This window comes from Schistocerca piceifrons, chromosome 4 (assembly GCF_021461385.2).
Source record: "Schistocerca piceifrons isolate TAMUIC-IGC-003096 chromosome 4, iqSchPice1.1, whole genome shotgun sequence".
Classification (NCBI taxonomy): Eukaryota; Metazoa; Arthropoda; class Insecta; order Orthoptera; family Acrididae; genus Schistocerca; species Schistocerca piceifrons.
In genome coordinates this window covers 757,584,657-757,728,835 of record NC_060141.1, presented here as the reverse complement: position 1 = coordinate 757,728,835, position 144,179 = coordinate 757,584,657, and the positions used below count along the sequence as shown (strand labels likewise).

Sequence of the window (144,179 nt, the reverse complement as noted above, 5' to 3'; positions counted from 1 at the left end):
GAAGAAACAGAAATAAAATTCTTCTTAAATGTATAGACCACACTATGAACCCAAATGTGTGAACAGAGAATTAAACTGTCAAGAAAAATAAATTCTGCTTATTATTATAACTAAATATTTAAATTCAATTAGCTCAATGATTTAAATCAACGAGAAATATATGAGTTATGCAGTCATTTATTTGAGAAGATGGGCTGATTTTACACACAGTTGTACTTTGGTCATGTCAAAATGAATCGTTCTCGTCTGGTCATCTCCAGTTTTCCCACCTTTTGACTATGGTGGGCGAGCGAACGTCGTTACCATCAGTTTCGACAAGTATCCTAGGGTAATGGCAGGCATGGTACTTCACCAAAACAGTCATTTACATGGAATTCAGGGAGATCAGAAAGACCTTGAGCTTGTGGAGGATTCATTGCTGGCCTTGTTTGATGTGACCTGTTGGCATGTTTTTGAGGTTCTCCAGGATTCGTGAGAGATGCCGAATGAAAAACTTCGCCTTGGTTTAGGCAGGAGGCTGAGGGTGAAAGCTCTTCTCCATCGAGCGGTTCCATGGTGTGGTTCTTCAGACCCTGAATCATCATTAAGGAACAGCCAAGCTGTCGTCTTCTCCGGCGTAACTAATATCTAACATACCGTCATCAGAATCTGTATAAGTATATTCAAACTGACGTTCCCTGGGAATACTTTTTTTTCGAATTGTGGGTGTTAGTCATGTCACCCTTCCTGACTGTCCATGGTTCTTTCTCCTTATTGGTCCTGTTATGCATGGCTTTGTGCTCAATGATGAGGAGAAATGGGCTGTAGAGTGGTGCGGCAACTGTCGTCATAGGAAAGTGGGAGCAGAAATGGTTAGCGAACAGGTAACACAGCAAATAGAACATTTATTTAAGTTGCATTTCTCCAAACGTATGAAGATACGTTACAAATACGAGGCCAAATCAAAAAGTTTTTGCCCCTACTTTTTATTGGTCAAAGGAAGATACATACAGGTAATGACAAATATACATCCTATTCTAGGTTCCGTACACTATTTATCATTACAGTCCCCACACTGGTTCACAGATTTGTCCCATCGCAGCTCTAAATTTGAGATGCCCCTGCGGTAGAACTCGTCCGGTTTAATATGGAATCACAATCAGACTGCTGCTCTGGTTTCGTAGTTACCTGTGACTCGCTGTCCTGCCAGTAATTTCTTCAGCGGTCTGGAAACATGGAAACCACCAGGGGCGTGGTCTGGACTGTATGCTGGGTGGTCCAGAATCTTCCAGTGAAATGTCCAGAGTTTTTCGGCAGTTCTGACTACCACATGCGGTCACGCATTGTCGTGGAGCAGAATCACGTTGTCCACATCAAGAATCCCTGTCGCCTTCGCCTGATGGCAGCCCTCTGACTTGGCAGCGTGGAATCCAGCAGGAGCGGTCCACAGCTGTCCCAGAAGGCCGTTAACATCACTTTCCCAACAGATGGCGCCAAACGGAATATTTTTATCACAGTTGAACCTGGATGCTTCCATACTATGCTTTGCTGCTTGGATTCCAGCGTGAAATGCAGTGCACACATTTCATCATCAGCAACAAAGCGGTCCAGAAGACCTTCACCCTCCTTGGAGTACCATTCCAGGTGAGTCAGTGAAGACATCATTCGCTTGCCTTTCATCATGTCATCCAACTGCTTAGGCACCCACCGACATGAAAGCTTCCGATACTCTAAGGACCCGTGATCGATGTCGTAAGCACTCCCGTATGATGTGCCAAGCTCCCGGGAAATGGCCGTGATGTGCACACGCCGATCTGCTTTCACAACTGCATCCAAGCGGCAAATTTTGTCGTCAGTCAGCGACCAACGCGGCCTTCCCGACCGTTCTTTGTCATACAAGACTTCATGGCATTTGTCGAACTCACAACACTACCACTACCTCACAGTTCCCAAAGCGAGACAGTTTTCCCCACATGTGGGCTGTATTTACCTGTAGATTTCGATGGGCGTTCGTCTCTTGCTCCATAGAAAAACAAATCATAGCTCGTTGCTCTAAGGCCCTGATTATGTGAAGCACAGCCGCCATTTTAACAGTTGACAGCAGAACCAAGTGGCGGATCTACTGACCGATAAGGCCGGCACGAATCAAAAGGCCAACGCAGAGAATGGATGTGTTGAGTTCGCATTTGCAGCTGTAATTTGGTCAAAAAAAAAAGGGTCAAAGACTTTCTGATTTGCCCTCATAATACTGTACAGCAAGAAACAGAGTCCATGTATCACAGTGTCCACAAAGATGAGACACTAACAAAGGTGTCATAGTGAAGGGGCTCTGAGTGTCAGTGGGCTGAGTGGCTGCCGCCAGCTGTACTACATCTGGACGGCAGAGGGCGCTCGTGGTTCAGAGATGCTGGAGGTGTGGCTCAGCAGGTACATTCCACTGGTTCCCCCAGGTCTCGTGTGACCACTATCGGCGTCAGACGGAAATTTGCAATTCCGTTGCTACGATGCCCGTGGAGTGGACTGGATACATCATACCACAAGTCTGTCCATTCACGATTCTATCTTTGACGGGATTGCATGTTAGATTAGTGGTCAAGCTTCTTTTTGGCCCCTTTGGCTTGCTGTCATCTCCACTTTTTTATAGCACCTGGTGATGTCTCCAGCATTACAAGGCGAAACGTTCAGCAAGTAATCATGGCACACACTAAGGCTCAATCAGCATACAACAGAAGTCGCCAAGTTATTAACTGTGTTGTAATTGTGTCATGTAAATGATAACTGTAGACAGTTACACGTGAGCAACACCCACTATTTTCTGCAAATTAAATGATTTTAATTAAACTGATGGTGTTCAGAGTGTTGCAGTGCGAGCTGTCCACATCGCAAATAGCTGAAACATCGAAGGTATGTTCATTAAGCAGTGCACTCGTGGAGTATGCTGAAAAAATAATAGTTCCACTTCCTGCCATCAGGTGAAAATATGGTGCTGTAGCCAGTCAAAATGTGTTATGGGTGCATAGAAAGGGAAAATACGTAGAAACACACGACATTGGTGGTCTTGGCTCGTTTATTAGGACATGGCCACAAATCGCAACGTGTGTCCAGTGTAGTCTCCGGACTCAGCAACATGTTGCATCCGTATCACGGGCTGGTAGACATTTGCTCACAGTGTAGCCAGTGTAATAATAATGTCGTCATTTGCTGTCCTTCAGATCAGGAAGAGTCCAGGTACATCCCTGACAGACAAGATGGTTCAGGTATCCCTACAAGCAGAAGTCAGATGGATCTACGTCGGGGGATCTGGAAGACCACACGTCTTGAAATTGTCTAGAGATGAGGCGGACATTAACGAAGGTTTCTCGAAGTGAAGCTTTCACCTGACACGCGACATTTGGTGTCGCCCTGTGTTGCATGAAAATAGTGGTCTGGATACAGTTATGTCCTCGCAAAGCTGGAATCGGGTGTTGCACGAGGAGGTCCTTCTAACGTTCAAATATCTCTGTACATAAGCTGAGTGCAGTGGCGGAGTAATACGGCACATGCGACAGTTCTGTGCGTTCAGGGCACCGTCCAGAGTAAAAAGCCCTCGTCCGTACAAACAATATTCTCCGGACACGTGCCATCCACTTCCGTGAGTATCAAAAAACGAAGGCCAAACTCACGGATGTTGTAGCCTATCTTGGTGCTTCATTTGGTGCAAATTCTGAATCTTTTAGGAATATAAAGGCCGCAAAATCTTTGGAATTGTTGACGAGGGGGGAGACAATTTCCGCGACACAGCTCAAACACTGGCTGCAGAATTTGGGGCATGTTCTGTACGGTCGGCAACAGCTACAACTACTTCATCACTAACTGGCACGGAAAGCATGGGGTCTCTTCGCAGCAGTCTCTGTCGGCTGTATGCCCCCAGTGCAATACTCCTATTGCTGCCGTTTTCATAGAACAACTTTATCAGCGGTGCGTAGACTTTCTTCTCTATAGCCATTGCGTTTCGTATGGGAAACTTCATTTTTTTTGACACTTTATATCACAGTCACTTCAAAAAAGAAATCAACAAGTGTCGCCAAGCGACATACAGAATACTGACACCAAAACAGGGAACATTTCACGTTCTGACTGCTTACAACGCCATATATTCATCTGAAGACAGAAAGTGGAACTATTATTTTTTCAGCGTACTCTGTGAGCACACCGATTAATAAACATATCTATGATGTCCTGTGATGTATACAGCACTCTCGACATTATAAGCACCTGGTACTTACATTTGCAGTCCCTTTATTTGGAATTACTTTTCAAATGCAACACTCAAGTGCAGTTACCTCATAATTAACAAAAAAAAAAAAAAAAATAGACTGTAATGATATACAATGGGGGCCTTTAAAAATTTAGTTATCACAGCTTCAATAAATCTGCAGTTAGCAATTAATAAATTTACGTTAGTAATTATTAAGTTGAATTATCAATGGTACATAAATTAATTCAGAAGTTGTGGTAAACATGAAAGTGTCACAGAATGATTTTTCTATTCCCAACAAAAGTATACAGTAGATTATCTGTTTCACAGTCACTTGTTACAAGTAGGACTTCAGCGCATGCCTAATGTTCGTTTACTCTTCCAGCACTCCATCACTTTCTTCAGCCGATGTTACCATGTGAGAGAGATCTTCTTTGGCCACTGATATTGATGAAAGGTGTATCCTATGTATATGTTGTTTAACACATCCCAGCTTGAAAATGATCTCATTGTTGTCGTACACAATTTTTTGGAGTACTCTCTGCATTTGCACCAGTGCTTTCCAAGACAGTTAGGTGTATCTGAGTATAATGGCCACTCATCATTGATGAGGTCATGGTCCATTCTTCTTCACAGTCGCCCATGAAGTATTCTCTGGATTTGTGTTCTGATGCCGACAGCACTTAGCGGCTGGCTTGGCTGCGGTACGTTGTCTTCCTAGTTGTTGTTTGGCGCCCCATTGCGTGGTTACTTAATTTCTTATGTTGACACCAGGCGACTGCTGGTGCAGACAGTCTATAGACTAAGATAATTGCCTTTTCTGGAGCTGCTTATTACTCGCTTTTCACCATGCCTTTTTAGCTATGAGTTTAGCTGAGATATTACGCATCTCGGAGTGCAACTTGCACATATTTACGGTTTCTACACTGTTGAGAGGAATGCAAAACGGTTCAAATGGCTCAGAGAACTATGGGACTTAACAGCTGAGGTCATCAGTCCCCTAGAACTTAGAACTACTTAAACCTAACTAACCTAAGGACACCACACACATCCATGCCCCAGTCAGGATTCGAACCTGCGACCAGACTGTAGCGCCTAAAACCGCTAGGCCAAAGTGGCCGACGAGAGCTTGAAGGCCTTTCTGGGAGGTTGCGCTTCAAGGAAAGTATATCAGCGGAGCAGAGATGAATGGGAAATCATTCTAGCAACAACTTGGACCGTGAATGGGGAACACTGACATAAGCGACTTTGAGAAATGGGAGAGCCTTTAGGCTCGGAACCTGGGAACGAACATCTCAGCAATGGTCAAGCTGGTCGGCTGTTCGCGTGCTGCTGTCATGAGCATCTATGGAAAGTGGCTGAACGATGGAGTAGGCGACAAGATATTGGAAGTCTCGCCTCATCATAGAACGTGGAGGTAGGAGGCTTGACCGTTCTGTAAATTAGGGTAGGCGGTGACCAGTGGGAGACGTGAGGACAGAGTATAATGCTGGTGCACGTACAAATGCTTCTGAACACACCGTACAGCAAACGTTGTTGAACATAGAGCTCCACTGTGTACGACCCCTACGTATTCTCATATTGGCTCAGTCGTATCGTCAGTTAAGACTGCCTTGGGCATGGGGTAGTCGAGATTGCTTCATAGATCAATGGACACATGTCACTTTGTTGGTTACATCACGCTCCTTGTTGCACCAGGCCGATGGTCGTATCCCGGTATGCTGTCATCCACGTAGTGGCTGCTCGACACTCGCACCCTGCTACAGATGCAGGCCAGAACCCATTCGCCTGGGCTACCACGGGGCTATGACAGTAGCTGAAGGCACCGAGACAGCAGTGGACTACGTAAACATTATTGCAAACCACCCGCATCCCTTCGCGCCTGATGTCTTCCCCGATGGCGATGGTTTCTTCAAGCAGGACTACTGTCCATGTACAACGCCAGAATCATGCTACAATGGTTCGAGGAGTATGATGATGAACTCTTCTTGATGTCTTGTTCAGCAGAACTTTATGTAACGTATCTGGAACATTATCGGGCGTTAGTTCAGCAGCCAGAAACTACTGGGCTGTTAGTTACGGGAATTCTGTAACAGGTTCGTAGACATCGGATGTCACATTTCTCCGTAAAGCTACCAAGGAGTTGTCGAAACCACATCGAATCGCTTCTGCATTGTATCCCCAATGTTGACCATACGGTGTTAAGCAGTCAGTCGTATTGCTTTGGCAACTACTGACAAGGGAAGTAGCGAAGGCGATAAAGGACATGAAGAGTAGGAAAGCTACAGGGGATTACGACATACCAGTGGATTTGCTTAAAAAAATCGGAAATGAAAGTTTGAAAGTTCTGACACAACTCATAAACAAAATCTATGAAACTGGAGTATGGCCTGAAGACTTTTTGGACGTCACAATGATTACTCTTGAGAAGAAAAGGCAAGGCAAGAAGTGTAGTGATTATAGAACAATTAGTCTGATATTGCATGTGGCAAAGATCGTTGCAAGAATACTAAATAGACGGTTGGAAAACATAATTGAAGAAGTGATGGGAGAAGACCAGTTCGGTTGCAGGAAAGGAAAAGGGACCAGAGACACCATTGGCATGATGAAGATATTGTCAGAGAGAGTTTTGGTCGTTAACGAAGAAGATTGCGCTTGTTTTATAGACTGGTAGAAGGCCTTCGACAGAGTCAATTGGAATATATTGATGAACATCCTTAAGGAAATAGGAATCAACTGGAGAGATCGGAGACTCATAAGGAACTTGTACCTGGGAGAAAGGGTAAAGGTACGACTGAACTATGGAGAAAGGAACAGTGTGGAAATAGGAAGGGGAGTGAGACAAGGATGTCTGTCGCCAAGTCTCTTCAACCTGTATGGCGAAATGCTGGCGAGAGAAGCGCTGATTGGACGTCTCATCAACACCATCAAGTATGCAGACGACCTGATAGTGCTCGCCAAAAACCAGAGACAGCTGCAACACATGATGAACAATTTGGTGCAAACGGGAAGAAAAGACGGCATGGAAATCAACATCGGAAAATCAAAAGTGATGCGCATATCAAAACGTGATAAACACTTGAAGATAAGTGTTGACAATCGGGAACTGGAAAATGTGAATCAGTTCAAGTACCTGAAAGAAAATAAATGTAATCCACCAAGTTACATACGAATTTCACTGACATCGACATAGAGCAGGAAGTGTGAACAAATACTTCCTAACGTTATGAAATACCCCGAAACATATTACCTACTGACGTCAAATCAGCATGGATGTGGAAAGCATCACTCTTGTGAGAAACAACTGGTATTTTATTTGTATGAGATGCTGCGTACAGGGGCTCTCAAATTGATTCTGGGTTTATAAGAGTTTCAAAAAGGCTTTTGACATCATTGTTCATACGCAGCTCCCATCCACATTGTGCGATTGAATTCGTAATTTTCTGTCTGGAAGGTCACAGTTCGCAGTAACTGATGGGACGTCACCTAATGAAACGGAAGTGATGATTGTCATTCTGCAAGTACTCTAAAGTGATGTAGATTTTCTGCTATTTCTAAAATATATAACAATGAATATTGTTGATGTAAACTAAAACAAATTGCAGACTGTATCACGTGCCCAGCGCCGCCCAGCGGTTTAGTGAAATTAGTTTGCGTTCGTTGCTGTTAGCATTTGTCTCGTGATTGAGAATGTTGACGTGATACAATGTATCTAATGAAAAATTTTATATGATTGACATATCATTGGTAAGCTAGGAAGCATTATTCCCGTCGTTGTGTCTCTTGACAATGGTGAAATATACACTGAAGAGCCAAAGAAACTGATATAGCCATGCGAATTCAAATACAGGGATACGTAAACAGGCAGAATACGCCGCTGCAGTCGCAGCGCCTATATGAGACAACAAGTGTCTGGCGCAATTGTTAGATCGGTTACTGCTGCTACAATGGCAGATTATCAAGATTTAAGTGAGTTTGAACGTGGTATTATAGTCGGCGCACTAGGGATGGGACACAGCTTCTCCGAGGTAGCGATGAAGTGCGACCATTTCACGAGTGCACCTTGAATATCAGGAACCCGTAAAACATCAAACCTCCGACATCACTACGGCCGGAAATCGATCCTGCGAGAACGGGACCAACGACGGCTGAAGAGTATAGTTCAACGTGAAAGATGTGCAACCGTTCCGCAAACTGCTGCAGATTTCAATACTGGGCCATGAACAAGTGTCAGGGTGCGAACCAATCAACATCATCGGCATGGATTTCGGAGCCGAAGTCCCACTCGTGTACCCTTGATGACTGCACGACACAAAGCTTTACTCCTAACCTGGGCCGGTTAACACGGACTTTGGACTGTTGATGACTGGAAACATGCTGCCTGGTCGGACGAGTCTCGTTTCAAATTGTATTGAGCATATGGACTTGTACGGGTATGGAGACAACCTCATGAATCCATGGACCCTGCATGACAGCAGGGGACTGTTCAAGCTGATGGAGGCTCTGTAATGGTGCGGGGCTTGTGCAGTTTGAGTCATATACGACTCTTGATACTTCTAGATACGACTCTGAGAGGTGACACGTTTATAAGCACCCCGTCGGATGACCTGCATTGCTGCAGAGTGGCTCCAGGAACACTCTTCTGAGTTTAAACACTTCAGCTGGCTACCAAACTCTGCAGACATGAACATTACTGAACATATCTGGGATGGCTTGCAACGTGCTGTTAGGAATAGATCTGCACCCCATCGTCCTCGTACGGATTTATGGCCAGCCCTGCAAGATTCATGATGCCATTTCCCTCCAGGGCCTCTTCAGACATTAGTCGAGTCCATGCCACTTTGTGTAGCGACACTTCTACGTGCTCGCGTGGGCCCTACACGATATTGGGCAGGTATAACAGTTTCTTTGACTCTTCAGTGTATCATATTTTCATATCTTCTGATACAATTTTTGTTTTGCGTGTTCTAGCCTTTGAAGACGACGGAAATTCCAAAGGTGATATCGGAAAAATAACAGTGTGGTCAAGACGTAAGAAAGTTATTAAAAGTGCTTCAATCTTTACGGATGCTTCAGAGACTAATGAAGGAGCAACAGGGCCCTTTTTCATCTTCGTCAATAGCTTCCTCTGGCTTTATGTCGATGTCATCTGGGCTATGTTCTGAATCATATAGTTTCCTTATATATTCTTCCCATGTTTTCAGCACTTCCACTTGTTCAGTAACCACTTGTCCTGTAGAATCTTCTATTCCGAACGTCCTTACACTTACGTTCTCTCCGCCTCCCAGTTCCTTCGTTTTCTGGTACATGAGGTCGCACCTTCCTCTTCTTTGTAGTTGTTCTATTTCGTCACACATTTCTTCTAAGTACTTTTCCTTCGCTTTGTCTGTTTCCCTCCTGAGGGCGTTGTTAAGTCTTCTGTATTTTTCTTCATTAACATGTTTACACTTCCTCCTTTCCTCCATCTTCTCTTGCATCTCATTGGTGATCCACGGTTTTCTCGCTCTCTTTGTTTCCCTCTCAGCTTCAATCTTCAGAGTATTTAGCAAAACTATTTTAACATTTTGCCACTGATCTTCCGCACTTGCACTTGTATTTTTATGTCTCACTTCGTTAAATTTTTTCTCTAACGATTCTCTTACTGCCACGTTATTCTCTCTTAGCTTTTCCAAGTCCCATCTCTGTTTTCTCCTCCCATGCTGTCGGATCTTCTTCAGCCTTGTGCTGATATCTGCAACCAAAAGGTTGTGATCCGAGTCAATGTCGGCAGCCAGCATACTCTTGGCGTCCTTCACACTGCCTCTAAACGTCAGTTTGACGAGTATGTAGACTATTTGATATCTGTTCAAATCTCCTGGGTTCTTCCATGTGTACAGTTTACTCTTCCTTTTGTTGAACCAAGTGTTCATCACCAGCAAATTATTTCGGTGACAGGATTCCACTAGCATTCCTCCTCTGTTGTTTCTTTTTCCTAATCCATGTTGTCCAACAATGTTTGCTTCATTGCCTTGCCCAAGCACACTATTCCAGTCACCCATGATTATGGTATTTACTTTCCTGTTCCTTCAGACTGAGTGATGTCTTCTATTTCATCATACATTTTCTCCGCTTCTTCGTCATCGTGATCTGATTTTGGCATGTACACTTGAACTATTAAAATGTCTACTGATTTTGCACTTATTTTCACAAACATTAAACGGTCACTATGACACAAGACTTTATTCACACTTTGCACTAATTTATTTCCCATCACTATTGCTACGCCACGTTCAAAACTTTTACCACCGGAATAAAACATTGTGTAATTACCTGATACTATTTCACCACTATCTGTCCACCTCACTTCACTTAAACACATTATGTTCACTTCCCATTTGACCATTTCTCTCTTCAGATTTTCCAGTTTTCCTGCTCTTCGAAGTGTTCTCACGTTCCATGTCCCAATCCTCAAATTAAAATGTTCATCTCTTTTGATGACACCGCCTGAAATACTCCCCACCCGGAGGTCCGAACGGGGGAGTAGTTTATCTCCGGAATATTTTACTCCAGGAAACGCCATCATTATCCTCCACCTTGCAACGTTCAGGAAATATAATAAAGTGGTAGTCTTTCTATTTCCTTTCCACATCGCAGTATCATGGCCGAAGAACCAGACTATGGTTGGTTTCGCCCATGAGTCTTGGATCTTGATCCATCTGAAGCATCATTTGCTCCGTGCATCAGTTCGATACTGGTGCCCACTGCTGTCTGGTACCAGAAGAAGTATAGGATTAGGAAAAGAAAGACCCCTAGCCCTCGAAACCTAATAGCGTCAGGGTCAGAGAAAACAAAGAGTTGGTCGAGGATGGCAGACAGGAAAGATAAAAGTGAGGAGCCCGGTATAAGTAAGTGGAAACAATGCCAGGACTCAGCTCGGGGCCCCGTGGTTGCCAGCCACGTACTCGCTAGGTACGACTCCCATGAGATATGTGCTTAGTTAACAATTCATATAGCTATTGGATTCTGCTCCGCTTGCACCACCACACTTTTACTTCATGGGATTTCAGACTTCAGCATTGCACTTTATTATATGCCTTTCATGGTTACGTCACAAGTGCAGTTTAAGCTTCATAGCGCTTCCAGTGCAGTGCTAAACAAGTTATCATTTATTTCCAGATTCGGTCATTCGACCTTGTAAACTGAAATTGGTGAAAACTTCGATATTTTACATCTCCTTATGTCTATTAAAGTCTCGATCAGACACGTAAGCTTTGTTTGGTTAACAGTGGGGTCAAATTCATATCACAAACAATACGTCATGTCATTTAAAGAGCTCTATAAGACATTTGTAGTGTCACGTATTGTAATGAAGCTTAATTTGCAAGCTTTAAGGGCTGTCTCATCTCTAATAGCGTGTTTTGTAATGTATGATGCATGACAGTATTAGCTCACATCTGGACTGACTGTGATAAAGAACAGTGTTCTCTAGTAGTGTCCTGTTGTAGGCATTGTGTGTATTGAAAGAACTGTACCCGAAAGGGTTTTGGCGTTTAGAGGTTGTAAGTAGGCTGTTTAGGTTTTTATGTTGTCACCTAGCGCCCTGTATTAAAATCACTGGCTGTGCTGTGTGCAGTCTGTGGCTGGTTTGCATTGTTGGAATTTGCTATTGTAGTGTTGGGCAGTTGGCTGTTAACAGCGCGTAGCGTTGCGCAGTTGGAGGTGAGCCGCCAGCAGTGGTGGATGTGGGGAGAGAGATGGCGGAGCTTTTAGAGTGGATGATCTGGACGTGTGTCAATCAGAGACAGTAAATTTGTAAGACTGGATGTCATGAACTATATATTATTAGGGACAATAGGGTTAGATAGGATTTTTTTTGCAGGAAAGATCTATGGAATGAAGTTCTGGGTTGGACTGCAGTACCAAATGTTACACTGAAAACGAACCCTGTCTTTCCTTTTGTGTTATTCCGCTATGTGTTTGTGTACCCTTGTGTATTTGTGTTTTTCCTGTCTTCATGTGTTTAGGTAATAAGATTTATGTTGTAGAATTTTTCTAATAGTCTGTTATTTTGTTTGTAAAGATGTTTAGACTTTATTTATTCTGTTCTGTTTTAATGCTCATGTGTGAAATTAATGTTTCGAAAACTATTCTCATTGTTTTATATATTTACTTATGTCATAATTCCTGTAACACAGATGTATATGCTTATTTCTATTCTTTTGTAAAGCCTGTATTACTACAAATGTTATCTGTATTATTATGTTTTAATGATGTTTTCTGTGTCTTTGTAATTGTATTCTCATGTTATAAAATTGTAATGGACACCAGTTCATCAAATTAAGTAACTTGTAAGCATACATTTCACTGCACACGTTGCTGTTGGTCATAGTATATGCACAATATGTGAGAAGTTGGGACTGTTAGTGTTTGCACGTGTGTTAATAATTCAGCAAGGGACTGGTTAACAGCATTGCTGGTTCTAAGGACATTTCAAAAAAATTGTTTGTGAGTGCACAAGTGGTGCTTCATGGACTTGCTATATTGTCCGCAAGACTCTTCGATGGTGATTGTGCACCTGCACAGTCGCAACAGATGGCTCCCAGCCCTCTCTACAAGGACTGCAGTGGGTCTGCACCTCTGGTGGCCCACCAATACCGTAATCTCTACCAAGACTACAATGGGTCTGCTCTGTGATGACCTACCTACCAATATTCTTCAAAACTTCGACTGACTCTGCGATGGGTTTGCTCTGTTGTGGCCCATTGCCTGTCTGCATGTCAAGAGTCAGCACTGTGTTTCCGTTGGAAGGACAACACTACTTCTTCAAGACTGCATGGAAATCCACTACTTCCGTGTGCATTTTCTTTTACTGCTCAGACTTTGAGAAAAAAAAAACCACTGCAATTTTACTGTGATGAACGATCAGGACTCTCTTTAAGGACTGTGAGAAAATCTTTGCTTTTGACCAACATTGCATCAATAAGTGTGTGCATTTGATGTCTTTGTTATTGTAATTATGAAAAATTTTTTCAAATTTGTATTGACCACTGCCCAAAACAATTTGTAAATTTTTTTGTGGGGAGCATGGGGGCTTTGTAAGTAGGCTGTTTAGGTTTTTATGTTGGTAACGTCACCTAGCGCTCTATATGAAAATCACTGGCTGTGCTGTGTGCAGTCTGTGGCTGGTTTGCATTGTTGGAATTTGCTATTGTAGTGTTGGGCAGTTGGCTGTTAACAGTGCGTAGCGTTGCGCAGTTGGAGGTGAGCCGCCAGCAGTGGTGGATGTGGGGAGAGAGATGGCGGAGTCTTGAGAGCGGATGATCTGGACGTGTGTCCATCAGAGACAGTAAATTTGTAAGACTGGATGTCATGAACTGATATATATATATATTATGACTTTTGAACACTATTAAGGTAAATAGTCGAGGGGCATGAAAGGGAAGCAGTGGTTGGGAAAGGAGTGAGACAGGGTTGTAGCCTCTCCTCGATGTTATTCAATCTGTATATTGAGCAAGCAGTAAAGGAAGCAAAAGAAAAATTTGGAGTAGGTATTAAAATTCATAGAGATGCAGTAAAAACTTTGAGGTTCGCCGATGACATTGTAATTCTGTCAGAGACAGCAAAGGACTTGGAAGAGCAGTTGAACGGAATGGACAGTGTCTTGAAAGGAGGATATAAGATGAACATCAACAAAAGGAAAACGAGGATAATGGAATGTAGTCAAATTAAATCGGGTGATGCTGAGGGAATTAGATTAGGAAATGAGACACTTAAAGTAGTAAAGGAGTTTTGCTATTTAGGGAGTAAAATAACTGATGATGGTCGAAGTAGAGAGGATATAAAATGTAGACTGGCAATGGCAAGGAAATCGTTTCTGAAGAAGAGAAATTTGTTAACGTCGAGTATAGACTTAAGTGTCAGGAAGTCGTTTCTGAAAGTATTTGTATGGAGTGTAGCCATGTATGGAAGTGAAACATGGACGATAACTAGTTTGGACAAGAAGAGAATAGAAGCTTTCGAAATGTGGTGCTACAGAAGAATGCTGAAGATTAGATGGGTAGATCACATAACTAATGAGGAGGTGTTGAATAGGATTGGGGAGAAGAGAAGTTTGTGGCACAACTTGACTAGAAGAAGGGATCAGTTGGTAGGACATGTTTTGAGGCATCAAGGGATCACAAATATAGCATTGGAGGGCAGCGTGGAGGGTAAAAATCGTAGAGGGAGACCAAGAGATGAATACACTAAGCACATTCAGAAGGATGTAGGTTGCAGTAGGTACTGGGAGATGAAGAAGCTTGCACAGGATAGAGTAGCATGGAGAGCTGCATCAAACCAGTCTCAGGACTGAAGACCACAACAACAACAACAACAACAAGGTAAATACGTTGTTTGTTCTCTATCAAAATCTTTCATTTGCTAACTAGGCCTATCAGTAGTTAGTGCCTTCAGTAGTTAGAATCTTTTATTTAGCTGGCAGTATTGGTGCTCGCTGTACTGCAGTAGTCCGAGTAACGAAGATTTTTGTGAGGTAAGAATTCATGAAAGGTTATTGATAGTCAGGGCCATTCTGTTGTAGGGATTACTGAAAGTCAGATTGCGTTGCGCTAAAAATATTGTGTGTCACTTTAGTGAATGTCTGAGTACGTTCAGTTTTGCTCAGATGTTTGAAAATCAAATAACGTGGGGGTTTATCAGCACAGTCATATATTAATTTTTCCAAGGGGATCCTCTTAGAAAAATTAATGAATTACTGTGCAGATAAACCTCTTACATTATCTGAGCAGAACTGAACGTACTCAGACATTTTGCTCTTTACCTATTCTGATCAACACTAAACTGACCCATAATATTTTTAGCGCAAAGCAATCTGATTTTGAAAAATCCCTACAAAATAATGGCCCTGATTAACAATAACCTATACTTTTCATAAATCACTTACCTCACAAAAATCTTCGTTACTCGAACTACTGCAATACAGCGAGCGCCACTACTGCCAGCTAAATAAAAGATTCTAGCTACTGAAGGCACTAACTACTGATAGGCATAGATAGCAAATGAAAGATTTTGATAAAGAACAAACAATGATTTACCTTAATAGTGTTCAAAAGTCATAATATATATATCAGTTCATGACATCCAGTCTTACAAATTTACTGTCTCTGGTGGACACACGTCCAGATCATCGGCTCTCAAGACTCCGCCATCTCTCTCCCCACATCCACCACTGCTGGCGGCTCACCTCCAACTGCGCAACGCTACGCGCTGTTCACATCTAACTGCCCAAAACTACAATGGCGAATATTCCAACAATGAAAACCAGCCACAGGCTGCACACAGCACAGTCAGTGATTTTCATATAGAGCGCTACGTGGCGTTACCAATATAAAAACCTAAACAGCCTACTTACATAGCGCTCATGCTCCCCACAAATAATTTTACTGAGGCGAGAAACGCCACTGGGGTCGGTTTGTAGGACGTATTTCATATCCCTTTTTTTTTATTAGACTTTCCTCCAACCCTGAGATTTATAGAGGACTGTTGCTAGTGCCCTTTTATGAAACCGCTTTTTTATGGAAAGTGTGAAGCGTGACTACCGTGTTGATGGCAGTCATAACAGCCATTCTTTCCTCACGAGCAGGTCGGGATGTAAAATTGCTGCAGCAGTACCGCCTGGTTCTTGTACATAAGGTACCAAGAGCATGCTTATTTATCAAAAGCAACACATACGGTATTTACTTTCTGAAGTGAATAATGCAATACTTACTTATTAACTTCGGTGCAGCATGTGAGTATATAGCTAAATCTAGGGAGTGGAACAACTATTAATGCTGGCTTTACCACCAAAATAGGGGCAAGATCTGATATAAAAACTTATTTTAAAGCCAAAAAGTATAAAAACAGTACGAAATTACTGGAAGATATGAGATGGATGGAATGCTTGAACAGACACGGTTCGTTTTTAAACAATCTCCAAAATTACTAAGCTTCCTGGCTAAAATGAATCACTGATTAAAACTCTGTCTCAAAGAATATGGGACGACAGTACAATTTTTTACGCAGAATTGCAGAAGGGGACCTTAACTTTTGTGTAACATAAGTAACACGACATGTTGTCATGCAGCAGGCACAAAGAACACTATAAAAACAATTAAAATTTTCATAAGAAATCTCTCTGACATAGCTCGTATTCTCATAATTAAGTTTTCAGGAGCCTTCGCATCAAAATGAGATAGCAATAGACAGTACATAATCTAAAAGAGGCCACCCACGAGCTGTGTGGTTGAACACCATACACAAAGAGTTCTGCACAAATAAACTAACATTCTCCCACAATATTGCTGCTTCGCAAAAGATTTTCAGCTTGCTTTACTTTTAATGAAATGTAACTACGAAACATAATCCCAGACAACATAGCATCACTTACGGCAAAAGGCGCGAACATGTGCTCAGTCCCAAATCATGAAAGAAACACTGAAAATTAAGTAAAATTACCCCACAAAATTACTGTGGTTGTGACTATTGGCTTTCACTGAGTTTAGAACACGATATAAAAGACACGACATAGTTTAATCGCACTTCAGCAAACATGTTGCAAATGGCGCTAACATGCGTCCAACATCATCATACAAAGAAAAGGGCTAAAGTTATTTAAATAATGCACCGAAATTATACCGTTAGAGCAATAGAAAACATAGTGTATAAATGAACAACAAATAAAAGCTTCTAGTGAACGAAATAAAGGAGTAAACTGAGGGTCCAAACTCCACATCTACTCAATACTAAGTCCCTACTTTCTATCACTCATTCCAGCAAAATCGTGATAATTAATCCGAAATTAGGACTTTCATTGAGAAAAATTAAGCTTAAAGCCCACATGATTGGCATTCGTCACGACGAACTAACACGTTGTGACACCTCCCTTTTGCTACCCGATATGAAGAGCTGTACCCCGTAGCGTTCGCTCATCCTCTCACAGTCCCGCTAGACTAGGACATAGCGTGCACCCCGACAACGGCTCTCCCGTTCAAACTTCAGTGGTGGGGGTACGACTACCACTCCTGTGACGAACCAGACGACTTTTGCTCTTCCACCTACGTTATCTCTGCTGCTAGCTTCTCTTTGGTGAACTTGCGCACCAGGTTAAGTTGGTGTCGCCACTACACTCGTTTGTCTACCTCTGGCCCGCCATTATCCCACTAAAGTCAACCTGTACTCACTCTCATACGCTCATACATGGATGGAGAAGGAAAAAAGGAGAAAAAGGAATGTGGCAAGTAACACAGAATAAACAAGAGGGTCCAACTTTTCCTTCACCAGGCGAAGTATATCAATTGGTTATTGGTATCAGAGTTATCGATATCAAAACTATTATTACTTGAAAGTAGTAAAATGGAGCGAAACTGAAGTAACGCTTGAGTCCATGCAATGAGAACCTGGCATACCTGAATAAGTCTTATAAAAAATGGGACATGAAATGCGTCCTACAAATCGACCCCAGTGGCGTTTTTCGCCTCAGTAAATTTTTTTGTGAGGAGCATGGGGGCTATGTAAGTAGCCTGTTTAGGTTTTTATGTCGGTAACGCCACGTAGCGCTCTATATTAAAATCATTGACTGTGCTGTGTGCAGTCTGTGGCTGGTTTGCATTGTTGGAATATTCGCCATTGTAGTGGGCAGTTAGATGTTAACAGCACGTAGCGTTGCGCAGTTGAGGTGAGCCGCCAGCAGTGGTGGATGTGGGGAGTGAGATGGTGGAATTTTGAGAGCGGATGATCTGGACAGAGAGAGTAAATTTGTAAGACTGGATGTCATGAACTGATATATACATTATGAGTTTTGAACACTATTAAGGCAAATACATTGTTTGTTCTCTATCAAAATCCTTCATTTGCTAACTATGCCTATCAGTAGTTAGTGCCTTCAGTAGTTTGAGTCTTTTATTTAGCTGGCAGTATTGGCGCTCGCTGGATTGCAGTAGTTCGAGTAACGAAGATTTTTGTTAGGTAAGTGATTCATGAAAGGTATAGGTTACTGTTAGGGCCATTCTTTTGTAGGGATTTTTGAAAGTCAGATTGCGTTGCTCTAAAAATATTGTGTATCAGTTTAAGCACAGTCATTTATAATTTTTCTAAGGGGACGTTTCAAGGTTTTGCAACACAGCTACGTTATGTTGGTTGCTTTCAGGAGTGGACCATATTTTTTGCTGTCAAGTGTCTCTATATACATAAATGCATACAAACATACGTACCTCAGTACATCCACTTTTATAATTGCTATTGATGTGCTCGCGACAAACTTCGATCTCGTTATAATGCAGTAGTCGGTGATGCTGCAGCTGACTCGTGTTGAAAAGTACATACATTCCTTGTTCTTTTGTTGATTGCCTGACGGAAAGAAATTAGAACGCTGCAAGCAGATAAATTGGAAGGGCGTTTCTTGTAGGGTTGTGGACGCAGCCGTTACTGGAGGAACAGTCTGCACGCGACGCGGCCTGACGGAGCTGGAGGTGGCCCCGTCGCGACGGAACAGGTGCCCTGGAGGGGGTGGGGTAGCCAGCTGTGGACTGTTATCAGCCAGAGAGCGGGCGGGCGGGCAGGCAGCCTGTGGGCGCCGTAATTGGCGGCAGCGGCGGGCGCAGCGCAGCGGCCCGCACGACACTTCGCGTGCTGCTGCCGGCGGCGGCCAGGCCGTGGGCGGACGGACGCTGGCTCGCGACGCGTGCTGGTGCCCGTCCGAGCAGCGTCGCTTCACTCCTCATCCTGCCGCCGCAATTCTGTGGCTTGAAGTCTGTGCGGATGCTTACATCCACAAAAACTGAAGGACAGTGCCATTATTTCGATTTTCGACTGTTTGTTTTATACGTAATCTACAATAAAGTGACAAAAAAACCGTGTGACAGCGATATGCAACTATACAAACGGCGGTAGTATCGCGCACACAAGGTATAAAAAGACTATTCACTGGCGGAGACGTCATTTTTGCTCAGGTGGTGCACATGTAAAGGTTCCCGACGTGATTATGGGCCCATGACATGAATTAACAGACTTTGAAAGCGGAATGGTAGTTGGAGCTAGGCACATGAGACATTTCGGAAATCGCTAGGGAATTCAAAATTCCACGATCCACAGCGTCAAGAGCGTGCCGAGAATACCTCGTTTCAGGCATTGTCCCTCACTGTGAACTACACAGTGGCTGACGACCTTCACTTAACGACCGAGAGCAGCGGCGTTGCTGTTGACTTGTCTGTGCTAACAGACAAGCAACACTGCCTGAAATAACCGCAGAAAACAATGTGGGAGTTGTTGTTGTTGTTGTTGTGGTCTTCAGTCCAGAGACTGGTTTGATGCGGCTCTCCAGGCTACTCTATCTTGTGCAAGATTCTTCATCTCCCAGTGCATACTGCAACCTACATCCTTCTGAATCTGCTTAGTGTATTCAGTTCATGGTCTCCCTCTATGATTATTAGCCTCCACGCTGCCCTCCAATACTAAATTCGTGATCCCTTGATGCCTCAGAACATGTCCTACCAACCGATCCCTTCTTCTAGTCAAATTCTGCCACAAATTTTTTTTCCCCAATTCTGTTCAATACCTCCTCATTAGTTATGTGGTCTACCCATCTAATCTTCATCATTCTTCTGTAGCACCACATTTCGAAAGCCACTATTCTCTTCTTGTCTAAACTATTTATCATCCACGTTTCACTTCCATATGTGGCTACACTCCATACAAATACTTTCAGAAACGAATTCCTGACACTTAAATCTATACTCGATGTAAACAAATATCTCTTCTTCAGAAATACTTTCCTTGCCATTGCCAGCCTACATTTTATATCTTCTCTACTTCGACCATCATCAGTTATTTTGCTCCCCAAATAGCAAAACTCCTTTATTGCTTTGAGTGTCTCATTTCCTAATCTAATTCCCTCAGCATCACCCGACTTAATTGGACTACATTCCATTACCCTCGTTTTGCTTTTGTTGATGTTCAACTTATATCCTCCTTTCAAGACACTGTCCATTCCGTTCAACTGCTCTTCCAAGTCCTTTGCTGCTGACAGAATTACAATGTCATCGGCGAACCTCAAAGTTTTTATTTCTTCTCCATGGATTTTAATACCTACTCCAAATTTTTCTTTTGTTTCCTTTACTGTTTGCTAAATATACAGATTGAATAACATCGGGGATAGGCTACAACGCTGTCTCACTCCCCTCCCAATCACTGCTTCCCTTTCATGCCCCTCGACTCTTATAAGTGCCATCTGGTTTCTGTACAAATTGTAAATAGCCTTTCGCTCCCTGTATTTTACCCCTGCCACCTTTAGAATTTGAAAGAGTGTATCTCAGTCAACATTGTCAAAAGCATTCCCTAAGTCTACAAATGCTAGAAACATAGGTTTGCCTTCCTCAATCTATTTTCTAAGATAATTCGTAGGGTCAGTGTTGCCCCACGTGTTCTAACATTTCTATGGAATCCAAACTGATATTCCTCGAAATCGGCTTCTACCAGTTTTTCCATTCGTCTGTAAAGAATTCGTGTTAGTATTTTGCACCCGTGGCTTATTAAACTGATAGTTCGGTGATTTTCACATCTGTCAACAGCTACTTTCTTTGTAATTGGAATTATTATATTCTTCTTGAAGTCTGAGGGTATTTCGCCTGTCTCATACATCTTGCTCACCAGATGGTAGAGTTTTGTCAGGACTGGCTCTCCTAAGGCTATCAGTAGTTATAATGGAATGTTCTCTACTCCCGGGGTCTTGTTTCAGCTATGTAGGACTTACGACGAACGTATTCGTTAGGAGAGAGAGGCGAACTTTGGCGTTAATGGGCTATGGCAGCAGACAAATGATGCGATTGCCTTTCCTAACAGCGCGACATCGTATGTAGCGCCTCTCCTGGACTCTTGACCTTATCGGTTGGACCCTAACCAGGTGAAATTAGTCCCAATCTCAGTAGGTAAGAGCTGATGGTATAGTTCGAATTTGACGCATATCCCACGAACCCATGGACTCGTTGTCAACAACGCATTGTGCAAGCTGGTGATAGCTCTATAATGGAGGGGGCTGTATGTACGTAAAACGGACTGTGTGCTATGGCCCAACTGAACCTACCATTATTATGTTCGGCTACTTGGAGACCATTTGCAGCCATTCATGGTGTTCATGTTCCCAAACAACAATGGAATTTTCGTGAATGTCACCGGACCACAATTGTTCACTATTGGTTTAATGAACATTCTGGACAGTTCAAGCGACTGATTTAGCCACGCAGATCACCCGACGTCGACAATTATGGGATATAATCGAGAGGTCAGTTTGTGTCCTGCACCGCTAATACTTCTGCCATTATTACAGGTAGCATGGCTCAGTATTTCTGGAGGGAAGTTCCAATGATTTGTTTAGACTATGCCACGCCGAGTTGCTGCACTACGTCGTGCGAAAGGAGGTCCGAAACGATATTAGGAGGTAACCCATGGCTTCTGTCACCTCAGTGTATTTTTACTATTGCTATTTGCTTGTCATCCCTATTGGATCAAGCAATGCTTTTAGGTTCGTTTTCGTGATATACATTTACACCAGTACTCCGAAAACGACCTGACGATGTGTGGCGGAGGGTATTTCTGGTACTGTTTCCCTCTTACATGTTCCATTTGCGAATGGCGCGTGCGAAGAATGACTACGGTAAACCACCGTATTAGCTCTAATTTCTCGAATTTTCTACTTGTGGTCATTTCGAGAAAGGTACGTGGGAGGAAGTAATACGATGTTGCGCTCTTCCTGGAAACTAGAGTCTCGACATTTCAGCAGTAAACCTCTCCGTGATGTACAACGCCTCTCTTGTAGTATGTGCCAGTGGAGTTGTTGAGCGTATCTGTAATGCTCTCGTAAGTACTAAACGAGACCGTGACGAAACGCGTCCCTCTTCGTTGGATCTATCTGGTAAGCGTCCCAGGTTGACGAACAGTACTAAAGAATCGGTCGAACAAGCGTCTTGTAAGACACTTCCTTAGTGGATGAATTAAATTTCCTTGACATTATTTCTATTAATCAGTCTGGCATCTCCTTTTTCCTTTTCTACTGCTTGTTTTATGTGGTAATTCCACTTAAGGTCGCTCCCGACAGATAATCCTAGATATTTGATGGTAAGGATAATGGAATGTAGTCGAATTAAATCGGGTGATGCTGAGGGAATTAGATTAGGAAATGAGACGCTTAAAGTAATAAATGAGTTTTGCGAGCGAAATAACTGATGATGATCGATGTAGAGAGGATATAAAATGTAGACTGGTAATGGCAAGGAAAGCGTTTCTGAAGAAGAGAAATTTGTTAACATGGAGTGTAGATTTAACTGTCAGGAAGTCGTTTCTGAAAGTATTTGTATGGGGTGTAGCCATGTATGGAAGTGAAACGTGAACTATAAATAATTTATACAAGAAGAGAATAGAAGCTTTCGAAACGTGGTGCTACAGAAGAATGATGAAGATTAGTTGGGTAGATCACATAACTAACGAGGAGGTATCGAACAGAATTGGGGAGAAGCCAGATTTGTGGCACAACTTGACTAGGAGAAAGGATCGGTTGATAGGACGTATTCTGAGGCATCAAGGGATCACCAATTTAGTATTGGAGGGTAAAAATCGTAGAGGGAGACCAAGAGGTGAATACACTAAACAGATTCAGAATGATGTAGGTTGCAGCAGGTACTGGGAAATGAAGAAGCTTGCACAGGATAGAGTAGCATGGAGAGCTGCATCAAACCAGTCTCTGGACTGAAGACCACAACAACAACAACGCTATATGCTACATTTATTTACGTTAAGGGTCAACTGCCAAAGCCTGTAACATTCATCTATTTTCTGGGGGTCATTCTGCATATCGTTACTGTCTTCCGGCGTCGCTACTTTCTTATAAACAACCGCATCACCTACGACCTGTCTTAAACAGCTTCGACGGTTTCTATTAGATCATTTATATACACTGTAAATACTAATGGTTCTATCACACTGCCTTGACGTACTCCGGAAATCAGTTTTACGTTTGCAGACTTTCTTTAATCAAGAGAGATATGCTGAAATCTATCTATAAGAATGTCCGTAGCCAGACGAAAATCTGGTCCAACACTAAGTAAGTTCGTACTTTTTCACTAATCATGTAGTAACCTGTTGTGACCGCGACCGGAACCGTCGCGGGGTGGCTGAGAAAGCGCGGCGGGACCAAACGGAGAGTGGCCAGCGAACAAACGAACGGAAAGGACGGACACGAAACAACGACGGACAATGGAGAGAGACCTTACGACGACAACGCGCAAGAAGCAACGGAGTGACAGAGACAACCAAACGAATCCAAGACGTCCACAAGTAATGAAAACAAAGAACGATGAACACGCTGTGTGTTGTCGAGGCGATGTGTCGAGACTCACGCAACGATTAGACTCGGTGGCTGAGCTTTTTTTTTTCTTTATTGTTATTTTAATCACCTTATACAATGGTCGGCCGTCAGCAGCATATTACGCTGCTCTTCAGCCGCTAGTGGTACAAGAAATATGACATAAAGGTGGTATAGATAATACAATAAAAATGGCGCGCAAAAACTGTAGACACGAAAAACAAGAAACATGAAGCCGTTCACGCTGGACGAGAAAAAACACTAAAACCCGTTGACACGGCGCACAAAACACAGACGACTGCAACGGCACAGGTGGACAGTGGTGGCGTGACGGCGAAAGAACACTAAACACAAAACGAAGGCACACACACGAGACACTGATGGCGATGATCTCCGGCACGAGAATGTCCACTGAGCGTGTACGAGTCCGGGGACCTGCCAAGAGAGGAGGAGGGGGGTGGGAGAGGGAGAGGGGAGAGGAGAGATGCCTTGGGCAGGGGAGACAAGGGGGAGGGAGGAAAGGAGGAAGGGGGAGGGGAAGCCCAGGGGAAGAGGGGTGGAGGAAGGGGTGGTGGGGGCAAAAGGAGAGAGAAGGGAGGGAGGGTGCCTAAAGGAAAGACACAGGAAGTGGGAGGGGAGGATCAAAGTTGATAGGAGGGGTAGATAGAGGGGAGGAGGACCATTGGGGAGGGGGAGCTGGCGGAAGCCACCTTGGGAGAGGGTAAGGAGGGTGAAGAGATGGAGACTGGGTGGGACGTGGGAATAGAGGCGCGGCAGCAGGTGGGGGTGGGTGGATGGGTGAGACAAGCGGGTGAGGAGGATCGAGTTTACAGGAGGTGTACAGGATCTACAGGATCTGTATCCTTTCAAGGAAAAGGAGGAGGTGGGGGAACGGAATGAGGTCGTACAGGATCCGCGTGGGGGAGGGGAGACAGATGCGAAAGGTGAGGTGGAGAGCATGGCGTTCAAGGATCTGAAGGGATTTATAAAAGGTAGGGGAGGCGGAGATCCAGGCCAGATGGGTGTAACATAGGATAGGGCAGATGAGGGATTTATAGATGTGGAGTATGGTGGAGGGGTCCAGACCCCACGTACAGCCGGAAAGGAGCTTGAGGAGATGCAGTCGGGAGTGTGTCTTTGCTTGGGTTGTCCGGAGATGGGGAGTCCAGGAGAGGCGACGGTCGAGGGTGACGCCAAGGTACTTAAGGGTGGGGGTGAGGGCAATAGGATGGCCATAGATGGTTAGATAGAAATCGAGGAGGCGGAAGGAAGGGGTGGTTTTGCCTACAATGATCGCCTGGGTTTTTTAGGGATTGACCTTGAGCAACCACTGGTTGCACCAAGTGGTGAACCGGTCAAGATGGGATTGGACAAAGTGTTGGGAGTGCTGCAGAGTCAGGGCAAGGGCAAGGAAGGCCGTGTCATCGGCAAAAATGGAGAAGGTGGACGGGGGGTGACGGCGGTGGCATGAGCGCCATATACAAAAGGTACAGAAGGGGGGAGAGGACGGAGCCTTGGGGCACACCAGCGGAGGGAAAAAAGGTGTAGGAATCCGTGTTATGGATGGTGACATAGGAAGGACGGTGAGAGAAAGGAGCCGATCAGACGGACGTAGTTAATGGGAAGGGCGAAGGTTTAGAGCTTGAAGAGGAGACTGGAATGCCATACACAGTCGTAGGCACATTTGAGGTCCAGGGAGAGGAATATTGCGGAGCGATGGGAATTAAGTTGCTCGGAACCGAGATGAGTGAGGTGAAGGAGAAGGTCATCGGAAGGGAAGGACGGCCGAAAGCCACACTGGGTAGTGGAAAGGAGGCGGTGCTGGCGCAGGTGCTGGTGGATGCGTCGGGTGAGGATGGATTCCAGGACCTTGCTGAAGACCGAGGTAAGGCTGATGGGATGGAAGGAGGAGACGGCGGACAGCGGTTTACCAGGTTTAAGGAACATCAGGATATGGGATGTTTTCCACAGGTCGGGGTAGTAGCCGGTGCACAGGACTACATTGTAGAGCTTTGCCAGGGTGGAGAGGAAAGAGACAGGAGCTTCACGAAGGTGGCGGTAGGTGACACAATCGTGACCAGGAGTGGTGTTGCATTTTGTGCGAAGTGTAGCAATGAGATCCTGTGTAGTGATAGAGGCATTGAGTTTCGTACGTGCAATGTTGTCCAAGTACTGGAAACCAGGTGCGAGGGGAGGGAGAGAGGTGTCAGTTCAATTGCGGACATCCGGGAAGAGGGAATAATCGAACTGGGGATCATCGGGGATAGAAAATATATCGGAGAGGTAGGAGGGTAAGTGATTGGCCTTACTGAGGGTGTCAGGGAGGGGGTGATCACCATGGAGAAGAGGATATTAGGGGAGGGTTTAGTTCCAGTAAGGTGATGGAAGGCTGACCAGAACTTGGACGAGTTTATAGGCAGGGTAGCATTTAAACAGGTGCATGTCTGTCGCCAGTCCCGGCGTTTCTTAGCCGCAAGCAAATTTCAAATGTGTTGCTGGAGTTGCCGGTGGCGTTGTAGTGTGTCCAGGTTATGCGTGTGGAGGAAGGCATGGTAGAGACGGCGGGATTCACAGAGGAGGAGGACGGCCTGTGGGGGTAACGTAGGATGGTGGGGGTGTATGGCGACAATAGGGACAAAGGAGGCGGCATGGGTAACATCATCAGGGTGGTGGTAGGTGAAGGGGTGGCTATCGACCTGGGTGGAGAAGGTATTCCGGTAGGCATTCCAGTTGGCCAGTCATGGACGTACTTTGGGGGAGGGTCATTATGAGGGTCGGGGCAGGGGCGACGACCGTCTGAAATGGTGAGGAGGACAGGGAGATGGTCGCTACCAATAGGCTCCAGGACATCCACCGTTATGCGACCAAGGAGGTTAGGGGAGGAAAGGATAACATCGGGAGTGGAGTTGGATTCGGGACGGGTGTGCTGGGGAATGGGGATGAGGTCGGCCTTGAAGGGAGGAGAGGAACCGATGCACCCGCCGTAACTGGGCGGCGGAACGACTATGGATGTTGAGGTCGGCGGCGAACACGTAGGAGGAGAAGGTACAGTCAATGTGGGAGAGGAAGTCAAAGGGAATAGGGGCGTTAGGGCGGATATAGATGGTGGCGCAGGTGACGGTAAGGCCGGGGAAGAAGAGACTAAGGTTTGGTGGGGTTGGGAAGGAGAGGTTGGAGCCGAACTGGGATCTGGCAGTGGTGACCAATGCCAACTCCACCACGCGCAATTGGGAGGGGATTATCGGAGCGGTGAAGGAGGTAGGGCGAAGTGTGGATGGTGTGGTGGGGTTGGAGGAAGGTTTCATTGAGGAGGAAGGCATCCACGCAGTGGGTGGCAAGGGTGTGCAGGAAGAGGTTCTTGTTCGTGGGAAGGGAGCAGATGTTGTTGAAAAGAATACGGTGCTGTCGCCCCATGACAGGGATTTAGACAAGGGTGTCAAGACGGGAGAAGGTGAAATGGGCTTGGTTGTGGGAAAACGGAATGGGCGGCGAGGGATATTTGTTGAAGGGTGTGGGGGCGCTGGAATGGGTGAACATTTTGGAGAATGATGGTGAGAAATCTGATGATGTCCTCAGCAGTAGGGGGTGGGCGAAGGGAATTGCCAGGAGGGGTGGGGGCGTCCAGAGGGCGGACAGGAACGGTGAGTTCAGGAGTGGTAGGAGGGGGTCGGGCCTTACATTTCTGGGAGTAAGTAGGATGAGGGAGGTTACAGGTATTACAGGAGGGGGGGACTGGAGATTGGGGCACTGCCATAAGAAGTGGGCTTGCTTACAGTGCGGGCAGGTGGGGGCCTCGCGGCACTCAGATGTCGGGTGTGCATTATACTGCAAGGACCTCTGGCAGTGGAGGGATTGAGGAGGGGAACAGGAAGGGTCAACTTAGTAGCGTTGGTGAAAGAGAAGGGCACCCTCCTTCAGGGGGGGGCGTGTTTGGAAAAGACCCGCATAAGGTGGGTGGGGCCGGCTGAGTTATGGATGCGGCGAACCACACACACCTCCAGATAGGGATGCGCCTTGAGCTCCACCAACACTTCCTCCTCTGTGATTGTCAGACTAAGCCGAGTGATCAAGGCGGTGAGGGTCAGCGGGCGACGTGGGGGTTGGGGTTGGTGGGAGGGAGGTGGGGAAGGAGCAGGGGTGACAGGGATGTGGAAAAGGAGATCTGTGTGAAGGGTAGAGCTGGTGGAGGAGATGAGGACCGAATCACGGCAAGGAGTGAGGAGGGAGATGGGGGCACAGGGAAAAAGCTGGCGAAGAGTGTGAGGTTCCAGGCCTCAATAAGGGAGGGATCAGGACGGGAGAGGAAGTAGTGGTAGGAGGAGGGGGAGGAGGAGGAGGAGGAGGAGGAGGAGGGGGCAGGGGCAGGGACAGGCGGGGAAACATCCATGGCATCCTGGGCAGGGGAAGGGGGACGAAGCAGAGCCTTTTTAGGTGCAGTGGAGGCAGGGGTGGCACTGGGTCGTTTGACAGTGGCAGAGGAGGTGTGGGGGACGGGAGCAACTGGAAGGTGGCGGGGAGTGGCAGGTCCCGGTGCTGGAGTCGGCGCCGGAGATGGTGAGGGCGAAGGCGATGGCGATGGCGATGATGAAGACGATGAAGAGGGCGAAGGGGAGAGCTGAGCATGGGCCGTGGCCCTCCAGGCCACCACCCTAGCGGGGGCCACGGAAACGGAAGGAGCAGAGGGAAGGAGTGGAGGGAAGGGGTCAGAGGGGTGCAGTAGGGAGGACCCAGGGTTGGGGCAACAAAAAGTGAGGGGGATGGGAGAGTGAGGAGTGGGGGGATGGACTGATGCGGGTGATTGGGCACACCATGTGATAGTGGTGGCGGCGGCAGAGGGAGATGTATATACGATGGCAGTGGTGGTGGCTGTAGTAGTAGTGGTGGGGGTTGACATGGTGATAAGGGGAAAAACACAGGACAGGACAAAGAAGCAAACGAGGGATGGGCAAGGCGATGAGAAACACAGAGTAAAAAGGATGGAGAATGATGAAGGAGACTGGGGCCAAAGCCCCACTCAGCTGCTGCTGGCGTGGGGGGGGGGGGGGACCCAGCTATATGGCCGGTGGGGACGCTGCTGCTGCTGAGGCTGGCTGGGACCTCTGCTGGCTGGGACCGCTGCTGGCTGGGACTGCTGCTGGCTGGGACGACTGCTGGCTGCTGGCTGGAACCGCTGCTGGCTGGGACCACTGCTGGCTGATACCGCTGCTGGCTGGGACCGCTGCTGGCTGGAACCGCTGCTGGCTGCTGGCTGCTGGCTGCGACTGCTGCTGGCTGGGAGCACTGCTGGCTGCTGGCTGCTGGCTGGAACCGCTGCTGGCTGCTGGCTGCTGGCTGGGACCACTACTGGCTGGGACCGCTACTGGCTGGGACCGCTGCTGGCTGGGACTGCTGCTGGCTGGGAGCACTGCTGGCTGGGAGCACTGCTGGCTGCTGGCTGCTGGCTGGAACCATTGCTGGCTGCTGGCTGGAACTGCTGCTGGCTGCTGGCTGGAACCGCTGCTGGCTGCTGGCTGGGACCGCTGCTGGCTGCTGGCTGGGACCGCTGCTGGCTGGAACCGCTGCTGGCTGGGACCGCTACTGGCTGGGACCGCTACTGGCTGGGAGCGCTGCTGGCTGGGACCGCTGCTGGCTGGGAGCACTGCTGGCTGCTGGCTGCTGGCTGGAACCGCTGCTGGCTGCTGGCTGGAACCGTTGCTGGCTGCTGGCTGGAACCGCTGCTGGCTGCTGGCTGGAACCGCTGCTGGCTGCTGGCTGGGACAGCTGCTGGCTGCTGGCTGCTGGCTGGACCGCTGCAGGGTGGCTGCCACCTGCAATAGACCTATCGCTTCGATTAGAGCTGGAAAGGCACAATCGAAGGGCGGTATCCTTCCGGATTACCGCCGGAGATGATGTGGCTGAGCGAGAGGCGGGCGCTTAAGTACTCTGTCGGAGGCGCCGCTATTGGCTGCTGGAACCACGTGTTGCAATGTGGCGCCCTCACACTATATGCGGGCCAGGAGGCGCGCGCCGCCGCAGCCAACGGTGCGATGGTGCAGAGACCTCTAGGGGTCTTCAACGTCTATGGCGTCTGGCTGGGATTTAAATTCCGCGGCGAGCGGTACCAGAAATCGGCAGTGTGGGACAGTGTTAAATGCTTTTCTGAAGTCGAGAAAAAAAGGACATTAACCTGAGCGCCGATTTATACATCGCTGTGGATCTCATGGAGGAGGTGAGCGAGCTGAGTTTTGCAAGATCTCTGTTTGCAAAACCTACGTTGTGTTTTTATAGAGATTTTCGTTCTCCAAAAAACGTCGTAATTCACGCGCATAAAACATGTTTCATAATTGTTCAACGATATAGGCCTACAATTATGTGCATCTATCTCATGGCCCTTCTTGAAAACGGAGATGACCTGTATTTTTTTCCGGTTGCTAGGTTACTATGATAAACTACTGCTAAAATTGAAGTTCTCTGACATAATCCCACCTGGTCCTAATGCATTTCCACTAAAGAGCGATTGCGATTGTTTCTCTGTTCCATTGTCATTTATCTCAGTATCTGTCATTACGAAGTTCGTACGATGATTGAAGAAAGGGACTGTACTACGACCTTCTACTACAAAAAAATTCCATAACTTCCATATATCTCTCATTATGCTTGTGTGGACCATTTTTTCTGAGGTCCACTTGGTTATTTCTTTCTTTTGGAGCCTCATGCTCTGGCTGTATCACCAGGAATCTGCCTTTTAACTGAACAGTTTGGCTCTCTCGATATATTTTTCAACCTGTTGGATCCATGGTGTACTTTTAGCTTTCTCCACATGTGGTAAATTTGTTTGTAGTTCCCGTTGTTGGAAGTCTTTGAGCGTGTCCATAGAATTTCTTTGTTTTATAATTTCTACTGCCGGGTTTGATATTTTCTCTGTTACTTTAGAGGATATAATTTCGCTGTTGCTTTGGCGGATTACAGATTATATTCACGCTGAGTTTTTTCAGGGCTTATAATTTTCCTTGAAATCTTTTATTCTTCCTTAATCATGTTACCCAAGTCGCCTTTTCTATCGAGAATTAAAGTTCGGTTGCGTACAGAGCTTCAGGTTTGATCACCGTGTTGTAGTGTCCAACCTTTTTGCTTGTGGACATGCACTGCTTGTTGTAGATATTATGCATTCTCCCGTACGCTCTGTTGAGTTTCTATAATCCAACTCTCTGTAGTTTGTTTTCTGGACCAGTTAATTCTATGACTTCAACGAGGTACATGAGGTGTCTGACGCTATCACTAGCCCACACTTCGTGACTGATTTCTGGAATTTAAATTCAGTTTGCAAAAGATTGAAAGGTCAGCTTTTTCAGCGCATTCTTTGAGTCCTCCTTTGTTTTATTGCTGTGATTATTATTATTATTATTATTATTATTATTAGCAAATGTCCCCATTGAAGAACGATAAGCAGGTGACTTTCAATTTTTCAATTTTTGTTAGGATTCTTCATCTTTTCCCAGTACTTCTTCATTTTCTCCCTAAAGGTCTACTTCCTTTCTTCAGTCCACTGTGGTCGGCATGATTTTGGTTGTCTCTGGAGTAAACGTCCACTTATCAAGGTTGCTTCTATCTGATGTGTCAGTTACGTCAACTTTTGCTTCTGTCAAATCCTTGAGTTACCCAGGGTACTGATTCGTTTAAGTGATGTCACATAGTCCAATAGACGTGTAGTTAGTCTGTTTACAGGTAATCTGTCTAGGTGTCCATAGAACTTCATTCGTCTCTTTCTGATGTCAGTTTTGATGTTTGATACTTTTTCCTTTGTCTTGATGGTTTGGGGTCAATATCAGTCTTGGATGTATCGTGGTCCCAGGATTTGTCTAATAATCTTTCTCTCTACTTCCTTAATTTCTTGTAAATCTAGTTTTCTATTCAATGACAGTGTTTCACTAGCATATGTGACTGTCGGTTTGATTACGGTGTTGTAATGTCGGAATTTAGTGACTTTCGACAGGCATTTTTTGTTATACAAATCTGAGATAAGTCCGGACGCTTTCTTGATTTCCTGCAATCTGTTTCTTGTGGTATTTTTTCAAGCCCTGTTGGTTCAATAATTTCGCCGTGATACTTAAAGTGTTTGACTCTATTGATTTCACGATAATTTGTTTTAAGTTTCGGAATCTGCAACTTGGAACACATGATTTCTGTCTTCTCAAAGGAGATTTCCGGACCATCTTTCTCTGCATATTTTTTGAGGGTTCTCGATTTGTTGTTCTGCTGTCGGTTAGAACAGCTAAGTGATCTGCAAATACTAAATATGGAACGTTCGATTTTCCTTGGACTCTTTCTGGTTCGATTGGCTTCCAAAAGTTTTGTTTTCTTAGTTTCCTTTCCCATTCTTTCATTACTTGGTGTAAAACTATGTTGAATAATAGTGGCGAGATCCCTTGTCTTACTCCTGTTTTAACTAAGTAAGAATAGTTCCGAAATTCTGTATGAAATTAATATTTCGTTTGATTTCTGTCAGTGTCTGTTCGATCAGTTTTAGAGTTTTGGTGTCTAGTCCGTATTCTTCCAGAACATTGCATACTGACTGTCTATGTATAGGATCGTATGCTTCTTTAAAATCAACGAATGTTGATTATTATCGTAATTATTGTTGTTTTGTATGATGACTTGTGGAGTAGACGACATTCCTCCTGAGTTATTGAGATCCGACCACTACGGTCGCAGGTTCGAATCCTGCCTTGGGCACGGATGTGTGTGATGTCCTTAGGTTAGTTAGGTTTAAGTAGTTCTAAGTTCTAGGGGACTGATGACCTCAGATATTAAGTCCCATAGTGCACAGAGCCATTTGACCAATTTTTATTGAGATCCCTGGAAGAGAGACGCATGGCAAAACTATTCAATTTGGTGAATGACTTTTTTTGTTACTTTTGTATTTTTGTATGTGCGGGTACACCGAGGGGCTCCACGAAGGCGGGTCGGCGATCTCGAGGTGAGGAGAGGCAGCTGCGCTGGCTTTTATGCACGCTCCGTGCGCCGTCGCCCCAGGTTGGAGTGTCGGGATGAGCCCAGTGTGAATGCCGTCAGCATAAAAGTGCTGGGAGTGATCCGCGGAAAACGACAGAAGACTGGAAACTTAAATTCACGTCATTCTCCTGTTATGTAACGATTTGACAAACTGACGTCGGCACTCACGTATAAGATCAGGACAAGGTAGGATATGTGATGTTTCCTGTGTTAAAGTGCTCTCGTACAAAAGTATTTAGTTTGTGATTACGAAACAATACCCGGAGCTTGGTGTTGAAGAAATTCTTCGTATTTATTTTTCAGAATATTTTTTTTTACGAGGCTAAGTCAAATGAAAACCTTAAATATCTTTTTAAATATTTTTTATTGTGCAGAAGTGGTACAAAGCTGTATCACTTTTCAACATAATCTCCTCCACTCTCAATGCAAGTGCATAAATTCCTTTAGAAAAAAATTCTTTTGGGTAGTCCGCGCAGCCACTCATGCACCGCGTGGCGTACCTCTTCATCAGAACGGAACTTCTTTCCTCCCACTGCGTCTTTGAGTGGTCCAAACATAGGTCTGGTGAGTAAGGTGGACGAGTGAGACACTCAAAATGCAGGTCTGTGACTGTTGCAACTGTTGCACGGGCTGTGTGGGGCCTTGCTTGGTCATGTTGCAAAAGGACACCTGCTGACAGCAATCCACGTCACTTTGATTTGATTGCAGGCCGCAGATGATTTATTAGGAGATCTGTGTATGATGCACTGGTAACAGTGGTCCCTCTAGGAATGTAATGTTCCAAAATGACGCCTTTTTCGTCACAAAAGAGAGTCAGCATAACCTCCCCTGCTGATGGTTCTGTTCGAAACTCCTTTGGTTTTGGTGATGAGGAATGGCGCCATTCCTCGCTCACTCTCTTCGTTTCCGGTTGGTGGAAGTGAGCCCAGGTTTCGTCCCCAGTAACGAAGCTTGCAAGAAAGCCATCACCTTCTCGTTCAAAGCGCCGAAGTTCTTCACAAGCATCAACACGACGTTCTCTCATTTCAGGAGTCAGCTGCCATGGCATCCATCTTGCAGGCACTTTGTGAAACTGGAGCACATCATGCACAATGTGGTGTGCTGACCCATGACTAATCTGTAAACATGGAGCAATGTCATTCAGTGTCACTCGGCGGTTTTCCTTCACTACGGCTTCAACTGCTGCAATGTTCAGTTGAGTCACAACTCGTTGTGCCTGGCCTGGACGAGGAGCATCTTCCACTAAAGTCACACCATTTGCGAACTTCCTACTCCATTCGTAGACTTGCTGCTGTGACAAACATGCATCACCGTACTTAACCTTCATTCGTCGCTGAATTTCAATAGGTTTCGCACCTTCACTACGCACCTGTTCTTCCCTAGTGCAAGTCGCAAGTGGGGCGGCCATCTTTGTATTGATACTGCAACTGTATGTGTGTATCTGCACTATGCTGCCACCTACAAGCCATTCTGCACGCTGTTTGTAGCACGCTTAACAACTTACACGATAACGGCGCGAAATTTCGATTTGTTATTACAAATTTAAGGTTTTAATTTGACTCACCCATATACGTTGGAGAATCTTTCATCCAAGGTTATTCTAGAATGGTGCGGAAACGAAATCCGAAGGATTGTATAATCAGTGTCAACACATAATTATAGCGTAAGTGCGCATGAGAACAACAACAAGACAACTTATTCAAATTGGAAAAATAGAGATATCCTTTGATTACTAACTGTAGGAGATGTCTCATCTCCAATAAAAAATTATCCCTGCCCATATTATCGTTAGAAAACGTACGCCAAAGAAAGTCGATTTGGCAACATTGTAATCACTTGAATGACGAGTATCTTCACTCAGTAGTGTGCAGCTGCGGCTCTTAAACGTCACCCAAAATATACGAAAGGTGTTAAAGAAAATTATTATTTGGCACCATTACAAAAGTACTGACCCTACGACTTCAGTTAGAAGATAGGTTAAGGAAAGGCAAACCTACGTTTGTAGCTTTCGTGGACTTGAAGTAACCTCTTGACCACTTCGGATAGCTCCTTCTAGCTGAATCGTTTTTCTTTTTCTTTTTGTCTCAGAGTGTATTTGTGATGGAATTGGCTCATCGTTCAACAGAGACACCGGTGGAGGCAGCGACATCGTTGCTAGGCTTCCCGGGTCGGTGCAGGAGGCCTGCAGCTCAAGGAGCTAGCTGGAGCGACGTGACCTGGAGTAACCTTGGGGCACGCTGCCTGCGCCATGTGTACACTGCTCTCCGGCGCGCCTGTAGCTTCCAGACACTCCCATCCACTCCAGGCGGCGCAGCCGAGGCGGCGACCTGCGTCTGTACCGACTTGTGCCGGGCTCGTTTCTCCCGTAGCCACTCCCGATCGGCTTCTCTGGTCGTATTCCTCACTGAATGTTTCACGAGGGCGGACGAAAGTGAGTATGATTCGCGAGCGAGACGATACGGGCCACACGCAGATAACCTTCTACGACTCTTTGAGGACAAAAACGGACCAGCGCTAAATCTACCATACCGTGCACACCACAGTACAGTACCTGGAAAACTACTGAAATCAGAAGTCAAAACTGGTATCAAAATGCTTCGGCTGAAGGATGTAATGAACGAAGATCTGCGGTAATAACGAGAAACCTCACCCAGTCGGTGATTATACTCCAGCAGCTGTCGTAAGAGCGCTGTATCTTCAGGATTTACAGCAAGTTGTATTGAGCAAAACTAAAAGCAAATTTCCTGTAATGTTACGTCCGAAAACCAACACCTGTCGAGATAGGAGCCATTTAACTTGTGTTGATTAATGTGTTTACAAATGACGCGGTATTCACAAGAAGCGGGACATAAATCGCAATACGTACATGCAGGCACATGGAAATCAGGTATCAGAATCGTTTCAGTAACAATGCGTGGTAGGAACCGCCGGCGACAGACCCATAGTTCAATTTGCCAAACAGATTAGCAGCTGTGTATCCGCGCTTCCTGCGCAATGAAATACCAGCGCTAGTGGAAAACTTTATCCTGGCAGGAAGAAGACGACTGTGGTTTGTGTACCACGTGGCACCACCCCATCTTCCACAGAACCGGATCGCAACATTTCATGGGTGATGGATTGCTAGAGGAGTTCAGGAAGAAAGGGCTCCTTATTCATAGGACCTGAATCCCTATGAAAGGTATATGCTAAGGTCTGATCAGGGTAGATCCAGAAAATAAAGTCGATAGTTGCCAACCACAAGGTGGAATTACTATCTTTGAGTAGGAGGATCTTTGATGGTTAAGAGAGCCGGGCTCGCACAGTAAAAAACAGAATAGTCGCAGGTAGGTGCCCGCAGGAAGCAGACGTGTGGTGACAGCTTTAAGGTAGGATTCGCGGTGCACAGTTTACACTGAGCAAACTTTAGCACGTTAATGGGAGAAGCTATATAATGATTTCAAATTTGTTTTTGTTAGATAATGTTCAGAGGTAGGATTGGTATGTCCAAGGTCTGACGCAGTAAGCGTTTTGTAAAATTTTTTGTAAGAATGATTCGTGCTACAAAATTGTTGGAAATGGTAGTTTTTGTATATGACTTAAATGTTTAACAATATGTATGTATTGAGATCAACAATGAGTTTAAATCTAACAGACTGAATCATAATCCACATCTTTTGCTTGTATTGAATATGAAAATGAGTAGCAAAGTAAAATTACCCACCAAATGAAAGAGTGTAAAGAAAATGAGGCCTCTATGGAATATATATGTGCAGTTCATGGTTTGAAATAGATTTTGGTATAACTAAAGTTATCAGAGCAACTATATTTCAAATAAATAATTTTATGCCGTTGCACAACTGGCATTATTCAAGTCAACATATAATTTCATTAAGTAAACATCAGGGCCAAAATCAAAATTTTCAGTACCATCTTAATGTCACTGCACAAACGGCATTAGGCCTATTCTCTTAAACTTAATAGCTCAGTCAAATATATGTTTCATTACTGGCAAAAAGGTAGGAGTGCATGAAACAAGTTCGCAGATGCAGTCAGGTGCATGTTTGTTGAATAATTAATTTAAAAACAATTTTATCTTTGATACTTTCACCTTACATTTCTGGTTCTGGGGACATTTCAATGCTTGGTATATGCCAACACATCTATAATTTGCAGAAGCTGCAAGAGCGTCTGATCAATGCATGTGACGAATCCGAACGGAGGCAGGTGTGTTTGAAAGAGTGAGTGAGTCACTGCGAAGAAGGGCTGAAGGATGTGTCAGGATGCGTGGTAACCACATGCAGAACTGCCTATAGTGTCTGTTTCTTCGAAACAGAGGGGGATGAGAGGACAGGTCAGCAGGTATTGGTTTCTGGATGTATCACTATAAGAACGTGTCTTCTAATTTTGACCAATACTATCATCTGTAGGAATATGTGACACTTCCGTTTATACACCCTGCATATTAGAAGCTATTTGACTTCACTGCTTGGACTACCTTATAGAAACAATCTTAATCATCAAGGTTTACTAACCGAAGACAACATAAATGAATACTGAGGAGAGAAACGTCACTGGGGTCGATTTGCAGGACGCATTTCATGTCCCTTTTGTATCAAACTTATTCAGGTATGCAAGGTTCTCATTGGATGGACTGAAGCGTTACTTCAGTTGCGCTTCATTTTACTACCTTCAAGTAATAATAGTTTTGTTTTCGATAACTGTGGTATCAATAACCAACTGATATACTTCGCCTGGTGAAGGAAAAGTTGGACCCTCTTATTTATTTTGTGTTACTTGCCACATTCCCTTTTTCCTTCTCCATCCTTGTATGAGCGTATGAGAGTGAGTACTGGTTGAAATTAGCGGTATAATGGCGGCCAGAGGTAGACAAAGTAGTGTAGTGGCAACACTAACTTAGCCTGGTGCACAAGTTCACCAAAGAGAACCTAGCAGCAGAGATGAATCGCCAGGAGCTAGCTGGAGCGACGTGACCTGAATCGCACAGGGAAGAGAGAGAATCACCAGGTTCGTCACTGGAGTGGTAGTCGTACCCTCACCACTGAAGTTTGAACGGGAGAGCTGTTGTCGGGGAGCACGCTATGTCCTAGTCTAGCGGGACGTGGGGAGGATGAGCGAACGCAACGGGGTACAGCTCTTCATATCTGGGTAACAAAAGGGAGGTGTTACAACGTATTAGTTCATCGTGAAGAATGCGAATCATGTGGGATTTAAGCTTAATTTTGTTAATGAAAATCATAATTTCGGATTAATTATCACGATTTTGCTGGAATAAGTAACAGAAAGTAGGGACTTAGTATTGAGTGGACATGGAGTGTGGACTTTCAGTTTACTCCGTTATTTCCTTCGTTAGAAGCTTTTATTTCTTGTTCATTTGTAAATGGTTCAAATGGCTCTGAGCACTATGGGACTTAACTCTGAGGTCATCAGTCGCCTAGAACTTAGAACTACTTAAACCTAACTAACCTAAGGACATCACACACATCCATGCCCGAGGCAGGATTCGAACCTGCGACCGGAGCGGTCACGCGGTTCCAGACTGTAGCGCCTAGAACCGCTTGGCCACTCTGGCCGGCTAACAAAATAAAAATGATGTTGTTATTCAATGGAAAAGTCGGAATTTGAGATTTTGCTTACTGTTTTATCAATTACAATTAGCGTAAGAATCATAGATTGACCATTGTCATAAAATATTGCATTATGAAATGTGAATAGTCTTCACTTGCAGTTTCGCGTGGCTTGAAGCAGTCACAGCTAGCGTGCTATCGATTAAGAAATTGCATTATCGTCTTTCTAATTACTTCATGTTCGTAGATACGATCATACCCGGTTGGGAAATTATTGTTATGACAAAACAATTTCCTAAGGGACCAGAAAGTTCTTAAGGTCGCAAAAACAACTGTAATATCACACAAAAGGGAAATTCAATATTAAAGCTGATGCATGAAGGCGATAAAAGTTTTCTTTTTGTCAATGTAACACGTACATTGGACTGCTGATCTTGGTGTCTGTAATCTTAACAAAATGCATAATTAAAATGAAAATAATACTGGGGAGATGATAGGAATGAGCATTGCTAAATGATTCAAAATTTCCAGAACAAGTATTTATTATAAGTGTAGTGGCGTGGCAAGACAGCCAAGCCACTCGGAGGTAGCCGAAAGGCACGCGTTAAGGGGCTCCGAAAAGGCTCAAAATCATGAAAAGTTCAATTTTTGCTTTTTTGCGTTTTCTGAATCTGCAGACTGTTACCTTTTAATAGATATATAATTTATTCAATTCCGAAGACTACAACTATTTTTAATTTTTTTTTGAAATGTGTTCTACATGGGAGTGACCCACTGTGGCACTGTTAAACTGCTGTCAAATGGTGTTATTATTAACGTCCGTGTTCATCAGGTACATTTTAGTGATGTGAGATAAAGTATGTGTTGTGGCTAACCTGTGATGGCTCAATATATACCGCTGGTGTGATTGTCGATTGTTACATATTTATTTACTCTGTCGTTATCTCGAAAATATTCGTAATTAATTCTGTTTCTTGAGTCTCTGTTTTGTTGAAGTATAATAATGAGTAAAACTAAAGTTATTAGAAATCCTCTGAAGGCTTTTAAGAAAAGGAGAAATGTTGGAAAGCCAAAGGTATGTGTTATTACTGTAAACAATAAAGACGATAACCAAGTGAGTGAACCTAACCTCTCAAGTACACCTGCCCATAGCAGTCAAAGTGGGAAAGAAAATACTTCACAGAAGAAGCTTGGTTCAATGAGTGAAAACTATGAATGTTTTATGGGCGAATCGGATGTGAATGAAATATTTGATATGTCGGTTCTCAAAGGAATTTTCTCAAACTGTGTAAGATGTATTCATTGTAGTGAAGTTGGTCTGGAACTCTCCATAATAAAGCACGTAGGACTTGCTAGTGAAATACAACTGAAATGTGATAAGTGTTCATACATGACCACCTTTTGGAACAGTGTTGCAGCAACTGCAACTGAAGAAAATGGTAGCAAAATCTACGAACGCAACAACGAGCGATGCTTGCTTTAGACAAGGAACGCCTTCGGGCTGCAGACAGGGCTGTAAAGAGTCTAGAAATACAAGCAAGAGTAAACAGGAGGAGGAACAAGAGGAAGCTGGAGGAGGAGTTTGCAGAGGATGAAGATAATCCATCCTATGGACCTGGAATGCACTAAAAAGTTAATCCAATCTTTGTCGCTCGATTCCCAAAACTTTTATTTTCTCATACTAATTACATGTTTTCTAAGGATCTTCCAAACATATTTGTTTCAAACTTTCAGTAAATGTTACACAGTACCTTCTCCATAATTTAACACAGCCTTTTTCCAAAAAACTGTATATATTTGAATATATAAATAAAAAATTGCAAAAAAATGTTGTGAATTTTCATTACAATTGAAAAAAAAATCATCTTTAATAACTGAACAAAAATTTTGTAATATCCCTGTGTTAAGTTGTAGCCCACATTCCAATAAATAATCTGTAAAAAGTTCAACTTCCTACCTCAAATACTTTGTGAGGAAAGATGTAATTTATAAGCGTTATTTTAACATTGCAAGTATAGGGCGTTCCGGAGCCCCTTAAGCTCACGCAGATTGGCGTGAGGTCTGGAACAGGTAAAGGAATTAATAGTAGCAAATAAAGTACGTAGTTGATGTAATACTTAACTTTAATCCATAATTGGAGAACATTGCTCTTGATGATACATTAATAGAATCTCAATATCAAATGCTATGGCGCCTTGCTAGGTCGTAGCAAATGACGTAGCTGAAGGCTATGCTAACTATCGTCTCGGCAAATGAGAGCGTATTTGTCAGTGAACCATTGCTATGAACGTCGGCTGTACAACTGGGGCGAGTGCTAGGAAGTCTCTCTAGACCTGCCGTGTGGTGGCGCTCGGTCTGCAATCACTGACAGTGGCGACACGCGGGTCCGACGTATACTAACGGACCGCGGCCGATTTAAAGGCTACCACCTAGCAAGTGTGGTGTCTGGCGGTGACACTACAATAAGTAAAACATATATTGTACCTTATGCTTAGTACTACAATGACGGTAGATTTTTATGTCCGTTTCATGTCCATTGAGCGCTCTTTTATATAGCCATTGTGCTCTTGAGTCGCCCGTGCGTCGTCACGATAGGTTATAACAGTTCTTCTTTTTACACTTCACTCAAACTTAGACCTAACACGTTTTTATACATTTAGTAAAAATTAGATCAGACTGCCACAAATCTGCGTCCGTCTTAATCAAGAAAAACAGTACAAATGTTTTTGCGCTCAGGACTTCATTTGTTCTCCAGCGAACAAAATAGTGAAGGATCGCATATTGATCTGTGTTCTTCTCAGTTTGTATTGCCGCCCAAAGACGACGAATTACATTATTTAGGAAATTCCACCGTAGCTACGCGACACCTTATTATACATTAGTCATTCTTTATAAAGAAGTATTCGGCTTCTGGCTGAAAGTGTTAACTATTTGCTGTTTTAATGAAGCCAAAAATAGCGAATATCACAGTCTCCGACGGTAATTTTTACCTTCAACACTTCCCTCCATTCCAAACTGATGACTGCGCGATGCCTCAGGACACATCTACATTCACGTCCACTCAAGATAAACACCTTCATAAAACTTCCTATCACTTGAGTTTATACTCGATGTTAACAAATTTCAGTCTTTAGAAACGTTTTGTATGCTATTGCTAATCTGTATTTTATAGCCTCTCTACTTCAGCCGGTGTTCGTTTGCCGTTCACATAACAACCCTGATCAACTACTTTTTGTCTTATTTCCTGATCTAATTCCATTAGCGTAGCGTTATTTGACTTGATTACACTCCATTACCACCATTTTGTTGTTGTTGATATCCGTGTCAAAACCCGTTATCAAGACGGTATCCATTGCGTAATACTGGTTTACCAGTTCCTTTGGCTTCTCTGACAGAATTACGAAAGCAATGGCAAACCTTAGATATTTTATGTCTCCTCGGCGACCTTTAATTCCCTTTCCTAATTTTTTCTTGATTTCTCTTAATGCCTGCTGAATTTAGAGACTGAATGACATCGGGGATAGGCCACAGCCCTATGTCACTCCCAGCGTAACTACTGCTTCCCTTTAATTCTTTTCGATTCTTATAACTGCATTCTGGAATCATGTACAGGTGTAGTAACCTTTCGCTTCTTGAATTTTATTCCTGTCACCTTCAGAATAAAGCGTTGTGGAATAGTGATTGTATTGTATTTTACCGGAGGCCTAGAAACGACGGAGAGGCTCCGTCCCGCTGCAGCCGCAGTAGCCCACAACCCCACGACGACTACCGCAGTCCACTTCACCCCTCCGCCGCCACACACCGAACCACTCTATCAGTGTTATTGTGCGGTTCGGCCCCCGGTGCCCCCCCCCCCCTCCCCCCTCCAGGGAACGTCTCACAGCAGACGAGTGTAACCCATATGTTTGCGTGGTAGAGCAATGGTGGTGTACGCGTACGTGGAGAACTTGTTTCCACACCAATCCCCGACATAGTGTAGCTGAGGCGGAATAAGCGGAACCAGCCCACATTCGCCGAGGCAGATGGAAAACCGTCTAAAAACCATCCACAGACTGGCCGGCTCACCGGATCTCGACACAAGTCCGCTGGGCGGATTCGTGCCGGGGACCAGTCGCTCCTTTCCAATCCGGAAAGCAGTGCGTTAGACTGCACGGCTAAACGGGTGGGCACTTTTGTAATAGCGATGCTCAGAAACGTTGGTTTCTCGGCGAAGAAAATTGTTTTGTGGCGAGCGTACTGTAAACAAATTTCAACCAAGCTTCATAACGACCTCCATCGGCATAGACGGTAATTCCTCCCCGCGCTGCATCTAATTTCTGCGAAAGCCGGTACACAACTGGTGAAATGTCTCTTGTCTCGGAGACGCAAATTGTCTTTGAGAGCAGAATTAACTTGCCAGGCACGGCGCCGTTCATCTCGCCAAAAGAACAACCGAATAATCCCAGTTTTCAATGAGTTATACCGCGTAATTTCTCGTCCGTCACCAAAAGTGGAACTGTTATTCCGGTAGCCTGTCGCGCACGCCTTCACAGACCACTTTACGAGAGCTGTGCCTACGCAGACGTACACGTATTCCGCGAATATAAAAGTCAGGAAAGAGAAATCAGGGAGGCGTAGACTCTCTCCGAGTGTGCCGCGTATTGCTCTGGCTGGAGCGCACGGACGCCCCTTTTGACTCATTCGCGAGTGCTCCTTTCAACGGGGTCGAGGAGACGCCGGGTTCGCCACAAATGAGCGGCCCGGGAGGCGGCGGCGGAGGCGGCGGCGGCGGCGGCTCTGTGAGGCGGGCCTGCCCCCGGGGGCGGCCGCGACCTCCCTGCAGTCCTCCAGGCGGCGGTGGTGGAGGGGGGGGGGGGGGGGAAGGGGGTCTTGATGGCGCCGCTGCTCCGTTGAATGGCCTGCTCTTTCACTCGGCCGTGTGAAAAATGCGCCGCGCAGTCGGGAACAACAGCGGGAAGGAGAAAGACGGCTGCGCGGCTGTGGTGGGGGTGAAGCGCACGTATAACTCTGCGAGAACGGCTGCGGTCTTGCCGAACCTTGCCCCGTCCTGGGGCGCTACAGGGACTGCTGGGGCAGTGGCTGGCCGTCTGCCGGCACTTCAACTGCCTTCAAGCGCACCTCTCTGGCGACTCCCTCCAATACTTGCGGTATCTGACTTTTATGAGTACACCTTTGAAAAACCATAACTTTTTCTCTTTTGACATAAAAACGTTGAACCGTGGATTTGCTTTCAAAAACTTTTCTTAAAGAATTTACTTTATTTACTAACGATTCATCAAGAACATTAACACATTTAATCACACTATGTGAGCGTGGAAGTAGTTGCCAGTGGGTAACTGATGAAAACAAATTTCTTTCAACAAATGGAAATTTTATTCCTAAAAACCCTTTCTTTTTTTAAACAGATTAAAAAATTATAATCAGAAAACACCCTCTAAATGTCAAGTTATAATTTATTCAGAGGCAGAATTACCATTTTTTTTTCACAGTATGGGGTTTCGGGCTGCGAACCTTGCCGCTCCCTTTTAACACGGCCATAGTCACGACCGGTCACAACAACCTCTGAAAGACTACACTGGTGTAAATCTGCAACACACCAGATTACTTTAAACTAAAAAATTTTAACAATTCACACAAACACATAAATTTTGCACCCCCTAGGCGCGATGGAAGTGGTACAAAGCACTCACATTAAAGAAAATTACTTGCCACCGAGAGTGCAACTTGTTTTTTAAAGGAAACTCTTATGGTAGAAGTTTGGCAATTTTATATACTAAAATGACCAGTTAAATAAAAACCCATGAAATACAGTCTTACACAAAATGTACAAACATGCTCTACATTACACATATACCGTCTCTCAAGATGGTAGGCAAGATAAAAAAATATTTCAGGAATTCGGCCGTTACACTTCAAGCAATAAATTAGTTAACACTGAATACGACAAACATGACTGAGGCAGCTATTAACGTACGGCAGGCCGAGAGACAGACTGGCTGACAAATGCGGACGAAAGACAGCCGAGCAAGCTGCTGACGAGTGACCGACCACGACAACAAGTAGAATTTAACAAGTAAATGAAACAACATACCACGAACCACTTAACTTTAATAAACTGCGATGTCTGGCGAAGACCTGGTGCAGCACCCCCAAATCGCTCTCCCGAACCGTGCGCTGCCAGTCGCTCCATCGGACGCAGGAAGGCGCGCCGATCTCCCGTCTCACGGCGTCGCAGCTCGCACCGGCCAGCCCGATGTCGTGAGTCGGCTCCTGTTGCTCTTGTGGCGGCCGCGAGGCCACTACCCCTCGCTATACGGCGCGACACACTGGACTCATGTGGCGACCTCACATGCGCCGATGCTCGAGACGGACAAGTCATCTTGTGTCCCAGTGCGCGACCGACCAACCGATCGATCCAACCGCCAATGACCATTGCCTGAGCAAACTCGAGCAGACTGGCGGCCTAACACATACTAGCACTCCGGACGACAGACAGACACTGACCGCCACACATTGACCCGGCTGACCAACTCACCAGACTCGCCGCCTAGCGAGCTCATAGCGCCTCTTAAATGCACGTGAGCAGGCTACCTTTCTCACCAGAGGGAGACACCAAAGCTGCGATTGCCACAGCGGCGCCACCGCCAGAAACAGAGGGCCACTGCTTCACACTACGCGCTGCGGCGCGCCCTTCAAAACAGCAATTTTTACCACGTCTCAAACGTCAATTCGTTCGTCGGTCGGACTTTTTGGCGTGACAAAATCCCCGAAGATTTGCATCACTAATAAGTAAGAGACTGATACAGCGAGGTGGCACATGTTGTGGGATACCCCCTTATATCGTGTCTGACTTCCTTTAGCCCGAGATAACGCAGCAGTTTGACCCGGCATGGACTCAATAAGTCGTCGGAAGTCCTCTGCAGAAATTCTGAGCGATGCTGCCTTTATAGCAATTCATAATGGCGAAATCCAAGAAAATGAAGCACCTACAGCCGTCGTTGTGATGTAATTTATTGTATGCCTACCAGTTTCCGTGCTTCGGAACTCCGTCTTCAGGTCTTAGCTGATGTTAAAGGGGTTAATACCATTTGTATAGACTATGCATCAGTGGCAAATATAACTGGTCTACGCAGATTACCTGTAACTGTGATGTTGTCTCTCCAGTCATCACAGTTATAGGTAGACTACGTAAACCAGTTATGTTTGCCACTGATGCATTGTGTATACAGATGGTGTTAACTCCTTTAGTGTCACTTGAGACCTGAAGATGAAACATTGAAGCACCGAAACTGGTACTCGTACAATAGGTGACACCATAAGGACGGCTGTGGGTGCTTCAGTTTCTTACGTAAGTGAACGGTCAGTACCCCAGGCCTCCCAGCACAAGGAGGGACACAAAAAAAAAAAAAAAAAAAAAAAAAAAAAATGCGAAAATTCTTGCTTGTGCAGGATGTTGTACACGAACTGATATCTCGATTATGTCCCACACGTGTTACATAGGATTCAAGATGGTCAATCTGAGAGGCCAAATTATTGACACGAATTGTTCAGAATGTTCTTCAAACCAATCGCAAACATGATCATTATGAACAATAGCCAGCTACACTGCTGTCTAAATTGTTTATATTTTATGTCATTCACGATGAGCCCATTTCGGCAAATTGTCATGAAATGGTTCAAATGGTTCTAAGCACTATGGGACTTAACATCTGGGGTCATCAGTCCCCTAGACTTAGAACTACTTAAACCTAACTAAGCTAAGGACATCACATACATCCATGCCTGAGCTAGGATTGTAACCTGCGACCGTATCGGCAGCGCGGTTCCAGACAGAAGCGCCTACAACCGATCGGCCACAACGGCCGGCACACTGTCATCGTCAGTGCTCTTACATGTAACATCGCTGTTCTCATGTCCTGTCTTTATTAGAATTATACACTCCTGGAAATTGAAATAAGAACACCGTGAATTCATTGTCCCAGGAAGGGGAAACATTATTGACACATTCCTGGGGTCAGATACATCACATGATCACACTGACAGAACCACAGGCACATAGACACAGGCAACAGAGCATGCACAATGTCGGCAGTAGTACAGTATATATCCACCTTTCGCAGCAATGCAGGCTGCTATTCTCCCATGGAGACGATCGTAGAGATGCTGGATGTAGTCCTGTGGAACGGCTTGCCATGCCATTTCCACCTGGCGCCTCCGTTGGACCAGCGTTCGTGCTGGACGTGCAGACCGCGTGAGACGACGCTTCATCCAGTCCCAAACATGCTCAATGGGGGACAGATCCGGAGATCTTGCTGGCCAGGGTAGTTGACTTACACCTTCTAGAGCACGTTGGGTGGCACGGGATATGTGCGGACGTGCGTTGTCCTGTTGGAACAGCAAGTTCCCTTGCCGGTCTAGGAATGGTAGAACGATGGGTTCGATGACGGTTTGGATGTACCGTGCACTATTTAGTGTCCCCTCGACGATCACCAGTGGTGTACGGCCAATGTAGGAGATCGCTCCCCACACCATGATGCCGGGTGTTGGCCCTGTGTGCCTCGGTCGTATGCAGTCCTGATTGTGGCGCTCACCTGCACGGCGCCAAACACGCATACGACCATCATTGGCACCAAGGCAGAAGCGACTCTCATCGCTGAAGACGACACGTCTCCATCCGTCCCTCCATTCACGCCTGTCGCGACACTCCTGGAGGCGAGCTGCACGATGTTGGGGCGTGAGCGGAAGACGGCCTAACGGTGTGCGGGACCATAGCCCAGCTTCATGGAGACGGTTGCGAATGGTCCTCGCCGATACCCCAGGAGCAACAGTGTCCCTAATTTGCTGGGAAGTGGCGGTGCGGTCCCCTATGGCACTGCGTAGGATCCTACGGTCTTGGCGTGCATCCGTGCGTCGCTGCGGTCCGGTCCCAGGTCGACGGGCACGTGCACCTTCCGCCGACCACTGGCGACAACATCGATGTACTGTGGAGACCTCACGCCCCACGTGTTGAGCAATTCGGCGGTACGTCCACCCGGCCTCCCGAATGCCCACTATACGCCCTCGCTCAAAGTCCGTCAACTGCACATACGGTTCACGTCCACGCTGTCGCGGCATGCTACCAGTGTTAAAGACTGCGATGGAGCTCCGTATGCCACGGCAAACTGGCTGACACTGACGGCGGCGGTGCACAAATGCGGCGCAGCTAGCGCCATTCGACGGCCAACACCGCGGTTCCTGGTGTGTCCGCTGTGCCGTGCGTGTGATCATTGCTTGTACAGCCCTCTCGCAGTGTCCGGAGCAAGTATGGTGGGTCTGACACACCGGTGTCAATGTGTTCTTTTTTCCATTTCCAGGAGTATAGATTAGAATTGTCCAATTATAGATCGGAAAAGTAGCATACATGGAAACCAAGTAAAATCCTGTATAAATCTCCAGTGTACACCTAGGAAGAAGCAATAATTCTTATAACGACAGGACATGACAGCAGTGATGTTACATGAGCACCTGACGGTGCGAATGTGCTGAAATTGGCTCATCGTGAATAATATAAAATGTAAACAATTTACATGGCATTGTAGCTGGCTATTGTTCGTAATAACCATGTCATTAAAAGTATTTTCACTGTGCGCCCCAAAGAAGAAAGGCAAACAATTGTCGCCCACTGACACGAACTCATCGTTTGGGGACATGAAGTCAATGAATAGTTGCAAACAATCTCGAAGTACTCTAACATAGCCATTTCCAGTCAATCATTGGTACAGCTGGACCAGAGAACCCAGTACATTCCATGTAAAGACAGCCCACAACTTTATGGAGCCACCACCAATTGCTTGAAAACTTGCGTACATGGGTTCATGGGGTCTACACCACATTCGAACCATACAATCAACCCTTACCGACTGAAATCAGGACCCATCTGGTTGGTCCACAGTTTTCGTCATCTAGGGTCCAACCTTTATAGTCACGAGACCCCAGGATCTAATCTATGTTTTCATATGCTCCACTGATTCGTTCAGTAGGGAGCGCGCTGAGTGGCCTTTTTATCAAAGGACAGCCCCCACGTTATTCTGTATGCATTTCGGAAGCGATGCCACACGGTGCTGTTGTCGGTTCTCCACGCGCCAGCCAATCAAAGCAAGCAGCCACAGAACCGAGCAAGCGCACTGCAGTGACATCAACCAGAAGCAGGTAGCAGCCGACATAGCCACGCTATTCTCTGCAGTATTGAGAAGTGTCTTTAGAGAATGCAGTATTGCTCAAATATCAGCGGAAATGTCGAAAGAAAATGAGGTTGGTTTACATCCCGATGCATGCATGATGACGAAAAGGGTATTTGACTGAGTTCTGGAAATTGTCACAAATGATGTAGTATGCCATTTTATTCTCATTCACACTGAGATATTGTTTTGGGTTTTACGTTTCAGAAAATGAATTAGCAATGCTATGTACTATCACGTTGTACAGATAATTCTATAGGAAACGCCCGAATAATTGTTTCATAGAGTGTCAAAGAATAAGATGATGCACAGAATGTCGTAACTCGCTTGTAGAGATCCAAATGATGATGTAGCCTACTTCCCAAATTGATACATCAAAGATTTTCGACGTAAAAACAAAAATTAAAAAAAAAAAAAAACGCTTTTACGACAGTGTATTGCGGATGCAGCTGTTGTTTGTCGAAGTTTATGATTTGCGTCTGATGAATCAAAATATTTCATATATCTACATCTACATCTACATCCATACTCCGCAAGCCACCTGACGGTGTGTGGCGGAGGGTACCCTGAGTACCTTTATCGGTTCTCCCTTCTATTCCAGTCTCGTATTGTTCGTGGAAAGAAGGCTTGTCGGTATGCTTCTGCGTGGGCTCTAATCTCTCTGATTTTGTCCTCATGGTCTCTTTGCGAGATATACGTAGGAGGGAGCAATATACTGCTTGACTCCTCGGTGAAGGTATGTTCTCGAAACTTTAACAAAAGCCCGTACCGAGCTACTGAGCGTCTCCCCTGCAGAGTCTTCCACTGAAGTTTATCTACACTCCTGGAAATTGAAATAAGAACACCGTGAATTCATTGTCCCAGGAAGGGGAAACATTATTGACACATTCCTGGGGTCAGATACATCACATGATCACACTGACAGAACCACAGGCACATAGACACAGACAACAGAGCATGCACAATGTCGGCACTAGTACAGTGTATATCCACCTTTCGCAGCAATGCAGGCTGCTATTCTCCCATGGAGACGATCGTAGAGATGCTGGATGTAGTCCTGTGGAACGGCTTGCCATGCCATTTCCACCTGGCGCCTCCGTTGGACCAGCGTTCGTGCTGGACGTGCAGACCGCGTGAGACGACGCTTCATCCAGTCCCAAACATGCTCAATGGGGGACAGATCCGGAGATCTTGCTGGCCAGGGTAGTTGACTTACACCTTCTAGAGTACGTTGGGTGGCACGGGATACATGCGGACGTGCATTGTCCTGTTGGAACAGCAAGTTCCCTTGCCGGTCTAGGAATGGTAGAACGATGGGTTCGATGACGGTTTGGATGTACCGTGCACTATTCAGTGTCCCCTCGACGATCACCAGTGGTGTACGGCCAGTGTAGGAGATCGCTCCCCACACCATGATGCCGGGTGTTGGCCCTGTGTGCCTCGGTCGTATGCAGTCCTGATTGTGGCGCTCACCTGCACGGCGCCAAACACGCATTCGACCATCATTGGCACCAAGGCAGAAGCGACTCTCATCGCTGAAGACGACACGTCTCCATTCGTCCCTCCATTCACGCCTGTCGCGACACCACTGGAGGCGGGCTGCACGATGTTGGGGCGTGAGCGGAAGACGGCCTAACGGTGTGCGGGACCGTAGCCCAGCTTCATGGAGACGGTTGCGAATGGTCCTCGTCGATACCCCAGGAGCAACAGTGTCCCTAATTTGCTGGGAAGTGGCGGTGCGGTCCCCTACGGCACTGCGTAGGATCCTACGGTCTTGGCGTGCATCCGTGCGTCGCTGCGGTCCGGTCCCAGGTCGACGGGCACGTGCACCTTCCGCCGACCACTGGCGACAACATCGATGTACTGTGGAGACCTCACACCTCACGTGTTGAGCAATTTGGCGGTACGTCCACCCGGCCTCCCGCATGCCCACTATACGCCCTCGCTCAAAGTCCGTCAACTGCACATACGGTTCACGTCCACGCTGTCGTGGCATGCTACCAGTGTTAAAGACTGCGATGGAGCTCCGTATGCCACGGCAAACTGGCTGACACTGACGGCGGCGGTGCACAAATAGTGCGCAGCTAGCGCCATTCGACGGCCAACACCGCGGATCCTGGTGTGTCCGCTGTGCCGTGCGTGTGATCATTGCTTGTACAGCCCTCTCGCAGTGTCCGGAGCAAGTATGGTGGGTCTGACACACCGGTGTCAATGTGTTCTTTTTTCCATTTCCAGGAGTGTATCATCTCCGTAACGCTTTCGCGATTACTAAATGATCCTGTAACGAAGCGCGCTGCTCTCCGTTGGATCTTCTCTATCTCTTCTATCAACCCTATCTGGTACGGATCCCACACTGCTGAGCAGTATTCAAGCAGTGGGCGAACAAGCGTACTGTAACCTACTTCATTTGTTTTCGTATTGCATTTCCTTAGGATTCTTCCAATGAATCTCAGTCTGGCATCTGCTTTACCGACGATCAACTTTATATGATCATTCCATTTTAAATCACTCCTAATGCGTACTCCCAGATAATTTATGGAATTAACTGCTTCAAGTTGCTGACCTGCTATTTTGTAGCTAAATGATAAAGGAGCTTTCTTTCTATGTATTCGCAGCACATTACACTCGTCTACATTGAGATTCAATTGCCATTCCCTGCACCATGCGTAAATTCGCTACAGATTCTCCTGCATTTCAGTACAATTTTCCATTGTTACAACCTCTCTATACACCACAGCATCATCTGCAAAAAGCCTGACTGAACTTCCGATGTTATGGTAGTATAATATAAAAATATTATGGCAGGCATCTTTCATCTCTGTCTCGTGTTGTTAAGGATTCAGTCGCAGATAAATACTTGTGATAAGCAAGAGTATAAACATGGCTGCTGCTAGTTTCATTCACTGTAGTGTAATTTGTACTCTTAGATTCCTGTCTAATCACACACTTGGAAATCGCTACGTATTCGGAAAAAAATGGTGAATTATTTGTAACATGAAGAAATATAAATTTCAATGTCGGTTGATTCACACGCAGGAATTTCACTTCTAGCAAGTTCATCTTACGTTTTTTAAACATACAGAAATTACGAAATCGATGATACTCACTTCTGAGAAAGAGCGCACTTACATGTAAACAACAACGAATATTACAGAAAAATACTACCTTTCACGAATAACAAAGTCTCAGAATGTGTTACAAACACGAAAAGGAGGAGATAAAAACACCTGGTCCGAGCGGAAAGCATATCTACAATATTTTAAACTACAGTCTCGAGCCTCAACCACTTGGCCACGGGCATCACGACACATCGTGCGTTGTATTTGTCTTGAGTTTAATGGAGAGGGACGCAGGCTGACTTCGTTGCAGAGCGATGCAGGAATCAGCATCAAATTTTTGAAGGTGTCCACTATCGGACTTATCAAAATTCCTTTCCGCTGCTACTTAAAAGTTGTAAACGCTCTTCGATAGTTAATAACTAAACCATTTGCAGGAAAAAGTATGCAAAGTCGTTAGTAATTTCATCTAACTCTCATGTAATATACGTAAGCAGAGCTGAAACCTCGAAATTTAATGATTTTTAAACTTTTTTTTACAATAAATTAACAGGTATTTTGTGAGAGTGTTGTTGTTGTTGTCCTCTTCAGTCCAGAGACTGGTTTGATGCAGCTCTCCATGCTACTCTATCCTGTGCAAGCTTCTTCATCTCCGAGTACATACTGCACTCTACATCCGTCTGAATTTTCTAAGTGTATTCATGCCTCGGTCTTCCTCTACGATTTTTACCCTCCACGCCTCCCTCCAACACTAAACTGATCACTCAGAAATGTCCTACCAACCAATCCCTTCTTCTAGTCAAGTTGTGCCATAAATTCCTCCTCTCCCCCACTCTATTCAGTACTCCTCATTAGTTAGGTGATCTATCTATTTATTCATCAGCATTATTCTGTAGCATCACATTTCGAAGGCTTCTGTTCTCTTCTTGTCTAAACTATTTATCGTCCATGTTTCACTTCCATACATGGCTACTTCCCGACACTTAAATCTGTACTCGATGTAAACAAATTCTCTTATCAGGAAACGCTTTCCTTGCCATTGCCAGTCTACATTTTATATCCTCCCTATTTCGACCATCATCATTTACATTGCTCCCCAAATAGCAAAACTCATCTACTACTTTGAGTGTGTCATTTCCTAATCTAATTCCCTCAGCATCACCTATTTTATTTCAACCGCATTTCCTTATCCTCTTTTTCCTTTTGTTGATGCTCGTCTTATATCTACCTTTCAAGACACTGTCCACTCTGTTCAACTGCTCTTCCAGGTCCTTCGCTGGGTCTGACAGAATTGCCCACATCTCGTGGTCGTGCGGTAGCGTTCCCGCTTCCCACGCCCGGGTTCCCGGGTTCGATTCCCGCCGGGGTCAGGGATTTTCTTTGCCTCGTGATGGCTGGCTGTTGTGTGCTGTCCTTAGGTTAGTTAGGTTTAAGTAGTTCTAGGGGACTGATGACCATAGATGTTAAGTCCTATAGTGCTCAGAGCCATTTTTTTCTGACAGCAATGTCATCAAGAAACCTCAAAGTTTTTATTTCTTCTCCATGGATTTTAATTCGTACTCTAAAGTTTTCTTTTGTTTCCTTTGCTGCTTGTTCAGTATACAGATTGAATAACGTCGGGGATAAGCAACAACCCCGCTTGGCTCTGAGCACTATGGGACTCAACTGCTGAGGTCATTAGTCCCCTAGAACTTAGAACTAGTTAAACCTAACTAACCTAAGGACATCACAAACATCCATGCCCGAGACAGGATTCGAACCTGCGACCGTAGCGCAACCCTGTTTCACTCCCTTCTCAATCACTGCTTCCCTTTCATACCCCTTGACACTTCTAACTGCCATTTTGTTTCCGTACAGATTGTAAATAGTCCTCCCTTCCTATATTTTATCCCTGCCACCTTCAGAATTTGAACGTTAGTATTCCAGTCAACATTGTCAAAAGATTTCTCTAAGTCTAAAAATGCTTGAAAAGTAGGTTTGCCTTTCCTTAATGTATCTTCTAAGATAAGTGGTAGGATCTGTATTGCCTAACGTGCTCCAATATTTCTATGGAATACTTCCCCGAGGTCGGCTTCTACCAGTTTTTCCATTCGTCTGTAAAGAATTCGGGTTATTTTTGCAGCCGTGAAGTATCAAACTATAGCTCGGTAATTCTCACGTCTGTGAACGCTTTCTTTCTTTTGGACTGGAATTATTATATTCTTCATGGAGTCTGAATATATTTCGCCTGTCTCATACATCTTGCTCACCAGATGGAAGAGTTTTGTCAGGGCTGGCTCTCCCAGGGCTATCAGTAGTTCTAATGGAATGTTGTCTACTCCCGGGGCCTTCTTTCGACTTAGGTCTTTCAGTGCTCTGTCAAACTCTTCGCGCAGTATAATATCTCCCATTTCATCTTCATCTTCGACCTCTTCCATTTCCGTATTATTTCCCTCAAGAACATCGCCCTTGTATAGACCCTGTATATACTCCTTCCACTTTCCTGCCTTCCCTTCTTTGCTTAGAACTGGTTTTCCATTTGAACTCTTGATACTCATACAAGTGGTTTTCATTTCTTCAAAGGTCTCTTTAATTTTCCTGTAGGCAGTATCTATCTTACCCCTAATGATATATGCCTCTACATCCTTAAATTGGATCTCTAGTCATCCCTGCTTAGCCATTTTGCACTGCCTGTCGATCTCATTTTTGAGACGTTTGTATTCTTTTGTGCCTGCTTCATTTACTGCATTTTTATATTTTCTCCTTTCATCAATTAAATTCAATATCTCTTCTGTTACCTCGTCTCTTTACCTACCTGATCCTCTACTGCCTTCACTATTTCATCTCTCAATGCTACCCATTCGTCTTCTGCTGTATTTTTTCCCCTGTTTTTGTCAGCCGTTCCGTAATGCTCTCTCTGAAACATTCCGTTAGAACTACCGATAGCTTTGGGAGAGTCAGCCACAACAAAACTCTACCAACTGGTGAGCAAGATGTAGGAGACAGGTGAAATACCCTCAGATTTCAAGAAGAATATAATAATTCCAATCACAAAGAAAGCACGTGTCGGCAGGTGTGTAAATTACTGAACTATCAGTTTAATAAGTCGTGGCTGCAAAATATAACACGAATTCTTTGCAGACGAATGGAAAAGCTGGTAGAAGCCAACCTCAGGGAAGATCACTTTGGATTCCGTAGAAATGCTGGAACACGTGAGGCAATACTGACCCTACGACTTACGTTAGAAGAAAGATTAAGGAAAGGCAAACCTACGTTTCCAGCATTTGTAGACTTAGAGAAAGCTTTTGACAATGTTGACTGGAATACTCTCTTTCAAATTCTAAAGGTGGCAGGGGTAAAATACAGGGAGCGAAAGGCTATTTACAATTTGTACAGAGACTAGATGGCAGTTATAAGAGTTGAGGGGCACGAAAGGGAAGCAGTGACTTAAAATGGAGTAAAACAGGGCTGTAGCCTATCCCCGATGTTATTCAGTTTGTGTATTGAGCAAGTAGTAAAGGAAACAAAAGGAAAATTTGGAGTAGGAATTAAAATTCATGGAGAAGAATTAGCAAAGCTCGGCTCCACTCCCTCGTAACTGCAGAAAGTGTGGTGTCACCGCCAGACACCACACTTGCTAGGTGGTAGCTTAAATCGGCCGCGGTCCATTTAGTACATGTCGGACCCGCGTGTCGCCACTGTGTGATCGCAGACCGAGCGCCACCACAAGGCAGGTCTCGAGATACGGAATAGCACTCGCCCCAGTTGTACGACGACTTTGCTAGCGACTACACTGACGAAGCCTTTCTCTCATTTGCCGAGAGACTGTTAGAATAGCCTTCAGCTAAGTCCATGGCTACGACCTAGCAAGGCGCCATTAACCGTATCTGAAGAGAGTCTTATTTGTATTATCAACAGCGATGTACCACAACATGGAATAAAGTTAAGTATTTGAGGAGCTGCATACTTTTCTTATTAGAATTCACTACTTACCCTGTTCCAGAATTCACGCCCGTCTGCGTTAGATAGCGTGCATTTAGGCCGCCTCTATCTACAAGGTGTTGGCACATTTACCAACACATCAGAAAGCGAATCATATTCTAGAAACCATGGATTATTTTCCCTCCCTACAGATTCTTCTGAACGCCGACCAGCCATATTTTAGTCTTTTGTCGCCCAGCGCGGAAAATTTGTGAGGAAATAGCTATTCCCGTTAATTAGGAATACATACAATGGTATGCTTCTCAGAATAAAAATTCTTGGAAAAATTCCCGCCTGCGTGATTTCCGAGGTAACGCTTCCTCGTTCCTCTCTGTTGCGTCCAAGATTTTCAGCGTTTCCGATGTGTTATCTGATTATCCTCCCTGCCCAACTACCCAACCAGCCGGCCGCCGCTGTATTGTGCTTCAGGGCTCAGGTGCCCCGAGATGCCGTATTGGCTACTTCCCGTGTCAAGCAAGACGAACACAACCAGGGCTAGAGTTACGCCTGCCGTTTCATTTCCACTGGCGTTCCAACCTCTACTAGTATAGGCAATCACTCATTACGCCGTTTTGGTAATAAAGACACTTAGTCACCTTTCATGCTATAAGCGTTAACAACGATTTACAAGGTGTATGTGAAAATGTCAGTCTTCTTTAAATATTCATGTATACGATGTACAACCTATCAAATAATACCTAATTCCGGTTGTAAATCACAGCAAAGTATGTAGATGAGTGCTTGTAGGTGCGAAATTATATCCACCTCATAAAATAAGTCCGGAGATCGTGCTGGTCGTGGAAGCCGCTGTATGTCTTGCAGAGCACGTTGAGTCTTATGGACAGTGTGTAGGACATCATTTCCCTGCATGGACACCATCTGACCTTCCTGTTGCAAGAACAGTGAAAGAACTGGTCGCACAACATGCTGCACACATCGAGCACTGGTCAGCGTTCCCCTCCACAAAGTCGAAAGCTGAACAAGAGCTGTAGCTTGCTGCACCCCAGACCAAAAGTCCAGGGGTAGGACAGAAGAGCAATTTGTTTCAGGTGAATGCACTGTTAGAGGAAGCCCTCACCAAGTCTATGTAGTTTGTACGAACGACCATTGCTTGCACGCAGGCAGAATATGCTTTCATCGAAGAAGCTCTTGGCTTGTGTGACAGGACTGTTTTTTGGAAACAGTTTCTCCACATATGCAAATCAGCAATGAAACTGCCATGTAATACTTAATTTACATCGATAAAATTGATATGCTACAGTGCTACTGATTGTCAATCGGTAACCGATCCAGTCTTGCTGTTCTTTTACCTTTAATTCATATTTGCTTGCGATGGAGAAAACGTTAAAAGTGCCATGATTTGATGAGCATGCATGCGCACTGAAACCGTAAGAGGGACAAATGCCGTTCATAAACAGCAAATTCAGATCTTAATTTATTCCATATCTTATATTAAATAGTAAAAATAACACGTAGCTTCGTTGTTGTAATGGCAGCGTCAGTAAATTTGAATTTAGAAGTATATACAGACAAACGTCAGTAGATTTGGATGTAGAAATATATACAGACACAAAAGATTTATATGTTCAGGTGTGTCCCAGGGGTGTGTGGCGGGATGCTTGATGGTCATCTTGTGCACAGTGGGTAACATAGGCGTGGCGGAGGACAGACCCTCCTCGCAGGACATCACATAAGATACTAGAAATGGCCACCCGTTCAGCGCCATTTCGCCAGGCAATGACACAGCGAAATGCTCGGATCAAAATATGCGAGAGATGCGCACCCGCAGAAATGTGACAACAACCAATCGGTGCATTGAAATCACAGTACGCAGCTTGTTCCATGATGGGGGATTCTCCTGTTCCTTAACAAAAAATCGATTCCTTGTCAGCCCCATACATATTTTCCACACTAATTTTTTTGCCCACCATCTATGGTGACATCTGTCAATTCTGAGATAGACCCACACACTCGGCACACAGTGGGGAAAGACGACTGTCGAAAAGTGAGAACGCAGACGCAACAGGATGGCGAAACGAAACAGTCCACAATTAAGGAAACGATGAACAGGACTCCATCTCAACGTGGGCCAGAGATAGAGTTGTAACAACATTAGTGATACGAGAAACTGGGCAGATGACATTGAAGAATTTCCCGCAGACAAAGAAATGAATGAAGTGTCACACTTACCAGGAGGAAAAATTCCAGTGCAGAAAGACAAGGAATGAGGGACGAGACGGCATCTCGTTCAACATATGGAAAACCGTATAGTTCGTCGACAGTGGGCCACAACGACTTGTATACTTAATTAATCACGACTTCATTGCAAGCTTATAGAATTGGGACGTTGAATCTAAACAAGATCCGTAGCCAATCTTGATGTTATTATGTTACAAGAAGTAACATATATTAGACTGGATGCCATCACAGGTTATAATGCAGTCGTAAATCCAGGGAACGACCGTGAATTCGGAACGGCGATACTCACCAAAGAAGGAATCATTATCAAAGAGGTCGAGAAACTGACAGACGCCAGTAAATATCTATGCACCATCTGGCACCGGGAACAGGAGGCGAAGAGCTTGAGTTTATAAAGATGATGTACAATGAAATGAACACCCTTAGCTGCTTATAGGCGTTGACATACGTCAACGGGGACAGATGAAAATGTGTGCACCGATCGCGACTCGAACCCGGGATCTCCTGCTTACATGGCAGACGCTCTATCCCTCTGAGCTACCGACGACACAGAGGATAGCGTGACTGCAGGGATTTATCTCATTACTCGCGGTGAATGCACTTCTGTGCCAATGCACAAACTGTGCCCGAACTCTTACGGGAATCGGCATCGCGCCGCGAGTAGTGAGTATAATGGGCGGGGGCACTACGAATGTAGTGCGGGACAATACGTTGAGAATGTGGGTTTCGCGGGAGGCGTACCAGAGATAAATCACTGCAGTCGCGCTGTCCTCTGTGTCCTCGGTGGCTCAGATGGATCCCATCCGCCACAGTAGTAATACCGTTGGTACAAGGTTTGTTCCGTGCTGTCGCCTAAGGTTGCAAAGCTTTTTCGTGTTTCTTTCTGTCCTCTTATCCGGTTATGGTTCGCAGCATTCACTGTGTCTTTTTTTTGTTTCAACCGGCCTATGATTCACAGTGTTTCACTTGTTATGGTCTTTATTTAGCTTCCTGATCCAATAATCCTCCCATGGCTGCTCACATCCATCCTGCAGACGGCACTCTTGAGCTCCATGCCACCGTTTTGTTACACTTTTACATCTCATTATCTATATGCTACAGGCCTACACTATCCCCTCACTTAATATCAATAGGTTTACGTCAGAGTTAAAACTTGCTTTATTAAAACAATTTTTGTTTGACTCTGGTACGGATATTCCCCTTTTACAAGAGGTCGCAACATGGCAATTCAACATTCCCGGCTATGTTGCAATAATCAATTTCGCTCCCGAATTGAGTGCTGGCACAGCGATTTTAGTCAGGGAAGGAATACCTCTAACCGATGTCGAAAAGTTAGACTCTGGACGAGGAATAGGCGTGAATATCACGGGCGTCGGTGTAATCAATCTGTATGCACCATCTGGAAGTGCACGGCGCGCTGACAGCTCGAAGTTTTTCAAGGAGGATATCATTCTTGTTGCGGAGAAACTCTCCGAACTTGACCATTGCAGGCGATTTTAATTGTGTATTACACCATAAAGATCAATCCCTCCATTTTAATTATTCCCATGAATTAAACTTTCTTGTCTCCTAAAAGAAATTGAGCGACGCTTGGAGGTTAAGTATCCAACGCTTGTGAAATACACACACATTTCACATAATTCCAGCAGCAGGATTGCTAGAATCTATATGTCGAATCACATAGTGAGGAATTTGCTACAAGTGGAAATAACTCCAGTCAGATTTCTGACCACTGTAGTGTGAGTGCTTGCATAAACTTAGACCGGCAACCAACTCACTGGTTTAGGAATCAGTGGAGCATGAATGTCGGCCTTTTAACAGACGACGAGCTCGAGGCCGAATTAACGACTGCTTGGGAAGTTTGCTTGCACTCTGTACACAACTTTCCGAGTGTTTTGGAGTGATGGACCCGCAAGGTGAAGCCCAAATTACGGAAAGTAATTATATCTTACAGTATAGAGAGATCTCGGGCAGTTCACCGTGCAATGGAATTTTACTGCATGGTTTTACGGGACTTGTATGATCAGGCAGATGGCTCAGACAGGCGATTGTCCGACATCAAAAAAATTAAAGCGACATTATTAAGCTTAAAGAGAAAACAACTGGAGGGTCTTAAAATTAAGTCAAAAGCCAGATCTGTCAGCGAGGACGAAACGGCTGCGTTATATCATCTGATTAAACACCGCAAGAACCGACGACGGATATTCATGAACGAACTTAGATTAGAAAACGGTACTGTCCTCACTGTGCAAAACGAGATAATCAGAGAAATCCACAGGTATTACAGTGCCCTATATGAGGCAGAAGCAACGCAAGAGGACGATTCGGATGAGCTATTTGCGTTTACAACCTCCACAATTAGGCCGACGACAACGCCAGCTTATTTTCGGCTTTTAGTCCAGATGACGTCTTTGAAATAATTAGTGGCTCCCCTAAAAGGAAATTGCCGGGCCCTGATGGCCTTCCGGTCGAATTCTATCAACGATGTTGTAGTATCATAGATGATAAGCTGACACAAGCCGTTAACGACGTCCTGCTGGGAAAGTTTGTACCACCAGAACTTAAAGAATGTAAAATCGTGTTGATTCCTATAAATAGGGGATGTAAAAAGATTAATAACTTCCGGCCGATTTCTCTTCTTAATTCAGATTATAAGATGCGGAATATGGGTTTCCGGCAGGACTCCATCGCTATCGTGCGCAATATGATCACTGGTCTGGCCGCCACGATCTCCGTCAACTGCCAGCTCACAAGACCAATTACCATCGCAAGGGGTGTCCCCCAAGGAAGCCCCCTTTCCATGTTGCTCTTTGTCATCTCACTAGAACCATTGCTGCGGCTAGTACAAGAGCACATGACGGGCATAACGATCGCCGGGAAGAAAACTGCAGTTGGGGCATATGCTGATGATGTCGGCATCGTCGTGAGGAACAGGGAAGATGTGATTCAACTGGAGGCAGACCTCAGAAGGTATTGTTCCGCTTCTGGTGCAAAAATGAATGAAACTGAAAGCAAATTTCTCCGTATAAGGGGTCTTCACGATGTCGGCCTAAAATGGGCTAACCATGTTACGGAACACAAATCTCTTGGGACGATACTGACGGTCCCCCCACAAAGGATGATAACGGAAAATTGGCGGGATGTCTCGCTCAAAGTCAAGGGTGCTTTAATAGATAACGTCCATCGCAGCATGGACCAATTTCAGAGGGTTAAATTTATAAATACATGTATCCTGTCGAGAGCATATTATGTGGCACAGGTCTTTCCACTCCCCACCGTCATAGCCAAACAGATAATGAGCAAGTTGACCAATTTTCTGTGGCGGGGGGAAATATTTCGAGTTGACGTGAAGACTGTGACCCTCGACCCTCTGCATGGTGGTATGGGTCTAACCGATCTGAACGCCAAAGCAACGGCTTTGTACATTACACAGATGACATCCTTAATCCAAAGCTACTCTAACACCCTTACGGCTAAGTTGTTTGAGGCAGTCGCGCCGAAAAGCGTAGAACCGCCGATCAATGTGCAGACGATCGACTACCAGCTCTCCCACATCCGCACATATTATCTGGAAAAGAGCTACTTGAGCGAGGTCCTTCTCCAACATCGCCCCTTAACTGCCAAGGACATTCTGGAGCACATGAAACCATATGAGGGCAAGAACAAAATCGAAAAAAAGCATACTGGTGTTAATTGGGATGTCCTGTGGGCGAACATCAGCAGCAGTGTCCTTCCGTCCTTGGTCAGGTCGACGTGGTACAAAACGGTCAACAACATTATCAGCACAAATGAGCGCCTGCATGCGATTGGGCTAAGCGACACAGCCCATCGTCCAGATTGTCACCAAGTGGATACTGTTCTCCACAGATATACTTGCAGTCACCACATGCGCAATTGGCAATGGGTTCGTCAAAAAGTCGCCCTTGTAACTAGGACTTCAGAAAATAACATGGACACGAACTTACTGCACAGACCGGAAGTCAAATATTTTCCGCCAACTAAAAATAATGCCGTCATGTGGCTGCTGGGTCACTATACAAGTCATGTATTCAATCGGCTGACGGGCGACGATTACAGCGAATTTCTGTTACACATGAAAACGGAATATCTTAAAATTAAAAACTACGCGGATCACCGTCGCAAGTACGATAATATGCTCCATATTGCTTTCAATAGAACAGGGATTGGATAGCTGTTCGAGCTCTCAAACCTTCCCCCGTTTATGTATCAAGCGAATAGTCTGGCTCAAAAAAATCAATGTTCCTTTACAGTCAATGTGAGTGGTGTCGGGTATGGGGGCGGCACCGTGGCCAGGCCTCGGACTAATTGACCCCTGACCTCCTTGCCGCCACCTGCCTACCACGCTCGTTGCACAGACATTGCAGTGGCCTCAGTACCTATATATTATAAAAAAAGAAACAATAAAAAAATAAAAAAATAAAGAAAAAATTGAGTTACATGAAATTATTATTATATAAAAAAAAGATAAACTCCGCTACGCCGGTCCCAAGCCCGGGGCCTCACCATACAAGAGGTGAGGAAGGAGGAGGGGGAGGACTAACAACCTCGTTAAAAAACCAAGGTTCACCTGTCCCGGGTGATAGCACCTTGTAAGGGCTCCTTGCTAGGACTACAGTGAAGACCTCAACGGTAGTGAAGGCGGAGGGAATAGTTCTCGGTACGGCGGAACTAGCGGAAGAGGCAACCAAAGAAAAAAATCCACTTGGAGTCTGTCTTGAAACAAGCGGCTGAGTGGTCAGCGTCTGTCCACCAGTGGTGCGGCTGAAAACCATTCCTCGGAGCTAATAACCTCGAGTAGAATCCTTAGGGGACTTGTTCCACTAACCCAACAAACAATCAACAATGGATACGCACCTTGTAAGAGATTTTACCCCAGGGAGTTACCAATCTCCAATTTCTAAGGAAATTAAAAGTAGGCATTCGGATTCTGGGGGCCTACAGCAATGTGCGAAGGATGAGTCAGAGCATCCTGAAACCTGCCTTAAGCAAGCAACAAATAAAATTAAACACAAAAATATAACTACTTGGCAAAGTTCAACGTAAACTCACTTCTAAAAACAGGAAAACTTAATACGTTAATAAATTTTATAAAACAGAAAAATATAATGATAACTGCACTCCAAGAAAGAAGGTGTACTGATGAACATTCATTTGATTCAGAGGGATTCAGAATCTTCAAAGGGAAGCCAGGAAAAAGAGTTATGAAGAATGTACCCCAATTTGGAACAGGATTCATTGTAAACCAAAATATATTAAACTCGATAGTAGAATTTAAATCTGTCAATGAAAGGCTTTCAACATTAATCTTCAAATCAGTAAACAAACTGTATACCATTGTAAACTCACATGCACCAACAAATGAGAAAAACAGAACACAAAAAGAACAAACAGAAATTTTTTGGCAGGAACTGTCAAACACCTTAGACCAGATTTCATCCAAAAACACAATAATATTGTTGGGAGACTTTAATGCTCAAATCGGCAAAGAACGTCATCACCAATCCATAGTAGGCAAATTCCCTGCACATAAAAGAACCAATGCAAATGGAGAAAGACTTATTAGTTTATGCAGAGAACATGACATAGTTCTAAAGTCTACATATTTCAAAAAACTCCCTAGAAAACAAACTACATGGGTATCCCCGAATCCAGTCTGTGGGGAGAAACAACTTGACCATGTTGCTATAAGCAGACTGTCTGCATCAGAGATACTCAATGTAAAAGTTGCTAGAGTGCAAGTTTAGATTCAGATCACTATCTATCTGTCGTTAAATTCAAAATTAGACCAATATATAAAAGAAAGAGCGAATATCAACCTAAAAAGTTTGACACTCAGAAATTAACCAAGGAACACAATTTCAGGACACTTTTGGAAAAGAAAACACCTAAAACATGGGAACAACTTCAAAAAGATATAGTACAGACAGCAGAAGAAACCATTCTCCTTACCAAAAAATGGAAACATGCCTGGTGGAATGATGAATGTGACAAACTAATCCTAACAAGACAACGAGCTTGGAACATTTGGAATGCCAACAAAAATGATAAAAATAGGAACTCCCTAAGAGAAGCCCAGAAGCAAGCTTCAAAAGGCCTTAAAAAGATCCAAGTTCAATACATAAAAGACCAACTAGCATCAATAGACTCCAACTTCAAACAAAACAATGCTAGGGACTTTTACAAAACTTTCAAAAGTAACTTAAAGAAATACTCTCCTCCTAGTCTATTTTTCACGGACCCAAAAACGCAGAAAACTGCATACAATTGCATAGAGAACTGTAGAATACTTGCTGAATATTTTGAAGAACTACATAACTGTTATCCACCGAAAAAAAATTTAATTTCAATATTGTAAACCCAACATAACCAGACTCCAAGCCGCCAACCACAGAAGAAATAAAAGAAATCATAAAAGAGCTTAAAAATAATAAAGCCCCTGGAGAGGATAATATAGTTGCTGAACTATGGAAGTACTCTAGTGACAACATGATACAGTGTCTATCAGAAATACTAAAAGAAATCTGGACAACGCACAGATTACCACCAGACTGGACATCTGCATTAATACATCCACTACATAAAAAAGGGAAGAAAACAGATCCTAGCAATTATAGGGGAATCTCCCTCTTACCAGTGACATATAAGATCATGTCTATGGCGCTTTTAAAAAGAGCAGAAGAGATACTTGACAAACAGCTAGGAGAGTATCAGGCTGGATTTAGGAAGGGAAGGTCATGTGCAGAACAAATACTAAATTTAAAGAACATAATAGGAATGAGGAAAATCAGGAACTTAAAATATGTAATTAATTTTGTGGATTTTAAAAAAGCCTATGATTCAATTGACAGAAATACACTGCTTGATATCTTAAAAGAATTTGGACTCGATGCTAAAACAACTGCAATAATTAAAGGTACTTTGACAAATACAAAATCGAAAGTATAATTTAGTGGAGAGCTCTCAATATAGTTTGAAATTAAGTCAGGTGTTCGACAGGGAGATGGTCTGTCACCTCTGCTTTTCAATTGTGTCTTGGAGAAGGTAGTTCGAGAATGGAGGAAGACCATCAATACTAAAGGGATTCAACTAGGGAGAAATCCAAACAAGATCACTGTCGACTGTTTAGCCTTCGCAGATGACATGGCATTGATTACAGATTCACTAGACAATGCCCAAGAACATATAAGAGAACTACAAAAACAAGCAGCCAAAGTAGGACTACAAATATCCTATGAAAAAACAAAGTTTATGACAAACATCTGTGATGCTCTTCAAAATATTGCAGTTGACAACAACACAATACATAAAACAGATTCCTTTAAATACCTAGGAGAGTGGATTACATACAATGCCAAAGAAAAGATAACTATAGAAACTAGAGTGCACAAAATGGAAAGAGTGTTTCATATGACCAAAAACGTTTATAATAAAAAATCTTTGTCCTGGAACACGAAGTTAAGACACTACCAAACAGTGGCCAGACCTGAAGCTCTCTATGCGGCAGAAACACTTAAACTAACAAGAAATGAAGATCTTGAGAAACTAGAGAAGGTCGAAAGAAGAATTTTAAGGAAAATACTGGGAGCTAAAAGAAACGATAATGCTGAATACAGGTTAAGACCAAACAGAGAGCTATATCTAAAAGCGGAGAAACTAACTGATGTAATGAGGAAGAGGAGACTACAGTTTTTTGGACATATATTCAGAATGGATAACAACAGACTAACCAAGCAGATATTCACATTACTCAATAGCTATAAATCCAAGCCAGCATGGTTCATAGAGACTGAAAAGGACATTGAAAATGCTGGAGTTACAATAGACACAATAGAAAACAGAACACATTTCAGAAAGGCAGTTGAAAAGGCAGAATTTCAGGAGAGAAAGACAATAACTAAACGAAAGTGGACTCAAGAAGAAAGGGAACAACACTCTAAAAGGATGAAGGAAATTTGGAAACTGAAGAAATCTAATACAATGAAGAGTAGTCAAAGTTGATTCATCGTACCCTCCAAATGGGTTATTCGAAAAAAAAAAAAAGGATAGTGCAATGGTCAGCGCGTCCGCCTCGTAAGCAGGATGTCCAGGTTTGAACCTCGGTCGGGCACAAATTTTCTTCTGCCGTCGTTACTGTATTTCAGCGCCCTGTGACAGCGTGGACGTCTGTCTTTCGATATTTAAGATGCAATTGTTTTCTGAGGCAATACGGGTGATTTGCGAACATTTATCTTGGCATCAATATAACGGGACTTCAAAGGCATCCATTCCTTAGTAAAAAAAAAAAAAAAAAACAAAAGGAAAGATGGATAGGGCGTTTGCCATGTAAGCAGGAGATCCCGGGTTCGAGTCCCGGTCGGGGTACACATTTTCATCTGTCCCCGTTGACGTACGTCAACGCCTGTAAGCACCTAAGGGTGTTCATTTCATTGTAATTTCATTCTAACGAGCTGCTTGGTCACCGATGGTATCTGTTCTTTCGTACATGTCCGAAAGAACAGATACCATCTTAGTAAATATATAATTAAGGCTCATCGGCCACTTGACCATCTTCTTCTTCTGTGCGAATGCACAGTGTCTGAACTCTTACGGGAATCGGCAACACGCCGCGAGTAATGAGTATAATGGGCGGAGGCACTACGAATGTAGTGCGAGAATATACGTTGAGAATGTGGGTTTCGCGGGAGGCGTACCAGACACCAGATACCATCTTAGTACATATAAAGATGATATAGTTCCCTTTTTGGTGGCTGCTACGAGCATGTCACTTTTGGAGGTGACTATAATTGTGTGCTATCTCCAAGAGACCACGCGCAGCATTTTAATAACTGTGGGGAACTCGGAGCTGTAACTATAGTACTCCGCTTGGTTGACACCTGGGAGCTTAAGAACGGTGCATTGTCGGGTGTCACTCATATTACGAATCAATTCGCTAGTCGCATCGACAGGATCTTTGTAACAGTCTACCTGAAAACTCACGTCCTGCAAACAGAGTTATGACCCACTATCTTTTCAGATCACGCTGCATATATACGTACAATGAACTTAAAACGGCAATAAACGTAAAAGGGACGAGTTGTGGAAGTTGAGCATGGAACACCTGAATACCGTGAAATATTCAATAACGTATGGAACGCGTGCGACGACAAATTCACTTCATACACCTCGGCACTCACACAGTGGATGATATTCAATAACGTATGGAATGCGTGGGAGAACAAATTCACTTAATATACCTCGGCACTGACATGATGGATGAAATGTGTGAAACCCGTGGTAAGAGAATCGCCCATGAATAACTCCCGCGAGAGAAACGTTTGGCAGAAACGGACGGTAGAATATTACTTCCAAGTCCTTCGTGACCTGTACCAATCTGGTGTGTCAGAAATTGCGAACTACGTGGAAATAAAACGAATTCAGGCTAAACTTCTCGGACTGAATCGGAAACAGCCGGAAGGTCATTAAGTAAGAGCAAGACTTCGCGATGCCGTACAAGGAGAGCAAACGTCTATATATCATGTGATCAATGAGAGGAAGGGGCAACGTAGGAAAGTAATAACCGAACTAGGATCTTCTGACGGCAGATTACTGACGCGGCAAAGTGACATCAAGAACGAACTTCACAAATACTTCACAGAGTTATTAGGCAATATGACAACGGATATCCCGGCGGACAATGATTTCAAGACGGGATTAACACGCAGGCTCGACCCGGTAGAAGCAAAGAACCTGTTAACACAAATTACAGCAGAAGAAGTCGCAGACGCTGTAACACGAAGCCCGAGAAACAAGTCCCCTGGGCCTGACGGCATTTCAGCGGAGTTTTCTCAAATGTTCAGAAGGCAGTTGATTCCCAAATTAACGCGTATCTGTAACGAACTAATGAATTCCGCCAATGGCGACCCACATAACTTCCTAGAAGGAATCATAGTTCTAATCCCGATTCATGCTACATAAAACTCGGTAACAAATTACAGGCCTATCACTCTCCTAAACTCTGACTATAAAATATTTGCTCGCATCATAAAGGAAAGATTAAAAACAGAACTGAACACAGTCACTGGATCATATCAATCGAGCGTAGGACAAGACCCATCTACCACACACTGTGCAACAACAGAGATATTATGTCCATTGCTGCAGCCTGTAAAATAAAGTGCTCCATCGTATCATTGGAGGTAGCGTTCGATAGAGTCGATCATGCTTATCTTTTTCACATCATGCGTGCCATGAACTTTCCGCAATGTTTTATTGACATTATTACAAATCTTCTGCAGAAGTCAACTTGGACAATTATGGTAATTGCAATGAAAAGTTCGGTGCGACAAGGGTGCCCGATGTCTGTGTCATTCTTTGCAATATCAATCGAACCATTACTTTTTCGCCTGAGGCACAACCTCCAATGACTGACTACACGCGGCCGTAGTATTGTCTGCAGGGCATATGCCAATGACGTTGCATCTATTGTCAAAGACAACGACTAGATACAGAAAGCACGAGACATAATAAACAAATATGAACTAGTATATGGTGCGAAACTGAATAGAAATAAGTCTGGCTTAATGAATGTTAGAAGTGGGTTAGGAGTTCCCAATCATGGACCAATAAAGGAAACTGGCACCATGACATGTCTTGGGGTGGAATATACAAGGAATATCCGGCAGACCATCGCAGTTGATTACAGAAGAATCCTCACCGTCATACGTGCCTGTATACGTCAGCACAATCTCCGTAATCTTGACGAAATACAAAGAGTGGCTCTTTATCCTCTACAATAAATTTCGTGGCGCAAGCCTTCCAATTCCGAGGGAGGTGGTGAACAGGATTTTGGCTACTTGGTCAGCCGCGGTCACATCTTTAAAGTCAAATACCGAACGTTGACTGAACGGAGGACTGAATCTTACAGACGTATACAATAAAGCGCAAGCATTGTACGTCTGTAACACGTATAAACTATGGAAGCGGTCAGTCAGTAGCGTTGGCCGCATATCTGTTAAATGAAATAGCACCGGCCAGCCAGGACGCCCCAACTGACGTTCACCACATCCCAAATGAACTTTACCACCTAAAACTTTGAACATGGCTGCTAAGGTTCAGTGACCGTTGAAAGGTCTCTGTTGGATTCCTTTCATGTTAATTTCTTAAATCTGTTGTCATTTACGTCATTAATTCCACTTCTAAATTTACTGTGGTGTTTCTGACTCTAACTGGGAGGAGACTGAGCAGTGGAACGTGCTACAAACAAGAACGATCTGTCACACTACTACACTTTAAAACACAGTTTATATATAATTCATGCCACACAGTCTCATATGGAACCTACATGCGCTTTCTTTTATATAGTGTATATGATAGGATACTGCCATCCCCCTTCCCTTCTGTGCGAAAGGATGAATGAGCAAATGTATTTCTAGTTGCATGTTTGATGGTAGCAGACAAGCCTGTCTGCTAGAGAACAGTAGGACCAACGTCAGAACAGGTAGCTACGCTTTCTAAAAGCAAAGAGGTTTCTATTCTTGGTATGGTCCTGTCCGCCCCTTGTCATGTTGGTATAGGAAGCTGCCTCTCTGGTCACTTCCGTTTGTATCTGTGAGGCACCCTCAAGAGGGGTCCACGGCAGTCTGTTCACGGCTAGCGTCTGAAGTTTTAAGATCTCGGGTAAGCACATCTCTGCTAAGTCCGTAGGACAATGGATTTCGTAAGTTCAGCCTAACTGAAAATTTAATCACCTTTATTTCAGGTTTAGGTCTAAAATATCTTATGTAATCTTAAATTGCAACGCAGTGTAATTCGAGTATGAAGTTCAGAATATCTTACAGTAGTTGCTTTGTCACTACTTTGTCAGTAAAGTGGAACCACGTGTTGATGATCCGTAACTCTAAGATCATCGATCTTAAATGCGAATGTGCGTGAGATTATAATGTCTCATCTAGGCAATATTTTTCAATATAGCAATTTTTCTTTATGTTCAACCCATGTGGGGTGTACTTTGTGAGACCAGTACCACGTGCTTATACAATTGTTTGACCCATCAGGTTAATAGTAAGACGATAGTAACCAGTTCGAGGTTTTTCTATTGTAAATTGCGTTTCGATGTAATTTATTTTAATTATCAAAATTATTGTGGAGTTACACTCTTTGTGTAAACCAAGTTGACCACGTGAAGCATGTGGTGTAATCATCAAAGTAGCCCTCAGCTATTCTTTTCGGGAAGAATTCACGAAGAGTTAGTATGAATTTAGTATACCAGTGTGTGGTAATTTCATGACGGACAGTATTGCGCTACAAACATAACTTCTTTGGGTGAAAATTGAATCAGTTGGTTGTGGTTAATTTCCTCTTGCATATGTTTCAACGTTCTTCGTGTGTTATTTTATGAATGCAGTGTCGTATGCAGTCTCCCAATCTTGGCTCCATATTTGATGTGTTCCGTAAGATTACAAACTCACATTTTCACAATCCTAAATAAGGCACCGGTTTAGTTATGAATCAAGTGTAATATGCTGAAATTTTAACGGAACAATGATCAATGTTAAAATAAATGTCCAAATATAAACTGATATATTTCTTTTTATTTAAATTCTCTTTATATATATATATATATATATATATATATATATATATATATATATATCACTGGTTGTCGTAAGATGACTATTAAAAGATTATAATTAATGTTAGTCTGGTTGGGAATTTGGTAAGCTAGACTGGATACCTGGTGAAACAGTTGCTCAGTAATGCAAGGTTAACTTCCCCAGATAACTCACAGCTTTTAACCCACTTTTATTGTCTTGAATATCACCACTGCTTTCAGAACTTTCAGAACAACTTAATGCATCAACTTTACACATGGCGACCCTGTTCTGTGATTCCGCTAGACTCTGGAATCTCTGAAACGTTAGATTGCGTGCGTTGTGTAATCTTAATTTTTTTTCCCCTGCAGCGCTCAAACAACTTCTGCGTTGTTTCTGAGCAGACTTTCAAAAGATTCACGGCGTTGTTGAGCGGCGTTGTGTTGTTTGTCTTGTTTTGATTTCTATATTTGTATGTTTTATATATGTGTGTGTGTTTTTTCTCGCTTGTAAATTGCACTGACTTCGATCAAAGATATAAAATGGTTTTGCGTGTGAAAAAGTGCGTACTAGGTTGGGTACCTTTCGTGTGACTGTCGTAATTTTTGGGGGATACATTTATTCTGATTAGTGTGTTGCGTATCGCGTGTAAATTGAACTAATGCAGACACATAACGAAGCTAAAAGTAGGCGGTCCAACAACTTACGCAACATGGACCACCGAGCGAGGTGGCGCAGTGGTTAGCACACTGGACTCGCATTCGGGAGGACGACGGTTCAATCCCGCGTCCGGCCATCCTGATTTAGGTTTTCCGTGATTTCCCTAAATCGCTCCAGGCAAATGCCGGGATGGTTCCTCTGAAAGGGCACGGCCGACTTCCTTCCCTGTCCTTCCCTAATCCGATGAGACCGATGACCTCGCTGTTTGGTCTCTTTCCCAAAAACCAACCAACCAACCAGCAACATGGACCAAGAGGATAATTTGATTTCGAATATTAACGCGTCGGACGATTCCGAAAATGCAATGGGGAATACTTCAGACGAAATGCAAAATAGGACGAATGGGCTCACACCAGAGCCAGAAATTAATTTTCCTCCAACTAACCAAATTAATTTGGCAGAACTCATGAAAGCCTTATTGCAACAAAATAAAGAAAGCGCAGAGAAATCTGAAAAATCGATCCGAGAGCTAGGCGAACATATGACGCAGATATCTTGAAAATCGATCCACGAGCTAGGTGAACAAATAGACGAAAAACTAATCTAGCAGACAAATAAAGTCGACAAATCGATGCAGAGAGTGTCCGATGATATCTCACAAAGAATAAACGATCTGGTAAGTGAAATAGAAAGTGATATTATGAAAAAATTAGGCCGTACATTTGAACAAATCGATTATCGTCTGCAAGCCTTATAACAGGGCAAGCAGAGTAGCGATGTGGAATCGAAAGAGAGCGAGGAACAGCTACTTAGGAATTTCCAAGTGCTGAGAAAAGAATGCCAAAGGGAACACGAGCAGGTACTCTCCAAGGTCCAGGAGGCTGAAACGCATTGTCCCGCGTCCGTTAGCAACACAGTAGCGGACAACAGTCAAAAGATTCACGCACTCGAACAGCAAGTAGAACAATTGAAGCAGACTGGGGCGGAGGACAACAGGCAAATACATGATAAGATTGCGGCATTAGCGGACATCGTAGGCACGGTGAAGGTGACGGAGAGCGATAACAATACTACACCGGTAGCGGTCGCAGAGGCCGAAGAAGTGCGTTCGCTTCTTAGATTTCAGGAGGGACAGTTCGAAGTGAACAGGCGGCACAAAGCTGTAACAGGCGAATTACAAGAACGCGTGGCGCATCTGGAAAGCCGCATGGGGTGTTATTCCGAACTCGCCAATAGCAGTAAAAAGAGCGGTACGAACAGTGCAGATAGGGACTCCGGCCACGAGGGAGATTTGGACGACAGGGAATAATGTATTTGGAGGGGCAGACATGAGAAAAATAGAAACAGTCAAGGGCCTTGCCAGGAGGAAATGTGAGGATTTGATTTCAAACATTTTCTTACGGTGAGAAAGTTTGAGGTATTTCGAAATTCGCAAAAAGGAATACATCCACTAGCATGGCTCAAGAAATTTGAATTCTGTCTTCTCCGCGACTGGGCAAGTTCACGTAAGATAGAATATATGTGTGGCTATTTGGAAGGCGAAGCGGCGATTCGCATGAGGTCGGCAGCGCGACACTGCAACTCCACTCGGGAGTTTCGACAAGCCTTTCTGTCCGCCTATTGGTCGGAAGCGGCACAAGATAGGGTCAAGCATGGCATAATTACGCTGCCAAATTTGAGCCAGTCTGGTTTCGGCAGCCCAGCACGCCTATTCGACCACATGCTGCAGGCAAATCAATTTTTATACGACCCATACGGGCCTGCGGAACTAATTAGGATATGCATCACCAAATTGCCGATGCACTTGCGCCACGTCATTCTTGCGGGACGATGCAAAGAGGACGTGGAAACGTTTAAGACACTTCTCCAAGAGTTGGAATATAATACAGGAGAATGCCCGCCTAATCAGGCACGAAGTTATTACGGGGCACAGCAGCGCGACCGCAGTCATGGCCGTATTACTAATCAACGGCGTGACTGGTCGTCGCGACGCGAACGGAACAATAATCGGGACCGGCCGTATAGAAACTGGGGTGACAGTCGCGAACACAGGTGGAACAACAGAAATGACCGAGGACGTGGACAAGATCGTGAACGCTACAGGTACGGCAACCAGAATCGATACTACAATGAATACGGTGGGAATAGGACTGTAGGCGGAGCACCTCATGATGTTGAAATTCGGCCGGCTAACCCTAGACATAATCCAGCAAATGGAAATGAACAAAACCGGCAATGACAAACGATCAGCGCAAAAGGCGCCCAATCGGAACAAATGAGCGACATGGCAAATGGGTACATAGGGTATATAGAGAGGACGGTGAAGAGAAACAATTGATTAGTTTACATTTGTGACATATGCATTTGAATAGTATGTTGGTAAAAATAATGATAAAGATGTTTCTATGTGATTGATTGAAGTGCTGTTTGTGTTTTTTTTTCTTTCCTTGAGCAATTAGGATTTAGATTGGTTCAAATGTGAAGATAAAAGGTTTCTTTGTGAACGAGTGAAATGCTGTTTATGGTTTTTTGTGTAAACTGAAAAGAGTCGCTCCTGAGAGAAGCAAGATCTGTGTTGAATTAATGCAAAACTCGGAGGAATATCCGATATGTGGGTATTATGGGTCTGGCAAACCCAGGTCCCCAGCTGTTAGTAGCCTTGTTTTCGATTTTGTGCTTTCAGTGCTACTATCTATCTATTACTATTCTATATCTGTCAGTATAAATGGGGATCTCTTACTATAGTATGCGTGCTGTATGAATATTTTAAGATGGGAGAACTCTGAGAAAGGAATGAGTAAGTTTAGAGTTTTGAAAACAGGATGCAATAATACGATTTTTTAACCAATGGCTTCCCAATATGCGATGATATGTCAATATTGATGATATATGTCTGTTTTGTTTTTTACAGGTGAGTATGTAAAGTGCTATCTGTGGATTTCGCAAGTGGATTGATTCCCTTCAAGGTGAAAGAAGAATTGTGGTTTGTTTAATTTACGTGGCCCTGAAATATTATTATGGTAGTCAAATGACGAGCAGTTTTCCAGCAAATGGAGAATGGAGCAGAAATGTGGAACCTTTTCGTAGTCTTGATTGATCTTGAGCCAGAGCCTGAAAAATTATTCTGCATTAATACTTGTCCTAGAAAAGTGACGTTTATGTGTTTGCTGATGCTGTGAGCATTACAGCTTACTGTTTTCGCTGGTGCGGGATGCATTGCAGCCTATATGAGTTGAACTGAAGAAATTTCCCTCTTGAAGGTAGAGGAAGATTAAATAATTTTGATTATGGGACCGAAGGAAAGCTTAGTTTAATGTAATAAGGATGAAGTAAAACATTTGTCATTTAAACTACAGGAGGATTCGGATCTCTTGTGCCAGTTGTAAGTTGAGTAGGATGTTAAGATGAAACAGTTTTACAGAATAGAGGAGACCACAATTTTGCCATTCATGAGAAATGAATCCAGAATAACCACCACAGGCGAAATAACTGATTTGGGAGCGAAAGGTAACTTAAAGAAGGAACGAAATTGGAGCAAAATGGGTAAGAAAATATAGTATAACCTGTATGATGAAAATATTTTTACCCTTCTCAGAGTCATCTGTGTGATTAATTCTTGTGATAACGTAATTTTAGATGAAATTGTCTTACTTTTTTATGTATAAACGTATGAGTATGATAAATGTATAATTGCGAGTCTCTTATCAGGTGTGTCACCTGGTATAAATGTTTTGGCGTGTAATAACCATTGTTCTTTTTGTTATGTATGTTTAAGGAAAGTTTCTCTATATTTATCATGTGACAAGACATATGCCGTGAGCGTCAAGAAGAAGACAAATTAGAACAATGTTGTAGTGGTATAAACGCTGTGTTGAAGTAGCATTGAAGTAGCTTGTTGGATTAACTAGTAGTGGATTTAAGTAAAATTCTGAGTAATTCATGTTTATGGGTAGTTAGTTTGTAGAATAGACAACAGGTGTGCATGTGTGTGTGTAAATAACATGTAAACCCTATGCTGCCCTGACCCATACTTGCACAAGGCATAATCCTATTAATTTTAGTGAATTAATAAGTAGCGTTTGATTTATTAAAACGGATGTGAATTGTTTAAATTTGAAACATATCACATTAGTGATGTGGATTTAGATATTATATTGTCAGTTCATTTAACATTTATTTTTATACTGTCAAGTCATTTCACTTTTATTTTTTTATATTGTCAAGTCATTCAACTTTTATTTTTATATTGTCAATTCACGTAACCATTTTATTTGCAAAAAAAAAAAAAAAAAATTAAGTCTCACTTTTGTTCTTAAAAATTGTGAAAATAATAAGCGGTATTATGTATGATATTTTGTAATCACATAACTATGATGACCAGTTTCTGTGAATGCAGTTGAGAATGTGAAAGTGAACCGGCTAAACTCTTACGAGACAGCGGGAGCAGCGAAGAGGACGACTAGTTGTAAACAGGTGGGTTTCCCAGCAGGACACACAGTCAGCCGGGCCACTTCTGGAGTGCGGGGTAAACACTTTCCCTTGCACCCGGAGCTAATGGCCGGCCGCACCAGTGCGACCCTTCTTGGAGACGATGACCTGAGATGGCCGAGCGATCTACCGTGCGGAAATCCATCTGCTGGCAACGCACCACACGCACTCGACCGTGACAAGACGGCCGCGGTGAAACGACAGAAGACAGGGGATAAAGGGGTGTGGATCCTTTTGACAGGTACTATCCAGGGAAACTTGCAGACGTCAACGACGTCTGTCAACATTTCCTGTCGGAAGCTCATTGTCAAGCGACAGTAAATCATGGTTCGGTGTTCTCTGGTTGCTAAGAGTGGCACAAAGAAGAGCCACTAAGTGTCATCCTTGCCCAGGAATATCAACCAGGCGTGTCAAACGAGGATACTGCACGAATTTGACAACACAAACATGGTACCAAATCGAGATGTATGTGACACGGGCCACTAAGAGAAACTTCATGAGAGGGTAGAGACGGCGGGATTGCACACAACAGATGGACAAAAACCCCTACTGACAGCTGCAGCGACGAGTCCCCGCCCCCCCTCGCCCCCCTTATGTTGTGCCACGGAACAGTTGAACTACTGAGTGTGCCAGTGAACAGTGATTATACGGTTCTTAGTCCAATGCATATATGTGTGTTCCTTTCAGAGAAACTTTGACTCGTGTATTTTGCAGGGGTTCAATTTATTGGTGTTTTTTTTTATTAGACTGTCTCTTCTATTTTGCAGGTGTTCTATTTATGTTTTTTTTAGACATTGTCTCTTGTATTTTGCAGGTGTTTTATTTATTGGTGTTTTTTTTTAGACGTTGACTGTTGTACTTTTAGAGCTGTTTTATTTATCAATGTTTGTTTTTGTGTGATGTAGTAGATTTGTGATATCTTGTTTCGTAAATTCGTTCCTGTGGCATTGCTTCGTTTATCAGTCAGACAGCTATTCATTCTCATTGGACTGTGATCGATTAGCCTTTGCATGGGGCATATTTGTAGTGAGGAACCCCATAAGGGTAACAATCACATAATTAATTGTAGTTTCAGTATAACAACACAGTGATCATTGTTTGCTAACTAACTGAAATATAGTAGAGTGATTAAATTAGTGCCACAAAGTTATTTAAATTCTACAAATTATTAGTTTTACAAGATATAGATTTTTTTGTGATAACCACATAGTAAAACGTGTTTTTTCTCTTATTATCATTTTATTTTTCTTTCACTTTTGCGGATTGTGCATTGTAATGTTCTGCTTTATAATACTGATGTTATTTTCATGTTTTTTTAATTGCTGTGGCACCTTTGGTATTTTCATACATTTTACTTATTAGTAAACAATCATAAATTTTCCTGTGATCAGTTGGCTCTTGCAATGAGCAAATACTGGTGAACTCCATAAAGGTAACAACCAGAAATTGTTTTCATATTAATGATAGAGGGACCATTGTTTTTACTTGCTGACCAAATTAGGTCTACACTATCTTTTAAATAGGTGTCATAGATTGCTTTTTTTTCTCTTTGAAATTGTTAGATTCCAAAGATGAAATTATTGTGTTTTAGCAAATAGCTGGTGTCCTTTTGCTTTTTCTTTACATTTTTTGGTTAAAGTTGGGTGTGAGACACCTGCTTAGGAATGTCCTAGGATGGCCAGAAAATTCCCTGCACAGTCTTTTCCCAGAGCGTTGGGGTTATGAAAGGTCTCTGTTGGATTCCTTTCATGTTAATTTCTTAAATCTGTTGTCATTTACGGCATTAATTCCACTTCTAAATTTACTGTGGTGTTCCTGACTCTAACTGGGAGGAGACTGAGCAGTGGAACGTGTTACTTTCACACATAAACAAGAACTATCTGTCACACTACCACACTTTAAAACACAGTTTATATTTAATTCATGTCACACAGTCTCATATGGAACCTACATGCGCTTTCTTTTATATAGTGTATATGATAAGATACTGTCATCCCCCTTCTCTTCTGTGTGAAAGGATGAATGAGCAAATGTATTTCTAGTTGCATGCTTGATGGTAGCAGACAAGCCTGTCTGCTAGAGAACAGTAGGACCAACGTCGGAACAGGTAGCTACGCTTTCTAAAAGCAAAGAGGTTTCTATTCTTGGTATGGTCCTGTCTGTCCCTTGTCATGTTGGTATAGGAAGCTGTCTCTCTGGTTACTTCCGTTTGTATCTGTGAGGCACCTTCAAGGGGGGCCCACGGCAGTCTGTCCACGGCTAGCGTCTGAAGTTTTAAGATCTCTGGCTGAGCGCGTCTCTGCTAAGTCCGTAGGACAATGGATTTCTTAAGCTCAGCCTAACTGAAAATTTAATCACCTTTATTTCAGGTTTAGATCTAAAATATCTTATGTTATCTTAAATTGCAACACAGTGTAATTCGAGTATGAAGTTCAGAATATCTTCCAGTAGTTGCTTTGTCACTACTTTGTCAGTTAAGTGGAACCACGTGTTGATGATCCGTAAATCGAAGATCATCGATCTTAAATACGAATGTGCATGAGATTATAACGTCTCGTCTTGACAATATTTTTCAATATAGCAACTTTTCTTTATGTTCAACCCACGTGGGGTGTACTTTGTGAGACCAGTACCACGTGCTTATACAATTGTTTGACCCATCAGGTTAATAGTAAGACGATAGTAACCAGTTCGAGGTTTTTCTATTGTAAATTGCGTTTCGATGTAATTTATTTTAATTATCAAAATTATTGTGGAGTTACACTCTTTGTGCAAACCAAGTTGACCACGTGAGGCATGTGGTGTGATCATCAAAGTAGCCAGCCCTCAGCTATTCTTTTCGGGAAGATTTCACGGAGAGTTAGTACAGGGTGTTTCAAAAATGACCGGTATATTTGAAACGGCAATAAAAACTAAACGAGCAGCGATAGAAATACACCGTTTGTTGCAATATGCTTGGGACAACAGTACATTTTCAGGCGGACAAACTTTCGAAATTACAGTAGTTACAATTTTCAACAACAGATAGCGCTGCAAGTGATGTGAAAGATATAGAAGACAACGCAGTCTGTGGGTGCGCCATTCTGTACGTCGTGTTTCTGCTGTAAGCGTGTGCTGTTCACAATGTGCAAGTGTGCTGTAGACAACATGGTTTATTCCTAAGAACAGAGGATTTTTCTGGTGTTGGAATTCCACCGCCTAGAACACAGTGTTGTTGCAACAAGACGAAGTTTTCAACGGAAGTTTAATGTAACCAAAGGACCGAAAAGCGATACAATAAAGGATCTGTTTGAAAAATTTCAACGGACTGGGAACGTGACGGATGAACGTGCTGGAAAGGTAGGGCGACCGCGTACGGCAACCACAGAGGGCAACACGCAGCTAGTGCAGCAGGTGATCCAACAGCGGCCTCGGGTTTCCGTTCGCCGTGTTGCAGCTGCGGTCCAAATGACGCCAACGTCCACGTATCGTCTCATGCGCCAGAGTTTACACCTCTATCCATACAAAATTCAAACGTGGCAACCCCTCAGCGCCGCTACCATTGCTGCACGAGAGACATTCGCTAACGATATAGTGCACAGGATTGATGACGGCGATATGCATGTGGGCAGCATTTGGTTTACTGACGAAGCTTGTTTTTACCTGGACGGCTTCGTCAATAAACAGAACTGGCGCATATGGGGAACCGAAAAGCCCCATGTTGCAGTCCCATCGTCCCTGCATCCTCAATAAAAGCGGGTTAAAAGCTGTGAGCTATCTGGGGAAGTTAACCTTGAATTACTGAGCAACTGTTTCACCAGGTATCCAGTCTAGCTTACCAAATTCCCAACCAGAATAACATTAACTATAATATTTTAGTAGTCATCTTACGACAACCATTGATATATATATAAAAAGAGAATTTAAATAAAAGAAATAAAAGAGTTTATATTTGGACATTTATTTTAACATTGATCATTGTTCCGTTAAAGTTTCAGCATATTTAACTTCATTCACAACTAAACTGGTGCCTTATTTAGGATTGTGAAAATGTGAGTTTGTAATCTGGGCCGCCATTTCTTCCAAAGGAATCATTGGCCCATTTTTCAGATCCGAAACGATTACTGCATCACGCTATCTGGACATTCTTCGTGAATTTGTGGCGGTACAAACTGCCTTAGACGACACTGCGAACACCTCGTGGTTTATGCAAGAAGATGCCCGGCCACATCGCACGGCCGACGTCTTTAATTTCCTGAATGAATATTTCGATGATCCCTATTCGCCAGACATGAACCCCTGTGACTTCTTTCCGTGAGGACACTTGAAAGACCAGGTGTACCGCCAGAATCCAGAAACAATTGAACAGCTGAAGCAGTACATCTCATCTGCATGTGAAGCCATTCCGCCAGACACGTTGTCAAAGGTTTCGGGTAATTTCATTCAGAGACTACGCCATATTATTGCTACGCATGGTGGATATGTGGAAAATATCGTACTGTAGAGTTTCCCAGACCGCAGCGCCATCTGTTGTTGAAAATTGTAACTACTGTAATTTCGAAAGTTTGTCTGCCTGAAAATGTACTGTTGTCCCAAGCATATTGCAACAAACGGTGTATTTCTATCGCTGCTCGTTTAGTTTTTATTGCCGTTTCAAATATACCGGTCATTTTTGAAACACCCTGTATGAATTTAGTATACCAGTGTGTGGTAATTTCATGACAGACAGGATTGAGCTACGAACATAACTTCTTTGGGTGAAAATTGAATCGGTTGGTTGTGGTTAATTTCCTCTTGCATATGTTTCAACATTCTTCGTGTGTTATTTTATGAATGCAGTGTTGTATGCAGTCTTCCAATCTTGGCTCCATGTTTGATGTGTTCCGTAAGATTACAAACTCACATTTTCATAATCCTAAATAAGGCACCAGTTTAGTTATGAATGAAGTTAAGTATGCTGAAACTTTAACGGAACAATGATCAATGTTAAAATAAATGTCCCAATATAAACTCTTTTATTTCTTTTATTTAAATTCTCTTTTTATATATATATCAATGGTTGTCGTAAGATGACTACTAAAATATTATAGTTAATGTTATTCTGGTTGGGAATTTGGTAAGCTAGACTGGATACCTGGTGAAACAGTTGCTCAGTAATTCAAGGTTAACTTCCCCAGATAGCTCACAGCTTTTAACCCGCTTTTATTGTCTTGAATATCAGCACCGCTTTCAGAACGACTTAATGCATCAACTTTACACCGTTTAATAATTATATGAGAACAGATAAGCCCTCGGTCACAAATATTAAGTCAAAATTGACCAGGTATCGACGCTACTATGAACATCGTCTTCAGAATTAAATTAACTGTTCTAAAACATATTAGGTATATACTACATTAATAAAATTAAAGTTTGTACTCACTGGAAAGAGATGCAGTACTTACAAGGGTCTTGTTGCAACCCTTGTTCACTCAAGTACGAGCAGCCCTTAGCGGCTCGCCATCTTATTTACAACTTTTCATGACGTCGCCTTTCCGGCTTAGATTTTTTTTAAATGTTACTTGTAAGTACTGCATCTCTTTCCAGTCAGTACAAACGTTAATTTTATCAATGTATTATGTACCTAATAGGTTTTAGAACAGTTAATTTAATTCTGAAGACGACACTCATAGTAGCGTCGAAACCTCGTCAAATTTGACTTAATATTTGTGACCGAGGGCTTATTTGTTCTAATATTTACCACCTAAAACATTTCTTCGTAGAATATAGCTCAAAATGGCTCTGAGCACTATTGGAATTAACTTCTAAGGTCATCAGTCCCCTGGAACTTAGAGATACTTAGAGCTAACTAACCTATGCACATCACACACATCCATGCCCGAGGCAAGATTCGAACCTGCGGCAGTAGCGATGGCGCGGTTCCAGACTGTAGTGCCTAGAACCGCTCGGCCACCTAGGCCGGCAGAATACAGCTACATTAGACTGGGAACACCAGAGAAAGATGTCATCGAAGTCAAGAAAATGTACCAAAACTGAATGAACTTTCAGACCAAGAACATCATAGAACAAAAATACGTCGGTCACTCTTGGCATGATATCTGGAGGAACATAGACCACCCGCATTTGCCAATACAAGTGCCGTCATTGTGGTATTATTTTGTGCATAGGAAATTCCCAGTGAACTTCAGACTACATTCCATTCGTCTGGCGGATTACCCTTTGTGTACCACTTGCAACCTGATTGACACAGATGAACATCAACTTGTCTGTGGAACTGCAAATAACATATCGTTGTCAATCAGAGAAAAAATAGCAACTATGAAGAGAAAACCGATGTATTTGATAAAGCGAAGCTTGAATATGTACTGATGTAAATGGTTTGTTACATAAATTTTTGTGGAAAAATATTAAAATGCGTAATTTTGTAAAAAAAGATATGTTTTCTGGAGAAAGGAGGAAATTTTGTAAATTAATTTTGTTATTCGCTATCAAGTCCAAGCCTTTGCAATTTAAGTAACAGTGTATAAAATTGCAATGTATATTGGGTATTTTGTTAGGAAAATTCTCAGTTGAAACCAATTTTCATTAAACATCCCGTAGTTAAATGTGTCGGTGTAATTAAAGAGTTAAGTAATAACATTGCCCTTGTAAAAACCTCAAATACACTCAAGAGTAATCTTAGGTTCTTAGGGGGTGTGTAACGTAGCAATTTATTACGGGATAACAGTCATTCCAATAAAGCATGCAGCTGTGTATCACGGTGGTTGCAGGATTGTGTCTTTGCTATGACTCACAGCGCAGCTGACGCTACTAACCGTAAGAAGGGTCTTAAGTAACAACTAGTAGGAACGTAAATTCATACCCCTTACGAATCTAAATAAACCAAAGTAATTATCGTCCGATATTGTTCAAATTTGGTATACCATATTTTGTTATTAAGTAACGGATCTTGTAAAAATTTCAGATTTTTATCTCATATAGTTCCGGAGATTGGTTTCATCAACGCTGCTTTACACGGCCTAGTGAGCATCTCCTACCACAGAGTGAAGGGACGTCGCAAGGAAGCCATACTGAGACAGATGAACAATAAATGAGGGAGACTGTACGATCGAGTAACGACGACAAACCCCGCCCCGCCGCATAGGGACACGTATTTTACTTACTGTCCAGTAAAGAAAGGAGCGAAGGAGGTTTTTGGAATCCCCGACCAGTTCCACAAGCTACTACGCATCAACGCTTACTATGGTACATACGCCAACTTCTCAGAAGAACCGTTATCTGATCTCCGATTTTCGATGATGCGTTTCAGAACACGGGAAAACGATAGAAAATCTGATCTATGACAAACACGTACGATCAAACGACGAACGTCACTTTCAAGAAATGTTTTGTTTTCGCAAAGGCTTCCAGTAATGTAGAAGATTATCTCTAGGCCTATGTCACTATAATAAGCAATTTCATAATGTTGTTGTTACTATTTCTGAATAAAAAAAAAGTAAAGTTGATAGACCGGTGGACTGTAGAGGAGAACTCACAGAAATCCATAGGTCACTGGTTCGATTCCGGCCTGGAGGAAAAAGATTCCTTCCATTTATAAAATGTTATAGATATTCAGAGAATTGTAATATACAGATGGATACAATAAATTTAATTTTTACGTTTATTGTCACTTTATTGTATGATACACTACAAATGACTGACGAGTAATAAAATTAGTAATCACTTTCATGTGGAAGAACTGGCTGTTATTCTTTTTTAAAAAATGCAGATGCTGGACAATAAATTAATGTCATACAGTAAAAAGGAGGCTTTCACCCTTGCCAAGGAGACTTGGATTCAAGTCCTGGCTGCAGAACAAATTTTAATTCATTTCTTCAGCTTCAGCAGTATTATCGAAAGGATTTAATATTTTCAGAGTGGCGGTAGAGATGGAATTCTCCGACGCAGAAAGGATAACCTTTCAATTTCTTTCTATTGTAAACGAAACGTTTCAGAGAACACATTTTGAGCCAAGTAGGAGACTGTTCCACTACCTTATCAGACGTGGGCCACATGCTACATATCTTAATAAAATTGGCAAGAGAGCAACGACCAGTTATGTCTGTGGTAAAATGGAAATGAGCGTTTGGCGTCATTGGCCGGGAGGCCCCTTGTGGGGCTGGTCCGGCCGCTTTGGTGCCGGTATTATTACATGCGACATCACGTTGGGCGACATGCGCGCCGCATGGGGATGAAATGATGATGAAGACAACACAACACCCAGTCCCTGAGCGGAGAAAAACCCCCGCCCCTTCCGGGAATCGAACCTGGGCCTCTTACGACGGCAGTCCGTCACGCTGGCCATTCAGCTATCGGGGTGGACATGACTGTGGTGAAATCGGCCCCTAGCTGAAGTTACAGGGAGGACTACTATCAGGCGACAAGACATAAAACTGTTTATGACATAATTAGAGCAAAATAAGACCTTGATAGCTAAGTCTTGAAGCTGTTGATGTGTCGGAAGAAACAAGATGAAACTATAGCCAACAGATACCGCTAGAGAGACGAACGAAACGACCATATGGAACGAAAACGAAGCCCCGTAGGTCTATGATTGCTTGTCCAGTGACGGAGGAATGAAGGGGTCGTAAACTGTGTGTGTGTGTTTACTGATGAAGGTTCTCCATGGTGACATGGCTGGACAGGTCATCTGTCAGAATGAAACATCTAATGAATTCCCAATAACGAGTGGGCTCAAACAAGGATACGTTCTTGCACCAACATTATTTGCTTGTACCTGGCAGCTATGCTTGAGATATCTGTGAACAACGCTGGGTTGCAACTAAAGTACAGGTTCGATGGAGGATTATTTAACCAATCCAGACTCCAATCAAAAAAGTTCACTAGTATCACTCATTTAACAGACCTGCAGTATGCAGAATACATTGCCTTTTCAGCTCATTCCTGCAGAGTTCAGCAAAGCAGGGAAACGCTTTGGTCTTTCAATCAATATTAAAAAGACAAAGGTGCTCACACAGCCAGCTCCTGGCTCTTCCCTTCCCTATTTCAGCATATCCATTTCTGATACACCCTTGGAACAAGTGGACCATTCCTTTATCTAGGAAGCATATTGTCATCTAATTGCTCACCTATAAAAGACGTGGAGAACAGAGTACTTGCTGGCCATGTAGCATCTGGTCGTCTTAGAAAACGTGTCTTCCTGAATAAAGACCTAACAGCTTTATACACCATTCTGATGGTGTATAAAGCTGTTGTCATCTCAACGCTGCCCTATGGTTGCGAAACCTGGACATTATACCACCGCGATCTGAAGAATCTAGAACGCTTCAACCAACAGAAGCTCAGAAACTTTAATTTTAGCTCGTTCGTATCTGGATCGAGACATTATAGGATCAATTAAGTTTACGCATTGGTAAAATATGTTCCATACAAACTCTCCGCGCTTGAGCATGGCATTTTTGTTAAATGTCCGTTCTTGTACTTTTAACCGTGTTTCTTCTCTCTGTGTTTAAGACCGGCAGCACCCGAAGATGACGGTGGATCGAGCTGGACGAATGTTTACTTAGAAGTACGGAACCTATTGCCATGCCAAGTCACCCAACAATCTTACAATGACTAAGGACAAAATAAAACATACATAGGTTAGTAATAACACTATATTCCGAAATGTATCACAATTAAATTACGTCACTTACATTGAGACTTGCATTGTGCAATTACGAGTGCCATTTGGTTGCAACTCGTGAATGTATTAATAAAATAATGTAGTATTAATGGTGGTGTGTCAAAATAGTCCGATATAGACAAGACCTAGAAAACAAATGGTGCCTCTTATTCTGCCAATAATCTGACGATCAAAAATCTTCAAATGTTTCCAGCTGCTGCATAATTTATACAGCCGTGGACTATATCTATGGCTCAAATTATTTCTTTGTTTCATTACTTCTGCTAATAAAAGCTCAGCATGCAAATGTACCATTAAAATACATCATAAACCTGAAATGGGATCACTTCATATCAAATACCACCGTTCCTGAGAAAGCAAAAATGAATAGTACAGAAGCTCTCATTATCGGGCACTCTCGCGTCCTTCGCCCGTCGTAATTTAATATATTACTATTATTATTATTTATTTATTTTGATTGTTGCCGACTTACGTGGTGGGCCTTAATAAAAATATTTCATTTTAATTTTGATTTACAATTAAATGCTTTTTTGAAGTTCTCCTTTTTAACAATATTAATCTTAAATTATTTGTTACGTTAATGAATGTTAGACTCGCTGAATTTTAAAACATGAGCATATAAGTTGAACAATGGAATAAACTTTTCATACTAATTTCCACGGCTAGTCAGTTCACTTTAAAGCAAAAAATCTTTTGTTGTTAATTACAATTAGGGCCCACACACGTGCAAGAGTATTTTTTTATTACCTCCGTTAACCATTGTATTGTAGTCGGAGTCCTGGCTCTGGCTGTCGGCTATGGTACTGAAAATAATAATCTTAAAGCTACGTATTTTCTGCAACTTCGTGCGGCTGTGGAGAAAAATGAATATTATGTTAATAGCGGGCGAGTTCTTCGCTTCCGCTAATTTTTTATAAGTTAATATCGCCACGTAATGGCGCCGTTGGCTGCATCGGTCGCTGCGATTGTTGAACTGTAAACTACTTGAAAGCAGGTTAATTCAAAGGAAGGCGGACATGAAATCGAGGTCACCTCTTACAAATTAAAAGTGAACAATGATATTAAATCAATATATTACCTGCTTAATTAGTACAAATATGCTTACATTTGCCAGCACTCGCAAGATGTCCGTCTACACGCAATCAAGACAAGAGAAGAAGTGAAGACGACTAAAAAATTAACAAAAAAGCGTATCTTGTCGTCTCTTTAGATCAATTTGTTATATTTCTTTGCACTCGAAACTTACACAGAGAAACTATTATTTTATGGGTACATTATATATATATATATATATATATATATATATATATATATATATATATATTACTCATTTTTTTAGTGTCTCTTCTTTATAAATATTGTTTTTTTAAGTGTTTTCTTATTACCTCACTGGGGACGCTATAGCACCAACTAAGATGGGTTGTGCATGTCCAGAGGATGAGAGATGACAGCCTTCCCCGTCATCTACATCTACATCTACATACATACTCCGCAATCCACCATACCGTTCGTGGCGGAGGGTACCTCGTACACAACTAGCATCTTCTCTCCCTGTTCCACTCCCAAACAGAACGAGGGAAAATTACTGCCTATATGCCTCTGTACGAGCCCTAATCTCTCTTATCTTTGTGGTCTTTCCGTGAAATGTAAGTTGGCGGCAGTAAAATTGTACTGCAGTCAGCCCCAAATGCTAGTTCTCTAACTTTCCTCAGTAGTGATTCACGAAAAGAACGCCTCCTTTCCTCTAGAGACTCCCACCCGAGTTCCTGAAGCATTTCCATAACACTCACGTGATGATCAAACCTAACAGTAACAAATCTAGCAGCCCGCCTCTGAATTGCTTCTATGTCCTCCCTCAATCCGACCTGACAGGGATCCCAAACGCTCGAGCAGTACTCAAGAATAGGTCGTATTAGTGTTTTACATGCGGTCTCCTTTACAGATGAACCACATCTTCTCAAAATTCTACCAATGAACCGAAGATGACTATCCGCCTTCCCCACATGCTTGTCCCACTTCATATCGCTCTGCAATGTTACGCCCAAATATTTAATCGACGTGACTGTGTCAAGTGCTACACTACTAATGGAATATTCAAGCATTACGGGTTTCTTTTTCCTATTCATCTGCATTAATTTACATTTATCTATATTTAGAGTTAGCTGCCATTCTTTACACCAATCACAAATCCTGTCCAAGTCATCTTGTATCCTGCTACAGTCACTCAACGACGACACCTTCCCGTACACCTCTGCATCATCAGCGAAAAGTCGCACATTGCTATCCACCCTATCCAAAAGATCATTTATGTAGATAGAAAACAACAGCGGACCTACCACAGTTCCCTGGGGCACTCCAGATGATACCTTCACCTCCGATGAACACTCACCATCGAGGACAACGTACTGGATTCTATTGCTTAAGAAGTCTTCGAGCTACTCACATACTTGGGAACCAATCCCATATGCTCGTACCTTAGTTAGGAGTCTGCAGTGGGGCACCGAGTCAAACGCTTTCCGGAAGTCAAGGAATATGCCATCCGTCTGATACCCTTCATCCATGGTTCGCAAGATATCATGTGAAAAAAGGGGGAGTTGCGTTTCGCAGGAGCGTTGCTTTCTAAAGCCGTGTTGATGCATGGACAGCAACTTCTCTGTCTCAAGCAAACTGATTATATTCGAACTGAGAATATGTTCGAGAATCCTGCAACAAACCGATTTTAAGGATATTGGTCTGTAATTTTGAGGATCCGTCCTTCTACCCTTCTTATATACAGGCGTCACCTGCGCTTTTTTCCAGACTCTCGGGACTCTACGTTGGGCAAGAGATTCGCGATAAATGCAAGCTAAGTAAGGAGTCAATGCAGTAGGGTACTTACTCTCCGTAAAACCGAATTGGTATCCCATCAGGACCTGGCGATTTGTTTATTTTCAACCCATTCAGCTGCTTCACAATCCCAGGGATGTCTATCACTATGTCCTCCATACGGGAATCTGTACGAGACTCTGTACGATCCTCCTGCATGAAAGATTTCTCAAATGCTAAATTTAAAATTTCAGCTTTCGTTTTGTTGTCTTCCATTGACTGGATGGAAGCTTCGACCCGCTTACCGATTTTACTTAAGATCAGAATTTCCTTGGGTTTTCAGTAAGATCTTTTGCTAAGGTATGACGGTGGTAGTGGTTGTATGCTTCGCGCATCGCTCTTTTTACAGCAGCATGAATCTCTACTAACTTTTGCCTGTCCTCATTCTCCTGATCTTTCTTGTACCGCGAGTGCAACTGCCTTTGCTTCCTGAGCATTCTCCGAATTGCCCTGTTAAACCACGGTGGGTCTTTTCCGTCCGTAACCCATTTTCCGGCACATACTTGTCCAATGCGTGATTTACAATGTGTTTAAAATTTGACCATAATCCTTCCACGTCCATCGTACCGGAAGTAAATGAATTCGATTCATTTACTAAGTGGAATGCTAAAAACTGCTTATCTGCTCTTTCTGGTAAGAATACTCTCCTAGCCTTCTTGACTGACTTTTTAACTTTCGTAACCGTAGTCGTAATGACAACATCATGATCACTAATCCCTGTCTCAACACTGACACCGTGGATGAGGTCTGGTCTTTTCGTGACTACCAGATCTAAAATATTTCCATTGCGCGTTGTCTGTCGATTTAGCTGCTCAAGACAGTTTTCGGATTGTGTGTTCAAAAATAATTCACACGACGGCTTCTCTGTACCACCTGTAATGAATCCATAGACATCCCAGTCTATACTAGGTAGGTTGAAATCGCCTCCGACTAATATAGCATGATCCGGGTACTTCTGCGATACAGAATGTAGACTCCCTTTGAATGATTCTAGAACTGTCACGGTGGAACCTGGTGGCCGGTAATAACACCCAACAATTAACTTTATTTCCCCTAGCCCTGTTGTACAGTGAAGTGAGCACAGGCAAAAGGCCTCGAGCTGCCCCTCTTAAACGCTATAAGGATCAGTATGAGAAAAATCTAAAAACCTTGAACATTGATCCGAGTAATTGGTCCACCATAGCAGAAGATCGCGCGGTCGCTGGCGCTCAATAGCATCAAATGCTCTTCAGAACTCTGAGAGGGAACGTCGAAGACTAGAGAATGACAGACGCCAAGCCATACCCTCCACCTTCCATCATTTGTAATTTCAATGGTCGCATGTTCCATGCTAGGATTGGACTACTAAGCCATCGCCGGCCGCGGTGGTCTAGCGGTTCTAGGCGCGCAGTCCGGAACCGCGCGACTGCTACGGTCGCAGGTTCGAATCCTGCCTCTGGCATGGATGTGTGTGATGTCCTTAGGTTAGTTAGGTTTAAGTAGTTCTAAGTTGTAGGGGACTGATGACCACAGGTGTTAAGTTCCATAGTGCTCAGAACCATTTGAACCATTTGAACTAAGCCATCAAAGACATTTCCGCGCCTGAACCGTGACAAAGGAAATCTCTGGAGAGAAACGAAAACTCGGATACGAGTATCAGCCGACGACGATGTATGAATCCATTTATGACTACAGTACAGAGGAATAGTGCAGCTACACGAGGCAGTATGCTATTTAAATGTTTTTAATGGTCAATGCCTCTAACATTACCTATGAAATCGTAGTAGGAATATTAGTAATAATGTTAGGATTAGCGGCATAACTGCCAGTAGAAATAGTAGTAGCAGTAGCAGTGAAGGAAAATCAAGATGCTGGTAGTAGCAGTACAGACATTTCGGAATTGTAAGAGTTTATTGTTTGGTACTGCAGTATTAATACACGCTGTTCTTAACAGTACTAATAGCAGTAGGAAGAAAAGATAACTGAAAAGAAAATTTGAAGTAACGAAAAACTATGGCTCTTTTTCTGTCACAGTAGACCCGACTGAGGGTGGAAAGAGATGCCACAGATAAACTATATGTAGGTAGTCGTCTAAATGTTAGAGTGATAGAAGTAGAAAGAAATAAAGACAAGGAAAAATAGTATTAATTAAACTCTAAACAAAATTCAATGTATAAAACAGAAAAATAAGTAAAGGAAAGAGAAATAAACAGATTAAAAGTGTAGAACAGCAACAAAGCGCATTAAATTTTTTTTTATTTTTACGTATTTCGTTCGACCTACGCGAGCATCTCCAGAAATTACGTAGCCGAGGGCCACACGTTACAAATATGGGGCAGTGTATAGCGCCGCCGTCATATATAAAATTAATTTCTAACGGTCGCTCTTCTCCTGCAGGCAAATGCCTGCGCTCGCTAAATAAATACATTAACATGTACTTTAATAGATAACAATGCATTGTTATCACCAAAGAGTGGACTATGATAAATAAAGAAATAAATAATAATAAATAGGACCTACAGTTTACACTAATTAAAATAAGTGGAGAGATGTACTGTCGGATATTGATAAGCCTTACATATGGTGCAAAGATTGGCACTTGCTTTAAGCGTTCACAATGTAAAATTGTGTATTTCGCAAAACGAAAGTGCGTAATGTCCTATGGCTACAATATAAGTGAGTCGCAACGGGAATCGGTCAACTTGTATGAACAGTTAACAGAATCTTCCGTCGGTTCTTAGTAGAAAAACATTATAATAAATGAACAGCACCAGTTTGCTTTTGTTCTACGATATTACTTTTATTGTTAACCGGTTTTCGGCTTACAAGGCCATCTTCAGACATTTACTGAGTAAATTTGAATAGATGTGAAATCGCGACTCGGCGTACAGGACAACACGCCGTCAATGACTTACTGTCCAGTCTCTGTGTTGTTTGGTCCACCGGTCGTTCAGTTTTATGTGTCACTGCGTGAGACCGTCCTTTTGCAAGGTACCCCACTCCAAGCGTCCACTGCAGGCAGCTCGCTTGCCAATTGTTCGCTCCTAACCAGAATGAGCTGAAGCTATATTCACTTAAGAGTTCAGTCCCTGTCGGGTTAGTCACTTATTATAATTGATAAAATGTGACTCTCGTTTGCAATCCATGTCTCTTAGAATCTATTTACGACCGCCGATCTTCCACTGTGTACATGGATGGGAGATGCACGCTCCTAGCAGGTGCCGGGAGTACACAAACAAGCCTTTGTAGAAACGTTGAACTGTCTGTTTTGATGCACCTTCAAATGGGGCAACATTATTCATGGTGTGGCTGTAGGAACGTCTAAACACGTTAGCAATTTACTACCTTTATCAACACAGCACAAAACAGTGGGTACGGCAGCAAGACGCTACCTGAGCTACCTGAGCTACACAACACTATTAAAATCAAAATACACTGACGGAAAAAAAAAATCGCAACACCAAGAAGGAATTTTGCGACATAAACGAAAGTTGGCGGGCGTGTTTCTATATCTGAAAGACGACGTCTATTCAAATTTTGAACCAGTCGTATAAGAGTGGTGACAGTAGCGCCACTACGAGGATGCATATGAGGTCTACTTTGAATACGCGCTGTAACAGTCGTAAGCGTCAGTTATCTTCGAGATTCGCCTTGGTGAGTTGATGTCAATCAAGAACGTCTCACTGAGTTTGAACGAGTGCGCGTAATAGAACTCCGATACTAAACTAACTCCTCCCGAACAGGCCGTGATGGCCCAAAGGTACCGACTGGCCGCCATGTCATCCTCAGCCCACAGGCGTCACTGGATGCGGATACGGAGGGGCATGTGGTCAGCACACCGCTCTCCCGGCCTTATGCCGTATGTCAGTTTCGGAGACCGGAGCCGCTACTTCTCAATCAAGTAGCTCCTCAGTTTTCCTCACAAGGACTGAGTGCACCCTGTTTGCCAACAGCTTTCGGCAGACCGGATGGTCACCCATCCAAGTGCTAGCCCAGCCCGACAGCGCTTAACTTCGGTGATCTGACGGGAACCGGTGTTTCCACTGCGGCTAGTCCGTTGGCAATAGAACTCCGAGGAGTTGCATGTTCCTTCTGTGACACTGCAAACAGATTTGGCAGAAATGTAGCCACTGTATGTGGTTGTTGGCAGCGGTGGTCTCGGGAATGTACAGTCGCAACAAGATCGGGCTCCGGACAGCCACACGCCACTACCGAGAGGGAAGACTACCGTGTTCGAATTATGGCTTTGGCCCTTCGAACTGTATCTGCAGCAGAAATTTGAGCAACAGTTGGCGGCACAGTGACACAATGAACTGTTACAAATCGGATATTTCAAGAGTAGCGCCGACTCGGTCGCCCTGCGGCGTGCATTATTTATTTATTTATGCATTTATGCATTTATTTTACCTGGCAAGATTGGGGCCTTCAGGCCCTCTCTTACACCTAACCAGGCATACTCAGATTCAACAAATTTCAGTTTCTACAGAACATTGAGGACATATAACACGTTATACAGTATTAATGTTAAAGAAAAAATAGAGATTATAAAAGTAGTACAATGATAATTATAACAATCAAAAAATAATTATAACAATCAAGAATAATAATAATAATAATAGTAATAACTATGTATATGAAAGTGGGAATTTAAGGAGATGGGACCTGGATAAACTGAAAGAACGAGAGGTTGTAGAGAGTTTCAGGGAGAGCATAAGGGAACAATTGACAGGAATGGGGGAAAGAAATACAGTAGAAGAAGAATGGGCAGCTCTGAGGGATGAAGTAGTGAAAGCAGCAGACGATCAAGTAGGTAAAAAGACGAGGGCTAATAGAAATCCTTGGGTAACAGAAGAAATATTGAATTTAATTGATGAAAGGAGAAAATACAAAAATGTAGTAAATGAAGCAGGGAAAAAGGAATACAAACGTCTCAAAAATGAGATCGACAGGAAGTGCAAAATGGCTAAGCAGGGATGGCTAGAGGACAAATGTAAGGATGTAGAGGCTTGTCTCACTAGTGGTAAGATAGATACTGCCTACAGGAAAGTTAAAGAGACCTTTGGAGAGAAGAGAACCACTTGTATGAATATCAAGAGCTCACATGGCAACCAAGTTCTAAGCAAAGAAGGGAAGGCAGAAAGGTGGAAGGAGTATATAGAGGGTTTATACAAGGGCGATGTACTTGAGGACAATATTATGGAAATGGAAGAGGATGTAGATGAAGATGAAATGGGGGATACGATACTGCGTGAAGAGTTTGACAGAGCACTGAAAGACCTGAGTCGAAACAAGGTCCCGGGAGTAGACAACATTCCATTAGAACTACTGACGGCCTTGGGAGAGCCAGTCCTGACGAAACTCTACCATCTGGTGAGCAAGATGTATGAGACAGGTGAAATACCTTAGACATCAAGAAGAATATAGTAATTCAAATCCCAAAGAAAGCAGGTGTTGACAGATGTGAAAATCACCGAACTATCAGTTTAATAAGTCACAGCTGCAAAATACTAACGCGAATTCTTTACAGACGAATGGAAAATCTGGTAGAAGCGGACCTCGGGGAAGATCAGTTTGGATTCCGTAGAAATGTTGGAATACGTGAGGCAATACTAACCTTACGACTTATCTTAGAAGAAAGATTAAGAAAAGGCAAACCTACGTTTCTAGCATTTGTAGACTTAGAGAAAGCTTTTGACAATGTTGACTGGAATACTCTCTTTCACATTCTAAAGGTGGCAGGGGTAAAATACAGGGAGCGAAAGGCTATTTACAATTTGTACAGAAACCAGATGGCCGTTATAAGAGTCGAGGGGCATGAAAGGGAAGTAGTGTTTGGGAAAGGAGTGAGACAGGGTTGTAGCCTTTCCCCGATGTTATTCAATCTGTATATTGAGCAAGCAGTAAAGGAAACAAAAGAAAAATTTGGAGTAGGTATTAAAATTCATGGAGAAGAAGTAAAAACTTTGAGGTTCGCCGATGACCTTGTAATTCTGTCAGAGACAGCAAAGGACTTGGAAGAGCAGTTGAACGGAATGGACAGTGTCTTGAAAGGAGGATATAAGATGAACATCAACAAAAGCAAAACTAGGATAATGGAATGTAGTCAAATTAAATCGGGTGATGCTGAGGGAATTAGATTAGGAAATGAGACACTTAAAGTAGTAAAGGAGTTTTGCTATGTAGGGAGTAAAATAACTGATGATGGTCGAAGTAGAGAGGATATAAAATGTAGACCGGCAATGGCAAGGAAATCGTTTCTGAAGAAGAGAAATTTGTTAACATCGAGTATAGATTTAAATGTCAGGAAGTCGTTTTTGAAAGTATTTGTATGGAGTGTAGCCATGTATGGAAGTGAAACATGGACGATAACTAGTATGGACAAGAAGAGAATAGAAGCTTTCGAAATGTGGTGCTACAGAAGAATGCTGAAGATAAGGTGGGTAGATCACATAACTAATGAGGAGGTATTGAATAGGATTGGGGAGAAGAGAAGCTTGTGGCACAACTTGACTAGAAGAAGGGATCGGTTGGTAGGACATGTTTCGAGACGTCAAGGGATCACAAATTTAGCATTGGAGGGCAGCGTGGAGGGTAAAAATCGTAGAGGGAGACCAAGAGATGAATACACTAAGCAGATTCAGAAGGATGTAGGTTGCAGTAGGTACTGGGAGATGAAGAAGCTTGCACAGGATAGAGTAGCATCAAACCAGTCTCAGGACTGAAGACCACAACAACAACAACATGAAAGTAAACATTTTTTTCTTTTATGAATGTCAATCCTTTTGCTAGTTGGGAATTTTCCCGTTATATTCTTGCAGCTTGTGAGTTATTCTCATCAAGCAGAGACATAAGACGATAGAATGGGGCGAAATAGATATAGAAGAGGTAGATAGGTTAGAGGAAGAGAAATAGAATGGTAAAATTCGAAGCTATGATGGAGAGGGGAAAGAAAGAGATGAGAGGGGCACAACAATGGTGGCTATACCGTCCCTAATATGTAAGTCTTGAGTTCCCTCTTGAATGTTGAGTGGTTCTGGATAAGACGCAGATCACAGGGGAGCGCGTTCCATAGTCGTATGGCTGAGATGGAGAATGACACGGAGAAAGATTTTGTGTTATGTAAAGGTACAGCCAAGATGCTAGACGTATCAGATCTGGTATTGCGGTTGTGGAATGATGATAGGTGTTTAATGTGAGAAGATAAGTATTGGGGGCACCAGTGGCTAAGAAATCGATGAAGTATGCACATCGTGTGGAGATCGCGTGCCTTATGTGGGCGTATCGAACCTAGCTGGGAGTATGAAGGACTGATATGATCATACAACCGTATATTGCATACGTATCTAACGCAAGCATTCATCACTAGCTCGAGGCATCTCGAATTTTCAATATTTGTGCCGTGTTGAACTACATCACAGTAGTAAAGATTAGGCAAGACTAGTGTTTGGACTAATTTTTGTTTAACATGGGTTGGAAATATTTTTCTAAATTTTTGAATTTCATGTAGGGAGGAGAGCGATTTCCGGCAAGCTGTGACTGTTTGTTCTTCCCAGTTTAGGTGTTCATCCAAGATTATTCCAAGGTCTTTTACTGTTTTCGGTATGGTAGTTGGGTACCATTGAGGAGTATTTGAGGGTCTGTTTCGCGAAAGTACCGGCTGATTAACTTTGGATGAGATATAAGTATGACCTGGGATTTCTTGGGGTTTAGTTTCAGACCTAGGTTCTGTGCCCATCGAGAAACAGAGCAAAGATCTGCGTTCATACTCGCTACTGCGTCAGCAATGTTCTTGGGGCTTGCACTTATGTACAGTTGGATGTCGTCGGCATATAGATGGTAGTTGCAGGAGTGAATCACTGAAAAACTACCGCCATTTGTCAGTTCCGTTGTCTCGAGCGTGAGCTCATTGGAGAGGGGGTGGAGGTCTGTTGTATTTCCTGATGAAAGCTGGTTCTGCCTCCGTGTCAGCAATGGCCGTGTGTTGGATGGAGGAGGCCAGCTGAGGATCTGCAGCCAATCCGTGTGCGTGCTAGGCACACTGGACCTACACCTGGAGTTATGATCTGGGGTGCGATTTCGAATGACATGGTTATCGCCCGTACTCAGACTGTGAAATTGTACTTCAATCTGATGATTCAACCTGTCGTGCTGTCATTCATGAATAGCAGACCAGAGGGTATTGTCCAACAGGCTAGTGCGCGCCTATATCCGTTGTTGTAGCCCAACATGTTCTTCAGACTGGCGACATGTTGCCTCCGCCTGCTCGGTCAGCGGATCTGTCTCCAGTCGAGCACATGTGGAACATCATGGGGCGACAACTCCAGCTTAATCCACAAACAGCATTAACCGTCACTGTATTGATGAACCAAGCGCAAGAGACGTGGAACTCCATCCCACAAACTGACATCCGGCTCCTGCAGCAACACGATGCATGCACGTTGGCATACTTGCTTTCAAGCATGCAAGTTTGCATGCTTGCTTTCGACATTCTGACAGTTTTACCGGTTATTAACGTACCAGCATTTCACATTTGCAATGGCTTATCTCGCGTATACATTAACCTGTGAGCTTGCTATGTTAGTAGCTTAAATGAGTTGCATAGATAAATTTATTCCCAAAATTTCGTTATTCTACATCAGTTATTTTTTGGTTTTCCAATTTTTTCCGTCAGTGTACGAACAGGAGACAGTAAAATTAAAAACAATCCAGATATATCAACACAAAACAGTAATACCTAGTATCAGAAAACTCGTTCTTCAACAGAAATACAAAGTGGCACACTATATCTTACCACAAGCAACTCTCACGGGAGATTAGAGACATCTTTGAATAGACAAAATTGATAGGTCGTTTAGGACAAATAGCTAATACAAAAGAAGTTTAAACTTGTGACAGGACAGAATAATAAAACAGTTCAGGAATATAAGAATTAACATGTAACAGCTCCAGGTCTAAATAGATGGGAATGACTGCAATAAATTGTAAGAGAAGGGACGAAAATCGTACAAAAGTAGTGAAGAATGAATGTACCTACTATAGATATGAGGAACATCTAACATAAGAGAATCACCAACATCACCGCATTGGGACAAAAACAGAGATGTCAAGCTTATGGCGTAACAACAAAAGAAAGGGAATGATCACTGTGCGGGATTAATATTTAATACAGAAGGCCACAAATAAAAATGAAAATATGATAAATTATAAAAAAGCAATAGTATAAGGACAACATTCTCACTAAATCACACACACACACACACACACACACACACACACACACACACACACACACACATACATACACAATGCTCCCACCCTAACCACTGTCTTTCCATCTCCACTCCAACACCCCACTTCATGTACCCTCTGCGGCTCCAATGATCATTCAGTCAGAGATGCAGCATGTGCAGTGAGCAACAGGGTAGCTTAATTGAAGCGAAACGTATAATGTGACCTATCAACTTGTAGTATGTGCATCCGGTACGGAAAGAGAAACATATCGCTACATGTAACATGACTTCAAATCGACGTTAAGTATAAAAAGAACAGAACCATACATTTGAAAATAGTTTGAGAACAGAATGATCTGCCAGGAATCAGTACAGAACTTATGTCAAAATATGTGTTAAAGAAGATGTGTACCACTCGTCCACTACTGGGTGATGGCAACGGCGATCGACGGCGACGGACAGCGGCCAATTGCACTGACGTTTTCAAAACACGTGACGTCACGCCGCGGCGCGGGGGGCGCGCGGACACGGAATTTATCGGCAGTCAGTAGCGAGCCAGTGTGTGTGTTGGACCTTCCATCAAGCTACGGACCCCCTTGAAGATGTCTCCCGCAGTCGGAGACGAAACGTTGGGAATCACCTCAGAATTCATCAACCGACCACGGCATAACAGCCCGGATAATTATAATGGACATGATAAATAATTTTATCTAGATTTTAGACCACTGATGATAGAATGAATAAGCGAAGTATATTTCATAGGTGGTGATGATATCCACTTTGTGGGGCACTCAACTGCGCAGTTATCAGTGCCAGTACGTAGTCCCAATCTTGTCACTGTCCAGACTCCTCACTTTTCCAAATGATGATGAAATGCTGGGGACAACACAAACACTCTGTTCCCAAGCGGAGAAAATCTCGATCCAGCGGGGATCGAGCCAAAGACTCCGTGATCCGGAGGCAGCAACGCTAGCCACTAGATCACGAACAGTGACGTGAGCTGGGTCGCAGACAGATAGGAGGTCGGAGTCGGTGGATTGTAGTCAAGTCCAGGCAAGGCGAATCAGGTAGGCACATGCTGGGCCATGCGGTGTGGTGACTGCTCCCCTGTCTTTGCTGTGAAGCTAGTAGTGGATTACGGATTGTATTGCGTATTGAACCGGGAACTTAGAAACGACAGATAGGCTTCGTCCCGCCGTAGCCTGCAGTGGTCCACAACCCTACAACAGGCCACAGCAGTCCATCCATCCCACCGCCGCCCCACATCGAACCCAGGGTTATTGTGCTGTTCGTCGCCCCCCCCCCCCCCCCCCCCAGTGGACCCTCCTTGGGAACACCTCATACCAGACGAGTGTAACCCCAAATGTTTGCGTGGAAGAGTAATTATGTGTACGCGTACGTGGAGACAGTGTTCGTGCAGCAATTGCAGACATAATATAACTGAGGCGGAATAAGGGGAACCAGCCCGCATTCGCCCATGCCGAGCGATACGCTCTGCTAAACCTGCAGGACAGGACAGCTAGGTTAAGTTGTGGAAAGAGGCCAAAATAAGCGGCTGTCAGTTACACTCGAACATACAACATTTTATTTGCCCAAACATTACAAGAGCAAGAATTTTTTTTAAAAAAACACAGCTTTAGTTTTGGAACTTAATTAGCGGCTGAATGCGCCGTACACTCTCATGCCTTAAGGGCAAGACCACTTTAATTTAAAAACGGCTGTAAGCCAATAACTTAAAGCTCAAACAAAATCAGAAATTTAAAAGGCAAAGCCTTATCTTAAAACAGTTCCTTAATTAGGCTGAAGCCCCAAAGAGTCTGACACTTTAAGAGCAAAACAACTTAAATTCTAAATCGGCTGAGCGCCCAACACCTAAGACTCAATAACATTAATTTTAAAAATGCCAAAAGCTTTACGTAAAACAGTTCTTAAATTAGGTTGAACGCCCAAACCATCTGACGCCTTAAGAGAAAAAAAACCCTTAATCTAAAAATCGGCTAGAAACCATACAAGTACAAACAACAAGAACAAACAAGAAAAGGCAGTACACCTAAGGTGGCTCAGAAGTTTCCAGGGTCAGCCTGGAGTTCAAACACTAACGCTCACTTAGGTGAGACAGGCCGTCTGCCCAACCACATTCGATCCGACGACAACCCAACCGACAGACAGTCATCGGAACCACTGACAAGATAAACCTCCGCTTTACCCAACCACCACACAACAAGGAACTCAATGGAACAACGTAGAAGGTATTGGCGCACACAACCAACATTGAGCTGTCAAACATCATGCTGGACAGCGACAAAACGATGAGGAAAATACACTGCCTGAATTTACGTAAACGGACAGGGCATGTAACCGGAACGTTAACGGCCACAAGGCAGAAGACTCCGCTGGTGCACTTCACTTTCACTTCAAATAACCAAGTACAGTTAAACTCTACCAGGGGGTGGCTAAAATTTTCCAACTTGAAAACACACGTTTTTGCTCTTGGGAATATCCCAACAGCTCACAATGAACTCAAAACGACACAATTTGAGCAGTCGTGACTTACTGGTAGGTTAAGTCAAAACTCCACTTTCATGTCCAGGATCGGTGAGCCACGAACCTCATAGCAATGGGAACAGCACCACACACTCCAACACCGCATAGTGGCCACCATCAGGCTCGGCCAAACGACGTCGTGCGGAGATTTCGTCGCTGCTCCAAGCCAACCGACCAACTGCCCAGGCCCGGAAACGGTGAAAGGATCAAATACACGTCGGCCGATGAGACGACCAACCGAACGACCAACCAAGGGTCGTCCCGCTCCAATCTCCCTCAGTCGGACAGTTCATGTGTGTCGCCAGCGGTCGGTGAGCACTGACTGTCCGCACCTCACCGACGCTCTGTCCCCGACTTCACTGCTGCTGCGACCCGACTGCACTGCTGGTCCGTCCCCAACTGACTGCGACACACGACGTCGCGGAAATACTATCGGTCCCTCCAGAGATGGTACGACAGTGCACTTATCGATACACGCTGCTGCTGCCGCTCACGGGCAAGTAAGGCAGGAGGTTAGTGACGCCAGTAAATGGAATTTGAAAACGAGGCGGCAATACTGTAATAGAAGATGACATACAATAAATGGCATGAATACGGGCCGTGCACGGCTTACAGATGGAAAACTGCCATAAAATCCATCCACAAGCTGGCCGGCCCACCGGCAAGATGCGCGTTAGAGCGCCCGGGCTGGATTAGGGATGGTTGCCGTCTTTATCACACAGCCGTTGATTTGTCGCACGTGTCCTTACCTGCAGGTTTGTTAACTTCTTTTCGCCTTTTCTGATGGTCATCTTTCGCAGACTTGTAGGTGAAAATTGCTGCCGTTAGGAAAGCATGGTATTATACATTGCTATACTCTTACTCAATGCTTAGTGACAACTTCTGACTGAATGGTAACTTGCCGGTTGTGTGAGAAAGAGAGTGATCTCTATGTTGTTATGAGGGGTTTGTACCCAGATACATTTACAAATACAAACCTCAAAAAAAGTTTTGCATCACCCCGGTTCCGAGAGTTCCGGAACCTGTACAGAAAACTGGAATACAGATCAACATAAACATCATTCCCGCCCTTTTTACTACTCATGAAAACCCCACATTGCATGTTGTACCACCATACAGCGAGACCTTCAGAGGTGGTGGTCCAGATTGCTGGACACACCGGTAACTCTAATACCCAGTAGTACGTCCTCTTGTATTGATGCATGCCTGTATTCGTCGTGGCATACTATCCACTACTATCCACAATTTCATCAAGGCACTGTTGGTCAAGATTGTCCCATTCCTCAACGGCGATTTGGCGTACGTCCCTCAGAGTGGTTCAAATGTTCAAATGTGTGTGAAATCTTATGGGACTTAACTGCTAAGGTCATCAGTCCCTAAGCTTACACACTACTTAACCTAAATTATCCTAAGGACAAACACACACACCCATGCCCGAGGGAGGACTCGAACCTCCGCCGCGACCAGCCGCTCAGAGTGGTTGATGGGTCACGTCGTCCATAAACAGCCCTTTTCAATCTATCCCAGGCATTGTCGTTAGGATTCATGTCTGGAGAACATGCTGACCACTCTAGACGAGCGATGTCGTTATCCTGAAGGAAGTCATTCACAAGATGTGCACGATGGGACCGCGAATTGTCGTCCATGAAGACGAATGCCTCGCCAATATGCTGCCGATATGGTTGCACTGTCAGTCGGAGGATGGCATTCACGTATCGTACAGCCGTTACGACGCCTTCCATGACCACCTGCGCTGTACGTCGGCCTTGCATAATGCCACCCGAAAACATCAAGGAACCTCCACCTTGCTACACTCGCTGGATAGTGTGTCTAAGGCGTTCAGCCAGTCTGGGTTGCTTCCAAACACGTCTTCGACGATTGTCTGGTTGAAAGCATATGCGACATTAGTCGGTGAAGAGTACGTGATGCCAATACTGAGCGGTCCATTCGGCATGTTGTTGGGTCCATCTCTACTGCGCTGCATGGTATCGTGGACCTCGCCATGGACGTCGGGAGTGAAGTTGCGCGTCAGTTTGAGTCGTAACACTACGTCCTGTGGCGGCACGAAAAGAAATATTCAACATCGTGGCGTTGCTGTCAGGGTTCTTCCGGGCCATAATCCGTAGGTAGCGGTCATCCACTGCAGTAGCAGCCCTTGGGCGGCCTGAGCGACAGTTCCTGTCTCGCTGTATCTCCTTCATGTCCGAACAACATCGCTTTGGTTCACTCCGAGACGCCTGAACACTTCCCTCATTGAGAGCCCTTTCTGGCACAAAGTAACAACCCAGACGCGATCGAACGGCGGTATTGATTGTCTAGGCGTGGTTGTACTACACAGAACACGAGCCGTGTGCTTCCTGGTGGAATGACTGGACCTGATTGGCTGTCGGACCCCTCCATCTAATAGGCGCTGCTCGTGTATGGTTGTTTGCATACTTGGGCGGGTTTAGTGATATCTCTGAACAGTCAAAGGGACTGTGTCATTGATACAATATCCACAGTCAACGTCTATCTTCAGGACTTCTGGGAACGGGGGTGATGTAAAACGTTTTTTGATGTGGGTGTATGTTTAGGGCTTATTGCTTATTGAGGCTCACATGTGAGCAGCTTGAGTGATATTTTAAGGTACTTTTGCCTTATATAAAGAATAGCTCTAGTATAATGTTGGATTTCAGTGTGTTATAGTTGAGCCCTGCGCGGCTCGCGGTCAGTCCATTTATTGCTCGTCATCTTGTTTTTGTGGTTCTGTCACCTCGTTTTTCTTTTAATTCGATTTAATGGCTTCACTAGGCTGCTGGTTTGCTTGCCCGTCAGTGGCAGCAGCAGCGCTTATCAATAAGGGCACTGTCGTACCATCTCTGGAGCGACCGCTAATGTTTACCGGGTCGTCATCTGTCGGAGTCAGTCGGGGGACGGAGCGCCAGTGAGGCGCGGGCAGCCAGTATTTGCCGACCGCTGGCCGTACACATGAACTGTCCGACGGAAGGAGATTTAAAAAAAAATTTTTTTTTTAGATTTTTATTTGGCCTTTGAGTGTGTGCTCAATTTAGCCATCGGCAACACAGTGACAATGTACACATAATTGAATAAACAAATACAGAAATGCATATTTACAAGAATAAAAAGCTTAAGTGTTACAGTTTTGTACTTAATGTTTTAAAAATTGAATTGAATTGAAAAATAATTAAAAGTGTCTTGGCTTACAATTCACACCGATTCTGAAATATCTTCATCAGCAAGACATATTTATAATTGACGTACACCATTAAAACCTACAGATTGTGACCAGTACTCTTGATGAAGTTAACGATCACTTTATATAGACGAACGTCTTTAGTACACAAAAGAGAAGAAGCTGATTGAGGAAGATGGTAGCCCATACTCAGCAATATCTTCAAAAAGACCAACCGTTCACGGTCAAATTTGGACCACATAAATAAGATGTGGTTGACATCAGCTTCCGACTCAGGGTCACACTCACATGCTGGTGAACTGTAAACGTTGATCCGATGTAGATGCTGTGGGAAAGAGGCATGATTGAAGCGGAGTCTTATGATGGGAGAAATCGTGGATCAGTCCAGATGTGTTCTCATGAACCACGGCTGTGAAGGAATCCGAGGTTGTAGCACTGCGTAATAACCGCCTTTTGTCTGTTGAGAAACGTTCCACATGTCCTGCCATTGTTGTCTTGCGTGATCCTTGACTGCACGTAAGTAGTCTGTATAAGGAAGCTGCAGATCCAGGACGGTGCCTGACGTTGCCGCTTGTTTGACTAATGCATCGACTTCATCATTATAGACGATACCAGAGTGGGAAGGTACCCACAACAAACGGATCGTCCGGCCCGTGCGTGTGCTGCGAATATATTCAGATATCACATCCAAGATATAACTGTTGGTCGTTTTGTTCCATCGACTGTACTGAATGTTTTTAAGAACTCTTTGCGAGTCAGATACTATCAATATCTTGGGGAAGGAAGTGCTAGAGACAAACTTAAGTGCTTCCAAAACTGCCACTGTCTCCGCCGTAAAAATAGAAGTGCTCGTAGGCAGTTTGAAGGTTTTGCGGGTGTGGATCTGAGGGCAGAAAAAAGCGCATCCTGTACACTCTAAATGCGGAATTTTGGAGCCATCAGTATATACACAGAGAAAACCCAGCCATTGTGCTTGAACGAGACGATTGAAGCCAAAGTTGACATTAGTACTGTCCAGCCAGGTCGTACTTAAATAATGGACTGGGATTTCAGAGCAGAGCGTTTGAAGATCATATTCAAAAACAGGTAGATGCGCTGAACGCCGTACAGAATGCATGACAGGTGACCAAGTGTCAAAGCTGGCACAAACGGCTGGCACTTTATTCCTTCTGTGGGATGCAATCCACAGTCGATAAATGCAGTCTCTACTTTGATGGACGGAACTGTCCATAATGGCCATGCCTTGAATGTAGAATTTGTCCGATAACATTTGGCGCCTAATGCTCAAGGGCATCTCCCCTGCTTCTATTAAAAGGGCGTTGGTGGGCGTCGATCGCATGGCTCCAAGACAGGTACGAATGGCTCTATATTGAAGAGTATCTAATTTGGAGAGATGAATCTTTGACGCAGTGTGGTAGAATTGACAGCCATAGTCTAATCAATATCGAATTATCCCTCGGTACATGGTGAGTAAAACACTCTGGTGCGCTCCCCACCAGACACGAGTGAGTGATCTGATTACATTTAAACCTTCTTCACACTTGGTAACGGTGGATCGGATGTGGGGCGCCCAGCTTAACCGAGAGTCAAAAATCATCCCCAGAAATCGAACGTGAGATTTTATTTGGAAGGTGTACTTGCCACAGGTAATGTGATCTTCAGTGCGAGCTGTCGTCGACTTGGAGAAGGGAACGACTGCTGATTTCTCAGCCGAGATCTCCAGCCCATTGTTAGAGAGCCACTCATCGATGTGTGCGATGGTTGTGGTTAATGCCGTTTTGGCCTGAAGATATGAAGCAGCAGTAGAATAAACACATATATCATCAGCATACTGTAGGATTTTTGTGGGGTGAGTAAGTATGCGTTCTAGGTCGTGCGTATATAGAGTATACAGGAGAGGACTTGAAATTGCACCTTGCGGCAAGCCCTGGGAGACATAAAAAGGTCCGATCGTGGTACCTCTGAAACGTAGATCGTTCTTTGAGTAATCAGGGTACTGATACCGTAGATCATCCGTGAAGGAATTCCGAATCCTGCCAGATTGTCCAAGAGTATCGGTATTTGTACGTGATCATATGCACCCTTAACGTCAAGAAAAGCTGCCACTACTGTCTCTTTCGTTTGAAAGGTTGACGTGATATCCATATTAAGCAAAAACAGGTTATCCATGGCTTCCCGGCGGGAAGAGTTGTGGGCTTTGAAAGTCCGGAGAGCTCAAATTTGTTGGAGCAGGAATGATCGGGGCCGGCAAGTGATGTTGTTGAACCCCGGTGACGGATGCATAGGTTGGCATACGAGCAATAGACAGCGCATCCCTGAAGTCAATGTTATTGAACGTTATTGAGCTCGTCGCCGTATATGGTATTTCGGGCAGGAATGGTCCGTGGATGCGTGTTGTCCCCCGCAATGAGCGCAAATAGTGATAGGTGAGACACAGGATTCAACATTATGTGGACCACTACATTTAATGCATCTCATCTGAGATCGACATTGTTTGCTGATGTGCCCGTAACGAAGACAATTAAAGCACTGCCTGACAGTTGGTACATAAAGGTCTACGGGACACCTTGTTCCGTGAATAGACACGGCTTCCGGTAAGGTTTGAGAGTCGAAGGTTAACAAACAGGTCTGCAATTTAACGATTTGGTCTTTACCATATCTCTTCGTAAACCTCCGAACGCCTACAACAGGGAAGGGAGATTGTACAACTTCCAAAATCTCCGCTTCTTCAAGGTTGGTGTCTACTTTCCTGATTACTCCCAGCTTATGGACAACAAAGGAAGGAATGTAAACTTCTATATTTTTTGACTTTAATACCTCACTGGTAACTAGGAAATTAGCCTTGTCTGGGGTTTTCAGTTCCACCTTAACTTTTGTTTTTCCTGCTGAAGAGATGTTAAGGATAGAATTCTTCACTTCTGGCAAGGAAATATGCAATAATTTCCCTAGTGCCATAGGGTGCAAGCGGCCTAAGTTTTTGTCCAAACATTCCATATAAACTACGAATGGTCCCCTATCTGTACGTTTGTAAAAGTTGAGGGACCTCGGAGTAGGTGCAGGTCCCACAGGAGGGGTGTTAGTTGCAGCGTGTTGGTTAGGAGTGAGCCCAGAAGCAGTTGCTACAGAGGGGTCAGCTACATTTGAAGCGTCAGTTACAGGTAAGAGCTGATTAGCGTCTGCTATGAAGGTTTTGGAATTTCTTAAATCCAGACTGACCTCACTTTGTCGGTTGTTTCTCGTAGCGGAGAAGCTGGAGGAATCCTGTTCCGATAAATCCATATGCTCTTCTGCCGGCTGTATTCTAGATTCTCCCCGAACAACTGCTAACGAGTGGCTGATCTCAGCCGTCGTGTTGTCCAATGTAGTTCCTGGAGGAGCTGGTAAGGATGCTGCATCTGGATGTAGCCGCTGGGCAGGTGGCTGTTGTTGATGTTGTCCCATAGGGGCGTCGAAGTCACCACCCCCTTCTCCATACACCCCACCATACATGGCGGGGCTTGCCGTCACCGATAGTAATGTCAGGTGTTAATGTGCCTAACAGAAAACCGTACCAAACGAAAGCTGTTACGCGCGTGCACTAGTAGGTAAACACAAGCGTCACACGGAAGAGCGACCGCGTAGCACGTCTTAACACTTCCGCTTCTGCAAGCGAACTGTGCGGAAGGAGATTAGAGCGGGAACGACCGCCGGTTGGTCGTCTCATTGGGCGACGTGTATTTGGTGTTTTGGCCGTTTCTGAGCCTCGTCAGTTGGTCATCTTTCCGGACGTGGGTCGGTTCCTTCCTCGTGCAGAGAAGTCGTCGCCGATGGGCAAGAGTTTGCATGGGTGGGTCCGAAACAGTGTGCCCGGAGCGCCAGTCTCCGAGTTCCGAACAGTCATCGACTTGAGTCAGGTTGGAGCTGCTGTTAAGTTCCGGACAGCCAAGACTCGCCCGTAGCCGACACTCGTAACTTGAGTGGGGACGACCTTGGTTGGTCGTTCGGTCGGTCGTCTCATCGGACGACGTGTATTTGGTCACCGATCGCTTATGGAAACACTCTGTGTGTGTGTGACTTGTCATTTCTCCTTGTTGTTCCACGATGACTGGTTTTAGGATTGTCAAGAGTTCTTGGCGCAAGTGTTTACGTGGAACTGTGTGTAGCTTCTGTGATTTCTCCCAAGCGGATGAATGCTGTCTGCGTACTGGAGTAGCCATTCGGTCGATTGCGACTGAGCAGCGAGGAAGTGTCTGCGGCGTCAGGTCGGGCCGGGGCCGTTGGCGGCGTGCACGCGCGGTCGGAGTTGTGAGGCACTAGCTGCGAGAGCTGCAAAGTTCGTCGCCCACCGAACCTGCATACTGGAGTTGAGTAATCAGTTAATCTGTTACGAAACCTCAACTGCCGTGACATCTCTTCGTTCATTGCCGGTTGTTGCTTCCTGGGACATTCCTGCAAGCAGCAACGTATAGTGTGCTGGAGTCGACAAATTTTGCAGCCGTCTTTCTGTATGGTGTTTAACTATTGAAATGATCGTAACTTATTAGTGAAGTGTACCAGCAGTATCTTCTGCCTTGTGGCCGTTAGCGTTCCGTTTACCTGCCCTGGTCGTTAGTGTAGTTTTCTGGTAGTGTGTTTTACTAGCCGTGTTGATTCTGTCAGGCACGGTGTGTAGTTCGACAATTTGATGTTATTCTCCCTTTTTCTTCCTCTGCGTGGTTATTGTGCCTTGATTGTGTTTAGATGCTAATTATCAAGACGTGGTGCTGCTGCAATCTTCGTCCCCGCTGATATTTTTGGCTGTCGTGCCATTGGTTAGGCGGACGGGAATTGATTAGGTTGTTGGTTGGTTCGTCAGCCGTCCTTAGGTCGCACTGCCACCCGATCATTTAGTGTTACGCTTGCCTGCCTGTCTCACCTAAACTGTTGTAGAGTTTCCTCCCCAGGCCGAACCTTGGAACGCTTCTAAGCACCACTATTCTGCTGTTTGTGATTGTGATTTTCTCTTGACGCAAGTACTGTGCCAGGCCTTCAGCCATGTATTAATTTTGTCTGTTCTACCGGGTGATCAAAAAGTTCTAATAAAACCCCATGTCATTCCAAGCATGTGTGTCAATTTTTACCTCTCTGTCTACATTATTTCGTGGTTTATTAAGTTTTCAAATTTATACTGACTTTTTGATCACCCGGTATGCTCAGCATATGGCCTTGAGCCGAACCGTATGTGATGTATTTAAAGATTAGGCCTTCAGCAGTGTCTTATTTAAAATTCTTGTTTGCTCTGTATTTAGGCTTTCAGCCGCATTTGTTTTAAAATCTGTAGCTTTCAGCCCGTAGTGGGTAAGTTCCTGTCCGTAAGGTTTCTCTTAAACTATCTTGAAATCTTAAAATGGCCTTCAGCCGCACTGTGTAAATGCTTATATTAAGGTTTGTCTTTAATTATTTGAATAATTGTTTGGGCCTTCAAAAATGGTTCAAATGGCTCTGAGCACAACGGGACTTAACTTCTGAGGTCATCAGTCCCCTAGAACTTAGAACTACTTAAACCTAACGAACCTAAGGACATCACACACATCCATGCCCGAGGCAGGATTCGAGCCTGCGACCGTAGCAGTCGCGCGATTCCGGACTTAAGCGCCTAGAATAGCTCGGCCACTCTGGCCGGCCGTTTGGGCCTTCACCTGTCAAGATATTTCAAGTTTTGTTAAGATGGTTTTCTGTTGTACTGTGTAAATGCTTGTCTTTAAAGGTTCTCTTTTATTATGTTGAAATATCGCTTTCAGTCAAGGAAATAATTTAAACTTCCCTTAGTATGGCTTTTAGCCGAAATTTGTAAATGCTTGCCTTTTAAGAATTTCCTTTCCTGATCTGAAATATTATTTGGGCCTTTAGCCGAGAAGATATTTTAATTTTATTTAAGTAAGGCCTTCAGCCGTTTCTCTAAATCCTTGTGTTTTAAAAGGAATTATTTAAACTTTATTACTGAGCAGTTACTTGGGCCCTCAGGCGTGAATTGATCCTTGTTGTTTTAGAGAGAAAACTGAACATTGGTTTTCGAGGAATGGAGTTGTGTATTCTTGTGTAACTAACGGTAACTAATCTTGGCCCCTTTCAACAAGCTAATCCGCTCTGTGCTGCGAAACCAGATTTCAGTAGTGTTGCCCGCGGAGCTCCAGTAAGACTAAGTGTCTGATGTGTCACCACGCAATTGTGTGTGCGGACCTTATGGACGTTTTCTTTTGCCTATTTGTACTGCCGGGAGCGGGGCAATCAGAGTCAGGGGTACATTTGCTACGGTGTTTTACGGTCTATAAGACACTATGGACACTATGGGCTATAAGATGCATCTTAATTTTTAAACAATTTAAAAAAAAATAACATTTTTACCATTCGTATTATTATGTTGCAAAGCCAAATTAAAAAGAAACTCTTAGTTTACAAAACCGAAATGACATTTAAAATACCTGAAAATCGTCATCTTCTTGGTTTTGGCCATTTTGCATATAGTCTTCGTAATTTTTTTCAGTTTTTCTTTACTGGCCCACCAATCGCGAACGGTTTTTTTTCTTTTGGTGGAGGGCCGAAATGCCGCTCAGCTGCTCTGTTTCCATGTTCTATTGCATATGCTATAATTTTCTAATTATAGCCCGTATCAGATAAATACGTTTTATTTTTTTCCATCACGAAAGTAGCTACCAGCAAATATATTTTACTATAACCGATAACACAAAACACTTTCACTTCAAGTTCACTAGCACCGACGACTGCAATGACGTATCATAGGCTAGATAGGGTTCTGGGTTTGTAATGGCGGGGAGGGTGGGAGACTGTTAGCCAGCTTACAAATCCTGCAATCATGTTTGTCGCATCGGCGCACTGCTGCTGCCAATTGAATCCGATGCCACATAGACATAGATATCCCGTGGCATCGAATATATGACGGTTTGTAAGGCTGGCGGGAATTTTGAATGAAACTCTGGACATTTTTATATTAATTCCGAGTATAAGACGCACCTGAATTTTGCAGACAATTTTTCGGAGAAAAAAGTGCGTCTTATAATCCGTAAAATACGCTTACTCCTCTGAGTATTTAAACGTTACTGAATTTCAATCTGTAATGTATGCCCCCAAAGGGCTCTGAGCTGTATGCAGTTTTAAGGTATTGTGAAGTCACTTTTAATTCCTAGTGACTAAGAAAGGTACATACAGGGTGTTTCAAAAATGACCGGTATATTTGAAATGGCAATAAAAACTAAACGAGCAGCGATAGAAATACACCGTTTGTTGCAATATGTTTGGGACAACAATACATTTTCAGGCGGACAAACTTTCGAAATTACAGTAGTTACAATTTTCAACAACAGATGGCGCTGCTAGTGATGCGAAAGATATAGAAGACAACGCAGTCTGTGGGTGCGCCATTCTGTACGTCGTCTTTCTGCTGTAAGCGTGTGCTGTTCACAACGTGCAAGTGTGCTGTAGACAACATGGTTTATTCCTTAGAACAGAGGATTTTTCTGGTGTTGGAATTCCACCGCCTAGAACACAGTGTTGTTGCAACAAGACGAAGTTTTCAACGGAGGTTTAATGTAACCAAAGGACCGAAAAGCGATACAATAAAGGATCTGTTTGAAAAATTTCAACGGACTGGGAACGTGACGGATGAACGTGCTGGAAAGGTAGGGCGACCCCGTACGGCAACCACAGAGGGCAACGCGCAGCTAGTGCAGCAGGTGATCCAACAGCGGCCTCGGGTTTCCGTTCGCCGTGTTGCAGCTGCGGTCCAAATGACGCCAACGTCCACGTGTCGTCTCATGCTCCAGAGTTTACACCTCTATCCATACAAAATTCAAACGCGGCAACCCCTCAGCGCCGCTACCATTGCTGCACGAGAGACATTCGCTAACGATATAGTGCACAGGATTGGTGACGGCGATATGCATGTGGGCAGCATTTGATTTACTGACGAAGCTTATTTTTACCTGGACGGCTTCGTCAATAAACAGAACTGGTGCATATGGGGAACCGAAAAGCCCCATGTTGCAGTCCCATCGTCGCTGCATCCTCAAAAAGTACTGGTCTGGGCCGCCATTTCTTCCAAAGGAATCATTGGCCCATTTTTCAGATCCGAAACGATTACTGCATCACGCTATCTGGACATTCTTCGTGAATTTGTGGCGGTACAAACTGCCTTAGACGATACTGCGAGCACCTCGTGGTCTATGCAAGATGGTGCCCGGCCACATCGCACGGCCGACGTCTTTAATTTCCTGAATGAATATTTCGATGATCGTGTGATTGCTTTGGGCTATCCGAAACATACAGGAGGCGGCCTGGATTGGCCTCCCTATTCGCCAGACATGAACCCCTGTGACTTCTTTCTGTGGGGACACTTGAAAGACCAGGTGTACCGCCAGAATCCAGAAACAATTGAACACCTGAAGCAGTACATCTCATCTGCATGTGAAGCCATTCCGCCAGACACGTTGTCAAAGGTTTCGGGTAATTTCATTCAGAGACTACGCCATATTATTGCTACGCATGGTGGATATGTGGAAAATATCGTACTATAGAGTTTCCCAGACCGCAGCGCCATCTGTTGTTGAAAATTGTAACTACTGTAATTTCGAAAGTTTGTCTGCCTGAAAATGTACTGTTGTCCCAAGCATATTGCAACAAACGGTGTATTTCTGTCGCTGCTCGTTTAGTTTTTATTGCCGTTTCAAATATACCGGTCATTTTTGAAACACCCTGTATTTGGAATTGCCATTCATGTTTTGTTGTGACCTTCAGGCGAAAAATGCTTGAGAGATATTGTTGTTTTGTGTTGATTAGTCGATACATGCCACTTAAGACCCAAAATTGGTGCCCTCACGCTGCAATTAAAACGTAATGCTTGTACGTTTGGGCCACTACAGTGAAATTATGTTTCATTAAATTTGAAATCTTGGCTGACTGTCGGGTCTGTGTGTTCATGTTAATTGTGTTTTCTTTTCCTCTTTATGTGATCCTTGGGCTTTGTAAGCCTTGGGTGATTAGCAGTGGTGACAAAAACATATTCTGTGGTCTTTTACTCTGTATATCTGGTAATATTATGTAACAAAAGAATAAAGCGAAAGTAAGCCTCACTCACGATTTCAAAGCTGTGATTATCTATTGCCAAGGACAGAAAAAAATCTTCAAATTCTTAGCTTAATTTCAAGTTGTGTAACGAATTCATGTCTCTCTCTTTAGCTTAAAGTAGTGTGTGTGTACTGCTGTGGCCGAGCGGTTCTAGGCGCTTCAGTCTGGAACCTCGCTGCTGCTACGGTAGCAGGTTCGAATCCTGCATAGGGGATGGATGTGTGTGATGTTCTTAGGTTAGTTAGGTTGAAGTAGTTCTACGTCTAGGGGACTGATGACCTCGGATGTTAAGTCTCATAATGCTTAGAGCCATTTGAACCATTTTTGAGAGTGTGTACTTGCTCGGAACGTTCAGATGTTTTTAAAATTTTCCTCGTTACCAGGTTTGGCGCAGCTAATTGTTAGGTCCCATTTTAATTATTTCAGTTATTTAATCTGTCACATTTATTTCCACAATCTTTTTGTTGGTGTAATAAAGTAGCATTTGTATTTTTGGTGAAACGGTGAATGTTGTTGAAAAGAAAAGCAGTCCTTCCATTTGGATCCTTTTCCCGAGTTGCTATGGACGTGAATTTTTTATCTATAGAGGGTGATTTTTTCCATCGTTCACAAACTCTAGGTAGCGATCGATGGGAGCATACGGAGCATGTCTGGAAATGTATGGATTCCATTCTAGAGACCATTTATTCAGTCATACATTGCTACAGAGACTGCAGTCTAACACACACTGTAGCATGCACCCACAGTCACAGTACGTGCTGAAAATGGTTTTCATGTGCCTGAATATATTGGTGTACACATTATTGCATGACCTGTCTCACATGTTGAAAGTCGCGAGCTCTATCTTCTTATCTCGTGTTTTCTACTGAAAAATCTCGTGCTTGTACCATTGTTAACTTTACTATTACAGAGATCGCCAAAACTTTATTTTTTTATTGGTCCTGTGCGCAACAAATAACTTACTTGGTCTTTCTGCTGCCACTGCTTGATCTGCTGCATTCCGTTATTTAACAGAAACATAAAAAAACCTATTATTCATGCTGAATGCAATGCATGTTCTGTATGGCGGCTCCTGCTGTTGCTGCGGCTGCTGCTGCTTACTACAACTACATATAATTCAAGAGAAAGGGTTTGGTCAAATCTAAACTCCATAAATGATAACACAAACAAAAAACTATATTCTGAAAGCGATTCTTTCTCACTCAATTAACAAAACGCTAGAAGCTCTTTGAACAATCGCTTCGTTTGTAAATCTGCCTCCAGTGGCATTAAAGCAATATTACAAATTAATCAAACTCTTGAGAAAGACTGAAATACTTCTCAATTGAATACATAGTGAAACAATTCCCTGACGATTACAAAAGAAATCAATGACAAAAATTAACACTTAATCTAACAATGGTTTCCCCTTAAGAATTCAACTCCTATCATTATCAAAATTACCATCTGCTGCTACGCACATACACAAACCCTTTTCTTTAAATTAATAAGCGAGCTGCAAATTATAAAAAATATCAACTAAATACCAAATACTGTGTCGCTGCTGGCGGACACGGCAGTACGGCAGCTCGGCGACGACCCCTCGCCCAACACACGTGCGCACTTCAACAGGCGGGCTCCTGCACTGGCTTCAAAACTGTCACTAGTTAGTCCGTGCGCTGCGAGGCGTGACAACAATATCTTATTAGATTCCAGAGCTTGTGTATGCGCGCTGTAGCCAACCTTTACATCCTAAGAGAGTATTGCCAACTCTCAATATTCACATCGGCCACGCTGCATCCGAAAAGTATCAAAGGCGTTATGAATGCGCTGCTCCAGTGTCGCCACATTGGAATGGGCTCTGCATACACAATACCTTTGAGATGGCCCCGTAATCAGGAATTGCAGGGGATGGAGTACCATCATGTAGCACCCACATAACGCTTCGAAACATCAATGGCACTTCTTCCAGCAGGGCAGGCAAATTGACCTGCGAGAAACGCCGGTAATTCCGGCCTGTTGGGTGACGTGAAAGAAAGGCTGGTTCCAAAATGCAGTCGCCAATTATCGCGGTCCCACATTCCAGCTGCACCGATGCGAATGATTGTCACGTTACCGTGGGGGTTCTGCATACTATCCCACAGATCACTCTTATGAAATTTGAAGATATTAAACCGCAGCCTCCGTAACAAAGTATGATTTAATAAATGGTCTCTAGCATGGAAACCATGCATTTCCGGACATAAGACCATTAGACCTTTTTTGTTCCGTATCCTCACATCGATCAATCCCATGGTTGAAAAAATCATCCCGTATAACAAAGCGTGGTTCATCCATTCTGTCGCGTCTTCACGTCGACCCATCTTCCTGTGCTGAGATTCCATACAGCCAACTGGCAAGTATGCATGTCTCACGTCATCAGTGGATCACCTGGTACCAGTTTCACACCGTCTACAGCGCTCCAAAGCTAAGCACACACGCACACACAAACACACACACACACACACACACACACACACACACACACTCACACGAAGGCCTACCTCAAGCTTTCCTCACAAACGGCTGCGCCCACCTCACTCCCCACCTTGTCAACTCTTTGGAATGTGCTGAGAGGCCCACCCATGCTCTATCCTGAACGAAACCGGCCGGCCGCCGGGCCCTGCTGCATAATGCAGTCGGCTTGCCACCCCTGGGACCGGGCCGTATCGCCCGACACGCAAATAATTAACGCGCCGTCCTAAGCCGGCCATTCTGCGCCAGCCGCGCTAAGCCCCGGACTCCATCTCCTTTCATCAGCCTCAGCTCCAGCTCCCAGCCAGCTCTTCAGCCGATACGCCTGCTTGTGCGCGGGTGAATTTACCAGCGGGTCGCGCCGCCACTCGGCAGGTACCTCTGCAGCGGAACTACTGAACGATAGCTCACCTCAAAACACTGTCCACCTCTGTCCACAGCAGCACAGATGGCAGCAACAACTCGCACAATCCCTCTACAAAAGTTTTGGCACCGCACAGTTAACTGATAGCGAGGCTCACATCCACTAATCGCATTTGCTCCTAATAATATTTGCCAGAAAAATATACAGTTAAAGCCCTCGAACAGCATACTGTATTAAATTACTGGGAAATTTGGAAAGAGAAATGCCTGTCGGTTACACTTTACGACTTAAGTCTAGTATGCAGCCAATACTAGCCACTGTAGTGTTTCTCTCCGTGACAATTTTGTGCAGCTAGTGGGATGATTGCTTCACGTAGTCAGAGTCGAGAAAACCGGCTGTGTATTTCTAGCACCAAACCTGAAACTTTCTCTTCTTCGCTTTTGATCAGTGAATACTTACTTGAAATGGAGGTTGTTCGGAGAGGTTGGCAGCATCACAACCTGAGTTCTACGTTCAGTTGAAAGGTGATAATTTGATTTCTAGATGACGAAGCAAACGAATGAGTATGTAAAGATAAACTTTGTCTCAGAATACATATATTACTGAAAAGACTTGGCTAAAAATATCCTATGAAAAAACCGAGTATATAGAAAACAAACATAATACAGAAAAGTTTAGGAAAACAAAGTATGGGAAAATTAACAGAGTTGATAGATTCAAACACCTGGGGGAGTGGACTGGATAACTCATCAAATAAAGAAAGATAAAAAGTTACAGTTCGCATATAAATTCACACAAAACTACTACAACACGAAATAAGTATCCATACAAGCGAAGATTAGACACAATTCAGTTATTAGGACACAGGCAACGTATGGATCAGAGTGCCTAACACTGAATAAGAAAGGCGAATTTAGAAAAAAGAGAGAGAAGAATACTAAGAAAAATTCTAGGTCCTGAGAAAAACAAGGAAAATAGGTGGATGTAAAGGAGAAATGAAGACTTATACAAAAATACAGAAAAGATCACAGATACAATGAGGAAGAGACGGCTAAAATTTTATGGACATTTAAAAAGAATGAAAGGAACACGAATTACAGAGAAAAATTTTAATTACGTTAGTAAACTAAAAGGAACTGTAGGATGGATAGAAGCAGTAAAGAAAGACGCCAACAAAATATGTGTTACAGAAGAAATAATACGTGACAGGAATCACTTCAGGCTACTGATAGAAAACGAAAACTATGAAGAAGTTGAGCCAAAACCTCGACCCAAGAGAGTGTGGACAGATGAGCAGAGGCGAGCAGTTGGCGAGAAAATGAAGAAGTACTGGGAAGAACGGAAGAAAAAGAAACACCATAGGTCTTAAATTGTATGCGGTCCATAGCTGGCCACATAAGGACATCCCTTCGCCCCTTGCTACGAAACATGTCGCCTTCCCATAGCCCTCTCACTGACTACACAGACCAGCAGCCGACACGCCCCCTTACATTCCCATCATACCTCATGGCGATCGCTGACAACATGGCTGCACAAAAGATATTATGGCACTGTTCCTGATATAGACACACTACCCACTTCACTGTTTTAAGCTCAGTTTTTCACAACGATAGGTATCCAAAACATTAAAAACACTGACCTTTACACCAGAAATAGATTGATGTGAAGCTATGTTCAGGGCGCTCCTCTGCATAGGTTTGAAATGTTTACAATGGGGAAGACGGAAACGAAACGAATGGTAGCATTTAAATTGGATAGTTGTAGGAGAGTTCTGAAAATAGACGAATAAATTGAGTGAGAAACAAATATGCTCTATAATGAGTCAATGTGAAAAAAATATTTAGTAAACAACTTACTGAAAGGACAAGAGAGATCAGGTAAACATTACAGTATGATGATTTGCTGAAAACTGTAGTGTAAAGGAGATGAAAAGAATCGCAGGGGCAGTAACACATATAAGTACACGAGGCTAGTCGTTGATAATACAGAATGCTACAGTTATACTGAACTGGGGCCGTTATCAGAAATGTAGAACTATATTAAAGCAACCTTACTGTTGAGCATCAAAACTGCAACACGCTAATTTCTTGGAAACAAAATTTTACTATTAGAACTCATTACTGTTACGACGATTAACACTATTCAAACCAAAGATCAACATTTCTGGTTGGTCGATGCCACTGTTATGTCTTTTAAACAATTTATTCAATCACTAATATAGACATGAGTTCTCGGAATAATTCGGACATGATCTCCACGTTTACTGAGAAATGTTTAAAATTTGCCCAAAAAACCCGTAACGCAACAACCGAAGACGAGCTCGCTGCGTGTTAGCATGCATACATGAACGGAAGGCATCTAATTATTTGGGGTGTCTTTCTTAGTTTTCTTTCATACATATCACTGCAGATTTTGGGCCCAATCTTAATGACGAACTTACTAGTGAAGTTACTGTCATGTTATCTATTTTGCCTTTAGGTTCCCTAAATTTTAAATTCGAATTAAGTGCTCATTATAAAGTTAGAGAGGAATGAGACCAGACTGAACTAGACACACAGTGAAGCACCACTTCTGTGCGGGGCTGGCTCGTGGAGGTCGGTCGAGATGAAGGTGCAGCCCGATGGCAGCTTGAACAAACATGATGAAAAGTTAAATATTTTATTAAAACTCGTGCAACTACACAATTAGCGTCGTGATGTGGCTGCCATCTCCCCTCTCAGCACATGGTGAGGAAGGCGTGTGTTGAGCCGGCCGCTGTGACCGAGCGGTTCTAGGCGCTTCAGTCCGGAACCGCGATGCTGCTACGGTCGCAGGTTCGAATCCTGCCTCGGGCATGGATGTGTGTGTTGCCCTTAGGTTAGTCAGGTTTAAGTAGTTTTAAGTCTAGGGGATTGATGACCTCAGATGTTAAGTCCAATAGTGCTTAGAGCGTGTGTTGAGTGGTAGCGGCCTGCTGTCAGTGGGCTGTGACGTCTGCACCCACAAATGCTGGAGCTCACTTAGCGGCTCATACCCAGTCACGTGTGACACGGTTGCTCACGGACGGTGCCAGTGGTGTGGAAGACTGTCGGAATACTTGGAGGAGACGCGGTGTTGGGAGGAGACGATGTGATCCGGTGTTGGATCTCACCACCGCGAGTGGCATCATGTGGCGCCAAGGCGCCTATACCACAGCTGCAAGGTGAGTGGCTGTACATCCCGAGTCTCGATGTACTGCCCTCCAGGGTAGGAGTCTGGAGTTAACCTACATCTACATCTACATACACACTCAGCAATCCACCATACGGTGCGTGGCGGAGGGTACCACAACTAGCATCTTCTCTCCCTGTTCCACTCCCAAACAGAACGAGGGAAAAATGACTGCCTATATGCCTCTGTACGAGCCCTAATCTCTCTTATCTTATCTTTGTGGTCTTTCCGCGAAATGTAAGTCAGCGGCAGTGAAATTATGCTGTAGTCAGTCTCAAATGCTGGTTCTCTAAATTTCCTCAGTAGAGATTTACGAAAAGAACGCCTCCTTTCCTCTAGAGACTCCCACCCGTATTCCTGAAGCATTTCCGTAACACTCGCGTGATGATCAAACCTACCAGTAACAAATCTAACAGCCCGCCCCTGAATTGCTTCTATGTCCTCGCTCAATCCGACCTGATAGGGATCCCAAACGCTCGAGCAGTACTCAAGAATAGGTCGTATTAGTGTTTTATAAGCGGTCTCCTTTACAGATGAAACACATCTTCCCAAAATTCTACCAATGAACCGAAGACGACTATTCGCCTTCCCCGCAACTGACATTACATGCTTGTCCCACTTCATATCGCTCTGCAATGTTCGCCCAAATATTTAATCGACGTGACTGTGTCAAGCACTACACTACTAATGGAGTATTCAAACATTACAAGATTCTTTTTCTTATTCATCTGCATTAATTTACATTTATCTATATTTAGAGTTAGCTGCCATTCTTTACACCAATCACAAATCCTGTTCAAGTCATCTTGTATCCTCCTACAGTCACTCAACGACAACACCTTCCCGTACACCACAGCATCATCAGCAAACAGCCGCACATTGCTATCCACCCTATCCAAAAGACCATTTACGTAGATAGAAAACAACAGCGGACCTACCACACTTCCCTGGGGCACTCCAATTGCTACCCTCACCTCCGATAAACACTCACCATCGAGGACAACGTACTGGGTTCTAGTACTTAAGAAGTCTTCGAGCCTCTCACGTACTTGGGAACCAATCCCATATGCTCGTACCTTAGTTAGGAGTCTGCAGTGGGGCACCGAGTCAAACGCTTTCCGGGAGTCAAGGAATATGGCATCCGTCTGATACCCTTCATCCATGGTTCGCAAGATATCATGTGAAAAAAGGGAGAGTTGCGTTTCGCAGGAGCCATGCTTTCTAAAGCCATGCTGATGCATGGACAGCAACTTCTCTGTCTCAAGGAAATTCATTATTTTCGAACTGAGAATATGTTCGAGAATCCTGCAACAAACCGATGTTAAGGATATTGGTCTGTAATTTTGAGGATCCTTCTTATATACAAGCGTCACCTACGGTTTTTTCCAGTCGCTCGGGACTTTACGTTGGGCAAGAGATTCGCGATAAATTCAAGTCCAGGAGGGAGGACTGAGTGCTAGAAGATGGAGCATCGGTGGAAACCCAAACTCATGGCAGCTACTTCTTGTCCTATATTGCACCAGCACATGGCATAACCTTCTCATCATGGTAGACTGCTGGAGTGTTAATACCTCCCATAAAATTGACAGTTATTAATATGGGCTAATGGTATAGATGTTACATTGCGTCCAACCACGATCGGGACAGCAAATCCATGGTCTGGCAATGTAGAACCTGCTTGGTCAGCCCTGCACGTCTACGTTGACATGATTTCAGTGCTTGGCCAGGTCACTTCAGAACGCATAAACAGCCCTGTTACTGCAAGTGAAAGTCATCTCAGTGTCTGAGGGCAGTCTGTGGCTTCAACTGCTGCGGCTGGGCTGCTACTCTTTTTTTCTGCAGTAACACCCAAAACCTATTGGCTGCGCTACAGTGCCGACTTCCTTCGGAAGACCCGGCACCTTGCCTCCACCACGGACTGTAACAAAATTCACCACACGTGGATAACAATACACAATATTGCTCTAAGTTCATATACACTGTTTGACAGTTGCTAAGGTTCAGAGATATTTTTAAATAGAAATAATCACGGGGCGACACGAAATACAGTACTTAGATAGCAGTGGTTTTGCATATTTCACTACATGAGAAAGCTGGATAACACGTGTAAATAACGTTCATGTTTGACACAGGTCGGACTTCCAACACAACGGACGATAGTGAAGAATATACCCTCATCGGACACTAACACATATGTTGCACCTATTACGTGCTGGCTAACAAACTATTGGGGAGTCCTTGGTAATATCGTCCCACTCCCCTCTCAAGGCGGTTTTCAGTTTTTGCGTGGTTTGGGAATGGGGCATTCGTTGAGAAACACTTATTCCAAGAACATCATAGGCGTGCTGTGTACGGTTTAGGTCAGGGGAGATTGCAGGGCATCTCCTTTGATCAATATCTTAACTTACGAATGTGTGTGACACCGCAAGAGTCGTGTGTTGGGGGGCGTTGTTGTCCATAAAAAGAAAATTGGGACAAAGCACCCCCTAAACCGACTGACACGATCCAGAACAGTCTCCTTACGATACCGCAGTGCTGTAGCAGTACCTCATATAAAGATATGCAGCGGTGTTCGGCCCTTGGGCATAATGCCTGCCCACACCATGAGGCATAGGCGATAGCGATGACATTCATGAACACTCTCTTGTGAGTACCGTCTTCCCCTCACTTTCCACATCAACTGGTGGGCAGAATCACTCGCCACAGAGTAGCGGGATTCTTCGGAGAACATCACTGTGGACTACTGTTGCTGACCCCAACCAACATGCTCCCTACGCCAACGATCTCTCGACGATGGTGTGGTTGAAATGGGATGTCTAATAGGCTTCCGAGCATACAAACCAGTCCGATTTAATCGCCGGCAAATGCCTGGCAGAAACACATGTACCGGTAGCAGTTGCAAGGTCGGCAGCAATCTGCCTAGGAGTGAAATGCGAGTTTCTCTTCGCCGCTGGGGCTACGTATCGATTCCCTTCCGACAGGGCTTCCCAACCTTTTCAGCTCGCGGACCCCTTCTTCAGTTGAAAATCCATGGCGGACGCTTTGTCAGTCAAGAGCACAGTAACTTTAAATTTCAGAGCGAAACCCAAGGGAACTGAAAGCTTCGTAATGCAGTGCCATGTTCCCAATGACCCCTTCCTCCCCCCCGAAGTATCAATAGTCTTTGGTTTAGAGATGAATGAAAACAACTTGAAATTAACGATCCAATTTCAATTCCCACTGTATCCAGACACTTACTAGTGGGTTTACTCCCTTTGTTCAGCACACTATAACCTGATTAAAATTACTTGGTAATTGATATTTCACACGTTGGAGCTGCCTTCCTCCACGAGCAATCAACGTCACGTCCAAACTGTTCGCTGTTGACAAGCTGCCGCTTGTGGTCTGTTCACTTCCACTGCTTGGGTACTGTTGTGTAAGGAGCATGCATATTTCGTAACAGTCGTGTGTGTGTATGTGTGTATGTGTGTGTGTGTGTGTGTGTGTGTGTGTGTGTGTTTGTGGTTTTTCATGAAATCCGAAGAAAAATGTTCAAATGTATGTAAAGTCTATGGGACTTAGCTGCTGAGGTCATCAGTCCCTATTCTTACACACTATTAACCTAAGTTTAACTTCCGCTAAGGACAACACACACACACACACACACACACACACGCACCCACCCACCCACACACACACACACACACACACACACACACACACACACACACACACACACATATGCCCGAGGACTCGAACCTCCGGTGGGAGTGGCCGCGCAGTCCACGACGACATGGCGCCCTAGACTGCGCGGCCATTCCGCGCGGCTGTGAAGAAAAGAAGCAGACCCATCATTCGTGATACAAACATATTACGAAAGAAAAGAGGCCAAGGAATTGCCTTTAATGGACTATTGTGGCATCTGTGGTGCAATGTGTGGAAATACACTCCTGGAAATGGAAAAAAGAACACATTGACACCGGTGTGTCAGACCCACCATACTTGCTCCGGACACTGCGAGAGGGCTGTACAAGCAATGATCACACGCACGGCACAGCGGACACACCAGGAACCGCGGTGTTGGCCGTCGAATGGCGCTAGCTGCGCAGCATTTGTGCACCGCCGCCGTCAGTGTCAGCCAGTTTGCCGTGGCATACGGAGCTCCATCGCAGTCTTTAACACTGGTAGCATGCCGCGATAGCGTGGACGTGAACCGTGTGTGCAGTTGACGGACTTTGAGCAAGGGCGTATAGTGGGCATGCGGGAGGCCGGGTGGACGTACCGCCGAATTGCTCAACACGTGGGGCGTGAGGTCTCCACAGTACATCGATGTTGTCGCCAGTGGTCGGCGGAAGGTGCACGTGCCCGTCGACCTGGGACCGGACCGCAGCGACGCACGGATGCACGCCAAGACCGTAGGATCCTACGCAGTGCCGTAGGGGACCGCACCGCCACTTCCCAGCAAATTAGGGACACTGTTGCTCCTGGGGTATCGGCGAGGACCATTCGCAACCGTCTCCATGAAGCTGGGCTACGGTCCCGCACACCGTTAGGCCGTCTTCCGCTCACGCCCCAACATCGTGCAGCCCGCCTCCAGTGGTGTCGCGACAGGCGTGAATGGAGGGACGAATGGAGGCGTGTCGTCTTCAGCGATGAGAGTCGCTTCTGCCTTGGTGCCAGTGATGGTCGTAAGCGTGTTTGGCGCCGTGCAGGTGAGCGCCACAATCAGGACTGCATACGACCGAGGCACACAGGGCCAACACCCGGCATCATGGTGTGAGGAGCGATCTCCTACACTGGCCGTACACCACTGGTGATCGTCGAGGGGACACTGAATAGTGCACGGTACATCCAAACTGTCATCGAACCCATCGTTCTACCATTCCTGGACCGGCAAGGGATCTTGCTGTTCCAACAGGACAATGCACGTCCGCATGTATCCCGTGCCACCCAACGTGCTCTAGAAGGTGTAAGTCAACTACCCTGGCCAGCAAGATCTCCGGATCTGTCCCCCATTGAGCATGTTTGGGACTGGATGAAGCGTCGTCTCACGCGGTCTGCACGTCCAGCACGAACGCTGGTCCAACTGAGGCGCCAGGTGGAAATGGCATGGCAAGCCGTTCCACAGGACTACATCCAGCATCTCTACGATCGTCTCCATGGGAGAATAGCAGCCTGCATTGCTGCGAAAGGTGGATATACGCTGTACTAGTGCCGACATTGTGCATGCTCTGTTGCCTGTGTCTATGTGCCTGTGGTTCTGTCAGTGTGATCGTGTAATGTATCTGACCCCAGGAATGTGTCAATAAAGTTTCCCCTTCCTGGGACAATGAATTCACGGTGTTCTTATTTCAATTTCCAGGAGTGTACATTCACCCAGTTTACATGCGTTTCCAAAACCGGATTTCGTAAGCCGATGTCCCAGTTCCGCTTTTGGTTGGTCAGGTAAACATTTCAAAACCGATTCTGGAAATCTGATTTTATAAAGCCGTTTTCCAGTTCCACAATCGATTCTCGTGCCCATGTAAACAGCTCGGAAAGTCTAGTTATTTTTACGTCTTTGCGTATCTACTGAACGGCAGCTGTCAGTCCATAGCCGGCAGCTACAGGCGGCCTTGCAACAGTGTACTGTCAGTTGGTATCTGGCAACTGGCAGGCGGCGTGGCAACAGTTTAGCCACAGCTGACAGCTTCAACTACTACTTGGACACTATATCGTGGCAGTCAGCCTCGACTGTAAACAAATCAGGAATACAAACAAACAGACTCTCTTATTTCTGTATAAGAAGACAAAGCATTCGTAAGAATTTTTTTCTCAAAGGAAACAATTCTGGCAGAGGAGGTTTACCTTTCACAAGGTGGCACGTGAAAAGTCCTCATTTCTTTACGCTCGCAGCCAGTTGGCACAATATAGTGTCAGAACAATGGCAAGTAATTGCAATTGAAGTATAGGCAGACCATATTTTTAACTGAGAGGACGGAATATATTATAAAGAAAAGAAATTAGCTTTAGAGATCATTTTAATTTTCGTATCAAAAATATCAATACCAACAAAATTCAATTAATAATTATTTTGTAAATGGTAGAAGACAAAAATAAAATTCCTACAGAGTTATAGTTCAGGTACGTTCACTGAGCATCTACGCAGAAAAATGCTTTCTTCTTTACTATAGATGTGTCTGTAGGAACAATAATGGAATCCTAATGTGATGGTTGACGGTGCCTCTGCTGACACAATTTTGATAAGTTGGGTTCAATTCTTGACAACTGGAGACGGATGTCTGCTTCCGCATCTAGACAGCTTCGGTACTTAGTTTTGTGGGCAGCATAGATCGACAATCCAGATTCACTCATGTATGTTGTGGCAAACGGAAGAAGTACACGTTTTGCCTTTTCAACAAGGGGGTAGTATTTCTTGTTATCTAAACGAATCCAAAAGTGTGAGTAACCGTCAATGTCAAAACTTTATTTCAAGGTAGGGTCTGTGGCAATTTCTATCAACAACTCTTATTCATTTGATGATAGAATATTTGGCTTTTTGGATACAGTGAATGGGTTGACCACCCATTCGTATTTCTGCAGCTTCTCATCTTCAGCTATTGGGAAATAATGCTCCAACATGACATCAAGCTTCGGAGATGTTCCAGGATTTGATGAAACAAATTATTCCCAAGCGCCAATGTTTTGTTTTTCAGAAACACCTTGAAAAGAGGAAAACACTCGACCTCCCCCTCCTCGACACTCTCTGCCCAAAACTTGATTTTCTTCTTCAATGCTCGAACTTTGCCGATAGCAGTGACCTTTGTTTCATTTTGCCCTTGGAGTGAAATATTCATTTCGTTCATTTTGGAGAAAATGTCTGACAAATAGGCAAGCATACACTGCCAATTTTTGTCATTAATAAGGTCTGCTAATTTGGTGTGTTATGCTCCAAAAGGAAAGCTAAGACTTCCAATCTTAATTCGTACAACCGAGAGAGTGCGTTCCCACCAGAGAGCCACCTCACTTCTGTTGGAGAAGCAGTATTGTGAAAAGTCTTGACTTGAAGGGCCTTTATTTTCTGTAGTTAACGATTTGAATGGATTCGTCTAAAACTTTCTTGAACGAAACTGGTATGAAGGCTTCCCATATCTTAACACAGTATTGTGAAAAGTCTTGACTTGAAGGGCCTTTATTTTATGTAGTTAACGATTTGAATGGATTCGTCTAAAACTTTCTTGAACGAAACAGGTATTTGTTTCGTAGCTAAAGCGTATCTGTGGAGAGCACAATTACTGCTGCAGTTCTTGGCGTTTTCTTTTATTTTCGTTATTGCTCCGACTCTAGGACCGGTCATAGCTTTTGCACCATCTATGCACACATCTATGCAATTAGACCGTGAAACTTCGTTAGTCCTTAAAAAATCATCCAATAGACGGAATATTTCGGCACCTGTTGTGTTGGCAGGTAGTGGTCTGCACAATAAGAGATCCTCCTCAAAACGTCCAGAATATTCATAACGGACAAAAGCCAATAAAATCGCTAATCCTGCAACATCAGTGGATTCATATATCTGCCGGCCGATGTGGCCGAGCGGTTCTAGGCACTTCAGTCTGGAACCGCGCAACCGCTATGGTCGCAGGTTCGAATCCTGCCTCGGGCATGGGTGTGTGTGATGTCCTTAGGTTAGTTAGGTTTAAGTAGTTCTAAGTTCTAGGGGACTGATGATCTCAGATGTTAAGTCCCATAGTGCTCAGAGCCATTTGAACCATTTTTTTTCATATACCTGCAGAGAAAATGAATTGTGTTGGATGCGAGAAACAAGAGTGTCTTTCACATCATTTGACATGTCAACAATGCGTCTCTTGACAGTATTGTTTGATAATGGCACCGAAGATACAAGCTTTACTGCCTTTTCGTCTAGCATGCAAGAAACAATATCATTAACACATGGCTTTATGAGATTTTCTGCAATGGTATGAGCTTTTCCTGTTTTTTGCCACTCGATAACTAACCAAGAAAGAAGCTTTTAATGAATTTTCATTAATTGTTTTCGCACGAGTTTTCATGCAGTGCTGAGAAACAGCTAGTTCAGCACTGTTCCTTTTGAAAAAATCGGGCCGGCTGGTGTGGCCGAGCGGTCCTGGGCCCTTCAGTCTGGAACCGCGCGACCGCTCCAGTCGCAGGTTCGAATCCTGCCTCGAGCATGGATGTGTGTGATGTCCTTAGGTTAGTTAGGTTTCAGTAGTTCTAAGTTCTATGGGACTGATGACCTCAGATGTTAAGTGTCATAGTGCTCAGAGCCATTTGAACCATTTTGAAAAAATTGATGTCTTATGTCTTTAGCCTGGAAATTCGGGTGAGTACCTTCAAAATGACGGCGCAATTTAACTGGAACCATTGAACTGTTCGGGAAGACTCGCGCACAAATTATACACGGAGCTTTACCCTCCTTTGTCTCCATAAAGCGCATTTCTAAATAGCTTTCGTTGTACTTTCGCTTCTTGGTTATTCCACTTACGCGGGATACTGCAACCAATGGAGTAATCGCAGCGTTTTCACATAATAAATCCGGCTGTGGAGCTTCTTGTGATTGTTCTTCCTTTGGTCGTCCTCCCTCCTCACTCATTTCAACTGGGAACTTTCCTTGTTGTGAAGGCGATGGAGAAACTGCACCCTTCTTCAATGATCCTGACTTCAGCCACCGATCCATGTTAGAAGTGATAAACTGGTCAAAAATCGACTTACGAAGTAGGTAGGGCACTGACAAAGCAAGTTGAACATTTAATGATGCCTGGGGCCGCACACGTGCCACCGAGCGCTTTGATTGGTCGACAAAGCTCGCTCGGCGCTTTCGTTAAAGGTTTCAGCGCATCTAGCGCCGTGAGCCGGCGCACAAACGACCCCCGTATTGTTGCGAAACAGTCGATCAGAGAAGCCGCATTCTCCGGCACTAAACTGTGTATGTGTTCTCACTTAGGAACCGCAAAGGTTGCTTGGGAATACGACCTGAAGTAAAAGTACACATGTTTTTCACATGAAAAAAAATAGTGGTGAATTATATTTTCACATATTTATTCAATAATTTTACTCATTGTTTTACACGATTTGGTGAAAGGTGGCCGCGGACCCCCTAGAAAGAGCCGGCGGACTCCTAAGGGGTCCGCGGACCACACGTTGGGAAGCCTTGCCTTCCGGGATAGTGTTCCCTCTATGACCACCAGCATGCTTTCGGGTAGCATTTCGACCTTCCATGGCCTTTTTAAGCGCTATATTGTAATTTTGCACACACCCATTACCACGACCACAGTAGTGACTGTGGTGTCACCGCCAGACACCACACTTGCTAGGTGGTAGCCTTTAAATCGGCCGCGGTCCGTTAGTATACGTCGGACCCGCGTGTCGCCACTGTCAGTGATTGCAGACCGAGCGCCGCCACATGGCAGGTCTAGAGAGACTTCCTAGCACTCGTCCAGTTGTACAGACGATTTTGCTAGCGATGGTTCACTGACAAATTACGCTCTCATTTGCCGAGACGATAGTTAGCATAGCCTTCAGCTACGTCATTTGCTACGACCTAGCAAGGCGCCATTATCATTTGCTATTTATCTTGTGATACATGTACCGTCAGACCGATGTTCACCAATTATGAGTTAAAGTTAAGTATTCCACTAGTTACTTACGTTCTTTGCTACTATGAATTCCCTTAACTGTTCCAGACCTCACGCCAGCCTGCGTGAGCTTAAACGCGTGCCTTTCGGCTATCTCATAGTGACACTTTGACCGGCTTCGAGCAGTCCAACAGCTCGTCCTCGATCGTAAGCACTCAAATGATGTATTGCAGACACATTGCCGTACCACACGGAATGTCGCACTAATCGGTTCCATAACAACCTTCGTCAAACAGCGTACTACGTCAACTGTCGACTAAATACGGAGCTTTCATGCACAGGCTTCGCTATAGATAATACAGTCCGCCCTCCGCCTCACTATCATTGGTCGTGTGTTCTGTAACAAATGGTAGTTGCTCCTTAGCGACTGTCAACAAGTGTATGTTCCACAATTCTCTGACAGCTTTCCTTACAGCTAGCAGCTTAGATCTCCACCTCTCAATTTTAACGAAACCATGCCAATACAAGCGTCCAACACAACGCACAACTGCTGTTGCCACCTTGCTCCAGAAATGTCACCATGTAATCTCTGCAGTTGTAGCTTAAGCTCAACAACGGTCCCAGGTCCTACTCAGAAGTGCTTTGCAACGTCTTAAATACTAGGAAACGCATTTCTTACTACCCCACTTATCGGTACGCACGCGACAGCATGCTCTGCCACTATGTTCCAAAACGCCACGCCTAAAGACGGAACTTTTTCCGGAGCTCATTCTTCGGGCTCTGTTGGTGACGGAAAGGTAGGGTCAAGTGTTTAGGATAGCTCATGGGCTAAGGACAATTTGCATACCCAACTGAAGGACTGTGTAATTGTAACTATCCAGTACAAAGTTTGAATATTACAAACGTTCCCCAGCTTAGGCAAACGGAGCAATTCACTTGGTTTTTTCCACTTAGGTGTGCTCTACGGTTCGCCTTATGGGGCTTCTGGAGGCACCATTTAGTTCGTGGGCGGTTCCCGAAATAACCACGAAGAAGCGTTTTTCACAATTTTTTTCACCGTCAACAGCTGATATCTAAATAACTAACCGTAGCAAATTGCTCAAATTCTGTAGTCATTACCTATAAGTGCCATCTTCCCGTTTTCAAAAATATTTCTCCGTTATCGAGAAACACCACAGAAAACTGTTTGGTGAACGTCACAATCGACCCCAGATACAACACAGCTATGCACACAAAGCATCTGTAATTTTTGGCATACATTCCTAAGATCCCTGTCTCGAAAAAAATTGAAAATTTTCTTGATATCTTTGTCCGTTTTCGAGATACAGAGGTTCAAATTTACCCTACTTGATCACGAAAAATACGCACCTAAAATACGGTCTGTGGCGAAAACTTAGTTTAAAAAGCATCTTAGCACAGAGGAAAAGGCTTTAAAGTGTCTTCGTTATCATGAGAAGGGTTCTAGGAACGCCGTGTTGTATTACTGGAGCACATATTCACGTAACATTCATCTGAGGTGTAAAATTAGTTTTGCGTTATTTTAAATGTCACATAAGTAAGCTATCTAAATTTCAATGCCTCATAAAGTTCTTTTCATATGAGTGATATAGCTTACTATACCAGGGAGAAGAACAGAACCAGCGTAAGAATTCTCCCATAGGAGCACAAAAAAGGCGAATATACTCCAGTTTTAATAAGACTCTGACAGGAAAGTGGGGTAGCACTACCTCATTCTACCTTCCTCAGCACCTTCACAAATCTTCCCAATAATTTTGGCAGGCGAACGTATTCGCGTTTTTTTGTTCTGGGAGAGAAGGAGAGAGCTGCAGTGGGAAACACAGAAAAGTAATAAACGCTGGAAGACAATAGACAGTGGTTGTAGTATAGAAAGAGCGAAGGAGACAGTGGCAATGTGAGAGGAAGAAAGGGACGCAGTGGCAGTGGGAGAAGAAGAAACAGAAGGAGAAAGTGTATGTGAGTGAGTGTCATTGATAATGAGAAGGAGTCCATGACAATGGCAACGAGGAAGAGAGAGGTATTGACAGTGAGCACTGTGCAGGGATGAATAAGATAGCAGAGAGGAAAAAGTAGTCGTTGGACACAGGGAAGGAAACTGTGGCTCCAAGACAGGAAACAGACAGAAATACACAAAGGGAAAATGACAATGAACTGGGCTACGTCGGTGACTGAGAATGGGCAAGTGGGAGTTGAAGAGGATGAACAACTTAGAGCGAAGGACGATGGCTGTGAGCGAGCTACAATTAGGAGGGTTTTTGGGACTTTGAACTGAGCTGCATGTTAGAAAGAGCGCTAATACGTTTGCAACAAGGATTATGGGAAAATTTTTACAGGTGCTGAGGAATGTAGAATGAGACAGCTGATACCTCACTTTTCATTCTTTCATCTAAACACGAACATACTGGCCTTTTTATGCTCCAATAGCAGCATTTTTCCACTGGTTATTGCAGTACTCACGCACACAACAATTATCTTTTGCATTTCTTTTATGAGCTACTAATGATACTGAAAAACTCTTCGTCTTTTAATGAAGTATCCTGAACAAATCTTCGTTAACAGCACGTGATCTGACTCCACCAAACTATCATGCTCTGCATGTGTTTTGTCTGTCTCTTGGTTTTGAAACCAGTTGTTTTGGAACTTTGTCCCTGTGAGAGCAGGTCCCCTTACGTTTCCCTAAAAAACATATCCCCAGACCTGTCCTGAGGAATAATGTAACGGCAGTGAAATGTGGTTCTACACTATGAAAGGTATGTGCTAAGGGCAGATCAGGGTAGATCCAGAAAATAAAGTCGATGGTTGCCAACCGCAAGGTGGAATGAGTATAATATCTTTGAGTAGGAGGATCTTTGATGATTAAGAGAGCAGGGCGCGCGCAGTAAAAAACTCGGTGGTCGCAGCTAGATGCCTGGAGGAAGCAGACGTGTGGTGACAGCTTTAAGGTAGGATTCGCACTACGCAGTTTTCAGGTTGTACACTGAGCAAACTTTGGCACGTTAATAGGAGAAGCTATAAAATGATTTCAAAATGGTTTTTGTTTGGAGTTAGGATTTGTGTGTCCAAGTTTTGACGCAGTAAGCATTTTGTAAAATTTTTTGTAAGAGTGATTCGTGCTACAGAAATGTTGGAAATGGTAGTTTTTGTATATGACTTAAATTTTTAACAATATATATATATTGAGATCAACACTGAGTTTAAATCTAAGTGCCTGAATTATAATCCACATCCTTTGGTTTTATTGAATATGAAAATGAGTGGTAAAGTAAAGTTAACCACGAAATGAAAGAACGTAAAGAAAATGAGGCCTCTATGCAATATATATATGTGCAGTTCATGGTTTGAAATCGATTTCGGTATAACTAAAGTTATCAGAGCAAAGTTATTTCAAATAACTAATTTTATGCCATTGCACAACTGGCATTATTCAAGTCAAAATCCAATTTCATTAAGTAAACATCAGGGACAAAAGTTAATAACCTTCAACATCGCAGCGCGTCAGTAATCGTTGGTTAATGTATTAAAAAACTAAAAACCCCCCGGGCTAACTACTGGCTTTAGGTATAGTTTTTAAGAGTTCCTCCTGTTGCCATAGGTAGCTTCATATATGTTACTTTCCTAGCATAAGCAACCGTGTGCGGTTATTTTTAGGTTTCATCTCCTATTTAGCTCGTCACTTATTCTATCCATTCCATTTTTTGATATACGTTGATCCACGGTTGGGAATACAAGGGCTATTTAGCCCCGACCCATGTATAAACTTTCTCGTATTCGTATGCGCATGCACATTCAAGTAACTTCCCTTGTCTTGCGCATGTGCATAGGTAGCGGGTCGGGCTTGTAAGTGAGCGACCGTTTGTAGCTGCAGTTTATGGCGGGGCATGGCCCATCGAACATAGGCCGGTGTGGGGTGGAGCGTACACCATTAAGTTAAGTTCAAATGGCTCTGAGCACTATGGGTCTCAACATCTATGGTCATGAGTCCCCTAGAACTTAGAACTACTTAAACCTAACTAACCTAAGGACATCACACAACACCCAGCCATCACGAGGCAGAGAAAATCCCTGACCCCGCCGGGAATCGAACCCGGGAACCCGGGCGTGGGAAGCGAGAACGCTACCCATTAAGTTAAGTAGTGGTTATGACTTTGCACGTATGTACTGTTTGTGTTTTCCTTTTCTTTTTTGTTTGTAAATGTATAGCTATGGTGTTCTCTTAATCATTGACAAAGGTCTTCTTAGGCACTTGTGGGTTTTGTTGCTGTTCTGAAGAAGGTGTAGTTACCTACGCCGAAACCTAGGTTAACACTAGGTGCTTTTTTCGCAATCGAGGCAGGTTTTTAGTTTTTTAACAAAAGTTAATTTCTCAGTACCTTCTTAATGCCATTGCACAAATGGCATTATTCTCCTTAAAGTTGATTGCTGAGTCAAATACATGTTTCATTACTGGCAAAATGGAGGAGTGCAGAAAACAAGTTCGCAAATGCAGTCAGATGCAGGTTTGTTGAATAATTGTTTTGGAACAATTTTATCTTTGATACTTTCACTAATTAAAAAGGAAACAATTTTGGGTTAGATACTTTCACTTTTAAAGATATTTTGGACATGATACTTTCAACTACTCCAAATGAGCACAGTCGGCGAATATGTTAGCTACTGAGAGAGAGGTCCCATTTTCCAGAGTTTGCGAGAAGCACAGCGGTATCACTCCTGACCTCTTCTGCGTCAGCCATCGGCTATTAGTTGAGGTCACAGCTGGTAGTGAGTGACACAACCCTGACAGTACACATATATGTCACAGAGTTCCTGTGTATTCATCTGTTAGCTCCCATGGACTAGTATCATGGTGCCATATTCTAATTGTTCAATGCTCATAAACACGTGGGAGATGTCTCTGCCAACTGTCTGCGTGATGTTGAGGTACTCCCGTGGCCAGCAATACCCTCAAATCTGCCTCGGATAGAGCGCGTGGTACCAGCTCTGGCGTCAACTGCGTCCCAGCGTCATTACCAGTGTCCAGATGTTCTTACTGTGGAGCATCTTACCTCAGATGAGGATACAGTGGCCTCTGCCAATCCAGACAGCACACGCATCCAGGCCAGAGGGTGTCAGCGTCATACTAATCAGAGGGCTTATACTGCCTAGTTCTCTGCAAATTTGCGACGGCTTTGTAATCAAATAACGTCTGGTATTCTCTAAAATTGCGAAGTTTCATTGCGCTTCCTTCTCGTCCTCCGAACGCTCCACTCTTTTGTCAGGCAGTGTATTTGCTCAAGATTTCAGCAGCCGTCAAATTCAAATAAAAATTCGAACGGCTCTACTTATTCCACTGATACAAAGACGACTGTGTTTCGAGGGTGGGGGCGAAAGCAGGATATGAAACCTTTATGAACAGAAAACGTTGTCACTTCTGCAAGTCCCACCACGTAGTCCTGGCCGTTGATCTTCCTAGTTGTTGCCAATGGGCTTACATTTTTTTGCGAGAAGCTCATTGTAAAGCGCATACTCCGAGGTTAGAAAATCCCAAATCACCACCCCTCTAGTCTCAAAGACCAGCTAATCTTCGTACCAATGGCTCCAGCGATTCTGATGCGAATGGACACACCTTTTGAATCTTCCTGCCTTGAGCCATATTAGTGTTTGCCTGTTCACTCCCTGTAGCACAAGATGGGAACGTTGCTCAAGTATGGGCGTTTTGTCTCGACCTGTGGGACCATTTCGTGCTGTCTCCATGAGACGACCTCTTCAGCCACCGTGTTAGAAGTCGTTAACCACCTCCCTTTGCCACCTAGATCGTTATCTCATGGGTTCAAATCTATCGTGTTAGAATTTCCACATGCGTTCAATATTTTCAGGAGTTTGACAGTGCAGGTGGTGATTGAAACCTCTAGTAATTTTTTCTATTGTTTCCTGTATTCATTGCCTGATATATCGGTCAGTTTCTCCGTGGGCAGTATTAGAACGTCAGTGATTGCTACTCTCGGCTCTATGTATCTGAGCCGGCCGGTGTGGCCGAGCAGTTCTAGGCGCTTCAGTCTGGAACCGCGCGACCGCTACGGTCGCAGGTTCGAATCCTGCCTCGGGCATGGATGTGTGTGATGTCCTTAGGTTAGTTAGGTTTAAGTAGTTCTATGTTCTAGGGGACTGATGACCTCAGATGTTAAGTCCCATAGTGCTCAGAGCCATTTGAACCATTTCTATGTATCTGAATCCTAGAGAATAGATCTGATTCTTAACCTTTAACCAGTTTTATTAGTGTTGAACCGTATGTTCACTTTTCTTCTTAATTCATTACGACTGTCTGTAAGTATTCACAAAGTTCACTGCCATCCACGGTCAAGGCTGGGTAAAATATAAAATATCACATAAATCCCTTGCTGCGCCTAAATTTCCTCTCCAAAAGGCAGAACCAGTTGCTGAGACTTGGGAATTATTAGGCGAGCTATTTGCGATTTGCTGCCCAGCTTATGGACACAGCGGTGGCGAGGTTTGGAGTGCAAACTACTACGTAATACTCGGTATTCTGACTGCACGCATATCCCACGTGTTGACCGAACAGTGTGAACAGAAATCGCTGATTAAGTCTTCCGATGCTACCATGCACTTGTAACCACCTCCGTTGTTCTGCAAAAAGACAATTTCCAACACTTGCTGCTGTCATTCGGCGTTCTAAAGACGGATACAGATAGAAAATAAAGGTCCAATATCAGATTAGATACAATATTTGGTACTGATACAAATACCTAGATGATATCGGAACAAATGCGTCGATACTGACACTATCGCAACGTATTAATTCCTTTCCTATTTTTTCAGACTTTTATTTTACAAAATGGACTTATTGCAAATACGATACAAATTTGGAAAATTATGCAATGTTTGCATGTGGTAACTTAAATACACAGTGAAGTACGAAGCAAGCAGTAGAAAACAATTATTTAGTTGCATACGAAAATGACGGTCTTGACGTAATTAATATTACATGCACGTTACATTGTTAAAAAAAAGGAAAAAAATCGTTGCGTAATTTTAACTCTTCATGGTCCGCATTGTACACTGAAAAGGCGGTGGAACCATTAGACGCAGATGGTTGTTGTTAAACAAGAGAAACTACAAATTCAGGATAATATTTCTATTTTGGGAAGGTACATTATAATGTTGATATATTTTCAAATATGTAATTAATTTTTTAGTGCTACCACCGTATCTGACATCTGTTAATTATTTTAGGTAGATTATAGTTTGGTAATTTCTTTCCCAAAATCATTATTCACTTATAAAACTCTGCCGGCATTCTTGGCCGTGGGCATTTATGGTAAAATCTTCTGAATCGAAAGGTCGCATATGTTCCTTTTCAGACTTCTTCAGTACTCGACTTTTCGATCCTTTGCTGGGATCTCCTTCAGGATTTCACTGCTGTCACTGTATGAGTGGTGAAGCGGCCTAACTTTGCCATCCATTACTCAGTCGTACGGCAGGTGGGGGCCACTGTAGATCTGGACAAATATATGGTAAACGCTGAACAGAGAGCTATAAGTACGCCGTCTATGTATTACAAATGAATGTCTGAAACCTCTCCGACAGAAACACAAGTGCACATTTTTGATAGTAGTTGGTATATACACTGGCGTGCAGAACTTAAGGACCAAAGTAACTTTTGCATAATGTGTCACTGTCAAGTAGCATAGCTCGATGAAAGTTGGGCCATACGTAGAAAGAACTGCTACAGTATAGTACACAAGGTAACTGAAGGAAAATACACAGCGAGACGAACAGAAATGACAATTTCATTCAAAGAGAATAATAACACTGAAGTCACGGCGATTTATGATGGCACCCTGGACATTACAAAAGACAGGGCATGTTTCTTAATAGCGTGTGTGACCACCATGAATGACAATGCATACTCTGTCACGAGGTTGGGAAGGGGTTCTTGTAATAGAGAATAGCGTTCCTCCACTTGTGCATTTGGGAGCTGCTGGGTGGTGGTCGGAGCATGTGGCTGTGCTGCAATACGTCACCCCAAGGCGTCCCATGTGGTATCACATGTCGATACCACCATACTGGCCACATAAATTTGGCAATGGAATTGCAAGTTTCCATCACATGACCATAGTGGTCCTGCGGGATCTGGTGGACCCAGTGGAGCACACCTGGTGTGCCACGTACCTCAAGTGGCCCCGTACCACGAGCGCCCACAGCCGCCATAATATTGGATGGTCAGCTGCAGTCGTACAGTCAATTTGCAATGAGGTGTGGCCCAATCGGAATGGAGTCGCCACTGACAAGGGGAGGTCGCCAATCGGGACACGCCGATTTCGCCCAAATTGCGTGTGTGGAAGGATGTGGGTCTCCATATCACGTGCCTTAAATATTTCGCCTGAGTGGGCCTTAGGAAACGAGAAAATGCTCTCGAAAGTTTTTCCGATAGCATTATATACCTTATACAGCGCTCTGTTCGTCGTTATCGGCGTTGCGCAATGGTAACCTGTACTTTTTTTGTTTTGTTTTTCCCATGTTTATTTTACTTCGTTTCTTCCGATTGTTCAACTATTTACCGTAGAAATTAAACACATTCAAGCAGTATATTTATATAACTAGGCGAAAGTGTTAATGAAAATAAAGTTTCCAAGATTCTTGTGATTACGTGCGTTACTTTTTATTCATTATCACAGTAGAAGGTTTGCAATTTTTATAGTGACTTCTATCATAGAAACATGTGAAACATATATATGTTTCACACCGGGCACATTTTGTAGAGGCATTGTTTGAGCAGTTACATTTTGTCGAAACATGTGTCACTGGAAAGGAAACTTCATTCAAGTTTTGAAACGACGGTTTGTCCACTATCAGTTTGGATGGAAACCAAGCGTACTGGATCATAGGTGTGAACACAGGAGCATTGAATTGATGCTGCACGAACGAATGTATTTTCATTGTATCTTCTCTTGATGATATTTCTCGCTGTTGTCGGAGAAATTCAGGGGCACTTTGTAGTCTTTTAATTAGATTTTTGACTTGGCGATAGAAATATATATCACACGGTTGAAAAAGCGGTGTACATTTTGGTGGAATGACCTTCATGGTACACATTGCCTCGCCTAGCTCATTCGTAAATGTCTCATCAATGTTGAATCTATTTGGCCGCTCCAAGAATCCACCAACAGAAGAAATTTATTGTCTGCGACGTATGGTTTCAATGTTGTTTCCAAGAATCTTGCATAAAGCTCTTTCCCTGACATGGAACAAGTAACGACAACATTTTCGTACTCGTCTTCTAATTTTTTGACAGTGGCGGCAACCTGAGGACCCAATTTATTCGCAGGCTCTTGCAAACATAAAAACATAAGGGATAAAAGTTTCCCTGAAGCGATTAAACTGTACTGTGCTGCGTAAGAGTGGGTGGTCTTCGATAGTTTCTTCACCAAAACAGTCTTTGCACCTTTGACATCCAGAGACCTGTTGTACGTTGACTCATACTGGCATCCGGTCTGGTCGGTGTTAATTATACAGTCGATGCTGAAATATGGCATTAAATGTCTCATCTGCATACGAAACTTCTCTGCTGCTGCCACTGTTTCGTCCATAGTTGCGACATCACTTTTATTGACGAATTTCGTGATTTTTCGCTACCTTATCCAACATTTTTGCTTGGAGGATTTTGCCCAAGTATTGGAAGCACGGAAGTGAAAACTCTCCGACAAATACGGGAATGCAGCGGTCACTGCACATTGCTGTAGGGTTCTAGTCGTCACCTATTCATAGCAGCGTAGTGCATCTTGAAATTTTTCCCATGTTTCCGAGCCAATCAAGGACCACTTTTCAAGACTGGTGTCAGCTTGGTGTACTTCTTTCCTCCAAATTTTAAGATAATCCCTTTTCTTCAGGAGTGGGAATCTAGACTCCAATGTTGCAAATTTCCATTTCGGATGAGCGTCAGCAAATTGCAGGACCTTCTTCTTGTCAGCCAATGTTGCTGTTATACGTGAGAAACTCGTGGAGAAATCTTCAGGAGTATAATCCTCATCTGTACTTGAAGAAGTCACCTGAGACAGATGAAAAGAGACTGCATATGATAATCATGTGTGTAGATGTTCCACCTGCCTCTTCATAAACATTTCCTTCATCAGGCTCTGTGCATAGTATCAGTTATTCGTCGTGCTCTATGAAATGCGTATTCATAACGTCGATAATTGCCTCTGCAATTGCTTCACCTATGGATATTACTGTAGGACTGAAGGACATAGGAGGATTGTCAGTGATCATCCCTTTTTATTTATAAATTGGATAAGCGTAGGAAAGAGCACTGGTGAAGTTTGCTTTGAAATCTTCATCAAACGTTTCAAGATTATCAGTCACTTTTTGTTGGGTTGCTATGTTTGATTTTGGCGCTAAGGTACTCACAGCTCCACGAATCGTTGCGAACTGACAACAGAAGCACAGTCTAATACATACAGTCGCTACACTCACTGGTGAGAACACCATTACCGACTGATAGCTGACGAGACGCTTGCGATTCCAGCGGTCAGCTAGAGTAACGCCTGTTAGCGTTATATACATAATAAGAATAATATTTTATTTTCTAACCTTTTTGTAAGTCATTTACGATATGATTGTTTTGTATTTGAATCGAAAGCTTGAATGTATTTAAATTCTACGGTAAATAGTTGAACAATCAGAAGATACGAAGTAAAATAACAATGAGAAAAAAACAGAAAAAAATAATTAGTAATCACCTGGGATTGATCTCAAGTCGCCAGTTTCGTAAGCAGTGCTCTCTCTCTCTTTTTTTTTTAGTCTCATTTTGTTCGCTTTTGTTCGTTGCATCTGCTCGGGGCGGACGTCGTAAGACATCCGTTTAAGTTCGTTGTTGATCGATTAGCTCAGTTTTTTTTATTATAGAGGGCTGCTAACCCTCTGACCAAACACGCTGAGCTACCGTGCCGGCAAATTATTGCTATCTGACTTTTTTTTTCGTTGTTGATCGTTGTGTTTGGTCTTTGCGGACGTCACATGACATCCGGACAACTTCGTTTGTTGATCCTTCCACTCAGTTTTTTTTATTACAGAGCCCAACCAGCTCTCTGACCGAACACGCTGAGCTACCGTGCCGGCGTGCTCTTGACCATTACGCTACGCTGTTTACGACAACCTGAGCACTGAATAAGGTGTACAGTACTATTGGAAGAACTTTCGAGACCATTTTCTTTTTTCCTAAGGCCCACTCAGGCGAAATATTTAAAGCACTTGTTGTGGAGACCCACCTCCTTCTACACACGCAATTTGGGCGAAATCGGTTTGTCCCGATTGGCGACCTCCCCCTGTGAGACACAGACCAGTTGCGGCCCTGGTTGTTGCTCATGCATTAATTAAGGGAGGACGTTGACGAAATTGACCAAAAATGTCAATTTTCAATTTATTTTTTATTTGTTAGTGCAACTCATGGACAATAAGTTCCCAAAGTTTCAACATTGAAATGGCATCCGAAGTGCGTGAAAATTAATTAAAAGTGTGACACGGCCTCCCTGCCACGCCCACGTTTTGAAGCACCACTTCAATACCAGCTCAGTGAACAACGGTTCTGTGTATTTCTTTCAACCAAAACGTGTGCGGATTACATATAGAAGGCCGTGATACATACTCTTTGGTTTTGTAGGTCATCTTTGACCGATCCTGCACTTCTCAAAAAGTGTGTTCATGGCAAAACTCAAAATCCAAACGATTCTCTAATTTAATGTGGAAACGATGCCCTAAAAACACGTTTACATCCGCTACAGTTGTCAGAATTGCAACTTATGATGCAGTTATTGTATTTAATGGTGGGAACGTCGGAAGGATGAAGGTATTAGAAAGAATGGGCTTCAAGAAAGGATATTTTACTCAAGACATCCTAAGAAAAATAGATTTACAGGCTGTCTCTGCAGCTGTAAAGTCAGTTGAAGACCTGGCAAAGGAAACAAGACAGACAACAAGAAACCAGAAGAGAAGCCTTGAAAGGAAAGAGGACCCAGACTACAAATGTGGTGCCTTCTGAAGAAGTGATATAAGGAAAAAAGGTAGGTTGAACTTTAAAGTGTGTTTCCTGAAAAGTTTGTTTTTTTAAAGTTTATGTACCTTTTCCTCAGATTCTATGAATGCTAGAATTATGAAATTTTGTACACATATTTCTGCAAACCTAATAAACGTTGTCTCAAGAGCAAATTTTGAAATTCTGATTGCAAGCTGAGATATGGGGCAAAGTGCCTGGAATTTTGCATGAATTTAGAATTGTAATTGTGGAATTAAAATTAAATTATTATGAAAATTCTCCTATTTGACCCGTTCCAAAAACCTCATGAAATAAGCTTACAACATATAAAGAAATGAAACGGCGAAATTTTTGTAGAAATATCTTGAATACTTTCTGATAAAAAGAAACATACATTAGTTTTTGAAAATAAAACTTCAAATTTCATTAAAAAAAATTGAATATATATAATCAAAGGATTTTATATGTAGATGTGTTACTTTCATGTAAAGCGAGGAATAAAATTTCATTGCCGTATCTCCAAAACTGTAGATTTGGTGCATTTTTATAATAGCGTGTGTTTTCGTCAATGTCCCCTCTTAAGTCAGCGTCTCCTTGCATTGCTCTTGTCGCTATTGTATTTGCTGGACTTTATTGCCGTATGTTCATTTACAAAGTCTTTTCACATGCTTGGAAAAAGCTACAAGTCAAGTAAAGCTTTTGTTTACTGTCTTTATTGGTGTGTTAGTTATTTCTGTTCCTGTCCAGCTTTCCTACGACGACAGGGGCTGTATCTCTCTGTAGTCCACCTCTACTTACTGTACACACATTATCCTATATGTCCTTCATGGTATTTAAATAGAAAGAATGGACAGGCCGGTTTGGTCGCCGAATATCCTCCCGTTCCAAGGGCTCCTCCAGCCCTGCTACACGATGGGGCTCGTTGTCATCCATAGAAAGGAAGTCAGGGTCGGAAACACCACTGACACAGATAAGGAAGGGGCACACATGTAAACAGGCACAATATGGCGCTGCAGTCGCTGACGCCTGTATAAGACAATAAGTGTGTGGCGCAGTTGTTAGATCGGTTACTGCTGCTACAACGGCAGGTTATCAATATTTAAGTGAGTTGGTGTTATAGTCGGCGCACGAGCGATGGGAAACACCATGTCAGAGGTAGCGAGAGAGTGGGGATTATCTCGTACGACCATTTCAAGAGTGTACCGTGAATCCGGTAAAATATCAAACCTCTGACATCGCTGTGCCCTGAAAAAGACCCTGCAAGAATGGCACCAACGACGACTGAAGAGAATCGTTCAACGTGACAGAAGTGCAACCCTTCCGCAAATTGCTGCAGATTTCAATGCTGGGCTACCAACAAGTGTCAGCGTGTCAACCATTGAACGAAACAACATCGATATGGGCTTTCGGAGCCGAAGGCCCATTCCTGTACCCTTGATGACTGCACGACACGGACCTTACATCTCGCCTGGGCCCGTCAACACCGACATTGAACTGTTTATGAAGGGAAACATGTTGCCTGGTCGGACGAGTCTCGTTTCAAATTGTATCGAGCGGATGGGCGCGTACGGGTATGGAGACAACCTCATGAATGTATTGACCCTGCATGTCGGCAGGGGACTGTTCAAACTCTTTAAGGTTCTGTATTGGTGTGGGTCGTGTGCAATTGGAGTCATATGGGACCCCTCATACGTCTACATACGACTCTGACAGGTGACACTAAGCATCCTGTCTGATCACCAACATCCATTAATGTGCATTGTGCATCCAGGCAGACTTGTGCAATTGCAACATGACAATGCGACTCCCCACACGTCCAGAATTGTTACAGAGTGGCTCCAGGAACACTTTTCTGAGCTTAAGCACTTCCGCTGACCAACAAACTCTCCAGACATGAACATTATTGAGCATATTGGGACGTCTTGCAACATGCTGTTCAGAACAGATCTCCACCCCGTCGTAGTCTTACGGATTTATGGACAGCCCAGCAGGATGCATGGTGTCAGTTCCCTCCAGCACTGCTTCAGACATTAGTTGACTACATGCCACGTCGTGTTGCGGCACTTCTGTGTGCTCGCGGGAGCCCTACACGGTATTAGGCAAGGGTACCGGTTTCTTTGGCTTTTCAGGGTATTTTCTTAATTGCTGAAGATAATCAGCTTTGATCGAAATTACTCACACCGCAAAATAATTTGCAAATGAGGCTCGAAATAAACGACATAAATTTTTGTTGAAAATATTGGAACACTTGTTAAATTCTCTCGCGATGAGTATGTCGGCAGTAGCGAAAACGGTGCCATGATAGGAGGTGGGAGACTGGTTTAGGGTAATGAGCTTGAAACAAAAATTATTTTAAAGCTGTTATAGAATTAAATTTTACAAGGAATTTTTATACGGGACTATAGCTCCAAAACATCCCAAAGTTAAAATCAGGAAGAAGAAAGCAACAGCATACAAATAGAAAGTGAAATGATATAGGTAAAAGCAGAGACCTAGCATGCCTACAGCGAAAAGCACATACTAAACAAAAATTTTAATTCAGTGCATTTAAAGGTAGCTAAAACTTTATCTCCTGTACACTTCGACATATTGTGCACAGTATATTTATACACAACAGAGTAGATAAAGAACAGAAATACTTGCAAGGTACCATAAGAAAATATTGTGTATGTCATGTCGTAGGAAACATGGAAATCTTACTGTGCATAACAAAACGCAAGTCTTTTGACGAATTTGTTAATCTTACGAATAGTCCTCTTACCGTTGGGGAGAAATCTCTCCTGTCAAAGGGATTAAACTGTAATCCCAAACCAACGTCAGTACTGAAAAACGTAGAGAGAATTATAGCACACGTCAAATGTGCAAGTGATGTAGCAAAATCACCCACTCGTAAAGGGAATAAGCTCGCAGTCTGCACCAGCGCATTACAAGTGGTGTTATAGTAAAAAAATAATCGTAATAATTAAAGTAGGATTATACACAATTTGAATGAGACGTTAAAGAGAGAAGTTCACCAGGGCAGATGAGGGATTCATTACGAGTGACGAGGAGTACGTCAATAAAAAAGAAAATTCTCTTAATACGGGGTTAACGAAGTGGCTGAAGGTCTAACAAAACAATTTCATCCACGAATGAAACGCAATATTCAGAACTTTGGTTTCCTATTTTCTGATAAAGAATAAAAAAGAAAAAATGAAAAATATTAAACGGGCGTCCAGAGGCAAAATTTCACAAAAAGGACAAATCCATGACGCTTTTAAGTAACACGAGTTCTTACGCTCCGGTAAATGCTAAGCTGACCCAAAGGCTGAAAATCCCTTGCATTATATGTTAAAAAAACAAGTATGAGTTTGCGGATAAAGTTAAGGGGACAATCAATCATACCAGTTGATTCAATCCCTGCGTCTGTAGATGTGCGGAATTTATGCAATAATGCTGCTCGCAAGACGTGGAAATAATTACGAAGAACCTTACGAAGCAAGAAGGCTACAGGAGAAACAGGAGAACTAACGGAATTTATAGAACCGACATTATCGTGCAAGAATTTCAGTTTTATTGGCATCACGAACTTGCAACCGAAATTTTCCTTAATCACTTGAAACATTAATTTTCACGAAGAATTTTGCAACAGATCGCAAAATTCTCCACTACTACCGTTATATGGATGAAGGCATTTGGTTAATTAAAGGAGCTAAAAGCGATGTTAATGAGGTAGTGAAGAGTACGTTAGGTTTTCAGTTGAGCACGAAAATAAAGCAGCCATCAATTATCTTGAGGCCGGCCGAAGTGGCCGTGCGGTTAAAGGCGCTGCAGTCTGGAACCGCAAGATCGCTACGGTCGCAGGTTCGAATCCTGCCTCGGGCATGGATGTTTGTGATGTCCTTAGGTTAGTTAGGTTTAACTAGTTCTAAGTTCTAGGGGACTAATGACCGCAGCAGTTGAGTCCCATAGTGCTCAGAACCATTTGAACCATTTGAATTATCTTGATACTATGTTTACAAGTTATGTGGGCAAACAGCGTCTTAGCGTGTACAGAAAACCTACTTGGTCAGACATTAATACTGATGCAAAGTCTTGGCATTCTGATGTTCCCAAGATAACGTATTTTCGATCTACAATTAGTAGCTTATTGAAACAGCCGTAAAGAGAGCGAGACAGGAGCTCAGAAATTGCTGCTACTAGTACAAATACAAGTTGCGGTAAGCAACAAAGTTGCTACAGAAAGTTAAAATGCAACAACAAGTAAAATAAATGTTATTCCATTGACATGCCAATATGAAGACAAGAAAATCGTGTACACGCCCATGAGTTATAAAGAGCGAGTATAGAAGTAATTACTAGACTGTTTCGTAGTACCAGTTTTCGTATAGATTTTAAGACTGATGACGTTCTTCGCCTGAGATTGAAGCACCACATGAATTACGAAAAGATTCGAAATTCACAGCGTTAGATGTATATAAAGTGAAGTATGAAAACTGTGTAAAAGCTTACGGAGGTCAAATAGGCATATCGCTTGAAATACGTTTCAAAGAGCACGCTTCAATACGCAATAGTAAAACAGCGTTTGGTGAACATTATCTAAGATCAAAGCAGTCTGTTGGAACCACTAAAAAATATTTCGAAGTGCTACATTATGA

General features: G+C 43.7%; 1 protein-coding gene and 1 pseudogene across 1 annotated transcript; both read right to left on the bottom strand.

Annotated features, from left to right (window-relative positions):
• Positions 1–28,636: 28,636 nt before the first annotated feature.
• Positions 28,637–106,274, bottom strand: LOC124796152 (transcriptional regulatory protein AlgP-like). Its single transcript, XM_047260243.1, has 2 exons — positions 106,002–106,274; positions 28,637–29,392 (listed from the first exon to the last, which is right to left on the bottom strand). The coding sequence occupies exons 1-2, from the start codon at positions 106,272–106,274 to the stop codon at positions 28,637–28,639; spliced, it is 1,029 nt and encodes a 342-aa protein (XP_047116199.1).
• Positions 91,763–91,880, bottom strand: LOC124797096 (annotated as a pseudogene).
• Positions 106,275–144,179: the final 37,905 nt, after the last annotated feature.

Bases quoted from the DNA above. Each gene is read 5' to 3' on its own strand.
- LOC124796152 (XM_047260243.1), bottom strand. From the start codon at position 106,274: ATGTATGGTGGGGTGTATGGAGAAGGGGGTGGTGACTTCGACGCCCCT. The intron at 29,393-106,001 runs GTCAGTCTGGAT...GGTCTATTGCAG, and splicing joins GAAACAACCGACAAAGTGAG to GTGGCAGCCACCCTGCAGCG.